The sequence below is a fragment of the Lethenteron reissneri genome, chromosome 33 (assembly GCF_015708825.2).
Source record: "Lethenteron reissneri isolate LAM-NWPU_2019-01 chromosome 33, ASM1570882v1, whole genome shotgun sequence".
Lineage (NCBI taxonomy): Eukaryota > Metazoa > Chordata > Hyperoartia > Petromyzontiformes > Petromyzontidae > Lethenteron > Lethenteron reissneri.
In genome coordinates this window covers 11149649-11293827 of record NC_083811.1, presented here as the reverse complement: position 1 = coordinate 11293827, position 144179 = coordinate 11149649, and the positions used below count along the sequence as shown (strand labels likewise).

Genomic DNA, 144179 nt, shown 5'->3' with positions numbered 1-144179 from the left:
TTTTACTGTGCAAGCTTTAAATCAAGATTGTGCATTCTTGTAATCGACTTCCGATTGTTTTTGCATTGCCGAGAAGCTGCACCGCCATCCCATTAGCAGTCGCCTCAGGAGTCCGGTGTTCTGAGGGTGCCGCTCCACCGATCTTCTGCAGTAACCCCCCATGCCCTGCAGCTGAAGTGCGTGAAGTCAAAAGACTCCATCAGAATATGGCGACTTCAGAAGGGCTCTGGGTCACCAGTGATTTGATGTTCTTGGAGAAAGTTTTTCGCTTTCTGCAGTCTAGCTGGGGGTGTAAGACCTCCGATAGCCCCATGGAATTGCATCTCTGGTGGCTTTCTTCACGAACATGATGAACTGCTCAAACTTTTCAGGGTTCGTGGAGATGTGGTGGGCATTCTTTTCCACAGCAGCCGTAAAACCAGGCCAATTTTCACGTCCGAAGTTCCAGCAGGCTCGTGACACGCTGATTATTACTGGAATGTTGTGCCCAACATGGATGACCACGGGGTTGTGCTGCATGTGCACGTGGTGGGAAAAGCTTCACCATTCTTCTCTGTAATTACAAAGCACAGGACTGCGTTGTATTCCCTATTCCACTGTGCAAAGTCGGAATGTGCCTTGCTGCTTGGCGTCAAATAACAGGAAGAGCTCTTGTGCGGATACCCAATCAAGGATTTGTTTCCCTTGCCAGGTCATTAACCGGGTAGCCCCACATCGTGTGATGGCTATTGAAGTCGCCTATGTAGAGCGTGGGATGTTGTACCGCTGGCAATGGTGGTAGGTGCCAGGTTGTTGTTGCCGGTTTGTAGACATTGTATACGATGAGACCAGCGATTCTTCTCCCAATTCTGAAGTCGTTGTCTGCCTGAATGACTTCCGTTGCATCTTTGATGCGATGCGCGTTGTAAGTAGCCATACTTGGAAGCAGCGATGATGTACCCTGGGGTGTTCAACCATATAGAGCGGTGTATCTTGGATGGTGAGGATGTCGATGTTTTCTTGCTCAAGGAATTTTGCGAGGAGATCTGTCTTCGCTCGGGATAGGCCCTTGACATTTAGCTGGCATAGACGAACCAAGGTGCCGATGGATTGGCTCGTCTGGCCCTGAGGAGGACCTTTGTGGCCAGGCTTGTTTTTTCTCCTGCAACCCAGAGGTCGACTCGTGACATAGGGTTTCCTTAGCGATGTCATTCATTGTGAACTTCGTTCACGTAACAGGGTGGGCCACGAGAAGGCTGACATCAAAGTTTGGAGAGAGAAAAATATCTATTAGGCAAAGTCTTTTCATTGCATCAGGTACAGCCAAAGTTTGGTAAAGTCATTACATCTGCATGTCTTTAGAACCAGCTGTCCTCTCAGTAAATTACAATTAATGCATTCTCTCATTGGTGATGCTCATTTGTTTTTGGGTTAGGCCACGTGGTAGTTTAATGCAAATATTCTTTGTCATTAGCCACCTCCACCACCCAACTAGACTGTCACGTTTACGAAAAGATTATTTATACTTGCAAATATGTTGATAAAACTATGTCCAATAACGCATCTCCTCACTGTTGGCTTGTGACTTCACATGACTGAATTTAACATCAACATACGATGACATTTTAATCAAATTGCTTGGAGCTTCTTCAGGTAATGGGCCCCGAAATCAATTCAATCTATGAAATCTATCAATCGGTGCAGCCTTGGCAGGCACATCTTAATAAATGTAGATGACATCAATTGCCCGGTACAGTATATGCTACAAAACTGCAGCAGGTTTAAAGGCGTTATTTGCATGATCGTTGTGGACAGGCTACCTAATTCTGCACCGCAAAGTCAAATGCTTTGTTAAACTATTTAATTAAACGTGCCTTCACCAGCCACTCAGTGTGCAAACTATTTTAAGCAAGCAATGTTCTGCTTTTTAGAACACATCCATTTCTAATTTCTTGACGTTCCATAGTACATTATGGATCTAAGCGGATGAAAGAGCTTTCATATATAAACAAGAGCAGACTCGTACCTGCTCAGAAACGTTTACTTGTGAATCTCTTCAAGATTTAACTGATTATGAGTACAGTTCAGTGCTGTAAGCTACAATCTTTGGCTATATTATTAAACTAAATGTAGTACATAAGTTGACCGCAATGTTCCAAAAAGAAACCAAGCGAATTTGCAATGCAACCTTAACACATCCCCAAAATGTTTCCCGAGAAAAGGAGCCATGGTGCCTCAATGGCTTCCCACCTTGATAGTTAAATTAATATTTAGGCGTCATGCTGAAACAAGTATTAATGAAGTGAATTTCACCGAGTGGTGGTGCAGACTGAGCTCAAATGTATCCGTTGTTACATTTTCATTGTACTTTGCTTAAAACAATTTTTTACAAAATTATAAAGAACATGCACATTGCTTCAGCACATTGAAGAGAGCTGGAAATTATGTATTTTTGATTTAGACCACAAACATAGCCGCATAGAGTACGAATGTAAGAGTGCATGGTTGTAATAGTGTAGTGTACTCATTCAGAGACACTAGTAGGAGGCGTTATCCCTCTTGTATATTCCGGCTCTCACAGCCAGAGGAGATAACTCCATACCGGGTCAGGACAGCCAACATGCTTCCAGACCCACCGCTTGAAGACCACAACGATGACAGCAGCACGACGAGTTCCATTCCCGATGGCTGCAGCCCCGACTGTGAGTCGGAGCTCGCCTTTTGTTCTCCCCAGCGTGACCAGGCTCCGCCCTCAGCCACGCCCCCTTCTGGATCCCCCAGAATGCTCCGGGCTTGGCCCACGGGTCCATCTGGTAGAACGGGCTGTTACCCCCAATTCCATTGTCTACCAATCTCCCAGTGCCATGCACTACAGTGACTCATGCAATGTCACTACATTACTATAGCTCACTGTGTTGTGGAAAAATCTAGGCCAGCCAGTTGCAGCCAACACCTTTATATTATCGTGGTAAATGCGAGCGGCTTCACTCAGTTCCTGAATAATCTCCCAGCACGTGGAGTGAAACGTCGGACATCGTGCCGAATAATGCATGGTACAACCTAGAAATGGATCAGACAGCCAGTAGAGTATGTAAAATATACTTCTTAATGTGGAGGGGAAAACTGGAGGACCCGTAGACAAATCTACGTGACCACGGGGAGAACATGCAAACTCCAAACATAGAGACATCAGGGTCAGGATCGAACCCATGCCCTCCTGCTTACCGGGCTTAGGAGTAAAAATCTTGCCCTCGTTGTGCCCTATATTCCCCAATAGCATTAGTTTAAACAAGAAAACTGCCAGATATGATGCATGTTTGTGCTTGGGTTTGGCCACGTGGTAGTTTTATCCCAGAATTAATGCCATTAACCTTCCGCGACCTGGCAAGATGGCCACATTTACAAAGATATAATTTATACATGGCCCATGTATTGATCAAATTCTGACCAATAAAACTGCTCACTGGCGGCTTAAGACGTTTCATGATGCAAAATAACATCAATATATCAACTATATGTTGATGTTAATTCAGTCATGAAAAGTCTTTAAAAACCTGTTGTACATTGTTGAGAGGCGTTATAAGAAATTAAATAAATAAATCGATATATTATTCTGTCTACATTTAAGAATGTTTTATTCCATGAAACAATGGACTTTCCAGATCAGATATTGTCCAGAAATATTTAAACAGTATAAGCATTTATACAACAAGCAAGATTATTACTGACCTACATGTATGGATTTCATATTTAGCTCCTCATATGCATTTGTAAGGTGTAAGGTTGTGAAGTGGTGAGTTGATGAGGTAGTGATGTTGTTGAGGTGGTGAGTTGTTGAGGTGGTGAGTTGGTGCATTCCCCAAGATCCATAGCTGTGATTTGTGGATCATTGCCCAGATTTTGAGTGAGAAGCACTGAGCTGCAGTCAAGGTCTTGTGCAAGATGGTACAGCAAGTAAATATTAACGACACTGTCGGTGGACATTTTTTTTAGTATATATAATTAAGTTATTTTGCACCGTATGTAACCAACCGTGTTAATCTCCTGAAAATATCACATCATAGCAGCAAGGACTGCCTTTGCTAATAGTACCCTATCCACTTAAACTCTTCCCTTGCCCAGCAATAATAATTTTGTTTCAAATGTCTCCCAAGCTCCTATTTATATTAAATTGTTCAGCCATCCAGAGCTAGATATAGCTTCACTGAATTCTTCTAATTCAGCTGTACCTGATGTTATTACACCGTTAGTTTTTAGTGGAAATATATAGCTTACTGCTATAAAAAATTACATTGAGGTGACTTAAAATCCTTAATTTTCATCCAATGTATCACCTAATAAACTAGAAATTAACGTATGTGAACCTCTTACACAAAGACACGCATGTAAAGAAAATCTAAACAATTATAGACCGATATCTAATCTTTGCTAAATATAAAAATGTGAAAAAAAAAACTTCTTATCTGGTGGCCAATAAAACATGAGGCTTAGAGCGGTCAGGTTTTAAATCTGGACATACAGGACAATTTCACATATCGGACAGTCACATATTTCCTCTGAACAATTAACCGCCCACTCCCAGTGCAGTCTTTATGTGCATGGTGGTGTGACTGTCATTTTCCACGGACGTTCACATATCCAAAATTTTCACATGTCTACATCTACTCTCAGTTCCCAGCAAGTCAGCTATGGGACGTTTTTACCACAAAACTATCCTCACTGCTTCTACATATTTAAATGATACTCGTGGTGATTTGGAGTACAAAAAAAGATGCTCAGCGATTATTTATCGGTTTACCAAAAGTCACGTGACATGGTTGACCGTTTTAGCCTAGCTTCTAAACTATCACCTTTGAGCATGATCCGTTTCGGAATGAGCTGGTTCTCAAATTATGAGTAGGAAAGAAAATAAATCACACAATCATTTTCGACTCATCAGACCATTCCCAATTTTAAAGGTGCTCTTGAAAGCTCAAAATACTCAGTTGTTATTTTTTTTCGTCCAAATGTGAAGACTGGTTAAAAATTAACTAACTCTAAGAAAATGTTCATGCCAACGATATGTTATTCGCCAATTACAACTGGATTTCCAAAACAACCAACAGGACCATACACACTGAAGACATTTACTAAATATAAGCAGATGTTTGGACTTTATGAGCACAAAATCTTTATTGAATACTGAATCCTTGCACTAGTATGCCATGAGACACCTTCCCTGCTGAACACGTTGTAGCCTATAAACACGTGGGAATTGTTTCATATTTAAATGGTATCACAATATGCAAACATGTGAAGAAGGAATTTTGAAAATGAATCGTTGTTATTTTTATCAATTACTTGTTGTGATTTTTACTACTGAATGCCAACTACTTCCATGCCAAACTCTGATCTAGGTCTTGATTGAAAGTGTCACGTATAGCCTCCGTGTGTGTGGGGTGGGGGGCGGTCACGTGGTTTTAAATAAAGGTCTCCATGTCCAGCGAAGTTGATGGAAAGCTCTCGGTGTGAAGTATGAGCATTATATCTTCATATCCATGGGTAAACTCCGGGCACTGTGAATTAGTCGTAAATCCCGAGCATGGCCATCCTGTTAAAGAGTCTGAGGGGCTCATTTAGGCTTTCCTGATGGAACAAAAGAAAATATAAATAATGTATAAATACAATGTTTACTTTACATTTCAAATAAACAAAAAATATGACCTGGTTAGTAATTGTTCACGCGCACGCAGCACACGATATTGATGGGACATCAAAGCAGAGTGGGCTTATGAAGCTTGCGGCAGCCTTGGTCAAATAGGATTTGCAAGCCACGGGAAGCAAGGACCGTTGAACCTGCAATAGTACAAGGACAATGAAAGGATGGTACGTCCAATTGTGAAAGAACTGCAGTGAGGCGCTCAATATCTCAAAAGTTATTTGGCTTCAGACCAAAAATTATGAGTTCAAATCCTAGAAAAGGTCAACATTGCCTGCCATCCCATTGTCGGTTGCAAGATGAATACGACTTGGTGGCAATAAAACGCAACATATTCCTTGATGGAAAACAATAAATGACGTTTCAGGAAATGTCCCTTCTACATGTGCTACGAAGAAGGGACATTTACTGAAAAGTTTATTCTTACATATTTATTGTTCAGACAGCGTTATTGATAAATGTGTTGAGTTATTCTTTCTTCTTGGTTCTTTCGGTAAAGCCACGTAGAAGGGAAATAATAAAATAATAAAAATAAAACATAATAAAATACAATTCTCACGACGTTTCGGCCACAACGCAAGCAGCCGTCCTCAGGTGAAGAACAGACCTGTTCAGATATCGTGAGAATTGTATTTTATTATGTTTTATTTTTCTTAATTATTATTTCCCTTCTACGTGACTTTTACCGAAAGAACCAAGAAGATGAATCTCTGCAGTCACGAAAGCTTCAAATCGAAGAGTTATTATTTCTTTCTATAAATTGTGCTTGCGCGCTCCTACCAACGCAGCATCACCAAATGATGCTACGTTATTGATTGCATACCCGCATTAGTAGCCCTCTCCTCTGCAGGGTTGTGTAATTTCACCCAACGACCCAGGACCTCCGCTAGAGTTGACCACGAGTGGCGGCCTCATGCATGAGCAAAGCAAGCCATCGCTTAGGGCTCCAAGCTGTTCAAGGGCCCTGGATCAATGTCATAAAAATGTGAGTGAATTCAAATATAAGGTCAAATTTAATTCCTAAAAATATATATATCAAGCTAATTAACGTCTATATCTGTTGCCTACATCTGTTCTGTCATCGGATTACGTTTTGTTTTATTTAAAGGAGACCTTGCAAAAAAATGTTTCTGCTGAGGCACCACCTCCGACATTCGCTGCCCATCACTGCACAGTAACAGGGTCCCATCCTTCATCTACTCTCAGTGTTTGAACTCCTCACATGGTCGATGAAAACCTCTTGAATGCGAAGCAGACGCTTGAACCAACACCTGGTGGGTGAATGGAATGTTTCAACAAGCGGCGAAGAATTTTAAAATAATCGCTATTTTGTCCAAAAAACAAATTGCAGCACAATTACTTTGAAATTTGTGTTTTGTGAAATGTTGGCCATGATAATGGCCGTGTCAACCTTGCAATTAGTTCCACTTTGATGACAATTGTACATTGCTTTTACGTCTTATAATTCTTGCAATCAACTCAAGCCAGACTAATGGCGTTGCTTTGCTTCTGAGTGAAGGTAAAAGTTACTCCAATTACAACATTGCCAGCCTATGATCATTCACGTGACACCCATATGCAACGTGTGTTGATTGTATTCCGTTTTCTATGCAGAATAACGAGTGCTGAGAACATTATGTACATATAAATGTGAATGGCTCCTTTCACTGGGACCTAAGTGATATATTATACAAGCCAATAAAATGTGCAATATTCTTACATTTAATGGACAGTAATGTTATGAATAAAGTATACAACGTGAAAACATTGTGCTCATAATAATATACAGTTGTGCAATTTATGCATCCAGAAACACCTTGATAAGGCCCAATATTCTTTCAAACGAGAGCTCTGTTTCTACATAACAATGACAATATAATTTAAAGCCGTTTGTTATTCCACTGCTGGATGAAGCCGTCCCGACCTCACTTGAGGTGATGTTGCTGCAATTGCAGTTCAATAATGTTCACCAATAAGATGTTTGACCAACATCAGCTCGACTATATGTTGTTTTAGCTGTGGGATAAAATTGTAGAATCTTGGAGTAAACCCATGTAGAGCAGGGGGAGGACATAGAAACTCCACACAGAGAGGCAACCGAGTCGGTGATCGAACTCAGGCACCTCTTGTCACCAGCCTGTGAGGTGAAAGGGGGGGGGGACAGATGGGATGGAGGGAGTTTGAGCCATGATCGTGTCTTCGGGAAGAAACCTGAAGAAAAAGAATAAGAATCTATCTCATTTCCATAAAATTGCTTCAAGTCTAGAATTTGTTGTCCTTCCCCCGCATCTCCGATTAGTACGGTTGGCTACGTACGGTGTGAAAGAAGTCTGACATACAATACATGCAACATCTCTGACGGCCACAGGAGCGGGCATGTCTCCTGCATCAGCATCCATCTCTTAAAATAAAGTTGGTAGGTGTGATTTGCGAGTTGGTAACAGGCCATCTAAGCTTGATGGAGCAGTCAATCTATTCGTTTCCCATTATCTCGGCCAAGACAGAGATATCCTCTTAGCGTAAATGGCCCTCCACAAACATTTGAAGTGTGCTTGATGTCTTTACCTTGACACCCGTACTCTTTACTATTTGTCCCAACAACGTACACGCCAATGCATTCTTAGGCAATGCAGATTTTGTTTTCGTGTGTCCAGCGCGTATTTGTTTTGGGAAGTTAAACTTTCCAAGCCAGCAAGGTGACAGGGCATTACATAACCCAATCCCCGAAAGGACACGTGTGGATAAATGACCCTCGGATGGTCGGCAATGTAATTTCGTCCATTTGGGTGGGCATTAGAGTGTTAGTCAACAGTCCACTTCTTTGTAACCTGCCAAGGACAATACATAAACTACTTCTGAGCAAACAAATTATTAGTCCTAACCGCAGATTCTCCATTTGACTTTTCAGTCATTTGTATTTTTCACACTTTCCACCTAAGGTTGAATGCATTCATGCACTAGCTCTGTCTATCAATACAAGTGAATTCGTTGGCCGATAAAATCTTAATACATAGAAGACTGCAGAGCTTGGAGGGGAATTTTACACCGGCTCACAGCGTGATTGCCTTTCCCACTTTCCCGTGGTTCCTCGCGCCTCTGAGTCATATCGATCTTTCGAAAAGCGAGCAAATCATAGGCGGTGTATAACAAGTTGATTGTATTATTGTAATGGGGTTCACAATAACTATTGTTAAGATGATCCAATGTGAGCAAAACGTTAGTATAATGTTGTGTTCCTATTTAAGACTTAATCACGAGAGTCCCAGTCAAATGTCTCAAAGGGCATCTATCCAAGCTGCATAGTTTCATCTCAGCCTACAACTAATATCGCTTGTCAACTTTATTTACTGCGAATATGAACCAACCCAATAGAAACTGGCCAAATTTGCCGGAGAGTTCCCTGCTCGCTATCCGAGCCCCATTGTCTCATCATGACTTACAGAGCTACTGCTGCAATTAAATACTGCTGAAGACAAATACATGTTTAGGAAAACACATAGGAATACATACATATACATAATTTGTCTCCCACCTTAATTAATATATCACTTGTTGAATTCATGCCAAGTGCTGTCGTGGTTAAAGCATGCAGCGCAAAAGTTGACATTTCGTGAATTCAAATCTCAGTGATGCATCTTGCTGGGGTTGATTAAATGTTGTGCAAAGTCACACCATGGCTTGTCTTGTGTCTTAGACAAATGAATGTTCGTTTATATATTATATACATTCCAACGAAGACTCAATCTATTTTTCCGGAAGTCCCCTGCATTGGGATGTCGGGCTCATTCCTTGTGAATGCACAATCTTCAACATGTCATTTGATGCATTTATTTTTCTACAGTGATAGAAAGACATAAACTTACCGTTTCTATTTACAAGAATGTGTAAATATTAATGGTAGTAAAAAATTCTAACCTCTGTGATTTTCCTGCACGCTGCCACCACGGGCACCGGAATTCCTTCAACAATTGAACCACAAAACCTTGCAGGTCTCGTCCAGGAACATGAACCAGCACGCGAACTCCGGTCATCCTCGCGGCGGACTTTGGCTAGCGATCGTACAAAGACGGTCACCGCATCGCGCGCTTTCAGTTGCGCTTCTGCGGCCGTCTGGAACGCTCTTCCTTCCGATAATTAACAGGAAGTCACTGGAGCTAGTGCGCTTTTAAATCTGGATTGAAAAAATAACTTAAGAACTGCTTTTGTGTTTAGTTTATTGTCCTTCCCCCGCACCTCCGATTAGCACTGTTGGATATGTACGGTGCAAAAGACGTTCAACATACACGCAATTGCGTGTGAAGCTGCACATCAACGGACAGTCTTTTTCTCACTGCCCTGCACTGTTAACCACACTTTTCAGCTGAGTGCCCTTTCCAGTAGGCTTGGGCAGAGGCCATCAAAACTTCGCAGGACACAGAAAGTGTCTGTCGAGACGGGTATGAGATATCGGGATGTTTGCGACGCCGAAGACAATGGCTGAGGCTTTCTGCGGGCTGTGACACGGAACCACGCTGATGCGCAGATGGGTCGCCAGGCGAAGGACAGCAGCACCCATCATCACACACCGCGTGGCGCAATCACTTTAACAGCATCTGTGACGTACCTGGAATAAAATATGCATGAATGGATTTTTTTCTCTCCCCCCACTTTAAATTTCCATTGTCTCTTTTGAATTTTGAAATGCCACAGTGAAAAGTACACATCTGGTAACCGAAACTGAATTTGTTGAATCGATTACTTTGTACGAACCTACGGGTGTGCTGCGAATATGAATTCCGCATTAAAGAGTTTCTTTATTGAAAGAAATCTCATACTTTCCTTTTGGAAATAATTGTAACCATGTATGTGTGTATGCTTGAAAATACAGTACTGTACGTTGCTTGCATGTCTGCGGTGTATCTAATATTACCTTACATATATAGTGCCTAATTACGTTTCCAGGGACTCCTCTACTAACGAACGAGTTACGTTCCAGATGTGTGTTCATAAGTTGAATTGTTCGTAAGTCCAACTTTACTCCTGTCGAAACGTGCTGTACGGCATGTCCACTAAACACGGGAAATGGCTTTAAAAGTTGTGTAATCTCCTGCAGATGTCGCTCCCCACTGGTTATTCTTACTATCCACCGTGAACACGTTCACCACCAGAGCCGGCCCAGCCACTAAGCGACCCTTGCAATTGCAGAGGGCCCCGTGGCCAGCAGAGGCCCCCTAGAGTCACTGCTTGCTAGTGGGTGAAAAAAATCATACATCAAAGGGGCCTCCAACCAAATTTTGCTTATGGCCCCCAAAGGTCTAGGGCCGGTTCTGTTCACCACCCTTACGCTTCCGAGACATGACGGGGGGGGATGGATAATGTTCGTGAAAAGCAGACAACGCAAGAACAACAACAGACAACGGCGGCGGCCCAAGGCAGAAATGCTGGGAATTCTGGGTAATGACACCGATCAACAAACGCCGCCTATTGCATGGGGGCGGCGGAGCTTACAAGTCTCGGTCCGAACAGGCAACTGGACATACGGACCATGTTTGTTCGTATCTCTGAAAGTTCGTAAGTCGGATGTTCGTAAGTAGAGGAGTCCCTGCACATATCATAAACTACCCATGGGCGGAAGTTGCGGGAGGGGCATGGGGGAGGGGTGCAACGCCCCTCCCAAACTGGACACCTTGATTCATTTATTTTTTCAGGAGTTTACAATTCATATTAAAAACAAGTTAATTATATGCACCCGCGATTCCTAATGTGAGGGACAACGCAAACCACTGCCCCCCCCCCCCCCCCACCTTAATATAGAAGTCAAACTCCGCCTGTGATACCGATACTTCAAACCAAAACATTACGTATTAATTTAGCAGTGGCAGCATTCGTTCTGAACACAAATGTTATAGCCTACAATGCATGGGCCTACGTTCAAAATGCGTGTTACAGTTCAGTTCTAGTTGCAAAGCAGTCGGGTCGATTGATGGTCCAGCACTTGACAATTCACGCGAATACATCTGCACCCACCAGCACAGTCGCTTTCTCGTCACTCGACTATCGCCACTGCCACGAACTTCACTCATCGATTGCTCCACCCATGCAGACTGACCGCTTTGCCTCATCTTCTCCATCATCTCTTTCCCAGAGCATTGCTCAATTCAAGAAATGGAGACATGCATTAACTCTCACCCATAATAACTCAAACAGTGCTGTTTGTTGCTGGTCGCTTGGAAATGTGGGGATTCGGGTCTGTAGCAAATGTGCTTTTTAAAAGTAAAGTTTTGTTTTTGATGGAAGCATGCGGTATATTTCGATCAATGATTGACTCAAACAAGACACGAACATGTTTAAAAAGCACACAGTCATTTGTGCATTATACAACAACAACATCATCAGCATTATACAAAAACACCAACATCAGCATTATACAACAACATCAGCAGCATTATACAACAACAACATCAGCATTATACAACAACAACATCAGCATTATACAACAACAACAACAACATCAACAACATCATCAGCATTATACAACAACAACATCTGCATTATACAACAACAACATCAGCATTATACAACAACAACATCAGCATTATACAACAACAACATCAACAACAACATCAACTAACAACAACATCAGCATTTCCTGAAGATTTGCATTGTGATCATCTTGCGTCATATCACCATCAAATTCGACTTGAAAAAATTAACCCGTAAAAACAAAGTTTTTCACTATAAATCCTTTATATGCGTAGCGGCTAGAGTCCTCTCGTCCTCTGGCTTGAGATGGCTGCCACCTATGGGTCAGATGATTGCCTGCCACCATTAAGCAATTGGTAATTAAATATAAAAAAATTCCTAAAAAGTGTAACATTTTGGAAAAAAAAATTTCACGAAAATAAATTGTCACGCACAACGAGTCTGTGTGCAAAATGTCAGCTCGATTGGATCACGGGAAGTGGGTTAAAAAACGACCGAAAGATTTGCACGGTCGTAAGCGTGCAACAAGCAAGCAAGTGAACTTAATATAAAGTATTTTAAAATGCGACAAACTCGCAGCGGCACTGGCTGTGTGCCCTTTGCACGTGTGTGTGTGTGTCTTGTTTAGCACGCGTGTTTGACCAGCCCCCACTATTATTCTGCTGTGATGGGGGGGTTTCCCCTCATTTACAAAGATGTAATATTTGATTCAACAGTGGAAGAAGGGTCTCCTGCATTCATAAAGCGTCGCCGAGGATTGTTTCAGACCCTTTGCACAGCAGGCAGCAGCCGCAGAGGCAGGGTAATGTATTCGCTGGCTGTGCAGGTCAAATGTGCACGTGGGCTGAACGATTAATCGATTTAAAATCGAAATCGCAATTTGAAACAAGGCGATTAGCAAATCGCAAAGGCTGCGATTTTTAGAGATTTTAAAAGTCATATTACTTTCTTATTGGAATTGTTTTATTTTTTATGTTATAACTTTATTTATTTAACTTAACAATTCTTCTATGTTTGATTGTTCTATTTCAATTACAATTTTAACAAATAAATAAATGTTGGAAGCAATGCATATCTTTTAAGTTATCATCCTTGCATTAGAATATATAGAGCAGTTCATATTTTGATGGTATCACGTGGTAATGCTGCATCACATGTTTTAAATCTATTACACAGTGAATTTTTAACTGAAGCTTGACTTTAAAAATTTTAATGGCAAATCAAATCACAATCGTAATATCACTCGGAAAAATCGCAATTACATATTTTCCCCAAACCGTTCAGCCCGAATGTACGCCCCCCTATGCAGCTCGCGGCTCACGAATCAAACGCTTACGGACGCGAATAACGATCACCATTAAATATAACATGGGCCCAGACTTTAAAAACAAGATCAAATCTCCAATGCTCGTATTGTCTGTCAGAGTTCAAGGTGGGCAATTCTGAAAGTGGCACCGTCCTGCAAGAACAGACCTCCGACTCATTGGCACTCTCATCACGAGGCCACTTTGCACGGAGTTCAAAGTTCAAATCCTATCGCTGCCCAACAATTACCAGTGAGATTTGTTCAACTGCGCTGTGCGTCAGACTGATGTCAGAACCGAGATATCCGCGCAATATCAACGGACTTGGCCGTCGGTGTCTTAATAGGCAGGACCCGCGACCAGCGGAGGGACCCGCTAATTACCCCCGTGGTGGAAGCTGCTTTGCTTCTGTGCGTAGCAGAGCATGAGATGTGACGACAGCTTGTGTACGCCTTCATCCAGCGGTGTATAGAGCATGGCTGATGCTTATGATGATGATGTTGAAGATGGTGGTGGAGCAGCCTGCAACGAAACATATATCAGGCTGCATGTGCTCAAGCCTGAGGCTGGCAATATCCACTTCTCCTGCACATTAAACATTGTACGTCTCAAAGATACACACAGAGACTCTGTCCTGGGCTTTTCCGTCACGGATTGGAAGCTTCTCTAATAGCATCAAACACAAACTCCTTTAATGTTACTTTCAGGATGGCTGCACTGATGGTCACCTCGGTGTGAATGCTCTGCCTTTTCACACGACGCCAGAGATTTCATCAAAGCCATTTAAACAACCCCCCCCCCCCCATCTTCTCATTAACACAACTTTGAAGTCAGAGCAGACCGGCTGTAACTCCTAATGAAAATCAGCGGGACAAACTGAGTTTTTCTTTTTTTTTACAATATTCAATCTCACTGTGTTTCTATTTCGCATAATTTTTGGACTTCAATGCGCTGATGCGGAAATACATTAAAATACCCGTCAACCCCTCATCAGTGCCTAACTTGTTACAGACCAATTCAGACCTTATTGGTCACCCCGTCCCTTTATAAATCTCAACGTTCATCCGACAAAGTCCCATCACAAGGGAGAAACACAAACAAATAGACAAAACAAATGTTGCCCGTATCCAAACGACTGTTCGCCGTGTGGACCTGAAAACTCAATTTCCCTGTACAAGAATACGGGGTAAACCGTATGGATTGACAGGTATGAATTAAAGTGTATGCGTGAATGCGAAATAAAGTGAGAGAAAACACACACACACACAAGCTTTCAGCAGGTGGTTGGGTGACCTCTTAGGGAAACGGCATAGTACTACATTAATAAGCCAAGAATGTCTGTGTGTCCCGCGCATGACGTCACTCCACATGCCGCACCCCCGTCATGAATATTCATGAGCGGGTGGATTTTTACACTCACGCAGAAGGTCGAGCGGAAATCATTTTTTTCCCGCAAATTCGCTTTAAGTTTGACGTTTCTTTATTGAAAGTGAATCTCATAAATAATTCCACGCAGCAATAATTTATTTCTTCAGCACTTGAGACAAAAGGCAAGTCTAATTGATGCTTATACATTGTGGTTAAATAGACATTTCTCGGTGATTTTCCAGATATTGTATCGCAATCCAATTTATTTCAGTGAATTTGAACAAATTGAAGGTCAGTTATATACAGTGCTACAGTGAAATTCAGTGAAGTGCTCGATGACATACGTTCGTGCAAAATTCACTGCCATTAAATTTACACAAGATACAATTATTCTCTGCTAATAAAAATTCGTTAACATTACAGCTTCTTCCGTCCTAGGACGGGCAAAGAAGCTAGTTAATAAACAAGCATCATTCGCAGCTCGGTGGCCCCAGCGATGGTTGGAAGCTGCCCGCTCCCTCCCCGTCGCGCAGAATGCACAAGGAGGCATCCGTTCATTCTTTTTGCGATGCCATTGCTTCGCCGGAGGGTGTCGAGTGCAGTGTTGGTAATGGTCTCAGCAGTTGCCAGCATGCGTCTGCCCGAGCCTCACGCGGCCCTTTCATCCACCTCTCCCGGCTCTTATCCGAAGGGCATAATGTAGAACGTACGATCACAGTAGTAGCAAAGAATTACGAATGTTTCCCGTGCTGTACCGAAAACTGCCAATATATATAATATATATGCACTATACTCTTTGGTTCTTTCGGTAAAGTCACGTAGGTAGAAAAATAAAATAAAAAATTATAAATCACGACGTTTCGATCGCAACACAAGCGGTCGTCCTCAGGCAGAAACAATATAATCCAGCAGTGGAACTGTTGAACCAGGAGGAACACAGCGAGAGAGCTGTTACAACAAGAGGTTATATATGTGGCGAAGGGCGCCTTCTTGTCTCACAGTCTGTTAAAAGATCTAACAGATGTGTGGAAACCCTCCCCGTAGAGGCGGTTCAATCTTGATTTGAAGCTTTCGTGACTGCAGGAATCCATACTCTTTGGTTCTTTCGTTCAAGTCACGTAGGTAGAAAAATTAAATAAAAAAGTAAGAAACCACGACGTTTCGCAACACAAGCGTTCGTCTCTTTGCAGAACTCACGGCTACCTGTTGGCTCTTAGCCTGTTACAGGTTGGTCACCCCTGGACTATCGGTGCACCAATAACGATCGGTGGTCGGAACGAAACAAACGTGAAACTCTCCGAACATGTGGGCGGCATTGCATGAGGCATTGCAGTCTCTTTTTTTACAGCTTACTGCTGATAACACAAAAAAATCACATACACACAGGAAATACAAAGATCCCCCGTATAACCTTAACAGACTGGTCGGAGCAAATGCTGTTAGTGAGTAGCACCGATGAAGGCAACGAGTATGTGCGCGCACACACAAAGGAATTGTATTCGGCACCAGATATAGAATGTGTGAAACTGACATTAAGATGCTGAATTTAGCCCAGACTATGCGTGCGCAATTGATATCAACGAGCTCTGACACAGCACGCAGTAGATTACCACGAACACAAATTAATTGGAATTCCACCAGTAATGGGTGAGCACGCTTAGTGCTCAAAATTAAGTTGCATGCCATTACCATTCAATTGCGTTTATGATTAATAAGCATCTTCGTGACGCGTCACACACGACGTACTGGGATTTTGTGTGGCAATGGGCTGATTACGTTTGCCCTCGTGATGATGACATCGGTTAATGTGGTTAAATTGACCAATGTTATTAAAACAAGTGTATCAGTTCCATCTGTGGTGGATGTATCATGGATCTCCAGGGATACATCTCACACACTGCTGTATTTTAGCATTTAGAGATTTCACCACTAAATTTTCGACGGCGAAAATCTCTTTTTTTTTTTCCTGGTTAGACAAATAAAAGTTAAAGGTGCAGGCCTGCAATGGCTTGCTCACGCCCCTGCTTGTGAAAGGGCCTCCGCTCGAGAGAACTCGTGAGAACCCGACTCGAGGATAACTTGGCCTCCTCTTCCACACTGGCCAAACATCTAGGAAGAGGTGGGGGTACCTTCCCCCCCCCCCCACACACTTTACCCCACCACGCGTGACCTGCCCGATTGACTGACTGTTGCCGCGTATCTAGACATTCATGCCACTTGCAGACGGAGGCGGCAGTGGAGTTTAAGAGACCTGCACCGTTGCTTCAACTGCCGCGCCCTGAGATCGATTGTGCGACCTCTGGATTCGCAAGTCCTGTGAGGTCAGCGTTACACCACGACGGCATCCCTGCGATTGATAAAAGATGGTCCATGTAACATCGTTAGGGAAACCACTGTTTTATCAAGTAATTTATTTTGAACTTGAAAAAAAATGCCTACCCATGAAGCTCAATCCAGATTGTCACGTTTGTAAACTCGAACCGTGTGTTCTGTCTCCATGATCCTGCACAGTAGTTTTGTTCTTTTGAATCCATAAAATTATAAGACTAGGTATACAGGAAACAGTCAACTTGGGGGCTGACTGGCCATCTGTACATTTATGATTTATTGGGAGAGAAAAACTGAAACATGGTGAGAGATTGAATAGCTTTTAAGCATTATTCTACATTTACACATCCTAGTATACATTAACAGAGTATTTATTTTTATAAATATGACAGTATTATACATATTATGCAATCTCTGAATAGAACCTAACAACCCATTAACCAAAAAGTGATGATTGTTTACCAAAAAAACCAGCCAAACGAGTGAATAATAGCTTAGAAATTTTATGGAAACATAACATGGAGTACAAAGTAATTTCTTTCACCGATAGATGGTGTTTTGTTACACATTGACAATAACTAATGTAAATAAAATCCAATATATAAAAAAAATGCTAAACTGTCTTGTCGTGAGAAGCACTCAACTCTGCTGCATCTCTGAATATTCTGCTTGCGATCACAGCAGGTGTGCCCTGCTTACCCTTGGGGAAATTCAATGAGTGATCCACGCATCAAAAAAGGTGAAGCAGCCACTTTATTCAGACTGAGAAAGCAACGGAATATTGCGACGATGTTTACAAGTGGAAAGGTCGGTGCTTTGTTTTCATTAATAACAGCTTCCACGGTTAATGTGATGTGCAACTCACGCCAGCCGTCACACGGTAGCTGATCTATAGCGCTGATTACCACGAGGACGCTGGTAATGAGTGCGTCGCTCATTGAAATTCACGCGCTGGACAGGACACCGAAGTGCTCGCCATGAATGAACCACGCAATACCCTTGGCCGATCTCGTCCGGGAGGATTTAGCCATCACGCGAACTGCGGTCATCCTCGCAGCGGATTGTGGCACGCCCATCAAACAAAGACGACGGTCACCGCATCACGCGCTTTCAGATGCGCTTCAGTGGCCGTCTGGAACGCTCTCGCTTCCGATGTTAGGAAGCCACTGGAGCTAAGCGCTTTTAAATCATCTAGATTGAAAACTAATTTTCTTTAGAGCTGCTATTTGTCTTTAGTGTGTTGTCCTTCTCCACACCTCCGATTCGCACAGTTGGCTACGTACGGTGCGAAAGATGTTCAACATACACGCAGAGAAAGCAGTGTCACTCTCTCCATGCGCAAGGTGGGGGGGGGGGGGTTGCCGGGTAATGCGCGAGTGGCCGAGACACGACGGCTGATGCGAGCGTGATGCATGAGCCTGGTGTGAGAGACCTCCCACCCCCCCCCGCCACCAAGGGAACTAACAACGAATTGCAGCTGCCACAAATTGCCGGGAACTCTTCTCACAGGTCGGTGTGCGTCACGTGTGCCTCGCAAATACACAGACCGATGTGTGTGTAGTTGGGTTTTTCCCCTTTTTTCTGACAACAAAACTGAAACCTTTTTACAAGGAATCATGTCTGCATTAACCACAATGCTTGTGGTCAAAATGCAAACAAAAAACACACTCTGATAATGTATGCATTGTCCTTGAAACTGATTGGTCCACACCAGAGACAGACTTTCTTTTGAGCCTCGTCTCAATTGGTGCTAGACCAGAGGACGCCAAAAGGCGTACAGCTCAAAGACAATGCACTATCAAAGTAATGAGGGCTCGAGGTGAGCCTCTACATCATTATATTTTTTGGTACTGGCAAAGGAGGTCTAATGATGTGTGTGTAGTTGTTAGCGCAGTGCGCTATGAACCCAGGCGAAACCGAGTTCCATTTCGGTATCACGACCAATAACAGTGGTGAACATCTGTCCTGGTCCTGAGCCTACCTAACTAAGTATCTGGCGCAGTGTGTAAGCATTATCACTGGGGAGACAAAGGCGGTAAGGCGTGGTCCTGGCCACCGACCCCCTCATCTGCTCGCTAACATGGTGTATGAAGGCGATACGGGGGATCTTTGTTTTTTGCGAACTACAAACTTTGCAACCTGAGTTAAAATCCCAGCTACAGGTCACGTCAGTGGCAGGTTGTATTAGAACCCATTCTGGAATATCCCTGAGGTCAATTCAGCCTCAAATAAGTCTGTTCTCCTATAACGCGGTAGTTGCATTCCTGAAGAACACCGCGTTATGGAACAATCGCGATATTACAAATCATATATATCCCACGAAAACACGTGAGGTGCGTTTGGAGCCGTCCATAAATGACGTCACGCGATTTTAGACGATTTTTGACCCCCCCCCCCCCCCCATCGTCACACGGCGTCACAAAAAATCAGACCCCCCCCCTCGAATATGACGTCACTAAGCTCAGACCTCCCCCCCCCAAATAAAACATGCTTCAAATCGCTTTAAACTTTTGTCATTGTAGTGCGTATTTAATGTGGCGCTGCACTCTGATGCTATAGGAGAACACATTTATTAAAAAGTCTATTTAATTAATTCATCACTCCTGCGCCCTTGATAGGTGCTCGCTAACAGCGCTTGCCCCAACAGTCTGTTCAGGCGATAGGGAGATGTGTACACTGTCGTCAAAGCGGCAGTGCAGTGATTCGGGGCACTGCGACGCATCGCCTGCGACGTGAGCCATATTCCCCGCTACGGCTCATCTAGATATCCATGGCGAGTGATGTTAAACACAGTTCAGGACTCCCATGTTCACCATCTCGCACTCACCATCGTCGTGAAATATGGTCAAACAAGACCCCACGACCAGCACAAAAAAATGACGTCACGCGATTTTGGACGATTTTTGACCACCCCCCCCTCGTCACACGGCGTCAGACCCCCCCCTCAAATATGACGTCACAATGCTCTGCCCCCCCCCAAAAAATGAAACATGCTTCAAATCGCTTTAAACTGTTGTCATCGTAGTGTGTATTTAATGCACCGCTGCACTCTGATGTTGTAGGAGAAAACATTTATTAAAAAGTCTATTTAATTAAGTAGAACGCGTTGTCTATATTTATTTAAAGTGGCGCATTTTGATGTGACGTCACATTTCTCAACCCCACCCCTCGTCACACATCGTCACAAATGTCTGAACCCCCCCCCCCCCGATGCGTGACGTCATTTATGGACGGCCCCTATGCAGGCTGAACAAAGACGGAGGCGCGTGGGTAGCATCCAGCAGCATCCCACAGCCTTGTGCGATGCCACACCGAGGCAGCCCTACAACCGCTTATTGCTACTCAATCACGTGATGTCCAATTCGCATCCGCGTTATAAAAATGTGTTCCCGAATACATTCATCGCGTTATATCCAAATCGCGTTCTGAAACACGCGTTATAGAGGGGGAATAGATTGCACTCAGAGAATTGTGTAAATATTGAACAGGATGAAGACAAAGGCAGTCAGACATTGTGCTTGGCAGAAAACCTTCTCGCATACTCTACCGACCTTAACAGCACTTTCGGTTCCGACCATGACGCCTGCTGTATGTTTGAAGTCTGCATGTCTCTCTCTCTCCCCGTGGTCGCGCTGATTTTTCTCCAGAACCTCCAGTTTCCCCTCCACATTTAGAATAAACAACATGCGTTTAAAGTATTTGGCCGCTATAAATGTCCACATCATAGGCCACTTCGTTAAGCTATCATTTGTGGCCAGGTCGCCTCTAAAATACATCGCCATGTATATCAGTGGGCCTTACCTGGTAAAATAAATACAAATTTGTTAAATTCATAGTCATTTTGTATGTAATAATAAACTCGGTTTTCTAGAGTGCAGTTTTCTTGGTTCTTTCGGTAAAGTCACGTAGAAGGGAAACAGATCTGTTCTTCACCTGTGGACGGCTGCTTGCGTTGTGGCCGAAACGTCGTGAGAATTATTTTATTATGTTTTATTATTTTATTACTTCCCTTCTACGTGACTTTACCGAAAGAACCAAGAAGATGAATCCCTGCAGTCACGAAAGCTTTAAATCGAAATTTAGAGTGCAGTTCACAAAAGGCATCAAAGCGCTTTACACAAAACTTAAATTATGGAGAAAGCTTTTTAAAAACAGACGCATTTTAAAACGCAATTTTTAAAAGTGTAACAGATTCATATTCCCTCATGGATCAAGGAAGGGAATTTCGCAGTCACCAATCCTGACTGCTAAAATCTCACTCTCGCGTAGAACAAAGTCATTCGCCTACAGCAGCGAGGACCGATCATGTGACTCCATGCGTCAGCCTGGAACAATACTGAATGACATCATTCCAGCGCCTGACATCACACACAGCAGCCATTCACACACTCCCACGTCTTAGATGAGCGATTACTTAGCTCTTAAGAGGTTCTGTATTGCACACATGACAAAAGGAACACTCTAACACCGTAGCCTGAATGCTAAACATATGCTACGTTTGGCCGGCTCTGTGAGAGGCTGCCTGCAATGAAGGTCTTACGCAAATTAAAAACATGGGCATCATCAATCAAAGTGGCATCTCTGGTGGGAAATTCACGCCTCAGAGCGGAGCTGAGAGACTGATAACAACAAGCAGCAGATTGTGGCTTTCCCTGTCACCGCGTGTATCGGCAGTCAGGAAAAGCCTCGGCGAGTCACTGTTCAGGAAAAAAGCCCTCCTGGGACGTTTCGCCCATTCCTATAATGATTATTCATTTCTTAACTTTGGAGCTTTCGTGACTGCAGAAATTATTCTTTGGTTCTTTCGGTAAAGTCACGTATAAATAAAAAATAATAAATAATAAATAATAAATTAAATAGTTGCTTTATTTTATTTATTATTTTTTCTTTATACGTGACTTTACCGAAAGAACCAAAGGATTATTCATTTACATATGGGTGGAAAGCGGAGCGTCTCTGCAGAGGGAGGTCAATCTACACCTACTTGCTCGACTGCCATCTACTCACGCCTCGTTGCCCTGAAGGAAGGAGTCTCGTGCACACGATGACTGCATCTCAGTGCGATTGGCCAACAACCAAAAAGTGCAGCCCTACAATTGCTTGCTCACGTCACTGCTGGCGGAAGGGCCTCCACTAAAGGGGGATCTCAGGAGATCCCCTGTCCAGGGTGTTTGGCCTATTCTTCCACACTGGCCAAATGTTTTGCTCCACTCTGGCTCGAATTCTAAAGGCAAAGTGTCTCACTGCTCAAAAAAAACATGGGGGCAGTGATTATCTCCATTTTAACAGCTCTGAGCCAGTAGTTGAAATGTCACATGCCTCTGGCGAGGGCCAGTCTCTCTGTAAGACAATCACTGTCGCCTTCTCACACAAAAGTGTTCATCTTAGAAGGACAAAAGGATAAGCTGAGCTGACCCTTACCTAGATTTCAAGTTCCGTGCTTATGGCTGGGTGCTGAGTAATTCACCAACGGCACTGCCAAACAAGTTCATCAGTTAACTTAGAGCTTGATGGATGCGTTGGCGAGAGGGTGGCCAGAATCCTTGGTGCAGCTTGCGTTAAAATAGCCCCCAACATTTAAAGAGTTCCACAGTGGAACTGGTGACCACACGGTAAACGCGCCACAATTTTTAACGCAGCGAGTCAAAATAATGGTGGCTTCTCAAAGAGCGGCCTCTGTGTCACCGCCAGCGTGACGTTCCTTCCCGTCCGCAAGTGAACTGATGGCAGCATTCGGGCGCCTCGAGAGGAGACTGATGGCCAGGCCCGACTGTGAGTCAGAGTGCGGAGAACTTCGGTGCTGATTTGTTTGCACGTGCTCTCTCTCTCTCTCTCGCTCGCTCTCTGCTCATGACATTTCTGGAATCTGGAAATTTATTTAGAGAAAGCCCTGTTCCTGAGAGATAGTCTGCCATGTCAAGGGTGGACGGAGCACAATGAGGAAACTCGACATCGTTTAAGAATTTGTTTTATTATTTTAAAATCGGGCGCCTCGTAATAAATTGATTATGGCAATGACCACTTCACCATACAACATTACATAATTTCAGCCCACAATCAGAATCTGTATTTATCCTGGAGAAATCTGATGGGCCATGAAGCTCTTTTTCACAGATGTCCAGTATTATTCGCAGATGTCCAGTACCAAGGTAAAAGATAAGTACCAATTCACTAACAGTTAACAGGTTTTACTATATGGCGAAACCTGCCCTTCCGATAGCAAACACGGAAATGTTCCATCCCTGGCTCTGGGCGACTGACAGAGGCGTCACACTTCTCCACACGGTGACTCTTGGCGTCGGGAACCACACCCGCTCATCTTCCCTGCAAAGTGGAACATACGACGTTTCTTTCTCGGAAGCAGCCAACGCCGCATTCCACCAATTCACAGCTTCTCATTAAAAACGTTGGATGCCCCGGCGCATCCCATCCGACGATCTAGTGCCGATGATTCATCGCTGAGCACACGAGCAGCACAAGACGGTCATTTGTCGTCGGGCCCGGCTGAGGTCCCGGTGCCACGCGACCGGCGAAGCTGCAGCAGCCTCACTGCAGCAGCTGCGTCGCGCCCAGCGGCGTAACAAGCCGATCCATCACAGGCCCGCAAGGCGCCATCTGCTACCACCCACCATCCAGTCCGCTCGTGATCTCCATTCTTCGTAAAGTGCCACAATGTGGCGGCGCCGTGGCCAGTGGTTAACCCCCTTAACCCACAATCAGGGCTCTGTGATCGTGGACGCAGTGGCTCGCAACACTCGCCGGCACGGTGGAGCAGAGTCGTGGTGGCGAGCGGCTTCGGGGTTTTATTTTATTGCGTGCGTGCTTGTGCAGGCTGCGGGCAGCATCATCTCATATGCTTGGCCATGGTTGCAATATCGAAGTCATCATGATCATCGTCATCCTCGTCATCACCGCCAAAGTCATCATGATCATCATTGTCATCCTCGTCATCACCGCCATCGTCATCATCGACATTGCGTGTGCATGCCGGCATCATCGCCTTCTTCTTTAACATACTCGCAGTGTGGACATTTCACACACTGTCTCAAGTGACAGCTAAAAAGACCGTGAAAACTGAAAGTTAGTTGATGCAATTCACTGTCAGTGTTGTTGCATTTGTGTGTATGTTGAACTTACATCATGGGACCTGCTTTGCCAGTAACAAAATACTTGTGGTAAAAATGCATTCTGACCACAAGTATTGTGGTTAATGCAGACATGATTTCTCGTAAAAGGTTTCAGTTTGGTGTTTGAACATCTTAACACAGCTGTTTTGTTGCCAGAAAAAAGGGGAAAACCTATTCTCATATTTTGGTACTGGCAAAGCAGGTCCCATGATGTAGCTGCTCACCCCGAGCTCATTACTCTAATAGTGCATTGTCTTTGTGTCTTTGAGCTGTACGCCTTTTGGCGTCCTCTGGTCTAACACCGTTTGAGACTAGGCTCAAAAGAAAGCTGTCTCTGGTGTGGACCAATCAGTTTCAAAGACAATGCATCTATTATCAGTGTTTTTTGTTTGCATTCTGACCACAAGTATTGTGGTTAATGCAGACATGATTCCTTGTAAAAGGTTTTAGTTTGGTGTTTGAACAGTTTAACACACCTGTTTTGTTGCCAGAAAAAAGAGGAAACCCTCTTCTCATGTTGAACTTCTTTCATTTCCCTTTCTATAGAAAGCACTCAGCATTGCTATTCAAATGAGCATTTAGAGTTTTCTTTTTTAACACATCAATTCGCTAATTTATATCTGCAAGGTATTCGGAGACTCGGGCGCGGCAATTAAATAAAACGCCGCTGCTGCCTTCACCTCTCACTACGACCTCACCGCCAAGCGGGGCAATTCGGCCAACTCTAAACCCTGATGTGTGACAGGAACCAGCGCAGTCCTGCAATTGCTTGCTCACGGCACTGCTGACAGAAGAGCCTCCACTCGAGTGAGTACCCACGCTTTACCCCACCACAAGCTATCTGTTCATCCAATAACTGTGGTTTCCTTAGTTATATGCTTGTGGGTGGGCTGTGGGGTTTAAGAAACGTGCTTCATGTTTCAAGTGCCGTGCCGGGCGATGGAACCGATGTTGTCTAGATTTCTTCTTTCTCGAGAACTGCTTTTTGTGTTTAGTTTGTTGTCCTTCCGCCGCACCTCCAATCAGCACGGTTGGCTACGTACGGTGCGAAAGAAGTGCAACATACATAGATTGCAAGTTCAGCGTGCTCGCCATTGCACATTGCGATCATTGATAATGGGTTTTTTACCCTTTTATCTGGCAACAAAACTGACACCTTTTTTGCAAGGAGTCATGTTTGCATTGACCACAATACCTGCGGTCGGAATGCAAACAAAAAACACAACTCTGATCATATATGCACTGTCCTCGGGTGTGGACTAATCAATATCAAGGATAGTGCAAACATTATTAGAGTTGTGTTTTTTGTTTGCATTACGACCGCAGGTATTGTGGTTAATGCAAACATGACTCCTTGTAAGAAAGGTGTCAGTTTTGTTGCCAGATAAAAGGGTAAAAAAACATCATATTTTGCTACTGGCAAATGAGGATCCAATGGTGTAATTGCAATCATTCCACATTAAATGCCATGACAATGATTTTGTATGCTGAGCTTTGCTGACAACCATTATAATGACGTTACCATCAACTTCTCGCGCTCATCACCTCCCACTCGGAGAAGCGGTTTTCGTCCGCGCGCTTGCGATTGTGCGCGCGGCACAAGCATCGTCGTTGTCACGCCTCAACAATTAGCGCCCTTTGATCGGTCATGAAATTTAGTTTAAGCGGAGTGAGAGTGGGGAGCTGTGTGAACACATTGAGTGCAACTCCCGTGACTGCACCGTGGGTGTGCACCCTCCGTGTGAGTCGTGAACCACGTTGCCGAGCAGTTGGTGGCAGCCACCCTGCAACAGCAGCAGCAGCAATGGGAGGCGGAGGAAAGACGACGCTCACAACAGTGAGCAGAGTGTCGGGCAGCTGAAACGCGACAAGTTTAGCACAGTGGTGGATGCACGGAAATGTGCCAGTCATATTATTCAGTTAACACCTGGGTCTGTCCCGTGACCTGCCAGCGAGCCATTGACAATTATTTAAGAAATTAACTATTAAACTCATTTTTATTTTACAAGGTATGGCCCACTCAGCTATATCTGGCCACAAATGATAGCTCAACGAAGTGGCTTATCATGTGGAAATTGATAGCAGACAAATACTCTAAACGCACGTTTCTAAATGTGGAGGGGAAAACCGGAGTACCCTGAGAAAATTCCACGCGACCACGGGGAGAACATGCAAACTCCAAATACACAGGCGTCAAGGTCGGGATTTAACCCACAACCTCCTGTATACTAGGCGAGGTAGTTAACATCTCACCACTGTGGCACCCCATATCTGCTGTGAAGAAGTCTTATTGAGTGCTTATTTTGTCCATTTCAACATGTTTCAGTGCATCGTGCCGTTTCAGATGTGATTCTGAGGCCGTCTGGAACGCTCTTCCTTCCGATATAAGGAAGCCACTGGAGCTATGCACTTTTAAATCTAGCTTGAAATCTCATTTCTTTAGAACTGCTTATCGTGTTTAGCTTGTTGTCCTCCCCCCGCATCACCGATTAGCGTGGTTGGCTACGTACGGTGCGAAAGAAGTTCAACATACGTACAACACATACATCGCGCGAGCTCAAAAGTGTGTTGCCATGGGAGGACTATGGCTGAGAAGCACTGCACTGCACTATATGTGCCTATTAAAGTGGAAGGATCCTATAAAAGAGACTTGTGTTTTGCTTGTGAACGTACAGTTGTGAAAAGGCACTTTATTACGTAGGACATTCTACGAACATTATAATTTATTCGGGAATGTAATGTACTGTGAGCTTAATGTGGCATTAGACCATTGGTAGTACATCTGTTTCCTAGCCATCTGTATATTGTCCCTGTGGAATTCCTCTAATACCGCAGAGCGCCACCTTACACAGTTAGAGCACTGCCGAAGGGTGTTGAATGTTGAATATATGTGAAGTATGGGAATTGACGGCAGGAACTTCTTGACGGGTAACACACTTTTATTAAATCCTTTAGGTATCACAATACAACGTGTGGTCTCTCTTCTTCCTCCGACACACTCCACTAATCTCGTGTAAGCTCTAGGCCTCTGGCTACACCCGATACACTTGACTCGTGTAGACCCTATGCCTCTGGCTACACACAATATACTCGACTCGTGTAAGCCCTATGCCTCTGGCTACACAATACACTCGACTCGTGTAAGCCCTATGCCCTGGCTACACATAGTACATTCGGCTCGTGTAGACCTATGGCTACACCCACTACACTCGCCTCTGGGTTACACAGAGTCCCGGTCCCCTTAGGACAGCGGGGCTAGGTACCGCAGGGCTCTAGGTCTTCATCCCCGTCTTCCTTCTTCGCTGGTTACACACTGCCCTTACGCCTGTGTGCATCCCCTTTTATAGCCCCTGCTCACGAGGGACGGAGCTGATGCGGCGTCGACGTGAGCGTCGTTCCTTAATGACCCAATCACGACGCACTCTCTCTACGATCCGCTTTCCCCAGCGCGTGTTAACATTACTCCACCAATCACACTGCGCTGCCACCTGATCACTCCCTCTCAGCGCGTCACCGCCCACAGCCAATCGGTACCCCGTAACCCACGACCCCGCGCTGACCCCTGATCCTCCACCGTCAGCGCGCGTCACCACCTACACAGCCAATCATCACGCACTGTGCATACGATCCTTAATCCCAGCGCGTATCACCTCTACATCACCCCCTCCCACATAGCTTGCAGCCGGCCCGGCTGTTAACCTACAACACAACATAACGCAACGCAGTAATAAAGAACTCCACATCCCAGTGTGCCCCGTAACACAACAACAACAACATAACACAACCTTAAATATGAAGCAATATACAGCCCGACGAACAACACAATAAAAGCGAACACCGTAAAACGAACGCGCCAAGTGTCACTGTGACCCACGCAGTGCCGAGGCGCTCCGGCTGCCTCGACTCCGCACGTGGTAGGTTACACAAAGTAGCGCGACCTAGCGCGAGTCCGTCTGGCCGGTCCGTCGTATGGAACGGGACGTTGGCGACCGTCCGGTGTCTCCGGCAGCTCTAGACGGCACGGGTCGGGCCTGGAAGGACCGGCCCCGCCGTGAAGATCCGGCCGCCGGTGGTCGGCAGCAGTCAGTTCCGAGACACCTGGGAGCGGATCAGGCGGAGACATGTGAGGAGCAGGCAAGGACAATTCCCCCTCAGGGTCGTCGGTCACGTCACATGCTCGGCCCTCACGACACAAGGGGAGGCCATACGGAGGCGAGAACGGTTTCAGTCGGGAGGGGTGGACGTACCAACGGCGTTTCCCCCATTTTATCTGAACGCACTGGGGGCGTGCCACCCGCACGACCTCCACGGGTCCCCGCCACGGCTTCAACAATTTAGGCGACGTGGCCAAAGGTGCCTGAGGGCAATGCAGCCAGGCCTTGTCACCTGGTTCCCAATTGTGCACGGACACCTTCCGTGCCCGCAACCGCTCGTTCGCAATTTGGCGAGCCCGCGAATTAAGCCGTGCGGCCTCCCTTGCCTCTGTCAGTTTATGAATATTAAATTTAATATGCTCTGCCAATTTAGAATTAGTTCGTGGTGCGGGCAGACCCAGCTGCGTTTCCATGGGCGGGTCGGCTTCCCGACCGTACATTAGAAAAAACGGGGAAAACCCCGTAGCTGCATGGGGGGCCATTCTATACGCGGCAAGGACCCCAGGGACCTGCAGGTCCCAATCAACATGCGACTCACACACCTGCTGGCACAGCATAGAGGTCAATGTCCTGTTAAGCCTCTCCACCATCCCGTCCGTCTGCGGGTGGTACGGGGAGGTACGCACCTTTTTGGTACCCAACAGGTCGCACACCTCCTGCAGTAATTTACTCGAAAAATTTTTCCCTTGGTCAGTCAGCAAGCGTTCGGGAGCCCCCTTGTCCAGGACGTAGCCCTGGACAAAGGCGTCCGTCACAGCCGCCGCCGACTGGTTGGCGAGTGGCCACGCCATAGGCCACCGGGTAAAATATTCGACCCCCACCAACAGGTACTTATTACCCCTAGGCGTGACCGGAAAGGGCCCCAGAATATCGAGTGCAACGAGCTCGTTAGTGCGCGAGACCTGAATAGATTGCAGCGGTGGATTAGCTGCCACGGGCGGTGGTTTCCGTCTGGCGCACTCAACACAACCCTTCAGAATATTCACCACGTCACCCCCCATTCCCGGCCAATAATAGTCACGCTGAAGCAGGGCAAGCGTTTTGTTAACTCCCAAATGCAAGAGGCGTTCGTGTGCGGCCAAGACAACCTTCCCCCTCACAGCAGAAGGCACCACAATCGCATGCCGCCGGGACAAACTGTCCCATCTCATCAACAGGCCCTGCTTAAGCTCGTAGGAGCCAGTTCGGTCGTGGCTACCTTCGGAACCCTCCGTCTTTCGGCGCAATGCCAGCAGGGAGCTGTCCGCCATTTGGAGACGGCCCCACTCAATCAACGACAGTGAGAGCAGCGAGTCCTGACCCCCTGGGGTAGCGGGACCATCCCCAATTGGTGTGCTCGCGGTCGCAACCAACGCCTCCCTACCTTCCGTAACCGGAGGTTTACAGCGCGCCGATCCCGATAAGCACGCACATTTGTGACAAGGCAACAACCGCGACAGGGCATCGGCATTCGTGTGTCGCAACCCTTTACGGTACGTAGTCGTGAACTGATAGTCCTGGAGGACTTCCAACCACCGCGACAATTGGCCCGAGGGCTGGGCAACCCGTAATGAATACTGGAGCGCCGCATGGTCCGTCCGGACCGTGAAATGACGACCATAGAGATATGGCCTGAATTGTTGTACAAAAAAAACAATGGCAAGTAGTTCACGACGGGTGACGCAGTAGCGCTGCTCTGCCGGCGACAACACCCTGCTACCATAGGCGACCACCCGTTCGACCCCTCCAACGACTTGGGACAGCACTCCCCCAATGCCCGTGTTGCTAGCATCCGTGTCTAGCAAGAAGGGACTCTCAAAGTCCGGATAGCACAAGGGTGGAACCCTTACCAAGGCGTCCCGGAGGGAGCAGAATGCAGCCTCCTCCTCCGGTCCCCACCGGAACTTCACTCCTTTTGCCGTTAAAGCGTGCAAGGGCTTTGCAATGGTGGCGAAGTGCTCAACGAATCGGCGATAATACGAAGCAAAACCGATGAAACTGCGCACGTCTGACACTGACGTGGGCGTCGGCCACGAACTGACACAGTCCGTCTTCGCAGGATCGGTAGAAATCCCCGAAGAGTCGACAATGTGACCCAAGTACCTCACGGATTTACGAAAAAGATGGCATTTGGCCGGTTTAAACTTTAATTTAGCCGATCGCATTCGCAAGAACACCCCTCTCAATCGCTGGAGGTGTTCTTCGAACGTTTTACCGAAAACAATGACATCGTCAAGGTAAATGAGGCACGTCTCCCACTGCAAGCCCGACAAAACCAATTCCATAAGACGCTGAAACGTCGCAGGAGAGGAGTGAAGTCCCATGGGTAACCGGTTAAACTGAAACAGGCCCCCTGGAGTCCGGAATGCAGTCTTAGGCTTAGACTCCTCGTCGAGTGGCAACTGCCAAAATCCGGACAATAAATCAAGAGTCGAAAAGTATCGCGCACCGGACAATGCGTCGAGAGACTCGTCCATCCTGGGGAGCGGATACGCGTCGGCCACCGAGATCTTATTCAGGCGGCGGAAATCGACGCAAAATCGCAGGGACCCGTCCTGCTTTTTAACGAGCACAATAGGTGCTCCCCAAGGACTGGAAGAAGGCGAAATAATGTCGGCTTCCAGCATATCGTTAACTGCCGACTGAACATGTTCCTTCTCAGCAGGACTCAGTCGGAAGGGATTTTGCCTGACCGGTGCCGCATCGCCCGTTTCAATGTGGTGGCGTAGCAGGTCCGTGCATCCGATATCATACTTATGTTTACTGAAGACATCCGAAAATTCAATCAGCAACCCGCGCAACGCACCCAACTGTAGCGCTGACAAATCGTCAGAGTCCGCGCACAGCATATCAATCCAATCTAGGTCCTCCTTTGATGGTACGCTATTCGTGGGGCTCGGATCAGCCTGCGCAACCAGCCTCTCCTCCGCAGGGACCCGTGCCGCGTGAGCCAGCACGGTGCCCTGCTGAATGACGGCCGGCCGCGCCCCAGCGTTTAAAACCATGACAAACGGATCCCTGTCTGCCCCAACCAAAGTGTGAGCCACCGATAAATCGAGACCTCCAACAGCCCTATTAGAAGGACCCAAAAGCATGGCCTGTTCCGAGGCCTCCTTCCCCCATGGCTTCCGTAACCGGAGGGGAATCAACATTTGTGAACCCGGGGGCACGTGCACGGTCTGTGTTGCTAACGCCTGAATGGTAGCGCACGCCGTCCGAATTACATTAGGGCTCGTCAAAAATGAAATACGGCGACCCGATGGTAGTTCAATGCAACGCTGATCAATGAGAATTTTGATGGGCATTTTCGCCAAAAAATCAGTGCCCAATAGGCAAGGAACCGCCAGGGAAGATGAAACGAAAACGGGTCCCGACAATTTGATATCACCAATGCAAATGGACGCCCTAATCTGACCGATAATGCCCAACGATCCCCCGTTAGCGGCGTAAAATGGCACATCCACCGGAAGAAGCGGACGACATTGTACCGGGAGAATATTATAAATGAGATCCGAAATAATAGTCGCCGATGCCCCCGTGTCCACTAACACCCTGACCTCGACCCCATCAATCGATCCGGTAACGACGGATGAACCCGCTGAGGCAGCCACTATTCTGTGCCCCAATTCCGACCATTTAATGTCTCCCCGGTCCCGGCCGAACCCCCCTCTCCGAACCGAATCCCCGAACTCTACTCGGCTCTCCCTCGTCGCAACGCGACGACCCATACGTGTCGAGTATGCGGGCCAAGCATGTGAGGTGCCGCGACTTGCCGGGGTTTGCAGTGATGACTTGGGGCCTTGGTCGTCGTCCAGCCGAGGTCTCATGGCGCGCTGACGTGGGGCGCGGCAACCGGAGGCCACGTGGCCACGAAGGCCGCAGTTATAGCAGGTGATGACAGTAGTCGGAGATCTCGGTTGCTCCAGCTTGCGGGCCGCTCGCAGAGGCGAACGACCCCCCGACCTCCAGTCCCCCGCTCGTCCCGCGATGAACGCGTCCTCTCGTGGGCTGACGACTTGGGGCACGGTGTCAACTGGACCCGGAGTTGAGGCCACGGCAGCGTTGCAGACGACCCCCTGCTTTCGTTGAAGGACCTCGTGCGCTTGCATGCTCGTGGCGACCCGTAATGAAGAAATATCGGTGTCGTCGGCCGTGTTGATGGGGACCCCCAGGTCCTGCGCCAACTTGAGCAGCTGCTCCAAAACCATCGCATCTTGGCCCTCCTCGTCCATACGAGGGAACGCGGCGTCAGCGAGAGCGAGCAACGCCGTGCGGTAGGCGAGCACGGTCTCCGTGTCCGCCTTCCGTCTTGCGTAGAAATGATGGCGGCACGCCGAGGGAGGACCGTAGACTTTGGCCATGAGAGCCAGCGCATCCTTGAGCGTGGAGCGGTCCGACCTGCGTGCGGACGTGAAGGCCGCGAGCGCGTTGTCGTCCAGCATGGCAGGCAGTGCCCGCAGTGCCGTAGCGTCGGACCAGGCGGACATCTCTTGATGCGCCAAAAATCTGCGCTGAAATTGGCTCCAATCCCCGCCTTCCGCCTTGAATGCTGACAACGTGGGAAGGCGCTGCTGAAAGATAAAGTCGTCCTCCTCCTCGTGCTTCCTCTCTGCCCCCCCGTCGGTGTGTAAGATGGCGGCCCCAGTGGCGGGTGTGTGATGGCGGTCCGCCGCGCGCGTTGGTGACGTCAGCGGCCGCGCATGGAGAACCGCTGCCACGTGGTGATGGCCGTTCCCGCCAAAAGTTGGAGCGGATGAAATGGCGGGAATCGCCAAATCGTTTTGGCGGGAATCTGCAGGGCGACCCTGTAGCACGTCGGCCGCCGTCCCCGCTCCTCCCGACGAGCTGATCTCCGCCAAGATGGACGCGGCGGCGAGCAGCAGCTCCGCCAGACGGGAGTGTGCCTCGCGAAGCACGGTGTCAGTCCCCCGTCGCTCGACCGGCGCCGTCGGTGGATCCTGCCCCGTGGGCAGCTCCTCTTCCTCACCCCCTGATGCCCGCTGGCCCGCGTCGTCGAGGTTGTCCTCGTGGTCAATCCCGTGGGTCCGACGGTTCCTCCTTGTATCCATGCTTGGAGGACCGTTTCACTTCTGACGCCAGTTGAAGTATGGGAATTGACGGCAGGAACTTCTTGACGGGTAACACACTTTTATTAAATCCTTTAGGTATCACAATACAACGTGTGGTCTCTCTTCTTCCTCCGACACACTCCACTAATCTCGTGTAAGCTCTAGGCCTCTGGCTACACCCGATACACTTGACTCGTGTAGACCCTATGCCTCTGGCTACACACAATATACTCGACTCGTGTAAGCCCTATGCCTCTGGCTACACAATACACTCGACTCGTGTAAGCCCTATGCCCTGGCTACACATAGTACATTCGGCTCGTGTAGACCTATGGCTACACCCACTACACTCGCCTCTGGGTTACACAGAGTCCCGGTCCCCTTAGGACAGCGGGGCTAGGTACCGCAGGGCTCTAGGTCTTCATCCCCGTCTTCCTTCTTCGCTGGTTACACACTGCCCTTACGCCTGTGTGCATCCCCTTTTATAGCCCCTGCTCACGAGGGACGGAGCTGATGCGGCGTCGACGTGAGCGTCGTTCCTTAATGACCCAATCACGACGCACTCTCTCTACGATCCGCTTTCCCCAGCGCGTGTTAACATTACTCCACCAATCACACTGCGCTGCCACCTGATCACTCCCTCTCAGCGCGTCACCGCCCACAGCCAATCGGTACCCCGTAACCCACGACCCCGCGCTGACCCCTGATCCTCCACCGTCAGCGCGCGTCACCACCTACACAGCCAATCATCACGCACTGTGCATACGATCCTTAATCCCAGCGCGTATCACCTCTACATATGTATGCATAGTCATATAAATAAAGAATAAGGTCCACAATGAACCATGGGATTCCAAAGCCATGCTTGCCAAGTCTCACCAAGTGGCATTGTAAGCTCAAATCTCTGTGTATTGCCTTGATCAAATTGTCTGTTTACTGGCTTTGAAATTCTACCATCCATTGCCAGCCTTACGCTGTGTTGTACATCGTGTACATTTGTGCAGCATCTTATGTTATCCAGGTTCTTTAAACAAAAAAAACTAACATGTTTAGTGTTGTCATAATTGAAGATGTTATGTTATCATTTGAAGTTTTATTTGGCATTACATATGAGCCAGTTTAACACGTAGGCTTTTTTTGGTTACATCGCGTAAATATAAATGTGTCGTTAAACCCGCCACCACCCGACACAGCCAATTAGTAAGGTTTGTCACATAAACAGAACATGCCAATTCGTTACTAGTTCAGCACACCGGTGTGTTGGAGAGTAAACCCAGATCATTAACATATGAGCAAGAGACTGTAATTATACATATTATTGTTATGTCATATAAGCCAGCTACTGTAATTAGACGTATTATTTTGCTTGTTTACCCAGTAAAGTCTCACTGAGTCTCAAGACTCTTTTTCAGGAGGGTCCTGCCAAGTCACTGTGGGGGCGATGTTGCTGCAATGTGAAATCCCAATTGAGTGGTTTGCAGGTAAATTTTCAGGTTGTTTGGCCAATACCAGTTACACGGTATCGTTTTATTTAGCTTTGGAAGGAAATCGGAGAACCCAGAGGAAATCCATGCAGAAGAGAGTGAGGACATACAAGTTCAAGCTCATGTATTAGGCGTAGCCCTGTGAGCTATTCGGCTCTTGAATCAGGTGCAAACGCAACAAACAAAAAACAAAAACATGAACAAGAAAACATCTTAAAGTGACTATGTGCAAACTGAAAATCCAGGAAAAAAACAGCAAAAATTCCAGATAAAAAGCACCGTACACCAACGCTGTGTGCAAAAATCCCAGTGGGATGCAAGTCAAACAACAACAACCACAATACAACTTAGATTAAGGCCATCAGTCTAACTCCGTACTACAACAAACATTGCCAAACCAAAACACTTTTCGAAATCACCTAAATAAATCCATTAAAGCAATGTAACGGTGATCATAGGAACTGTGACCGAATTTTCACAATAAACGACATAAACAACATGTACCACCAAACCCTGCAGCCATACAATCTCCACACAACAAGGCGCCCGAGTCAGGAATTAAACCCAGACTACCGCTGTGCCACCTTGTCACCCAAGTCCTCTAAAGATATATCAAACCCCTCCGGCAAGTGTTCACATTTGACAATTACTTCGTTTTGCTGAATGCATGCAGAGCTAAAGATTGTAAGTGTCTATGGAGCGACATTCTATTCGTGACGCAGATGGTTACACCTCCTGCTCAATAGTTTTCTCTCTCCCTATCTCTCCAGCACAAAAGGAGCATAGATTAGTGTTCCTCTGGACAGACGGTATCTCAATGGATTGTCTCCACCAAATGATAGTAGGTGGAAGAGCACAGTGTCCTCTAAATCTGTAAACTCCAACGCAGAGCCAGCACTGCATCCCACCACAATCCTTGTGTTTCAGTATGCAAACTCATGTGGCGCATGATGGTGGCAAGAGGGACGCGTGGTGAGGGGCCCACTCCAAGGTTATCAGCAAAAACAAACCATAATCTCTTTCACACAGTGCACCCCAGTGACACTATGAGCGTTCTAAATTGAATGCGTGGTGGCCTGCTATGATGAGTGCTGGGGTCAGCAAAAACGAGCTGCCACTTTACAAAAATTAACCCACCGAAAATGTGGTCACGTACATTCGCAGAGCAATGCGACTGGAAGGTTCTGTACATGAGATTGCGCCTCCAGGTTGATTGAAAAAAAACGCCCGGCCCTCTCTCAAGCCCCGTCGATGTTACACGTGCATGGAATGTGTCGCCGCGTGCAAATGTCAACCGCGTAAATTACATCGGAAATTAAAATCATACCATTTTCTGTTGTATGTGGCCTCAAGTTCGAAAGCCCTCTCTGTTACTCATTACGCAGTATGAATTACGATGTATTTGAAATGCCAAGCAATTGGTTTCACAGTTAAAAGTCACAGGAGTTTCGAATGCGATCCTGCCTGACGCACTCAAGGACGGACAGAGTGTATATATGATATACCCTTGAAACAAATACAAAGATAGCCATAACAGACTGTTGGGGCAAATGCTGTTAGCGAGCGCCTATGAAGGCCAGAACAGCACACGAGGGGGTGGGTGGCCAGCACCACGCCCGGTCGCCTTTGTCTCCCCAGTGGCAATGTTTAAACATCGCACTAGGTACTCATTTGAGGCTGAGTCGACCTAGGGGAGGCCCAGGACCAGTTCAGATAATCGACACTGGTGTTGAACGTGAGCCGGAATCGAACTTGGGTGGCCTGGGTCGTAGTGCTGTGCGCTAACTGCTACACCACCGCTCCCCACACTCTTTATATACACACACACATTAAACCACGCGTGGTGTGAAACAGTGGAGACCGCATCTCCGCTGATGTAGGCCCCTTACGCCACATTTACAATATCATTCGTCGATGTACATTAAGCGATAAGATTGATGTTTCAAAATGACAACGATGCACTTTGATAAATGCACGGTGTGAAATATCACCTAGTCGCGCGAATCTACAGATCAAAAGCACCTCCCCACCATGAATTATATCTTTTTTTTATATTATTACCAATCTATATAATAAATATATGCTATATTTTATTATGTTTTATTTGTATTATTGTTTTATTTCCCTTCTACGTGACTTTACTGAAAAAACCAATAATATAAATATATGAGGCTTATGTTTTGGGCTTCTTCAGAGGAATAACAATAGTTTACGGTGTGTGACAATATTAAAGACGTGTTTGTTATCTCTCCAGAGTTCCCTCGAAGCGGTGTGGCTCTTCCGCCGAACAGTGGCTGCACCTTCGTTTATGTCTGGATTGTGAACTTCTTTCGTACCGTACGTAGCCAGCCGTGCTAATATTGTTAGAAGGGAAAAATCCTCCACTCGTGATTCCACCTTTCTTCTGAAGCGTCCCTCTCGCACCGTAATTAGCCAGTTCCCTACCGTACTCTGTGATGAATGAGTAAAGCCACGCGAGGCTTGAGCTCATGTGGACGCAGGGCAACAACTACGATTTCACATACTCGTTGGTTATTTCGGTAAAGTCACGTAGGTAATAAATAAAATAAATCATCCCACCTGATGACGGACGCTTGTGTTGCGCCCGAAACTTCGTGATTTATTTTATTTTAAACCTACGTGACTTTACCGAAAGAACCAAATAGTATGGATGTCTGCAGTCACGAAAGCTTCAAATAACGATTTCACATTGAGGTGGTGAAGCCAGACAACCGCGTCAGGAGCAGCCGAGTGGCGCACCACTTTGATGGCACCTTTGTGTGTTGTGGGTCGGGCATTGCACGGTCTGTTCTGGACGACCACAGAGGCACACTGGAGGTCTTTTTTTATTTATTGTCCATTTGTGTAGGACGCACGGACGTAACATTCAAAGTCGATCAAAAGCCGTGCCGCACAAATACATAGTTCGTACAAAAAGTGCGGCACTTCGGCATCGATCCCTGCAGTAATGTGGCGACCAAAAACACGTGTACATCATTCGGACAGGCGGCGAGACATCGTGCTGGGAAGGCACCAACGGGTGGAAGCAAAGGGCCAATTTCAGGCGAGACTCATTAAAGCGCACTGATTCATGGTAATGACTTGCCACAGTGGGACGCGCTCTGATGCGTCGCATGATTTGCAATGCTTTAACTTTTGGGGATAACGCGCAAGGTCGGCGTCAATAATTATTTATTTCTCCTCCTAATTTGCAGCAACATTTCCTGGTTTGCGGTGATTTGTCAGGATTTTCCGGGCACACCTCAACCGGTTGCACGGCTTGTAAGTAAGTATTAAACACGCTTTGAATTGGTGAAACACGAACAATGCAATGCGTTATGCTCCACGTGCATACGTGTGCATTGGAAGCGATGGTGCAGTGGCTAGCTTACTGCAATACGAACCCGGCCATTGATTCCTGTTCAAGGGCAACATCTGAACCAGGGAAGGCAGTCACAAGGTGAGCGAACATCAACAATTGCCCCAGCTCTGAGACCCTACATATATGCATATGGGAGAAAATGTGTGTACCTGGGGAAAACACCCACGCATTTGAGGGTGCAAAACTCTATCGCCCGTACAGATGGCAACACGTGGGGATGGATCATTGTGCCCTAATGCCTTATCACGGCAAGCCAGGGTATTGCAGCCTTAACTTACCCCGGTACGTTTCCAAGATGAAGGCGAGGCAAAATGTGTTTTATTTACAAAATACAAATGTTAACTATGCAGTTTATAGTTATTTGCATGTGCATGTAGTATTCAGAATACTTAAAATATGACTGACGTGAGTGATGCATAAATTGCGTGCATACATCCGCCATGTTTTTACAAAGATATGCAAAATTAAATTATCAAGAAAACGCGTATTCTACACTACGATGACAGTGTAACTTAGTTTACGATCTCATGCAAACATGTATCCCCACGACTCTCAGTACACAATAAAAGTATGCAAATATTATCGACAAAGGGTAGTCAAAATTATTTGAGACAGATGCAATACAAACAAACTTTGCACCTGTGATGAAAGTACAAAAAATGCCGTCGGCATTATCCCATAAATGTACAATGTGGAATCATTGATGTATAGTCTACAAATAAACTGAGTCAAGCGTGTGACCATTTTCAAATCTATTTCAACACATTTCACTTGTGGTCAAAATTAATCCTGGAAATTTAAAGTAACAGACATCGGTGTGACATTTCACATTGCTATTTTGTAAATAAGCCAAATACGTATGACCTTAATATTTTGCATGGTCTGTCACTCTGAAATCTAAATCTATACTTTCTAGTTCGATATCAAGTGTGGGATGACTTTTTAATGTTCTTTTCAATTAAATATTGGAAATGCAATGCAGTCAGATAATCCATCGCCTCAGTGCTCTGTGAAGGAAAACAACAAAGGCTGCCCTTCCAAATGCTCCTGAAATCAAGTGCTGTTTTACACATTAGCTTTTTCTTTAGCTCCATGCCTCTGAACATAACAATCGTACAATGGACTCTGTTGTTGGACAAGTTTAGTGCTATCTTTAGCATGGACGTGCAAGTCTGCAGCACAGCTACCTTCAACACGGTGCTGTGCAGCACAGGTCTCCACTGTATCTGGGGATGCACATAATACTCGATTCGCCTTCAAAGGATAATTGTATTAATTCTAGATTTGAAGCTTTCGTGACTGCAAGGATTCATACTCTTAGGGTTTTGTCGGTAAAGTCACGTAGGGAAAAAATAATAATAAAATAATAGAAATTATAATAGAAATAAAATAACAATAAACAATGTGATTTATTCTTATTTTATTTCTCTTATTATTTCTATTATTTTATTATTTACTTGCTTTTTTACCTACGTGACTTTACCGAAAAAACCTAAGATAATTGTATTGGTGGCTGCAAGGTTGGACTGCCATCCACGTGCCTTTCAGGTTGAGCAGCAGGTTGTCTATTTTGGCTGTCTCTGGCTCGGTGATTATTTAGCTGAAAAAAATAAAAATTACTTGGTCACAAAATTTCACTCCAAATATTTACTCAGACTTTCGCATGTTAAAGTGTGTTATACTTAAATAAGACAATGGTAACAATGTTTGGATTGTAACCCTACCATATTAGACTCGTATTTATGTCGTAAATCATCTGAGCACGATACAAAACACAATCATGTAATATATAAGAAGGCTGAAGAATGAAGCTACCAATGTATGGTAGCACATTAATAAATAACTTATATTGGTCCATGGGCAGTCCATAGCAGTAAAGCCAATAACCTGGGTTCGAATCCAGGCTGCTACCTGTGGTTAAACTAGGTGTTCCAGTGTACAGAGTTGATCATCTCAGCCCAGTCACCATTGACTACACAAAAAAATTCCAACACATTAAATTTCGTTCTGAAACTAGCTCTGTAATAAAGATATCGGGTTCGCTATCACGTGATGCACATTTACTCGCGGTGGCAGAGCCAGTGACAAAGTGCTGATCAATGCTCTGTGGACGAGAGGTCAATTAAAGACATCTCAGAGGTAGCTTCTGTGGGCCGTTGACATTAAACTGAGAGCACAATTGGCATCAACTTCGGAATAAACTGTTTCAAAAGTTATAATACATAAATCATTCAATATGGATTTGAATGCAGTATAAATGCTGCCAATATTGCCCAGCACTGATACAGAAAATGTTTCTATTGCACGTCTGCCTTAAGGCCTGGACTCTCTATGCGAGGGTTAAGCATTCAGCACTGCTGCCTGAAGGTAGCCCAAAACAACTGCTGGATGTCCCAGCTTAAAAAAAAAATGATTTACGTGAGAGGTGGCAGTGTTCATCACACGGTGTGTGTGTGGAGTTGACCAATGTGCCTCTGGGTTAATCTCCCAGTATGGCTCTGCCGGCATGAAAATGACTTGCAAGCTCTAGTAGACACAGTAGATTTCATGATTATAATCATTGTGATAAATAAATTAAGCAAAACAATAAACAAATATCAAGGTTAAAGCAATATCAGTACAACATGTTTTTTTCCTGCTGAAACCATCAATATTTAAATGCCTTTCCGGCCTTAGATGAATGTTTAAGTGATTCTCTATCAAATGACCTCTGTGAGTGAGATTCATGTTGATGCCATTAAAAGCAGCGGCAGCGTTCATCAGATCATGGGTCGGGCAGAACTACTCCAAATAGATTTAAAATTAAACCATCTGTCTCTTGTTCTATACTTGCAGTATTCTTGGTATCATAGAAAAATGTGAAAATTAATATTATAAAACTAGATTTAGTCATTGATTAGTGTTGTGATGCCAACTAACTTGAAGTGTTTATTTATCTGTAATGATTACATACGTGCATGGATAAAAGGTAATTGTGAGTTCATGATCACAACGATTTTCAAGTTGCACTGAACGTAAATTACGAGGAAACCGCTCAGACTGAAGGTGATATCCCACCCACAACATGCGGTCATTCCAGACAACCCCACAGCACTGACTGAATACATGTCAATGGCATGCCAATATGGGTTATCATCCAAACCACAGAGCTTGGTCTTCTGGGACACTATGGCCAGCTGGTGGCCCATCAGTCAGCGTGGCCACACGAGATCCCACATCCTTAGCTGACCTGCAGCTTCCTGCATTTCACTCGATACATAATCGGAATTTAAAACATACTGTATATCAAATAATGACAGACACAGAAATTATGTCGTGCCATCTTATGGATGCGCGTACAAGTGTGAGTTTATTGTTGAAATCTAAATCGATTGCAATTTGAAGCGAATTAACTGCTGGGTTTTGTCTAACTTTATCAGAGAAAAACAAGTCAAAACTGAAAGTGTATACATGCTCAGACGAGCAATGGATTCGTGTTTATCTCCATTTGTGGTGTCGATCCCCTGAGTAAGTGATGAATATCCCACATTTCCACTGCGGGAGCCAGTCTGTACTTAGTAAAACCACTGCTGGCTTCCCGCAAAGTGTCATTCAGTCTCGAGACCGTGAAGAGAAGACAGCCAGAGCCAACCACAAACCAGGGATGGAGCTCATGAACTGTTTGTAAAGCACTCTAACCACAGCGCTGAATACTAGTATTACTATCGTGCGATGTGTTAATACCATCAGAAATACACACGCTGTCATCCAACGTAGGATTGGGACATAGGATAGAAAAAAGAAGACTCCATGAAATTTCACCAAAGATATGAAGCAAAGTCAAAAAAGTTAACGCCATGAATGTATTACGTTACATCTATTCTTGGTCAAGTATAATTTTATAATGTGGGTCTCATTCAAAGTGAGAAGCTTTTGGAATGAGTCCTGGAAGTTTTGCAGCTGAGAATTCTCTCGATTGCCTGGTCATGTTTGCTTGAAAGGCCCTCCGTGCCTTCCAAACGAGTTCCTTTCACAGCCAATTTCAATTCAGTGAGCAAAAGAAAATTAACATGGAGACAAATTAGGTGAATGAGGGAGTCGGGGCGAGTCTAAATTCGTTTATTCCGGGTTATGGAGAAATTGCTTGAATGGGCCACATCAGCCAGGGCCTGTGGAGGAGCCACCAGTGCCCTGCCTCCCACTTACAAGAAAGGTGGCGTCGGATTTCGTTTAAAAGTAGAGGAGAGAGTCGATGGGAAGGGAGTACGACTGATCAGAGGTCAAGTTCAATACACAACGCATTCGATTTCAATTGTCCCTTCAATTAGAATACATTCACTTGGCAGACGTTTTTACTGGACCTTTTATGATTGCAGCTAGGGGTCATTGAACCATCACTTGGGTGAAAATTGGCTCATTGGCAGGTACACCCACCGTAAGTATGTCTGGTCCCCGACTTGTATTGCGGATATAATTATATTTAGATACAGTAATTGTTAGCACTGGAAATGAAATTCAGTATCTCTAAATGTATTTGGACGCCAATAATCAGTTGGGTACTCTATTTCTTTAGAATATTCGCCCTGTTATCTCAGGCCATGAGCGCTGTTACCATTTTGTAGGAAACTTAACACTGTTGTCCGAAGGACACATTTGTCCCCACCATAAGAATGTGGAATTTCCACCACGGGCCCAGTGCTGGATACAGACAAAGAGAAGTGCCTACTTTGACTTTATTAAATTAATCTTGCTCAGTTAGACACTTTATCTGCATGGCGTAATGCACCACAACAAGCGAGCCATCTGATGCACGCATGCATCATTGGTCCCACGATGCTATGCACAAGAACACATGCTTGCGCGCTCGAGCACGACCACATTAACAACCCACAAAAGAGGCTTTGGCATTGCCTGCACAATAAACGAAGCTCTCCATATTAACGTGTTGGCGGTCCAGCGGTGGTGCGGTTTTAAAAAAAAACACATTTTTTGCGACGATTGTTTATTTTCCAACAATTCGCGACCTCGGTCAGAAAATCTTGCGTCAAAAATCAGTTCTCGTGATGTCAAAGCAATCTGAAGACGAATGTTTATGAGCAACTGAACACGAAGCTTCACAGTCTGTTGCTGTAGAGCAGCACCCAGTCTGATTTGACTCGTGCCCTAGACTTGGCCTAACGACGGTTCCTCGATTCAACGGACCAAAACCAATCGTCAATATTGAATATAAAAACAAATTTGCAAGTCTCAGAAGACTGAATAAACATTGGAATCGTGTAAAACTTGGCGACAGGGTCAATTACAGATTTGCTGATTCAAATTTAGATTTTAGACTGTTTTATAAGGACCGGTGTGTTATGCTGCACCGGTGTACCGCCAATACATCCACATTAGCACATTGCATGAGGTCTAATACACCTACCCAAATATATAGTGGTAACAGATTAACTCTATATAATCCAGGTAGTGGTGGTGGCGTACACCTGTAATCCAGCACTGTGGAGGCGAGGGTTGATGGTGTGAACTCCCTTCCCATGGACGTCAAGGTGCCATATGCTGGCTCTCCAGAAAGTGGTACAGCGGATTGCGGACTAATGCCATCTCCCTTCTGTATGGGATCAAGTGTTGCCCCCTAGCACGCGTGGCCTTTCTCTGAGTGCTCTGGTTTCCTCGCACATGTGTTGAGTAGTTCTGACGGACGTACTCGAAGACGGAGGTAAGTTAAGGGCTTTTGCCAGGGTTTATTAAAGCTGTTACAATAACACACACAAGGGTACACAACTCCCAGGGGCTAGGGGTCCTACTCTGAGTCCGGGTCCCTGCCGGCTAGCTCCGGTCTCTCTCTCTCGTGTCGGATCGTGGACTCTGCCGACTCCACCGACCGGAGAGAGAAGCACCTCTACGGCTACCACCGGCTTCTCCCCAGAGCTGGTAGGAACGTTGGGTTGCTCGGTCAATAGCCAGGGTCAATGGCGGCGTGGTGTACTCCGTTAATATGGCCGACTGTGAGGGCGGGCACAAGCCGGCGTGAGTAGGTTAAACGTTGAGTTTTATAAGGGCACCACGGGGTGACCAGCCCCTGCCCACCCAGCCCCACCCAGCCCCTCCCCACCCTCCCCTCTCCACCCAGCCCCACCCCTCCCATTTTTGGATGCACGACGGACGGACGGACACAATAATCCCCTGTGGGCTGGTGTAACCAGGAGGTTCCTACCAGTATGAGGAAGCATAAAGATAGATTGATTTGAAGCTTTCGTGACTGCAGGAATCCATACTCTTTGGTTCTTTCGGTAAAGTCACGTAGGTCACGTAGGTGACTTTACTGTAGGTGACTTTACCAAAAGAACCACAGAGTACATAGAGATAAAGTACAGCAATACATATATATTCTACTTCCCTCTGCTGCCCACAGTGTAGACTCCACAGCCTTTAATATTAAAACAGTAATAATTATTCATTTTAATATCCCTATCTTCTATAATTTAAGATAATTATAACTTTTAATCATCTATATCGCACTGTAAAGCACGGTTGCAGTTGATCAATATTTCACAATATTAAATCAAATGTATTGAATAAAAAATTCATGTATTTTATTTTAAATGGATCTTATTTGCTATTAAATTAGCGTTATTTCATATCAGGATACAACCAACCTGCTGAGAGAGATACTTCATAAAATGTTATTGTTGCGCAACTGTCATATCAAAAACATTTATGCGTCTGTTATTATATATGTTTCCTATTAAGGCAGAGTTTATTGACAAATGTAATGAATTTTTTACATTAACAAGTGTTGGTTTAATTCCTTCTGAGTGCACTTCGTGTTCAAATCAATGCCCTCTGAAAGTCAAAACGTATTGAGGAGACACCAACAGCAAGACATAACCATTCCCATGATTCTAGTGCAGGGGTCGGTAACCTTTTGAGTGGGAGAGTCATAAAAGCCAAATATTTCTAAATATCTTTCATTGAGAGCCATATAGTATTTTTAACGTATAATAAATTAAATATGTCTTACTTTTAATGCGACTTCTGGTCACGGGACCCGTGACCCGTGAAATTTATCTTCAAAACTAATTTCTGTTTACTTTAAAAAGACACAGTATTATTAAGCAATATCACAAGTATTTAAAATCAGTTCCAAACTGATTTTTTTTTTCAACTCAAAATTGTCTGGGAGCCATATGCCGTCACTGGAAGAGCCATATATGGCTCGCGAGCCATAGGTTCCCGACCGCTGTTCTAGTGATTCCGATTATTTATTTCAAAAATGAAAGCAGCAATGGAGAGATTACATTCGGAATTACGCTGAGAGGCAGTAGCGGCCAAGGAGTGGAATGCCTATGAAAGGTTTGTCAGCCAAGGAGACGGAGTGATTAAATCAGTTCACGTGAAGATGCAAGGTGAAGTAATACATTGCAGGATCGTTACAGTTGGTCGCAGCTTGGAGCGGCATCCATACAGCGGCTGATAATGATTCTGAGACATTTTTTATTTTAATTTTTTTTACCGTTTTTATCTTTCCAGTATTGATCAGCTCTCAACTGAAACCGAGCTTTAGAGTGAGACTTGTATGATCATGATGTAGAATAAAACCGCTCCAACTTACATGAGCTGCGTCTGATCAAAGTATGCACAGCATATGTTCAAGGGCAAGCCTTCAAGCGAGAAAATGAAAAATGAATCACCAAACCATGAAGATGACCAGGCTGCACAGATTTTTCAAATCACTCATCCAAAGACAGAGCTGTAGCCCATTACGCTACATATTGCAGACACGTTTTTGTACCTTGGTGTTTGAAGGTTATGACCAACAGCGAGCTTAATATGTTTATAACACTTAATTTTCAATATTAGTTTTGCACATATGTAATACTGCATTTGAGTTGTATTGTCATCATTAAAAGTTCAACTTAAATTCGATAAAGGATTGCAAACAATTTGGTAGAAATCCCAGGGACCAAATGAAGCAGGCAAAACATAAAATGCTAAAACATGGGTTGGTTCATATACATTTTCAGCAAACAAATGTGCAGTTAGAATTAACAGGGTGAACGACACTGAGCTTCGTGCTCTAGACATTACAATCACAAGGTCGTTAGTTCAAATCTTCGGCTGAGACTGGCTCAGCCAATCATCATCATTCCTCCTGGCGGTGCCATAGCAACAAGGGCAAGGCGGGTGGGGTGGCCGACCCTGGGCATAGATAGAGTCGTGCTGCTGCTGCCAGAACGCGTACCAACATCCGTTGAAAACGAGGCAAGCAGTGACAAGGCCGGTGGCTCCAATTTTTGGTGGGGCCGTGCCAGCGCCCCAACGGGTGGAGGGGTTGGGAGAGGACACCCTTGGCCATGAACGGCCCTGCCTCCGGGGTCAGAGAAATGAGGAACACTTTGTGGAAATGTAACAGTGGTCAGACTACAGAGACTGCCCCCACCCCTTGCCACTTGGCTATGTATAATTTCCACCGTTGGAACAGGGCCGCAAATGAAGATGAGCACGGTGCCACTTTAATCGTAAAGACACGTTGACTTTGACTGCCGCGTGCCGCGTTGACTGGAAGATTTGTGCCAGAATTGCGCCACGTGTGAAAGCAAAAAAATAACATTGACTTGACAGCGGTGAATGTGATGTTCTCGGTGGATGCTACTCGGCTCCGCACGCTCGTAACACAACACTTCCACGCGCAAAGTTATTGCGATAACAACTTCCCGGTCATAAATGTTAATGGCCCTAGTTTTCATAGCTCGTCTGTCATGATGTAAAGACCAAAAAGCGTGCTGAAAATTGCTCTAAAATACAATAGCTCTCATATGCAAGGGAGTATCTCAATGTGGGTAAACCAAAGGTCAAATGGATACTTCCACGAATTCGTTATCACGTGTACGCAACATGTTTAGAATGCATCCAAGAGTACATCTACCAAAGAGACGAAGCGACGAAATTAGTTCTTGTGCAGATTCTACTTGTATCATCACATCGCAGGATCGTTCGAGGTGGCAGTGGCTTCGGGAGGCCTTCATCCGCCAGTGGATTGACCATGGCTGATGATGATGATGATCGTGGTCGTTATCGATGCGTGCGATTATTGTCGATAACTAAATATAGTAAAGACAATCTCATCGACGTGGTGGCAGAAGCTGGTCTCGTAGTTAATATTCTTGTCGATAAAACTGTTAAACCATAATAAATTCAACCGATGCTCAGTGGCTGAATCACTTTCAGTTTCGACCTATAAAATGTAAATCAATAGCATAGCCCTTGCCAGCACTGTCTAACACTTGCAAACCAAAACATTTTCAATTAAATATGACGAAATGCCCAGACCACCCACCCCCAACACCCCACCACCATAAACGTGAACATGACAAACAGGAATCATGACTCACAATGGCATACTCTTGTAAATAAGACAAGATAAAGGTGCAGCCCTGCAAATTCTTGCTCACGCCACTGCTGGCAGAAGAACCTGAACTCGAGGGGAGGTAGAAAGCCGCTCACAAGCAGTGAGTTCTCAATCGCGGGTACACAGACCCACGGGGGGTACATGGCAGTATCCCAGGGGGTACGTGCAGCGATTCATGAATGTGTGAAATTATATCATACGTGAGAGTCATTGGTTAATGATCATGTATGAATCTGCCAATATAAAAAAACTACGATAAAATTGAAATCCACAAGGTAACTTAGAACAATATCAAATACCCTGAGAAACTCATTGATCGAAAACTGTGGTTTCCAGGAGTAACCAGCAAGCGCAAACATATGACATTATGCATGCACAGCGTCCGTGGAAATTTTATTTTATTTTCTTGCAGTTAATAACTAGTTAGGATGCCTCACAAAATGGGAAATTGGTTAAAATGTTGATGTTCATTATTCATACATTTATTTCTCAGAACCGTGTTGGGTCAGGCAAGGCTGTACTCGGTTGAAACTAAATTCAACAGGGGGTAGAGTAGCCAACCTAGTTGAGGACCACTGCTCTAGACAATACTTGGCCGATTCTCCCAGGCAGGCCAGATGCCCCAGAAGAGGCTAATCGACGAACTACAATTGAGACTTTCAGAGTGACGAAACATTATTACCATAGAGCCGCACGTGCCGCCGGGCTCAGTGGTGATATTACTCTGGTCAACACACTTTGTCTGGCATAAGGTATTCCAGCGGTTTTAAGGTAATTTTGGGGTGCTGATTCCAAATCTGGCATCAGTTTTTGTCTATCATATCAGGTTTTTGAGATATCAAATATTGTATTTTAAATAAAAACTTCAGAAGAAAAATATTAAATAAATGTGGATATCTACATAAAATTCTATTATAAACACACTATCCTAAAAATACAGCACCATATTTTAACACTAAAGCAGTCACTGACTCGCAACAACTTTCAATCATAAGTGACAGAATTAATTTCGGGTAAAATCAATGAAAATTAGATGAAAATGAGATGTGATAGAGCAAATCTGAGATCAAATTTGGAATCAGCACCCTGAAATTAGTCTAAAACAGCTGCAAAAGTCCAGGCCAGAAAAAAAAATTGTTGACCAGTGTTATTGACCTTAAGGATATCCAACTTTCAAAATATACAGCCCGATATTTGCGGCTTTCAAAGTGTCCTTGATTGGCATACATTCAACTCGACCACACGTGGTTAATAAATAGTTTATTTATTCAGAGTTATTAAAATGCTATCCGGATCGGTGGCACAGTGGATAGATTGCTAGGCTCACAATCGTAAAGTTGCAAGTTCACATCCTGCTTGGATGTTAAATCGTGTATTTGCTGTGAAGAAGGACCCTTGCCCTAAACGTCGTCTATTATATGTTTTACTTTTAAGGCCACAACATCATTGACGAATCTGTTGAAATGTGTTATTTGGTGTTTGTGCACCGCTGCCAATGCAGCATCACCAAATAATTTGTTCAACTCTAACGTGGACATCCTACCACTGGTTTAGGGACACAGACGAGCATTCCCCACATGTATTGGAACAAAGAGCCACTTTCATTTGACAGTATACACATATGTGCGCACTTAAATACTGTACACACAAACCTCAACATCTACATAATAACGTTGCTATGAGTGTTTGTACTTCTGCCGCTGTATAAAAAAAATTACTCACAGGGCGACATTTTATACTGCTGCCCCATCTGCTGGTTTGAAGCAATAAGCCACGTTTTTAATTGACGCTTCTGTATCTTTTCATGATATTGTTCATTAAAGCTGTGATCTACACAAACATGCTTTTCATTTTAGCCTTTATATTTTTTTATAAAGAGAAATCAGATATATCTGTAGGAGGAACACAATTGGGAAAAATACCGAAATATTTTTTTGTATCTAGGTCAGTTATTGAAGGCAGATCGAGATCAACCAAATAAAAGAATGAAATGGATGAGAGCCGGTCGGACCGATTATAGAGAGCTGACCCTGATCATGAAGAGCAACGTACCAATCTGTCTGAAAAAGAAAACGTTTAATCAATGTGTATTACCTGCTCAATCAATGTGTGTTACCTGCTATGACATATGGATGGGAAACATGGACATTGCCAGAAATGACGGAACAAAAGCTAAAACATGTGCAAATAAACGTGGAGAGATACACCCTTGGGATTACACTGAGGCAGAACGAGGAACGCGTGGATTTGAGGACATACGCAAGTTAATGATTTTAATTGCTACGAAAAGTAAGTGGACTTGTTGTTTAGAAAGGATGATGGCTGGTGGGCAACAATAACCACTGAGTGGCAGCCAAGAGAGTGAATACTCCGAAGCGGGTGTCCAATGTGGAGATGCAGGGTTGAGATCGGCGTGTGTTGCAGGGTGGATTGTTGTTGCATGGTGGGATCGTGAGAGGTGGCGACGGCTTTCACGCCGGCAGTGGATTGATCATGGCTGATCATGCAGAGTGCCAGAAAATGTAACGTATCCGAAATAGGTGATGAATCCAAAACATTGGTCGGATTTCCATAATTTTAATACATATTACGATTTATTCATAACCCATTAAAATCTGGTATAATTTAGGATGCCGCAGGCTCGTGTCAGAGTGTTGCACCAGCACCACTGAAAACTTTGACGTTGTCACGAGGTTAAAAGCCCAAACTGTCATGTTTCTCATGCATAGCAATTTTGATGAGCTCATTCCGGTTCACAATAATTACGTGAGAAGGTTACGTCAAGAACTTGGTAGTCACTTCATTCGGGCAACCTACGCTCGCAAGGGCAATCGAATATTAATTGCCAATGCATATGAAGCGAAACAACTTGACCACTCTGACAGTGGGAAAAGACCAGCAGCGTCTCCGTCTGAGATAGTTTCTCAAGGAGACAGTGTCTCTGTTTGTCCGTGTGAAGTTTCTTCAGCGAGATTTTTTACCGCAATGCCTGCCGGCAATGGGGTAATTGCATTAACGTTCAATTAAGAATCCACAAGAGGGCACTGCAATTCAAAACAGCGCTGGATATGTTTAGCGCTCCTGACCAAATCACACAGAATGCGCCCAAACCATCAGACCTCAGAAGCCAAGCCAGGCTTGAGTCTGGATCGTGCTCGGATGGATGGCCGGCATGCATCGTCAACAGGTGCAGTCGTCCTTGTGGGCAGTAGAGGGCAGTGCAGCAAAATCCATTGTTGACCTAAAGCTTTCGTGACTGCAGGAATTCATATTCTTTGGGTCTTTCGGTAAAGTCACGTAGATAGGTTGATGACGATCGCTTGTGTTGTGATCGAAACGTCGTAGTTTTGTTGTTACCTTTTGTTATTTTCTTTCAACCTATCTATGTGACTTTACCGAAAGACCCAAATAATATGAAATCTATTGTTGTTTTGTCCTCAGCCCCAGCTCCTCATCGGGGGTCAACAATCCAGTGGATATCTGAGCCAGTTCCGAACCTGGATTATTAAAAACAAAAGTGGGGGACCAGGAGAAAGGGTGCTGACAACTTCAACCCGCGAAGCAAAAAAGACAAAATGAATCCAATGCACATGACGACCACAATTGGAACTCACCCCCGACTTTCACCGACCCTCAATGGCCAGCGTGGTGAGAGGGCCCTTATCCAGCTGCGGGTTGACAAATGGACTGCTTCAGCATGAGAGCCCTGTACAACTGTGATAGCATGCAAACTGCCGCTTCAATTATCATAAGCTGATGAGGTAATTGCGAACATTCCATATTTACATTGGAGAGATAAGTCATGCAACACCGCCATTAACTGCATATGAAATTGTACTGTTTGTATCAAAGAGCAGGGTTGGTGGGGGGGGGGGCAAGTGATGAACTAAGTTGACCCCGGAATGGAGTTGGAACATGTGTAGTGAGTCTAACTGAGCCGCAGGCGTTATTCTTTAGAGGCAACAAATTTTTTTTATATCAACACGTAATACACAAAGGAGTAACTGCCCCTTCACCAGATACAGCCTAGGGTGGTGACTACCCAGCTAAGGGGCCGTCCATAAATGACGTCACGCGATTTTGGACGATTTTTGACCCCCCCCCCCCTCGTCACACGGCGTCACGAAAAGTCAGATCCCCCCCTCAAATATGACGTCACAAAGCTCTGCCCCCCCCCAAAATAAAATATGCTTCAAATCGCTTTAAACTATTGTCATTGTAGTGCGTATTTAATGTGGCGCTGCACTCTGATGTTGTAGGAGAAAACATTTATCAAAAACTCTATTTAATTAAGTAGAGCGTGTTGTCTATATTTATTTAAAGTTGCGCATTTTTATGTGACGTCACATTTATCACCCCCCCCCCCCTCGTCACAAGCGTCTGCCCCCCCCCCCCCCCCCAGGTGCGTGACATTTATGGACGGCCCCTAACTACACTATACGGAGGAGTTACAGCTACGAAGGGTCAGACCCTCACTTGTAGGACGTGGAGCTTCCAGCTTGTAGAACGAAGCGACCCCGTAACTCCCAGGAACCCACCTTATATCCTCCCGGGTTGGGGCCGGCTCCGCCCAGGCCCCGCCCACCTTCTCGAGCGTACCAGCTCCCTCTCGATCCCTCTCGAGAGCTCTCCCCGGACACAGGATCACCCTCATCGTTCAACAGCCTGTAGTTCCACTTACTGTAAATAGGGTGCAGAGGCGTTACCTCGCTAGGGCACATGTCATGGGTCAGAGACGCCAACGGTGGATTCCAGTTAAACGGTTCCTGGGAAACATTCCCCGGGCCCCCGGGTGGGGGGGGGGGGAACTGGGGGGATGATGTCACCTGAGAGTGTTCCAGAAGGAAGGCGTGGCCAGGGCGGAGCCACCCACGAACCGGTATATAAGCCAGAGCTCAGGGAGCTGTGGCTCAGTTATCTACACGCCGAAGACTGAAGACCGGGCTGGAGAATGGTACCCTGGACCCCAAGCTCTACAGCCCTTCTAAGGGCTGGAGCTCAGTGAGGCCAGTGGTCAGGACCCACGGACCAGGTGGTCAGGGTCAGTTAGCCTCCCCTCGGTCCCAGCCGGAGGACGATAGGAAACGGGTTACCAGTGTAGGTTCCGTATAGTTCGGAGGCCATAGCTCCCTAGGAAGCGGGTGAAGGGACCGAATATATCCTTCATGCTAGGGACCCTGTAGTAAACGACAATAAACAACGTGTGCCTCATAAAGAAGTTTATTCGTCAATCTTTACAACACTACACATCTGTCTTCTTGGTTCTTTCGGTAAAGTCACGTAGAAGGGAAGTAATAAAATAAAATAATTCTATTTTATTATGTTTTATTTTTATTATCTTATTACTTCCCTTCTACGTGACTTTACCGAAAGAACCAAGAAGATGAATCCCTGCAGTCACGAAAGCTTTAAATCGAAAACTACACATCTGTGTTGCATATTAATTCGTGTGAGACCATAGATGATTCCAGCTGTGGCAACATTGGTTGTCAGGGCATATCAGTAAATGGAAAAAAAAACGCTAAATGTCACACAAAAGGAAACGACAATAAATGGGACGTACTTTTAAATATTCCACCAGCGTGATCCATTCGTCGCCGCTTCCTGTAATTTGTATGAAGACAGCTGGCTGTAGCTACATGACGAGCAGAGCCTTTGGTGTTTGTTGCTGATAAACATGGCCATTTCCTAATAATCTTTGCAGGCACACCTGTTCTAACTTAAAATGTATTTTTTTAAGTAGAATTTTTTACCATTTGCCAGCGAGTATAGTACATAATTTTACCAAAAATGTCTTTGATTAATTTCGGGGGGGGGGGGGAAGGCTCAGAAATATAAGGTCGTGATGGAGATCTTAATGCTTCTGCAAATGTATTTAGCTCACAGAGGGCAACGTGCCTTGGAGTACAGATTAACCTTGATTATCGTTAAGCTACAGCCAACCATCCCATGAATGTGACACATGCATTTTAGATGTTTATAATGTATTCTTCATCGAGAGCAGAACCATGAGGAAGAGTGCCGGTGTGAGTAAACCTCCATCAAACAGCAGATAGAAAATGGCTTACGATGATGTAAGTACTGTCTGAATATTCTTTGTTTTTTTCGGTAAAGTCACGTAGGTAAAAAATAAAATAAATGAAAACAACTAAATTAAATCACGACGTTTCGGGGGCAACACAAGCTTCCAGTCATTAGGTGGAACCGTTACAGCCAAAGTCGCTGTAGTAACGGTTCCATCTGAAAACGGATAAAAAACTGTTGACTTTCTGCATAGTATTACTGCATAGCCGCTGGGTTGATGGTCTGATGGGTTGGGCTGATCCCCAACTGGGATTTGAACTTGCAATGTTTCAATTATGGAGTTGTGTATTCTAACCGCAGATCTATGTCGCCAGAGGGTAAGCGACGACTATAACGAGATGGGGTTCCTCGATTAGTAATGCCAAGCTTGGCAATGTTGTTTTAGAAGCACAACAGGGGACTTGGTGATTAAATATCTGTTCTGACACAATCATTAATTACGTAATGTCGTTTAGAAAAGAAAAAATGCAATGGCACTATATCATTTGTTTATCAAGGAGAGCTACACTGACATCCAAGACTTATATAATAGAGATTGCCATTTGGTTATATTAAAGGTGTCACAATAACCAGTGCCGGATTAAGCATATGTTATAAAGGGGCCCAAATTTTTTGTATAAAACCACAAATATTTTAAACAGTAATTTTTTATGGTATTTTTTAAATTTTCTATACAGCCAGATAATATGACAAATCGCTCACCTTAAACACCCAGCCATTCATAAAAGTTGAAGGCAGTATAGTACTATAGTAATAGAGCAAGTGGAGAATCACTGAACCGGAATTGATAGCTTGAAAGTGCTGGGCGCGTAGAATATTCTACTTTTGCTACTCGGATAATCCGGCAGTGATGATAACTGAATTTTTGCAAGCAGCTCACAATACAAAGTAGCGCGTGATAACTTGATTAGAGTTGGGACAATTAGTCGATTGATTGCCCTCACCCAACAAATTGTCTCAACCCTAATCAAGTTATTCAATTTGCGAATCAACTGCAATACTTTTTTAAATCCTTTATATTAAGTTCGCTTGCTTGCTTAGGACCGTGCAAACCTTTCGGTCGTTTTTAACCCACTTCCCGTGATCCAATCGAGCTGACATTTTGCACACAGACTCGTTGTGCGTGACAACGCATTTTCGTGAAAAATTTTCCAAAATTTTACACTGTTTAGGTAAAAATAATTTTTTTATTTAATTACCAATTGTTTAATGCTGCCAGACAATCATCTGACCCATAGGTGGCAGCCATCTCAAGCCAGAGGACGAGAGGACTCTAGCCGCCCCGATGCCACGCATATAAAGGATTTATAGTGAAAAACGTTGTTTTTACGGGTAATTTTTTTGAGGTCCATTTTTCAGACTCCTTTAAAGATAGCGGCCACCTGTCCAAGGTAGGAAACGCCCCGACAACGCACGGTCAACGTGACGTGGCTGGCATTGGCGATAATGTCACCAAGCCCTGCCCACCAGCTGCTGTCTCGAGCCACACGTGGAAACAAGAGGTGAGCCCGTTTTATTTTTCAACTCCGTGGTATCCGATTAGTCGAGTAATCGAACCAATGATCTATGGCAGGGGTCCTCAAACTTTTTAAACAGGGGGCCAGTTCACTGTCCCTCAGACCGTTGGAGGGCCGGACTATAGTTAAAAAAAAAACTATGAACAAATTCCTATGCACACTGCATATATCTTATTTTGAAGTGAAGAAACAAAACGAGAACAAATACAATATTTAAAATGAAAAACAAGTAAAGTTAAATCAACAAACTTTCCAGTAAAGTTAAATCAACAAACTTGCCAGTATTTCAATGGGAACTATGGGCCTGCTTTTGGCTAATGAGATGGTCAATGTCCGGTTCCATATTTGTCACTGCTAGTCGTAACAAGTGATGCAAGTGTGCATCCGTTAGTCTAAATCTGGTTGGAGATTTCAAATGTTTCATTCTGGAAAAAGTCTGTTCACAGACATAAGTGCTGCCAAAGATGGTTGCCATTTTGAGTGCATGGTTCCTGAGATGAGGATATGTCTCAGAGGGGAGAGATGCATAGAAATTATGAAGGCTGCTTGACTTGAATGCGTCTTTCAGAGAGTCAAAATTCTGCAGTTCAGCCAGTTCCATTTGGTAAATTGTATCCACATTTTCAATGTCAATAGAAAATGGGTTACGGAAAAGCTGTATGTCCTGTTCATGGAGATGAAGCTCTTTAAATCTAAATTGGAACTTCTTTTGCAATTTTTCCAGTGAATCCGCACATGTTTTGTTTGGGAATGCAACCAATGGTTTTTCCGCTAACAGATTTTTAGTTGTGGGGAGATGGCAGAAGTTTTCCTCCTTCACTTGTTTGATGAGGAGGCCTAATTTTACTTCAAATGCTTTGACATGTGATTGCATATCACAGATGAACTTCCCCTTTCCTTGAAGGTGCACATTGAAACTGTTGAGTAGCTCTGTTACATCTGTCAGAAAGGCAAGGTGCCATTTCCATTCTGCATCATTGAGCTCTGGTACTTCTTTGTTTTTTTAAAGCAGAAAAGCTGTAATCTGTGGAAGTAAGTCATAGAAACGTTTTAAAACTCTCCCTCGACTCAGCCAACGGACTTCTGTGTGATACAGAACATCTTCATAGTCAACATTTAGCTCAGACAGAAATTCCTGAAATTGTCTGTAGTTTAGTGCATGACCTCTAATGAAGTTAACACAAGATACCACAAATTTCATAACAGAGTCCCACTTCAGTGATTTACTACACAGCGGTTGTTGGTGGATGAGGCAATGTATGGCTATTGGATGAGAATGGTTATGTTTGTCCATCTCTTGGTTAATGCGAGCAATTACTCCTTTCTTAGACCCCACCATGCTAGGAGCACCATCAGTTGTCACACTGGCTAGTTTAGCCCAGTTCAGCTCCAAACCATTCACAGTTTGGCAAACCTTTTCATAGATATCCTCTCTTCTTGGTTCTTTCGGTAAAATCACGTAGAAGGGAAGTAATAAAATAATAAAAATAAAATATAATAAAATAATTCTCACGACGTTTCGGCCACAACGCAAGCAGCCGTCCTCAGGTGAAAACCAGGTCTGTTGGGGAGACAGCGTCTGAATGAAACAGCACACGAGCTTGGAGCATATGTAAAGTAGTAACTCGGCGGGAGACGTCTTGACGGGTAGCACACTCTTTATTTTCACCAACTTGTAGTTACACGGATGACTAACACCCACTTCGTTGCACGGGTGACTAACACCCACTTAGCTACTCGGGTGACTCACACCCACTTCGTTGCACGGGTGACTAACACCCACTTAGCTACTCGGGTGACTCACACCCACTCATCTACACGGGTGACTAACACCCACTTCGTCGCACGGGTGACTAACACCCACTTAGCTACTCAGGTGACTCACACCCACTCAGCTACACGGGTGACTAACACCCACTTCGTTGCACGGGTGACTGACACCCACTTAGCTACTCGGGTGACTCACACCCACTCAGCTACACGGGTGACTAACACCCACTCAGCTACACGGGTGACAAACACCCACTCAGCTATACTGACACGGGCTCTTACGCCCCGTAGCCTTCCGGGACACACCCAGCCGGGGGTGCCCGTCTCGGCTCTGGGTACCACCGTCCCGACCCACACGGGCGTCGGACTACGGGTCCCCCAGTCTCGGCTCCGAGCCACACAGGGCCCCGGTCCTCACAAGGACGGCGGGACTAGGGGTCTCGGGCCACTACCTCCTCCACCCCGTCTTCGGTCTTCAACTGGTTAACACTGACTACGAGTGCTCTCGCGCGTCTCCCTTTATACCCCTCCTGCGGACGTCGCTGAGAGCACCCACTTATCTGACCAATCACTGCGCACTCGCTACGATCCTCTTTTCCCAGCTTGTGTGAGCGCACCTTACCACCGGCGCGCGCGTCCATGCCACGCCCACATCGCGTGCCCAACCCCGCGCCCCGTGATCCATCACTGTCGGCGCACGTCAATACCACCACTACATCACCCCCTACCACATAGCTCGCAGCCGACCCGGCTGCTAATAAAATATACAACACCCCTTCACCCCTATGTGTGCCCCGTAACATAACAACAAAACCCTAACAACACAACATGAACACCGCAATCCGCAAAACCCAGCAACCGCCCCACCCACAACAAGAACAATATGCACAATCCGGCGAGTGGCAACGATACTGTGTATGCGGAAAGAATAACAATAAAAAAAAATTTCTTTATTCATTTTCTCTTCTTTTCTCTCCGACTCATGCAGCGTCCCAATGTGTCCGAGCGTCCCTTGAACGGGACATTACCCCGGCAGAGGGAAAAGCCGGCAACGAGGTCGGGCTTTAATAAAAAAAAGAAAAATATATATTTTTTTTTTTCATGAAAAGTGTTGCGTCCTTGCCCGAGTCCGCCTTGCCGGACCATCGTACGGCACAGGACGCAGTTGGCCATCCGGCGGCGCCGGCAGTTCAGGAAGGCATGGGCCAGGCATCGGGGCTCCGCGTGAGCCGCGGGGTTCCGGTTCCCGACGGTCAACAGCCGTCAGGTCCGAGACACCGGGTTCAGCTGGGATGTCTTGAGGCCCTGGTCGTCGTCCGGACGTGGTCCCGCGGTGCGTTGACGTGGGGCCCGGCACCCGGACGCGACGTGGCCCCGAAGGCCGCAGTTGTAGCAGACGACGAGGGACGTCGTAGGTTTCGGTTGCTCCAGCTTGCGGGAGGAGCGTGTGGGCGAACGACCTCCCGTTCTCCACTCCCCCGGCCTTGAACCAGCGACGGCCTCCTCCCGAGGCACAGCAGGCTGAGGGCCGACGATCGTGGCGGCCAGTGCCCCGTTCCCCACCGATGCGCAGACGACCGTCGGCTTTCGCTTTAGGACTTCGTAAGCGTGAATACTTGTGGCAATCCCCAGAGAGCAAATGTCCATCTCGTCCGCCGTATTTATGGGAACTCCCAATCCGTGAGCCAACGCCAACAGCTGCTCCGTCACCATGGCGTCCTTCCCCTCCTTGTCCATGCGGGGAAAAGCTGAGTCTGCCAGGGCGAGCAGCGCCGTGCGATAGGCGAGCGTTGTTTCTCCAACCACCTTCCGCCGATCGTAGAACTGGTGGCGACAGGTCGAGGGTGGCCCAAACACCTTGGCCATCAGGTGTAGCGCGGCCTGGAGCGTTGAGCGGGACGACTTCGGGGCCGATGTGAAGGCTGCAAGCGCGTCGTCGTCGAGCATCGCTGGCAGCGCGCGCAGGGCAGTGGTGTCGGACCACCCCGACATTTCTTGATGCGCGACGAACCGTCGCTGGAAGGCTCCCCAGTCGCCCCCGTCCGCCTTGAACACCGACAGCGCGGGCAATCGTTGCTGGAGGACTCGATCGCCGTCGTCGTCGTTGGAACGATTTTCCCGCGCGCCGCTGTGGTTGTAGAAGATGTCGGCTCCGTCTGCAGGCGCATAATGGAGATCTCCGGCGCGCGCCGATGACGCGGGCTGCGCTGTGTGGAGATCTCTGGCCACGTGGTGTCCCCGCTTCCCGCCAAGCGGTGGCGGGCCCTCAAAAATGGCGCCAACTCCAAAACTTTTGGCGCGAAACGCCGTCTGGCGGGATCCCTCCAGCCGCGCCGCCTCCTCCAACCCCGCAGCTGTCCCTCCGCCCGCTGGAACGGAGATTTCCGCCAAAATCGCAGCGGCGGCGAGCAGCAACTCCGCCAGGCGGGAGTGTGCGTCCTGCAGGCTGGTGTCGGAGGCAAGCGGAGCATCGGCCATTTCCGCGAAGTGCTGTATCGGCGGCAACTCCTCGTCCTCTCCTCCCGAGGTTGGTGTCTCCGGTACGCCGTCGTCTCCCCGATCTTGCACGTGGGTACGCGAAGTCTTCCTTGTGTCCATTTTTCTTGAAGACAGGTTTACTTCTGACGCCAGTTGTAAAGTAGTAACTCGGCGGGAGACGTCTTGACGGGTAGCACACTCTTTATTTTCACCAACTTGTAGTTACACGGATGACTAACACCCACTTCGTTGCACGGGTGACTAACACCCACTTAGCTACTCGGGTGACTCACACCCACTTCGTTGCACGGGTGACTAACACCCACTTAGCTACTCGGGTGACTCACACCCACTCATCTACACGGGTGACTAACACCCACTTCGTCGCACGGGTGACTAACACCCACTTAGCTACTCGGGTGACTCACACCCACTCAGCTACACGGGTGACTAACACCCACTTCGTTGCACGGGTGACTGACACCCACTTAGCTACTCGGGTGACTCACACCCACTCAGCTACACGGGTGACTAACACCCACTCAGCTACACGGGTGACAACCACCCACTCAGCTATACTGACACGGGCTCTTACGCCCCGTAGCCTTCCGGGACACACCCAGCCGGGGGTGCCCGTCTCGGCTCTGGGTACCACCGTCCCGACCCACACGGGCGTCGGACTACGGGTCCCCCAGTCTCGGCTCCGAGCCACACAGGGCCCCGGTCCTCACAAGGACGGCGGGACTAGGGGTCTCGGGCCACTACCTCCTCCACCCCGTCTTCGGTCTTCAACTGGTTAACACTGACCACGAGTGCTCTCGCGCGTCTCCCTTTATACCCCTCCTGCGGACGTCGCTGAGAGCACCCACTTATCTGACCAATCACTGCGCACTCGCTACGATCCTCTTTTCCCAGCTTGTGTGAGCGCGCCTTACCACCGGCGCGCGCGTCCATGCCACGCCCACATCGCGTGCCCAACCCCGCGCCCCGTGATCCATCACTGTCGGCGCACGTCAATACCACCACTACACATATATAAGCTGGGCTGGAAACGGGGGAAAGAGCGCCCTGACAAAAGAATTTGCATATCAAGAGGAATTTTGCATATTTATGGGAAATGCAGGAATGTGATTAGTACTACATATGCCCGTGCTGCATATGTAGTACTATTATTAAATTATTTTGTCAAGGAACTCTTTCCCCCGTTTCCAACCCAGCTTATATATGCTCCAAGCTCGTGTGCTGTTTCATTCAGACGCTGTCTCCCCAACAGACCTGGTTTTCACCTGAGGACGGCTGCTTGCGTTGTGGCCGAAACGTCGTGAGAATTATTTTATTATGTTTTACTTTTATTATTTTATTACTTCCCTTCTATGTGACTTTACCGAAAGAACCAAGAAGATTAATCCCTGCAGTCACGAAAGCTTTAAATCGAAAGATATCCTCTCCTGTAGTTGTTCCTTTGATGCTTTGCAGTGCAGCAAGCTCTTCTGTGACTTCGAAATAGTCATTTGTCCCACGAATAAAAATTAGAAGTTGTGCAGAATCACGAACATCATTGCTTTCGTCGAGTGCCAAAGAAAAATAGGAAAGTTTTTTTGTGGAGTTTTGCAAATGCTGATGCAAATTGTCTCCCATTTCTTCAATACTCCGTGTAATTGTAGGTCCTGAAAGACTCACTGTACTAAATAAATCGGCCTTCTCTGGACACATCTCTTTGGCAACAGAAAGAAGGCATTCTTTAACAAATTCTCCCTCCACGAATGGTCTGCCAGTGCACGCTATTAGCTTCTTCTGCTTCACAAAAGTATTTTGCTGAGTTGTTAATGTATTTTTCAGTTTTAATATTTTATCTTTTCTCACTTCTCCGACCAAACAATCATATTTATCTTTATGTTGAGTTTCATAGTGTCGACGTAAATTGTATTCTTTGAACACAGACACTATATTCTGGCATATTAGACACACAGCTCTTTCCTTGTACTGCATGAAAAAGTAATCATAAGTCCACTGTTCTTTGAATATCCTACACTCCGAGTAAATGTTTCTCTTTCTTGACATCATTGTTTCCTAGGGAGTCAAAATTGATATTAGTAAAATACCAATATATATACAGCGCTACAAAAACAATATACCAGCAATAACTTTGCCCACACAGAGACATACAGACTGCACTGCCCATCAATGCAGTCTGATTGGGGGGAACTCCGCCCCCTCTCCCTCTTCCACCAATGACCGTCCTTCTCATGTAGAAAAAAAGTAACAGACAGGCAGCGGCGGCAAAAACACCCGGCGGGCCGGATAAATGTCCTCGGCGGGCCGCATGTGGCCCGCGGGCCGTAGTTTGAGGACCCCTGATCTATGGAGTCATCACATACTTAAACAATCGCATATTCCAGCTGTAAAAATGTGATGTTCATGACAGGCGATGGGAAGTTAACATCACTAGAACAGTGACGTGCGGTGAGGTCAATGGTTGGGGAGGCACTGGCTAGTATCAGAGCCAGATGTACACACACATATGAACCCGATAGAGAAAGCTTAATTGCACCATTCAATTGGCAGGTTGCACAATGACTGTTGGTTAGGCGGCCGTATGTTTCATATTTCATATCAGCATTCTTTACAACACACGCATACAGGTAAGTTACGCTTTCGATTCACGTTTTATAGGCGAATGCAATTCCACTATTCATACTCATTCAACACAAATGAATATATATTGCGTGGTCTTACCTTTACTTGTAAATGAAGTCCATTCACCTATTCTTCTGGACAAATATGTCAGTGACTTTGTTGTAGACGTCCTCTTTATTCTCTTTGAGTTTAAAAAGTCTCGCCATCTCAATAGAGATGATTGCCAGGGATGAAAGTCGTCCTTGGTCAGTCCGATTCCGCCCGTATGTTTTGCATTGTTTCAAAGCAGAGAACGACCTTTCAACGGACGCTGTTGTAGCTGGTATAGTGAGCACCACCGGCTGGAGTAACTTTGTCACATCGGGAACCGTCTGCATCAGATCATTCTGGACCAAAAAGCTGAGTAGCTGTCCTGGGTGATTTCAATTCGTTCCTCTCCATTTGTGAACTATACAATCCGATAAGGTCAACTTTAGTCTAACAAAGTCAAAGTACCTTGCATATTTTGATAGGCTCTGCAGTTTGGTGTCATCGAAATCTTGTGACATTTCATAAAATTTCGTGCAATCAACGAAACCAAGGAAAGTTAGCCCACCGAAATGATCAAACCTAGCTTTAATTTGAACACTGATATTGTCCAGAATGTTATAAAACATTTTTTTCCTCTCATCTCTGATCGGCTGTTTACTTCGGGCATTGTCTGTCAGACCAAGTGTGACGCATTTCTGCTCGGATCGATCATATAAACTGTCCAACTCTTGTCTCTGGCGTTCCACAACTCCCATTGTGTCGCGAATTCGCGCACAGCAGAATCCAATGTCCATTACTTTATTCTGCAGAACACGAAAGAATGCATCGGTTTCATTGAAAATGCTCTCATATGCCATTATGAAGATGCTTTTGACAGCCAGAGATCATATGTAGCGGCCATCATCAGGGTGTCATTGTCCCAACCATCGGGATTTTCGCTCATAATCCGGAACACAGCACGCAGATCAGATTGGTACATGCTGATTGTCTGAACTAGTCTAGAATTTGAGCTCCATCTCGTGGGCGCTGCTCTTGGTGAACGTCGCTTCACAACATCGTCCAGTAGGTAGGTGCGCTTGGTCGACTTATTGAAGCACATCGCAAGTCCCTCAACTGTTTTTCAAAACGTTTTCCACTCAGGCCCAGGGGCGGTTTCTTCATTAGGGCGATTGGGCGACGCACCACCAATGTCATTGAACCACAGAGTCACAGCTAGCCGTCACTGCAGCCTCTGGATATAGTCCAATCAGCGTCATGCTACGTTCTGTGGAGTACCGTCTCTTTTTGGGCGATTTCACTCCGGCTGAGAATCGCCCCGAGTGGCCCCATAGACTTACATTCAAAGATGTTTTTTTCGACCGGGGGGCGCTGCAATGCATTCTCTATGGCTTCCGGGAGGGCTCGCCCTAACGTGCTTACGTCATCATACGTGCTTACGTCATCATACCTAAGCACGTTTCATCCAACAATATAATTTGTGGCCACCTAGTGGAATCTTTAATAAAATAAACTTGAGTGGTTTGTTTTAATAGTGAGTATAGAAACAAACAAGATGTATTGTAAGAGTCACTTTATTTTTCATTAATATTAAAGAAGTGAAGTTGCCTTTACATGCTTAAGCTGTTAATTTATCCATTGCATGGGTGGACCTTATCCTTATCAATCATCCAGACATTTGCCCCCCCTGAGAGATTTTGCAGGAGCCGCCACTGCTCAGGCACACATTTTGCTGAATGCGAGAGCACCAGGTTCAATTTGTGTCCATAACAATGGGTAAACGTGGCTTCAGGTACCTTTTCTCTAATCTTGGCCTGCACCCCATTAAGATCTTATGCCATCACAGAGGCTCCGTCATAAATCTTAGCGACCAGCTTTTCAACGCAATTGTATTTCCCCAACACTCCCAAAACATAATCAGCAATAGCCGGTGCTTGTCTGTCATCAATGACATAATCAAATCCCAATAACGCCTCCCTCAACTCACAAATCACCTCATTTTTAGCCACATAACGCAACATTACAGAGACCTGGGCTTTGTTTGTGACATCCGTTGTCTCGTCTACTTCGACTGCAACAAATGGAGCTGCATTAATCTCCTCTTTGGTATAATTTCTAATTACATCACCGACTGCTTCGATTACGTCGTTCTGTATTCTGTTTGATTAGCCAGAAAACACAATGGATGTCTCCAAATGTCTAGCTAACTTTTAATCTTTCTCTGCAAAAGCATGTAATAGCTTCACAGAAATTTCGATTTAAAGCTTTCGTGACTGAAGGGATTCATATTCTTGGTTCTTTCTGTAAAGTCACGTAGAAGGGAAATAATTAAACAATACAAAATAAAACGTAATACAATAAAATTATCACGACGTGTCGGCCACAACGCAAGCAGCCGTCCTCAGGTGAAGAAACAGAGCTGTCGGAAAGACAGCGTCCTAATGAACACTGTTTTCTTTATTATTAAAATTTCCCTCCCGTTATTACTGCTAATCCTACATAATACACTAGCATAATATGACTTTGAGACCCCCCACCGCCTACACACATTCCACAAGGAGTGATTAATCCCATATCTGCATTCGTCATCAATATGCTAAATTCCTCTGTTGATATGTAAACTCCTTTGTCAAGGCGCTCTCCTCCTCCCACCCTGCTTGCGTTGTGGCCGAAACGTCGTGAGAATTTTATTTTATTATGTTTTATTTTATTATTTTATTATTTCCCTTCTACGTGACTTTACCAAAAGAACCAAGAATATAGCTCCACATAGTTGCCACGATTAGAAGAGCTTGCCTCTCATCGTTACCACGAAATGCTAATTCCTGTTTGGCTAGGAAGCAGGTCGCATTAATAAGGTATTTTAAAACCTCACGGTTTCCCTTTACCTTAGCATTGTGGATGCTGATATTTAATATCCGCTGTTCATTCAAAGCCAGATCTATCCTTAAAGCTCGCAAAAGTTTTTAAAGCAATTTGTCTTGGAATGTGAGTTGTCGATTTTTCACGTTAGTTGAGGCTCCTGGGTAGATTTTTCAAGTCACAAAATCCCGTGTTAGTCCAAACGTTTATTGCCAGCACTCCATCCAGTTTCTGAGGGGTTGCGCAATCAGAGGGGAGGCTGAGCGCGTCGCTGCCTCACCTCTCGTCTCTCCCTGTATTTGCAGCGATGCTCCGCAAATTTGGCGATTTTGACTCGAAACAATTATTGGAATCATATAAAAATGACACAGATCAGTGGAAAAAAGTAATATTTATTTTACTATTTACTTTTCGTAACAGCTATTTTCATTGGAGTATGACAGATGAGGCTCTGCCTCCCCTGCCTCCCCTGACCGCACGTCCCTGCACTGGACTGATGATAATATCGAACGTTGCTGTGCAGCGCTGAATCGTCCAGAATGAATCGTTAAGAAAGATTTCCGGTATAATGCTGAATATTGAGGCAATTAGCCAAGTCAATTTTGACTCACTGAGAGAGAAAAGGCAAAGGTTGAATGAATGAAATCCAAGTATTATACAGGCCCAGCTGCCCTAGGCTATAGTTGGCATCACCGTACGTATCAATTGCAGCTAGAGCTTAATGTAATCAATAAAGGAAGAAAATAGTTTTCACATAAATAACTCTTGAGAGCGCTCAGCCGATAACCGAATCCAGTCATATATTCCACCTGATCCACAGCTCTCTGTGGAAATAAATGTGTTCTATGAAATGTTGTTGCTTCAAGTTGCCTTGAGGCAACGGGAATGCCGAGTGACCAGTGGGGCCCTGTCACTGAGCCAGCTTGTGCGGATTCAGAGGTGCAGTGCCTGTGGCAGCCAAAAACATTCAGGAGAAAATAACCATATTCTTGGGTTTTTTCGGTAACGTTACGTAGGTAAAAATTTAAAATTAAAACAAAATAAAAATCACGACGTTTCGGAGGCAACACAAGCTTCCGACTTGTGTTGCCTCCGAAACGTCGTGATTTTTATTTTATTTTTATTTTACCTTTATTAATTTTAATTTTTTACCTACGAGACTTTACCTAAAAAACCCAAGAATATGAATCCTTGCAGTCACGAAAGCTTCAAATCTAGAAGAAAAATAACCAGTGTCATATCTTCTCTAACGTAGATATGTACTAAAGCCCTGTTGGATCGTCATTTGAAAAAGAGAATTATCGTGCAAAAGGCCAAATTCTGTATCTGAAAATGAATAAAATTATCAACTTTTGTCAATGCAAGGTATACACAAATGTATCATTCATTATTCACGAATTATAAGTACACATCGGTTTGAACTAGGCCAAGTACAACGCAGCACACATATATATAGTAATAGGTTTTTACCCTTTTTTCTGGCACCAAAACTGACACCTTTACACAAGGGATCATGTTGCAATAACCACAACACAAGCAGTCAAAATGTAAACAAAAAGAGACAACTCTGATAATGATATGCACTGTCCTTGAAATTGATTGGTCCACACCCGAGACGGCTTTTCTTAGAGCCTAGTCTCCACTGGTGTTGGACCAGATGACGCCAAAAGGCGTACAACTCAAAAACAGCGCACTATCAGAGTATTGAGAGCTCGGGGTAAGCATTCACATTATGTTTGCAATTTGACTGCTTGTGTTGTGTATATTGCAAACATGATCCCTTGTATAAAGGTGTCAGTTTTGGTGCCAGATAAAAGGGTAAAAACCTATTACTATATCCTGCTACTGGCAAAGGAGGTCTCATAATGTAAACACACATATATACTTAGTGATTTGAATATTCCATCGTTTGAGTTGAATCCCTTTACACCTCCACGTGTAACCTCCATGGCATTGGTGGCTCACATCGTTTCAACATTTGGGAGACTCCCAGGTATTCACCCAACATCTTGGGTGGTGATAGTTTTGAATTCTTCTCTTATGTACCTCTGAAGATATAATATATATCTTTTTTTAACAAGTACTGTATGTCAGGATTATGTTGCCAACATTTAAGCCATGCAGTTCAGGCTTCTGTCTAGATATAATTAAAAATTATAGATATCTTTATGGACACCCTGCATATTTAGGTTGTTGGCTGACGGGCACACGAAGTATTGTTGTTTGCTGCCCTATGTTGAACTAATTCCTTAACGTACGTATCCAACCATGCTCACCAGAGATGCGGGGGAAGGACGACAAACTTAACACAAAAAGCAGTTCTAAAGAAATTAGTTTTTATTCTAGTTTTAAAAGTACATAGGTGCAGTGGGCTTCCTCGTGTCGGAAGAGCGTTCCAGACGGCCGCAAAAGCGCATCTGAAAGTGTGCGATGCAGTGCATAACCTCAATGCACATTAACTGATAAATATATTCTTGCTGCATCTTTGGCAAGGCCCGACAGAACTTTGAAAGTTGACTGATCCAACTACCAGCCAATCACAAGGGTTACAGAAGCTGCGGACTCGTGTTACTACATGCCGCAGTGAGACTTACTAAACAGGCAGGACAAATTAGAAGTGGTTTTGGTTTGGGCATTTCAAACGTTATGCAGTATGAATGAGCACACATGTGGCTACGGCATAAGGACCTTGACTTCAGCAGAAATTGGATTGCTGAAAGTTGTTTTTACGGCCGTATTGAGGGATTAAAATAATGGCATTGCATAACTCTGAGCGTATGAGGTCTCTGTCAATTTTAGCAATGCCCACATTTGAGGTTAATTTGCTGTGCCGGCTTGTTAAAGTATTTTAAATTGGCTTCGTGATGCCATCTGTCATGCACTTCGCATCCGTGGCTTTCGGGAATGTATTGTGAAGATGGTGGCTGCACAAAAAAGCATTTTAATCCACTCTGGAGCAATTCTATTTCCTGTGCATGCAAAACTGCACAATTGTATGATTTGAGACGAAATGTTATTTTATTTTTGGATCCTATAGGGGAAAATACGCAGCCCTGCTATTGCTAGTTGATACCACTGCGATTGGGAGCACCTCCACTGGAGGGAGCTCTTGAGAGCCCTTGTTGTGGTTACTTTGGCCTCCTCTTCCCACGCTGCCCAGAAGTCTTGAAAGAGTTGGGAGGACCCACATTTTGCCCCACCAAGCACAATCCGCCAATCAACTCACTGCAGTGAATTCAAATATGTATCTTGCTAGGTGGGGTCAGGCAAGACGGATCGAAGTACTCTAACTTAATCTTAGTTTTCTTAGGTAAAATCACGTAGGTAAAAAATAAAATAAAAATAAATTAAATCACGTGATTTTATTTATTCTGTAAAGAAAATAAAAATAAATTAAATCACGTGATTTAATTTATTCTGTAAAGAAAATTAAAAATGAATTAAATCACGTGATAAATTAAATCACGTGATAAATTTTATCACGTGATTTAATTTTATTTTATTTCATTTTTTACCTACGTGACTTTACCGAAAAAACCAAAGACGCAAAGAGTATGGACCCTTGCAGTCACGAAAACTTCAAATCTAGAATTACTGTAACTTTACCACTGTTTCAACTGCTGCCACACCGGGAGACGAAATTCGCAACTTCTGGATTGCAACTCCAGTGTGCTAACCATGACAACCTCGGCAGCATCCCATTACACCTGAGTTAATTAATAAATAAAACGTATTCTTAGGTTTTTTTAGGTAAAGTCACGTAGGTAAATTAATAAAAGTAAAATAAAATTAAAAAACCACGACGTTTTGGAGGCAACACAAGCTTCCGTCTTCAGGTGGAACCGTCACAGCATGATAGCTATGTGTTGCCTCCGAAACGTCGTGGTTTTTATTTTCTTTTTATTTTCCTTTTATTAATTTTAATTTTTTACCTACGTGACTTTACCGAAAAAACCTAAGAATATGAATCCTTGCAGTCACGAAAGCTTCAAATCTAGAAATAAAAAGTACTATGTAGACGACTGGGCTTTTTTTTATCACATCACCAATGTGCTGCACTGATGTAGTCAACATGTTTAGAGACCTGACTTCTAGTAGAAGTCTCGAGTTTCTTTATATTTTATTCTCAGCATTATTTTGTCTCTTGTTGTAATCATTGAGTTTTTATACACATTGTAAAATGCATTCGAACAAGATCACCAAATGTCCTTGTAAAAGCACCATACAGGGAGTAAAATATGCCATACAAGACACGGTTACATGAACTTTAACAAAGTATTCCATTAAAATAAAAACCACTACACAAACTGAATGCGAGTTCTATTTTTGAGACCGTATCTTTGTGTGCTAGTTATATAATGGAATTAAGTGCACTGACGTTAAGTGTTTGCTATACAGGTACCATACTAAAACATATATAAATATAACACAGTGTGCACTTTCACCAATATCCCATTCTCAAAGCACTTCTAGTACTTCTTAAATATATGTTCTACGTAATAAAGGGTGAATCAGAAAGCCTGCATGTGTTTTAACTTGCGTCCCAAGAGAAATTGCTTCCTTAATTGATCAAGCAGAAGGCCAAGGTCCGTTTTCGCTTCATAGGTCTTTCCTTGCCCATGTTGCCTTTAGTACCCAAGTGGGCAAAAGAAAAAAAAAACCAGGCTTGCCCTTGTTTAATATAATGGTATACATCTTGGGAATATTTATTTTATACACTCACATAGTCCGGATAATTGTTTTAATGAAATTCCGAGTAAAGCCAATGAAATTACACGAGCCCGTGGAATTGATCAGAAGTATGCAGTCAATCTGATATCAATAGACAAACACACTGCGCTCTGAACTAGATTTCTGGGCATAGCTGACATCATTACCAAGTAAACCAGTTCTGTATTCCCCCCACCCCCCTTTACCAGCCTGCACTGACCAGTGTGGTGAAGTATGATGTACAAGACCCCCTCTCATAACCGACATGATGTGAAGAGACCTGAATGCATGCATTGGTGGATAGGGCATGGCTGGAATTCGTTAATTTTTAATTAATCGTTTAATAATTAAAACAAACTCAAAACATCCGTCAAAAACACTGCCTTAAAAATAAACTACAGTGTAATAGTCGATGTTTTGGACAATTACCCTTTTTTATATCGCACACAAAAATAAATTAACTCAAAAGGCTGTACTTTTGGTTGAGTACGAAATCAGATTTAGCTCAGCTTTGCAGAAAATATTGAATTGGTTCAGCGAATTGGCCCAACCGAGGGTTAGTCCTGACTTGACCCAATCATCGTTCAGTCACGTCCTGTTTTGCTTACTGGATGCTTTTTTAGAATCTGATGAAAGCGTATAAAAACATATGTGCAGGAGTAATTATTCTAAAAGCAAATGTATTCATTTCAATGCTTCAGTGTTTTTTCAATAGAATCGATAAAGGCTGCGGGACTTAAAATTAAGTTTCAAAATTGATTATAATTTGAATGCTTCAATAGATCGCCTGCAGGAGTTAATATTTGCATCATGAAATTAATAATTTACTGTTTTATTTAATTAAACTGTAGTGCAGATCTTGGATGATTACATTGGTGGATCGCGTGGAGATGTGTGAAACGATAAAGCCACAGAGCTGTGATGTGTGCTTGGGACTCCGGGTTCCTCCGACATAGAAATTATTCTTGCTCAACGTCCCAATGCAGGACTCTCCTGAAATCCAATCTTGAGACCGAGTATGACTTTCCTAGGTAAATTAATGGAGTTTTAGTACTTAATGACAATACAAAATAAACTCACGCCAATTAACTATATTACTACCGTGTAACTATGATAACATTGTCTGTGCCCTGTGACATCACGGCATTGTACTGTGTAATGTGACATCGCAGTTTGTGCAGTAACGTCACAGCTCTCTCTCTCTTCACTGTGACATTACAACATTGATTGTGTACTGTGATCCGGGCCGAATAAACGCAGGGCCTTTAGGGGCTGCAGCTGCCCCCCTAAAAGAATAATCACAGCACGCTCTGTGCGATGTGCCCTCACATCTTGTTCTGTATACTCTTTTAAAATGGTCGAGACATAACACTTGTTCACGATCATAAATTCTTCAGATGATTTTATAATTAAGGTCATCGCATCACCATGTCTATTACTACGAGTTAAGTGCTGAAGTTATTCCTTATAAGGTGTATTGTGTTTTACAATTCATACATACAATTTGAAAAGAAATAGTACTTAAATAAGCGAGATTAAACAATCGGCTGTTTGGCTTTAATTAGGCATTAGTGGTGGTAGGGAAGGAATTCAACATACAGCGATGGGCCCCCAAAACTATAACAGCCTCGAGCTCCCTTCAAACTTCATCTGGTCCTGAATTCACTACCCTCCCATCTCCATATCACTTCACACAACACCGTGCACCCCTAGCCCCCACCCTTGCTCACCTTGTGCATTATGAATCCTAAACACAGCACTACAAAAACCGTTCTCGGCCACGTTAAGCCAGAATAAGCATCAAGAGCCGTACTTGTGCCACAATGGGATGGATGCAAACCACGAAGCTTAAACCAGCTACTTTTCATGACAAATCATGGCTTATCTTCCTTTCCATTGTTTTGTTCATATATATGAACGTAATAAAGAAATATAACGCTGTGATAAGATTCAAATCCCCATTAGGACCGATTCAGTTTCTCATCACTTAGGAATAATACAATCTACAGTTTAACCATATTATTTGTTTACCCAGAAAAGTCCCACTGAGTTGCAATACTCTTTTTCAGCATAGTCATGTATTGGCATGTTTGGCCATTTCCAATGGCAGAGCCAAGATTTTCAGGTAGGGGGGGAAACCCCTCCAGCAATGAAAAATGATAGAAGTTGTTAGTAAGGACTTGTCCCTTGCTTTTTATTCGACGCGTGTGCGGCGATGGCGCAGTCATCGATCAATGATCCGATCGAAATTAGGGATTTCGATCGGATCATTGGGGGGGCACGTGACCCCCCCCCCCCCCCCCCCCCGCTGGCTCCGCCAGTGGCCATTTACTTTAATGAGTGTTTGCCTAGTGTAAGGAAGCCAACGAACCCAAACAAAAACCTACTGGGCATGGTAGGGTCAATTCTTAAAACGAGACACTTTCCAGAATACCATGCTATTCAGCACATTGCTCTACTGCCATCTCCTGGTAAAGTCACATACGTGACTTTACCGAAAAAAACTAAGAATATTTCCTGGTCACTTAGCCGCACTTGGTAGGGAATTTACCGATCTGTGGTTGTTCAACTCTCTTTCGTGACTGGTTGCTACCATAGAATTGTTGCTTTTCCACCACTAGCTTTGAACTACCAGTATAGATGAGTGCAGCCCCAAATTGTTTGCAAAAGGAGACAATTTACTGACAAAGTAGATCATACGTTTCTCGTTATGTTTTTGAAATCATTAAGATGGCTACACTTGAGTCGACTGAAGACAATTGTCAAAATATCAATACTAAACATGCCATGTTCAACACAAGACATTGCACACTTAATAACAATACAGTACAGCAGTGCAGTTCCAATTAAATAAACGTGCAAGCAAGTGATGCCAATAGAATTACAAACTACACAACATATTCGCACCTTTCAGGCATTCAAGATCTCCACTCACAGCACGCAGTTAGGCAAATAATGCCACGCACAAATTAAAGCCATGGCATTCCCACAAGATAAATATGCGGTGGGAAAGATGTAATTCACTCAGACTCAACGGGAGCCACATGCCCAAGCCACAAGTGCCTGTTTTGCATGGGAGACGCGTGGCACGGCAATGACCACCTCCTGCACCGCCTGGGCACATCGTGATTCACGGTCGTCGTTACGCGGCGAGTTTGTCGGACGGCTACGTTGATGCAATGCATGATTTTCTGCATCCGAGGTCCTCCTGGAATGCCAGAGCTGTAACTCGTGGCGCGGTGCTGCGGAGGAGAATGTTTTATTTTGCGTCATCACCATATGGCAAGTCATGCTTTCTGTGCACGACAATCTCAGGAATCAAGATTGTTTATGCTGCGGCTGTATTGTGCCTGACCCTTCTTAAACGCCACTATGTAGAGGTGGGTTGACATTGAAAATTGGAGGTCACTTTGACCGTGGGTCAAACCAAGTGACACAGTCTTCTTTCTTCAACATGAGGCAATATGAACAACATTAAAGTGTTTTCTATAGCAAAGGAGGTACTTCAACAGCCAGAACAAGATATGTGGAAGATGGAAACAAATTATTATCTAAACGCACAAAGGATTCTTCAACAACAAAATTGTAATGGCAGCACACTTTGCATTTTAAGATTGCACCACCATTCTTAAGGCTATATCTCCACACGTACTTTTTATGGCCACTGGTTTAAAATGCTGGTCAATACAAATGTAAGCAGTGGACAAGTATGGCTATACTGTAATGAAAACTGTCAATAAGGTTGAAACTTGCTTACAGTGGTATGGTCTTTCGACTGCCCAAATTTAAAATACCACAGACGTATCTGTTAATGAGCTGGTGGCCATCACAAGGCTGGGCACAATGTTCTTAAGGGGAGTGATGTCATCTTGACCTGCAAGACATGCTGGTACTCGTGTTATGCATTGATATTAAATCTATAATTTTGTGTATATTACCAAGTATGAGCCGGTGTTCATTCCCATTGGAGGTCCTGCTGTAAAAAAAAAAATCTACATTCCTATGACAAGTGCCAATCTTTCTATATCAACGCCACACATTATTATGTTATCAACCACGAGGGCAAACGAAGGCAAGATATAATCAGCAACCAGGATTAACACTTTCATAAAAATGCGAGCTAAATAGATATATAAATCGCTGCAGTCATGTTTACCGTTTGAAATAGTTAATACACTGTGGTGTGCTTCTCTAACAAATTTGTCTTTGGGAAAATGTATCAACAGAAAAAACAGGTGATTTCATACATTTTGAAATAAAAACCAGTAACATCGTCATACCAGAAGCGACCCAGGACAACTCACAGTTTTGGTACCAAGCTGAAAGTTTAACAGCTGCCAGATCATTTGAATAGGTCCTGTACCATTCATCAAAGCGTGCCCTCTGCTATGAAGACCGTGGGGGACCAGTGAAAGTGACATTTACAAACGGATCACCATGTACCGATGTCACAAAAACGACTAACCCATTTTAATTGACATAAAATTAACATAAAATCACTATTGTGCAAATATTTAATAATTTAATTACTGGTTTAGATGCAGTTACTGATTGCAGTGTCAGGGAATGAACATTACTGTTGATTACAAACTTGAAATTGGGTGTGTTCTCTAATCCACTCGTTCTCTCATTGGATTCTTTACACACTTTCCCCATGTCCATGATTTATGAAAACAAGCATTCGAGTACAAGAGTTTGGGTTGGACACAATCAGAATCTTTATTTATTCATAAGGAATCCTATGCGCTATGAAGCTAGTTTCACAGATGTGAAGTAGTGTTACAGCATTCATGCGTGTGCGTGATTTTTCTTCCTTGTTTTGTTTTCAGTTGTCAGCGTCCAAAAAGAAGTTAAAATGGAAATAAAACACCGTCAACACATTCGTCAATAACACTGTGGCCTTAAAATGAAAAATGCAAATAACCGACGTTTCGGGCATTGGCCCTTCTAAATATACTGTAACTGTAAAATATTAGCATCGATAATAATAATGACATTAAAACATTTTAAACAATTATTCACTTTACTTTTTATTATTTTTCTATCTACGTGACTTTACCGAAAGAACCAAAGAATATGAATTCCTGCAGTCACGAAAGTTTTAAGTCAGAATTTAAGTAAAAATGTAATTACAATTAGGTCGCGCTTTTCATCAATGATCTCAAAGCGCTGTCCAGGACACAGCAGCAGTTGACACTCAGCATAAAATAACATTGTACATATTATTGGGTCTTTCGGTAAAGTCACGTAGATAGATTTCGATTTAAAGCTTTCGTGACTGCAGGGATTCATCTTCTTGGTTCTTTCGGCAAAGTCACGTAGAAGGGAAGTAATAAAATAATAAAAATCAAACATAATAAAAACGTCGTGAGAATTATTTTATTTTTATTATTTTATTACTTCCTTTCTACGTGACTTTACCGAAAGAACCAAGAAGATCACGTAGATAGGTTCAGGGGTTTGAAATGAGCGTAGCCCAAATGTCAGCAGCCAATGATAATGTAATAAATACATTTGAAATAAATATTAACATCAAGGCAGGTAAGTGAGTATTAATTCCAAATTGGGTCACGTGTTCTTTGTTAGGACCCTTGTGGGTTTTAAACAACGGTACCTATTACGTCATAGCTTTGGTGCCGTTCAATGTAAACCAATCGCGTACGTCATGACCAAACGTGATGACGTCATCACGTTTGCAACACCTTATCAATCGTCCACACCCCCCTCTCTGACGTCATGACGCCGCGCACGACGTCACCTCGCACGAACTGAACATCTCAGACCTACGCCACTGCGTAGGGCGGGGGGCCGGGGTGGCGAAACGCGCACACAACGAAATGACGTCACTGCACATATGTATACACACAACGCACGCGCGTACGAAACATCCACCACCGCGCGGTGACGTCACGCACCAAGTTTCCTCGGAAGTCCGCGCGTCGCGAGTGCGCGGGTGACGTCACGGGTGTGCGGTGACGTCACATACCAAGTTTCCTCGCGTGCACGGCAACGTCGTGAGTGCGCGGTGACGTCACGCCGAGTGCGCGGTGACGTCACGCCGAGTGCGCGGTGACGTCACGCCGAGTGCGCGGTGACGTCACGGCTCGCGCCAGCCAACGCCGCTCGGTCGCCATTTTGTCCGCGATCCGATTCGCCGCCTCGCCGCGCCGCCCCGGACCAATCAGCGCGGCACCGCCCGGCGTAAGTCCCCCTCGGCCGCGACTCGTCCAACACGCGAACCATGACCTACGGGAACTTCGCTTCGCCCGACTCTTTCGAGTTCGTGCTCGCGGAAACTTCAAACATCGCCCCGATATTTGTGCCTTTCACCCCCCCACCCATCATTGCAAATGGCGACGGGCTCTTGTCTTGTTGGCTCGTTCCACGGTGGTCGTCGCTTGTATCGTAGCCTCGAGGCGGTGATTGATCGTAGCTTTTGCTCAGTGGCGTGCGAGGAGTTTGTACAATTTCTTAGCGCTGCGATACACACATCTCAATGTGTTGCTCCGTGGTTTTTGTTGTTTGCTATTTGTAGCGTGAGTGTGAGTGGCGCTTTCGATTGGGTTTGCGCCGTCACGTGGTGTCGGCCTGGGCCAATAGGAGCGCGCGGCTTGCCTGGCCCCTCCCCCCCCCACATGCTGTTTGGGCCCTCTGTGAAATATGGGCACGCGGCTCAATTGTTGACAACTGGAATGGGCAATGTTGAGTCTTTTTTAAAATCCTTTATATTAAGTTCGCTTGCGTGCTTGCTTGCTTAGGACCGTGCAAATCTTTCAGTCGTTTTTTAACCCACTTCCCGTGATCCAATCGAGCTGACATTTTGCACACAGACTCGTGCGAGACAATGTTCGTGAAAAAAAATTCCAAAATTTGACACTGTTTAGGGAAAACAAATTAAATATTTAATTACCAATTGCTTAATACTGGCAGACAATCATCTGACCCATAGGTGGCAGCCATCTCAAGCCAGAGGACGAGAGGACTCTAGCCGCCACGCATATAAAGGATTTAGAGTGAAAAACTTTGTTTTTACGGGTTTACTTGTTAAGTGATGCATACATAGAAGGCAAGAGTAATACATACCTGTCAATCCATACGGTTTACCCGTATTCTTGTCCAGGGAAATTTAGTTTCCAGGTCTATACTTCGTACAGCCGTTTCAATACAGGGAAAAAAAACTGTCTTTGTGTTTTTCCCTTGTGATGGGACTTGGTAGGATGAACGTTGAGATGTATAAGGGCACGGGGTGACCAATAAGGTCTGAATTGGTTTGTAATAAGTTAGGCACTGAAAATGGGTTGACGAGTATGGTAATAAGATGTATCTTCTTGGTTCTTTCGGTAAAGTTATTACTTCCCTTCTACGTGACTTTACCGAAAGAACCAAGAAGATGAATCCCTGCAGTCACGAAAGCTTTAAATCGAAATAAGATGTATGTTTTTCTGAAAAGCCACAGTACAAATGTGAGCCCATTTGAAATAAAAGTTGCATTTGTATTTTCATTAAATGTCATCTCAGGGATATACAGTACCATGTGATTATTAAATCTAAAAAAGTCACATTAACCATGATTTTTGCCACTGCTGGATGAAGGCCTCCATTCAACACGGTCCAATTGCTTGGATTACAATATACAGTCCATTGCACATGCAGTATATAGTACTGTTGATGGTTTACTTTCCGTGGCGGTCGTTCCCAGATAGGTTGCTTCCTTTGGTTCTCATGCAGCAATCAACATTTCTAGCGGTGTGTCCTGCTGAAGTTCGCTTATGTGTATTGTTAGTTAGATTTTTGTATCAGAAATAATGATTTAATCCCGAAAAATATTCTATGTTTCATTGTAAATCCCAGCATCTTTGCTTATTATACTATGCTTGCATATTTGATTTTCCAATGTCCATGTTTTGAAGCCATGTCACTGATTATACATCTACCGTCTAAGTGCATACATCGGAAGCCACTGCAGCTATGTACTTTTAAATCTAGATTGAAATCTCATTTCTTTAGAACAACCTTTTGTGTTTAGTTGTCCTTACACACCTCCAATAAGAATGATTGGCTACGTACTGTGCGTCAGAAGTTCAACGTACACATACGTTCATATGCTGTTTTTCATTTAGTTTGGTTTAAAAAAATAACTTAAATTTATTTTAAACCGTTGAAAGAAATACATTCTGTTTTGCAGACATTTTTGCCGATACTTTATCCGTAAAACAACTATGCAGTCTTTGTTAAATTATTCTATCATTTTTATTGTCTATCATGAATGTCGTCAGCAAATCTGAGAATCCATACTATCTCCATGTTTATATAGAGATTTATGGAATATTTTTGGGGAAATATATTCTGTATTCTAATTGGCTCTCAATTTAGTCTAAATATAATTCTTAAGAAAGTTCTGAAATCATTCCATAACAGCATGCTGCTGTTTGATATGTAGTGCAGAGAGAAATACTCGAACGTACCACGGTAACGATTGAACTATATACCGAACTGACTGAGCTTTGGCGATAGTTTTTTGTATTGCACAGTTCAGATGTGTTATCATTGACTTTAGTTTTAAATAAACAGCATCACTGCCTTCAAAACATGGGTATTTGAATGATTTAACCATTTCAACTATGAGTACAAACATGAATTGCACAATGTATGGTGTTTGTCAGTACTGCACACCAGGTCCAGCAAGCCATTTATAAAACGGTTCGTAGCCAACATTTGGTCGTGATTTGTGTTTCTTGTTTTCCCTTGTATCGTGTCTGTGTAAGAAGTAAACCATGGAGCAATTCCAAGCCAATGGTCAGGCGGGAGAGCAAATGATCGTTCAAAGCCAATTACAGCAACAGGTACTGTCCCACACCACACCACGTTTTCTCACAATGTGCTTTTTTATTCAAGCTTATTGGGTTTCGTTATACTTTGACGCAATATATAATGCATACAGGTGTTTTTACAATTATTTTTTGTGAGCACAACTTTGGTCAACAAAGTGTAATTATTTGCAAACAACTCCCAATGCACCATTTGCTTACGTATACATTCTTAAAACAGTTGTAATCTATTGCACCAGATAATTTACATTGTGGCACTAATCACGGTGAAAATGTATTCAAGCGGGTGTTTCAATGAGTAAAGAGGCTTAATACATCTGTAACCCTTGTCAGTGCGATTTGTGCAAAAATAATATCATGAATGTGGCATTACCCTGGCAATTTGTAAAACGACAAAACTTACTTGATCTGAGGCCTTATTATCAACACTGTTACCTATGCGCCCATCAAGGTCCATGCATGCATCGTCTTGGCGCTGCGCACCTCCTATTATCTGCACCCTTCATTGGATAAGAGGAAATAACCTGGAAGTGTTCATCCTGTTATCCATATTTTCTCGACACTTTTCAGCTTGGATAAAGTGAATAAGATGTGTGAATTAACATGAATAGGATCTGCCAAATAGCATCCCCCATGCTAAATCATACGAGTTTGCTGTATCTTTTTTCCAGATTTTTGCAGACGTAATAAAAGGTGGCGCTGCATTTGCACAAATGCACAATAAAAAAAAACAGAGTTATTATTATAGTTTACAAAATAATTATTAGATCCTCTTTACTAATTCAAACATTTTGCATATTAAAAGAAAACTGCTTTGTAGTTTCGATTTAAAGCTTTCGTGACTGCAGGGATTCGTATTCTTGGTTCTTTCGGTAAAGTCACGTAGAAGGGAAATAATAAAAATAAAACATAATAAAATAATTCTCACGACGTTTCGGCCACAACGCAAGCAGCCGTCCTCAGGTGAAGAACAGGTCTGTCGGAAAGACGCTGTCTTGTGACTTTACCGAAAGAACCAAGAAGATGCTTTGTAGTTTTGTTGCAGCACTTAATACTCTATAAGCATATTAAACAAGGACTGGTAATATTTATTATGTTATCTTTATACGTGACTTTACCGAAAGAACCAAAGAATAATTCCTGCAGTCACGAAAGCTCCAAATTAAGTTTAAGGACTGGTAAGCCAATTTAATTGTTAGCATGAGGACATATAATTGATCCACAAGGTTGTGGTGTGTTATTGTGCTCTGTGCTAGTTGTACGTGGGTTGTGACCAGCGAGACATGCTGTATGTATGACGCCGCCCTCCTCCCTGACCGCCACACAGGCCACCAATGTAGCCACAGTGCAGATTCAGTCGCCGACGGGCAGTGGGCCGGCACAAGTGCATTCCGTGCAGGTGGGCTGGGCATCCCATTGTGTATCTGCTCCTCGTGTGTCGTGACCACAAACCCTCTCACTGGTGGAAATGCATCATTACCTGTTGCCTACACGTATTAACAAAGCGACTCGTGGAACAAAGTTAAAATACGTAGCTGTCAAAGAAAGTACAGCCACTTTTTTTGTATAAATGACAACCATGTGATTGGTACACATATCAGGCTGCAGATTTTGAAAGTCCTCGAGTTTAGAGTTGAGGGTATGGATATTTTCTCAACTGATGGCTTTTTTGACAAATTAAAAATGTGATCGGCATGAAGTTTATGTGGAATGGAAATTGTCTTTGGTTCATCTGCAGAACTCATCATTGAATATATTGTAGAATGTCTGCGGCAAAATGTTTTTTTTATCAATCTGGTGTATTATTGCATTTTTTCATGTCCATGTGTAGGTGATTGGAAGCAAAAAGTTGCGCACATGATTTCAAGCAGTCATTGTTGCTCAAATCAATTCCTAGTTTTGATATGAAGCAAACAGATAACATAGAGGCCCACTAGTATTCAATAAAATGTGATTTCTTTTTCTCATAAATATGTTTGATGTATATTTGTAACTGATCTGAAGCAGTTTACTGTTTTGAGCATGTTTTGGCTCCATTTGCATTCACGTTATTTTGGACATGCATTGTAAAATGGGAAATGCTATATATTAATACTAGCTGTACTACCCGGCTTCGCCCGGGACTTGTATCTACCACGGCCGGCCGCCTTTGTCTCCCCAGTGGCGATGTTAATACGCTACAGTAGTTAAGTTACTCGTTTGAGGCAGAGTCGACCTAGGGGAGGTTCAAATAATCGTCACCGGTGGTGGCCGTGAGCGGGAATGGAACTGGGTTCGCCGGGTTGGTAGCGCAGCGTAGCGTTAAGCACTACACCCACCGCTCCTCACACACCACACACGCACAGACACACACACAGACACACGCAGACACACACAGACAGACACAGACAGACACACACACACACAGACACACAGACAGCACGCTAAGCACTACACTACCGCTCCCCACACACCACACACGCACACACACAGACACACACACAGACACACGCAGACACACACAGACAGACACAGACAGACACACACACACACAGACACAGACAGCACGCTAAGCACTACACTACCGTTCCCCCTACACAACACACGCGCGCGCGTCCATAGGTACACATACACGCGCTTGCTGCAGACACACACGACTTTCAGGGTGCGTAAGGCAGTAAACGACTGAAATAATAAAGCGGCAATGCTGTGCGAGGAACGCCTTAGACCAGCAACACATTTGTGTAATGCGAGCGTAAACACACAAACACATACAAACACATACACACACATACATACAACAACAACAACCGCCATTCGCCACTAAGTGGCGGTGACGTCACCACGATGCTTGTGCCAGGCCAAGTGCACCTTGAGGCCACGTGAAGTGTCGAAAGCCCGCTGGCAGGAGGTCACGGGGCAGACCCAGGTGCCACTGGTCGACTGACCGAGATGACCGAGATGACTGGCTGATGCACCACCTGTGCCCCCTACTGTGCCAACTTGCTGTGCTTTAGCCACCCGGCGCTCCGCTCGTTGTTGTGAGCGTCGCTCCTCCGCCCTCCGTTGTTGTTGGAGGGCGACTGCCTCCAACTGCCCAGTAGCGTCCTTCACGAGCCTCCTCCACTGAGGCCGATCTTGACACCGCTGGTACCAGTCATCGGCAAGTCCACTCAGCTCCACGTCCTCCTGTACCACATCACTCCATCTCTTCTCCAGCCCGTGCCGCGCCCGTCTAGCCCCCTCGATCCGGCCGAACAAAAGCTGTTTAGGCATGCGGTGGCTGGGCATGCGGGCTACATGACCCAGCCAACGCAGCCTTGCCTGCCGGAGGAGCTCACTGATGGGACTTTGCCCAGATCTTTCAAGGATTTGTGAGCTCCTCACACAATCCAGCCTGGTTAAACCCAGGATGGATCGTAGGCAGGCCAGCCTAAATGTTTCCAACCGGCGAAGATGCTCCACCAGGGGGGTCCACGTCTCGCAAGCGTAGAGAAGGGAGGGAATGACCGTGGCCGAGAAGACCTGAAGCTTCGTGCGGAGCGACAGACCAGGTAGCTTCCACACAGCGTTACGCAACCGATGAAAAGATATTGCCGCTCGACTGATTCGGAGTGAGACCTCTGCTGATAGACTGGAGCCGGTCATAAGCACACTGCCCAGGTATGGGAAACTCTCCACTCTCTCCACAACTGCCCCATCACCAATTGGGAGTTGTGGGGGTGGAGTGTCCGATGGTACAAAATAACCAGGCATGTGCTTGGTTTTGGTGGGGCTGATGGTAAGGCCCCACCTCTTAGTGGCACGCTCCAGTCTCAGCAGCAGCGCCTCCAACTCCTCTTCTGAATGAGCAGCTATTACCAAATCATCGGCATACATAACGTGGTTGACCAATAGGGAGCCATCCCTTGATCGCACCCGGGCGTCGATCAGCCTCCCATTATATCTGTACCAAACGGAAATTCCCCCGGTACAGCTATTGAAGGCTTCACGAACTACGCGGTCAAAATAGATGTTAAATAATGTGGGAGCCAGAGGACATCCCTGTCGCACCCCAAGGTGTACAGGGAAAGGCTCCGACTCCCGGCCACGTAGTTTTACCCGGGCCCGCTCACCATCATGAAGGTCCTTAATGATCGTGAGCAGAGGGTCAGGGACTCCGAAAGCACGAAGAACAACCCAGAGTCCAGTCCTACTGATGGTATCATAGGCCTTGACCAGGTCAATAAAGCAGAGATGTAGGTCTTTTTGGAATTCCCTACACCTCTGCTGTAGCAGACGGACAGAAAATATGGCATCTGTGCAGGACCGCCCTTTCCTGAAACCGCATTGGGGCTCCGCAAGCCCCTCCTCAGCGTGCCTAGCAAGGCGATGTTGAATAATCCTTGCCAGGACCTTACCCGGCACACTGAGGAGTGAGATGCCCCTGTAGTTGTTACAGTCTGTGCGGTCCCCCTTCTTAAAGAGGGGGACCACCAGGGCATCCTTCCAGTCCTGCGGAACCCGTCCAGTGGTCCAGACTGTTGTTATGATGTCATATAGGGCAGTCTGTGCACAAACGCCACCCTCCCTCAGCATTTCGCTTGGGAGATCATCTCTGCCCGGTGCCTTCCCTGGTCTCAGACTCCGGATCGCCCTCAGTACTTCCTCAACAGCTGGAACCTCAGCCAGCCACTCACAGGGGGTGACCTCTTCCAATATTTGAGGCACCGCAGCCTCAGCAGGGTTATCCCCACTTTGTGCCATGATGTTTTCCTGGCTGAGAGAATTTCCCTCCCCCAGGACCTCACAGAAATGCTCAGCAAATCTGCAAACCTGTTCCTGGGGGTCGGAGATTGGATCACCGTTTTTTCCTCTAATGATGGTAATAGGTGTGGCGCTGCAGGTTACTTTTTTGATGGAGTTAAATAGTGATTTGTGATCACGGGCCACTGAGGCAGACTCCATCTCCTCAGCAACCCGCGACCACCACCCATCCTTACAACGCCTTACGGCTCTCCGAACTTCCGAGCGAAGGCTGCGGTAAACCTCCTCATTCTCTGACGTGGGATGCTGTAGGCGATGAGAGTGGGCCTGTCGCTTTTTCTCAATTAACCTGAACACCTCCTCTGTCAGCCAGGGTTTCTGGGGAGGTCTGGACCGCGTACCCAAAGCAGCCATTGCAGCTGCATGAGTCACAGTCTTAAACCTCGCCCATTTCCCCTCGACATCAGGTGGAGTGGGGGACGATGCCAACCCCAGCTGCAAGCGATGATGAAATTCTCGCTTGCAACTTTCATCAGCTAACTGAGACCAGGCCACTTTTGGTTGGAATGGGATCCTGGGTGTACACCCACCACCGGAGTGGAAGAAAGGCAGGCGCATCTTACAGATGACTAGTCGATGGTCAGAGGACAGATCAGCTCCACGGTAGGTCCTGGTGTCAAGGACATGGGTTCGCATCCGCTGGTCCGTCACTATGTAGTCCAGCAGATGTTCTTGCTTGGACCCGGCATGTATCCATGATGTTGTGTGGATGCGCCGATGCCGGAAGAGCGTGTTGGTAATTACAAGCCCATGGGCTGCACAAAAATCTAGCAGCCTCCTACCGTTATTATTGAGTTGATCTGGCCCATGCCTTCCAATCACTCCAGACCAGGTGTCAGCATCATGACCAACTCGGGCATTGAAGTCACCCAACAAGATGACTCTGTCCCGAGTGGCCACTTTAGCCAGCACCTGTGACAGGAGGTCATAGAAAGCGTCTGACTCATCGGCTTTGCTTGCATCCCTCCACGGATGTTCGTCTTCGGTGGGGGCATAAGTAACCACGACCACCACTCCTCGCCTCTGGTTGATGGGAAGGCGAGCCCAAAGTAGCCTGGGGCTTACAGCTTCCCACACCTCACCGCCACGCTCCCACGCCCCCTTCATTCTTTTGTTCAGAAGAAGAGCCACACCCTGTTGTTTGGCAGTCTCCTGCCCCGAGTAGAGGACTGTCCACCCCTCATGGTGGCAGGAGCCAGAACCGGTCCACCGGACCTCCTGAATGCCACAGAGATCCAGGCGGTACCGGTCCAGCTCCCGACAGAGGAGTGGCAGCCTCTCCTCCGCAGTGAGCGTTCGAACATTCCACGTGGCCATCCGCAATGGTTTTTTGTTGTTTCTGGAGGAGCCCCGAGGGTGAAAATTCAATCTCCTGGCTCCGCCAAATGGGGTTTGGCCAGGAGACGTCATAAAAGCCTGACCCCCCGGGGCCTCCGGCACAAGCTTATTTGTTACAGGTTTATGTTTAATTCGTGGTTTAGTGGTAATGAATTGAAGGTGGAGGGGTTACCAGCCCCTCACACCCGTCCAGAGCCCCCGTTTAGCCACTGTGGTGGTCACAGACGCCATGAGGGGAGAGGCCAATGGGCATTGGCCCTCCCCCCACAGCAATGTCCACGACAGTGTTGCCCGTCCGGCACCGCGAGGAGGTAGGAGGTTGTTTTGCCACACACACATACATACACACACATACACACAAACACATACACACAGACATACACATACACACAAACACACACATACATGCACACAAACACATACACAATACACACACACATACATGCAGACACAGACAGACACATAACACACATACATACACACACATACACACACATACATAGACACACACATACATACACACAAACACATGCACACACGTACATACACACATACATAGAGACACGCAGACATACACATAAAGACATAAAAAAAACCCACATACATACAGACACACATACACACAAACACATACATACACATACATACACACATACATAGAGACACACAGACATACACATAAACACAAACACACATACACATGACCCGGCTTCGCCCGGGACTTGAATCCACGATGCCCCGCCGCCTTTGTCTCCCCAGTGACGATGTTCACACACGACAGCAGTTACGCTTTTGAGGCTGAGTGGACCTAGGGGAGGGCCAGGTCCGTTTCAAATAATCGTCAGCGGTGGTGGGCGTGAGTTGGAATCGAACTGGGGTCGCTCAAGCAGCTTAATGACTGTTTGTACAAAGAACATATAAAGAATCGATTATAATAACCAGGCAAGAGTCCACATTATAGACTGCCAGTACACGCACTCAGCTTCATAAGCAGGCTAGAGTGTACATGATAGAGTGGCAGTACGCTCACCGAGCTTAATAAGCAGGCTACAGTGTACATGATAGACTGGCAGTACGCTCACCCAGCTTAATGAGTATTTGTACAGTGAACATTAAAGTAATCGATTGTTGGCGCGTTGGGTTTAAAAGTAATATTAATAGCACACATTGTGGTAGGGGTGTAGTGAAGAGTAGGAAAAACTTTGATGAATTTACCTCAGAGTGGCGTGGTGGGTGTCGAGGCCTAGTAGCGTGCAAAGCCTGCGGCCTCGCCTAAAATTGTCGGCTTGGAAGAGGCAGGGTACGGGTGGCGTTCCTTCCCCCCCCCCTAGCGCTCCAACAATACTGTGTAATGGCTATTATTTAATTAAATACGGAGCTTATGAAAGTGGCGAAGGCGTGGCTAGCCGTTGGCAGGGGCAACCGCTGTCCAATGAAACTGCAGCCCTTGGCGAAGGCGTGGCTAGCCGTTGCCAGGTCCAATGAAAGCGGCGAAGGCGTGGCTAGCCGTTGCCAGGGGCAACCGCCGTCCAATGAAAGTGCGTATGGGCCAAAGTCCACACACACACACACAGACAGACAGACATGAACGATTTTATATATATAGATAATGTATTTATACAGTCGTTAAGTTTCCCTCGTACAAATGAGCAGATGTATCTACTTGTATTTTAATAAGCGAATATTTTATAAAACGTTTATAGATAAAATATGCTATTTCAAGACAGTAAGTTTATATTTCGGTATCAAAACTTGTTCAAATTAACTTTAACCAGCATGCTTACACAACTATAATGCCTTTAATGTGCCCAGCTCAAAGCTGAACAACATTTTGACTAAACCATTCTCTTTTATGCTTTTCAAGTTCAACATTTCATTGTGTAGAAATACCGTACGAATATATATTTAGGGTTTCCACTAACTAGTGTTATGTAATGAGCATCAATTAAAGACTGACCAGCAAGTATATTAAATGTTTTGTTTTTAAACATTAGTAGTTTAATATATTAACTTGATTAAATTTTCTTGCTCTGACTATGCAACATTGTTTATTAAGTCAATGTGTTCTTCTCTGTAATATAAATTATGCAACACAATACATTTTAGATGAGACCATCTCAAGATGTAGCACGCTGATGTACGTGCTACTTTTTAGAAACCTTTTTCCAAGGTTAGCAGTACTGGAAAAAATCTTACTTTTACACAATAACACATACATACTAGTGAAAATATGTTTGGTGTGGGGGATACAAATTTTATGAATATAACATTTGAAAGCTGAAAAAGGGTTAGCAAATTTAAAGCCAACATGACATGAGAGACCAAACCCTGGAAACTCCTAAATATATATAAATACAACTGTGTTGCTGTACCTTTTGTTCCGCTTGGATAGCAAGAACAGTGCTTGTATTTGGTATTGATTGTGCAAAGCATTCTGAATTTTGGGGTTCTGCGAGATTAACTATGACTAACAATTGATTTTCCTATGAAAAATAAGCGTACTTACTTTATTGTAATCACATTTTCATAGATGTTCCCCCCCCCCCCACCCTGTTTTTGTTACTTATACTTTACCTCAAATTTGAGAGAAAAAATCCCCACAAACCAGATGCTGTAGTGATGTTGCTTTTTGTTTATTTGATGCATGTCAAGGATTTGTGTTGGTGTTATTAATTGCCATGAATGGCTTTGCAGCAAGAAACGAAACAAGTATTTGGCCATCTTTGTGTGTATTAATATATTTACATAATATTTTCGGTGTGTTATAATACTTATGTAATAACATCTACAGGTTCAAATTAAAATATGATCATTCCGTACTTGAATCTTTGATTGTTATACTTTTATATCTTAATTTTTGTAAGCCTTTCATTTAAGCTGATGAGTGACAGTGGTGCTAACACTGACTGGATAAAGACTTCAGTGTGGATGTCACCGTTTATTGTAGACCAAATGAACTTATTAATGTGATACTTTGTGTGTCAGCCTTTAATGGTGCAGGTGAGCGGAGGGCAACTCATCACATCCACGGGGCAACCAATCATGGTGCAGGCCATGGCTGGACAAGGCCAAACCATTATGCAGTTGCCTATGTCTGGAGGTCAAGGAATCCAGCAGGTATCTACACTAGCTTCTGCACGCACACCAAAATTCTTGTTGATGGAACCATAACCCACAGTGTATCATCACGCGTATGGCTGTGGGGCAGTGCTCATCTACATTGGCAGCCTTGAGCTAGTGGTGGAAATGACACAGACTCACAGTCGGAGTGAGTCTTACCCATAGGGCAACCACTATTGACTTCCACAGAGTAGTACTCATCATCCCTTTAAGTGTCATGATGAATCAATGCCCAACTGAGATTTTGACAGTTAACTTTATTTTTGTGAATTGCTTTCTATGCTACATAGCCACTTAATGAATGTTGGTGCATGTGGCTGCTTTCGGATGCATTGTGTGTGTGCGCGTGCCTTCATCAAGTGTGAATGCCTTCACTGCCTCCCAGATTCAGCTGCTGCAGCCGGGGCAGATACAGATCCACGGAGGGCAAACCCTGCAGGTACAGGGGCAGCAAGGGCAACATCAACCAATCATCATCCAGCAGCCCCAGACTGCTGTCACTGCTGGCCAGACGCAGGTAGGAATACACCGGTGCTGAATTACAACTACTTGCTTATGTCCCTGATAATTGATGGTGCTACTTCAGATTTTTATAATGGAGATAACAGTGAAAAGTATTATTCTATGCAAATTGTGCATTAAACGGAGAATCAATGCATTCTTTTCCTGACTGGTAACAGGGACAGCAGACCGTGACAGTGCAAGGCCAGCAAGTGGCACAAACAGCGGAGGGGCAGACCATTGTCTACCAACCCGTTAATGCTGACGGCACCATTCTGCAGCAAGGTACTTGTACACTATTAGCTATCTCATTTTGAGACTTGTTCTCTTCACGCATAGATACCTGGGCTATAGGTGGTTCAATTAGTTTTTATGTGCTTTTCTGTGCATATATTCATTGGTAAGATGAATGCAATTCTTTCCTATTAATTGTTCTGGAAGATTTTGTTGCGTCTGAATTATGAAGCAGCTTTTTTCAGAATCTCGTATATCCTGTTAACCTACCATGAAAAAATACCTAAGATTTCTCATATGCATTAAATATAATATACAGGGTGTTTCAAAAAGATGGACCCAATTTCAAAGCAGTATATTTCACGATGGCAACATGTTACACAAAAAGTTACAAAGGGTTTAATGAGTTATCAAGTTTTACTAATCATTTTATAAATGCTCTATGTGCCTTTCACCTGCTGTAGCACAACATCGAGACGATAGTTGAATTCGTCCCAAACGCTTTTCAAAGTGTCTTCCACTGAAGTCACCGCAGCCCTGATTCTGTTTTGAGGTCATCCAGATTAGTCGCTAATGGTGGCACAAAAACACAGTCTTTTGTGCCACCATGCTCTTTGACATTGGCGGATCAATGCGAAAACGCTGTTGAAACGCACGCTGCACCGCAATTACGGATTCAGTCTTGCTCAACTGCAGAACGCAAAACGCCCCTTGTGTGTTGCGGGGTCAACGTCTTGCGAATGACTGAGGCTCGGGGCTGTTTGTGCGCTGGGAGAGGCATCTCGCGGTAATCATTTGAAACTCTATGCCCCGCCCTCTTTATGCCCCGCCCTCTCTATGCCCCACCCTCCTCTCTATGCCCCACCCTCCTCTATGCCCCGCCCTCTCTATGCCCCACCCTCTCTATGCCCCACCCTCTCTATGCCCCACCCTCTCTATGCCCCACCCTCCTCTATGCCCCGCCCTCTCTCTATGCCCCACCCTCTCTATGCCCCACCCTCTCTATGCCCCACCCTCTCTATGCCCCGCCCTCTCTATGCCCCACCCTCTCTATGCCCCACCCTCTCTATGCCCCACCCTCTCTATGCCCCGCCCTCTCTCTATGCCCCGCCCTCTCTCTATGCCCCGCCCTCTCTCTATGCCCCGCCCTCTCTCTATGCCCCACCCTCTCTCTATGCCCCACCCTCTCTATGCCCCGCCCTCTCTATGCCCTGCCCTCTCTATGCCCCGCCCTCTCTATGCCCCGCCCTTTCAAGTGGTAAGAGTTTCATTCATGGGTGGTTTGTGGTTGCAGAGATCTAGCTATTTCAAATCGGGTCCATTTTTTTTAGACACCCTGTATATTTACCGTAATAAGTGTCTCCTCACTTAACCCTTTCCCGTTCCGAGCCTTCTACAAATTGCAAGGTGGGTCCCATTCACCGCTGAATTTTGGAAAGTGCGAGCGGTTCACGTTTATTTTATTTAGAGAGGCATAGCACCATTGTTTTGAAAGACATTGTATTCACTACAGAACTGTAGCAACACGACCTGCACTCTATGATATCTGGCACCAAATTGTGCCACACATCCTCCCGCATGCCCTTGTGGGAGCTTTTGTACCGATAAAGTTAATTTATTTAATTATACATCATCGGAACGGAATCCAAAGAAAAACTAATGACATACACGTTCATCAATGCACGTACATCATCCGAATTGGAAAAGGTTAAAATTAACAATTAACCAGTGTTCATCTCCATGACCCTATATCATTGATGGAATTGCTCATTTCTGTGCATTGCTCTTCCATAAAAATAATTATGGAGCACATTTTCATTTTACACTGCAGTGAACCACTAATAAGTTACTTGTAAGTACAATAACACCACTTTATATGTTTTGTAATGTTAGCAGGTGTCAACAGCGAATGTCTGTTATCCTGTCAATACAAATCCAAACACCACCTTGCTAAAAGTATCGTTTTGTTCGATATTGTTAGGCACTTTACGAACATGCTACTATATTAATTCAATTTAAATATGAACTTTTCTCCTGTATAATTTTAATAAGGACAATGCACCATTGATAAATAATTAAATCTCTTTTCAGTATTAATGTTTTCATAGTTCTAGCTCCAGTCTGCCACGTCATGATAAGGAATTGCGTAATTTTAATTAGTTTATCAAAGTAATTTGCTTACCATATTAAAGTGCTCCCCATTTATTTTGTAAAACATGCAATATAAGAAGTTATATGTTAAAGTCAGGGCCTTGGCAGATGGTGATAAAAGTTGTTTTTTTGTGAGTGAATACCTTCAGGAGAACTTGCTGTAATTACATCCTCCTCATCACACATCAATAATTCACCATAATTTATAGCTAGTGATGGTACTTTTCGATGTAATTTGAGTAAAATATGTTTTTTTGAGGAGCAGATAGTCTTGATTTGTAATGAAAACCCTTTGCATAACCACTCCAGTAAATGTTTTATTAAATTTCTTCACTTTTTGAGAAAGTGTACCACTCACAAAAAAATGGCAGTGGGGAAATGGCAGGACAAAATACTTATTGGCATAAATATATGAGTAATTGAAGTAGCTTATGCTGATTAAAAACAGCTCATTTGATTTTCAGTCAGATTCACCACAGTTTTAATATGTGCGAATATAAATTTTCTGCATCTGGTTTATTGCTGTGGCTGTTATTAACCTTTGCATTTCAACATATTATTTCACTTGATGGAAGTACTTTTTCAGAAAATCTTAAACAGCTCTGGCCGTACGTATAAATGTTCTAATCTTTGTCCTTGTTTGTCCCCTGACCTGTTTTATGTGCTTGACTGTCTCTTGTAATTATTCCCATTTACATCTGTTTCTTTGCACCTTCATCGGGTTAATCGTTGCCTGGGGTTTTTTTGGTTTATTTTGGATTGTTACACTTTGTGGTGTCGCTAAAGTGGCAGTACCCGTTACAGGTGTGATCACCATCCCGGCGTCCAGCCTGGCCGGTGCCCAGATCATGCAGGCGGGGGGCAGCCCAGTGTCCACGAGCACCAACAATCAGGCCATCACCGTCACCTTGCCCGTGTCTGGAAACGTCGTCAACGCTGGAGGCATGGTCATGGTGCGGTTACACGGCACGCAATGCATGGGCACACAGCGACAGTCATGGCAACAGCACTGAGCATGTCGTTTACCCAAGCATGGTGGGGCGCATGCTTGTAATTGAGCACATACGAAGGTAGTGTTGGGGGATTGCGCTAATTTTATGTTGTGTGACGCCCATCCTCTTTGCCACTAAACGTGAAGTGGGTAGACCACAGTTTATCGGAAGATCGCGTGTCGTGGCCTAAATTGGAGGTAATCGCACCTCTTACAAATTGTCTGCTCAGCATAGAAGAGTAGACCAAACACTTTGCAGAGGGGATTTCAAGAGCTACAAGTGGAAGCCGTTCTGCCAGCAGTGGCGTCAGCAAAACATTTCTAAGCTGCACTTTTAACTTTTACCCATCCTGCATGGCTATGAGGTGGGCAGTAGATGACACTATAACAAGTAGTTTAAATTGACCTTTGCATCAAGATTGTTGTAGTGTTATCTCGTTTTGCATAGGCTGCTTCTGCTTTCAACCATTTATGTCAACACACAAAAACACTCAACGAATTAAGCAAACATTATAAAAACTACCTGCTGAAATACTGGTTTTGAGAGTTTTTTCAAAGAATGTAAAAGCTTTAGTTCTCCCTGCCAGGCATGGTGGTTGCTAATCGGCAGAAACATTTTCACAGAGCTGACTATTCATTTGTCTTTTTCTTCCATCAATTTTATCATGGAATTTACGTGAAAAGAAACTCATGACTTTTACTGTGTAACTCTGTAAACCAGGTCTCATTTTCAAAATAGATAATGAATCTCAAGGACAAAATGAATAATAGATGGGCAGAGTCATAATGCTTTTATCCAACCAGGACTGTTGCTGTGCACATGTGTTTGTGTGTAGTCATGTATCTTCATTTGTATGTATGTTCATATGTGTTTGTTCGCTTGTGTGCCTGCAAGTGTTGAATGTGTTTACGAGCTTTCTTGTGTGTGCATGTGCATCGGTTTTCTGGTGTATAGTCATCCTTGCATATTTGTGTGTGTGTGTATCTGATTAGGGAGTGATAGTGTAGCGGTTAGCGCGCTGCGCTACCGTGCCGGCCTTCATAACTGCCCGAAAACAGCACTTGCCCCAACAGTCTGTTAAGCCTATGCGGGGGATCTTTGTATGTGATTGCATAAAAAAACGAATTCTAAGTCAGCCTTGGTAGAAGATAAAAGTGAGTCTTGGTAAGAGTGTATCAACTTGTCCGACTCCTCTTCTGATGTGTAAATGCCTGGGCTCATGTGTGCGTGTCTCAGCAAGTGGTACCGGGAGCAACGGGACAGGTGCCACAGGTCGCCCACCGTATCCCCCTCCCGAGCGCTGAGCTGCTGGAGGAGGAGCCCCTCTACGTTAACGCGAAGCAGTACCACCGCATCTTGAAGCGCAGGCAGGCTCGCGCCAAGCTCGAGGCAGAGGGCAGAATTCCCAAGGAGCGCAAGGTGGGCAGTCTATGTTTTGCTTTAACTGTTTTTATCCTAATTATATTATATTAGTCTCGATAGAGCCAAGACAAACATTATCTAGGTAGGATGTGCAACAATGACCTCCCATCTTCTTGGTTCTTTCGGTAAAGTCACGTAGAAGGGAAGTAATACAATAATAAAAATAAAACATAATAAAACAATTCTCACGACGTTTCGGCCACAACGCAAGCAGCCGTCCTCAGGTGGCCGAAACGTCGTGAGAATTGTTTTATTATGTTTTATTTTTATTATTTTATTACTTCCCTTCTACGTGACTTTACCGAAAGAACCAAGAAGATGAATCCCTGCAGTCACGAAAGCTTTAAATCGAAAAATGACCTCCCACTAAAATGGTACTGATTTTATTAACCCTGGAGGGATGATGAAAAAAGTCAACCACAGAACCTGATTTGAACTTACAACTTTCCACTTGTAGGTTGTGCACTGCACTACCCAGGAATACAATATAGCATTAAATTGTCAGGACATCCTACTGTTGTATGTATGTTGAACTTCTTTTGCACCGTATGCAGCCAACCGTGCTAATCGGAGGTGCGGGGGAAGGACATCAAACTAAATACAACAAGCACTTCCCAAGAAATTCGTTTATGTATGCATGTTGAACTTGTGTTGGGTCATTCCATACCAAATCAATATATTTGACTAAACCCAATTTCAATAACATTTGGTGAACAACTGTATATTTGAAAAAGATGGCTACCACCCATTTTAGGTAATTATAATTTGCCGTATAGGCTACTGAAGTTTGACCCAACAAGACAAGTTTGTGACCTGCCAGGTTTTTGAAAAAGGTGAGTGGTGTCAGTTTAAAGATCTCTAAGAGATACATTTTTATTAAGCTATGAAAAAAATGATGAAAGTAAAAATACCAATAAATGTATAAAAAAATCTTTCACATTTTTTCCAATTAAACAAGTGCTGCTTTATGTGAAGTCAATGTTGTTGCCATGTGAGTGTGAAAATTATACCACTGGCTCAGGGCTGGCATTGGAGATGATCACATCTCCATCGTGTGAGCAGGGAGACACACACGCACTCATATACTCATGTATAACACTTTCATTTTGCACAGAAATACCTGCACGAATCTCGTCATCGGCACGCCATGCAGAGGCAACGTGGGGAAGGAGGGCGCTTCCACACGTTAGGCGACAAGGAGAATGAAAACGAAAATGTAAGTCCTGGTTATTAGCACCTCTCATGCTCTGCTGTCCTGCAAACATTCTTCTAGTTTGAATTGTAATTTTTTTTTTATCATAATGAAGATGATACAATATAAATTAAGCTTCAATGTCAAGTTGTATTACTGTTAAGGACTTATCATATTGAAAACTGGCCAACTTGATTAGAGGGATTCCCAAAGCTCGGTGATAAATAATGTTTTGTCTTAAGTAGAAAGCATTTGTGGCCAAACTGATGATTCCACGTGGCATCCACGCATTGTGTGATGATGTCGCACGTAATTATGTCATCGGGAAGCACATACACTGTAAGATCATCACATTGTCATGGTTCCACGGTCATGGAAATTCCTGGAAAATAAATCTTATGAAAAGTACGGAAAATGGCCACAATTCAACCAGGCAGCTATTACAAATTGAGGGATTTTTAAGTCTCAGTCTGCTTATTTCTATAAATATGGATTTAAGTACACATTTTCAGACATTGTATTCTCATGATTCTCATTTATGCCTTGACTACCATGTGGCAGTCAGTCTACTAACTATTTTTAATTTGACCAGGTAAGGCCCACTGACCACTATAGCTCTTTTCCAGAAGCAAGCTGGCCACAAATAAAAATTAGAATATTCATTTATACTAAAGGAATCCGATGAGCTATAAAGCAAAATACTCCTAAACGCATGTTTCTAAATGTGGAGGGAAAAACCGAAGGATCCGGATAAAAATCCACATGACCACAGGGAGAACATGCAAGCCCCCAATATAAAGGCTTTAGGGTCGGGATCGAACCCACAACCTCCCGTATACCAGGCAAGGTAGTTAACTCTAGATTTGAAGCTTTCGTGACTGCAAGGATTCATACTCTTAGTTCTTTTGGTAAAGTCACGTAGGTAAAAAATTAAAATTAATAAAAATAAAACAATAAAAAAAATCATGACGTTTCGGAGGCAACACAAGTCTCCGTCATCAGGTGGGACCGTCACAGCCAGATTTGCAGCATTTTTTACCTACGTGACTTTACCGAAAGAACTAAGAGTAAGGTAGTTAACATTTCGCCATTTTGGTACATCAGTCATTGTCTACTTACCAGACTAAAAAAGCTGTTGTTTAAAACTGGAAGATTTAAAGGACGTGGCGCTATAATACGATCAAAGCTGACATTAAATAAAAGCGTACACTTGGAAGTAGGCGTGTCTTTGCCCATACATGGTTTTGTTGCGTCAAAGCTGACGTATTTTAGGTGTTTTGGATCGCAAATTGCAATCCATAACATCGATTCTGCGCCCAAAAATTGACGGACATTGTTAAACACTGTACTTACTGCATAAACTTTAATATAAAAATGGACACCGTTTAAGATAACATCGGACATTGTTAAATATCTGTTTAGGAGCAGGGCGCGTTTTTCAAATTCCGCGGAAAAATCATTTGAGCAGAAAAGATAAAATAAATTAAATCACGACATTTCGGACGCAACACAAGCGTTCGTCATCAGGTGGGACAACCACAGCAAGAAACAATTGCTGAAGTAGGCAAAAGAGCTGCTTGTAACAAGAGGTTATATAGATGAGAGAGGGGGGAGGAGCCCTGCAGGCTCGACGAGGTCAAGGCACGGCAAATTTACTAGCAATGGGAATGAGCGGGGCTGGGCGTAAGATGCTAAAGAAACTGGAGATGCGGAGATGAAGGCAAACTATGAAGCAACTAAGGTTGTACCTGGTAAAAGGTAACCTTAGCTACCAGATAAAACCTTAGCTGCTTTAAAGTTTGCCTTCACTATGAAGAGTGAACAATTCATTAGTGGATCGATATGGTAACATCAGGCGAGCTCCGCTAGGGATCCGCCACGTGGTCGGTTGGCGAAGAGAGAATACGACGAGCAGCGACGTAGTTCAGACCCAAGGCCTCCCACACCGACCACGAGTCCTCTTCTGCCCCTGCTTATATTTCCTCGGGCACGGCTAGGCTCTGCTTCTGGCCACGCCCTCTCATGGAATCTTCTCAATGGTTCCCGAAGCATCTCTCCCGACTCCGCCCATCACCTTTGGCCCAGATGCTGTTCCCTCTTAGGATCGGATGGTGTTACATAATTGTGCCTACCGAGTTACCCTTTAGCAACCAATAGATGGCGCTCTCTCATTACACATGTTAAAGTCAATTATAGGTGAAATGTGATCTGGTTTGGATACAAAATTGGGAGAGAAAAAAAATGACTTTAAGGGTGTTTTTAATAGATTGTTCTCCATGAGGCCAATTAAAAAAGAATTTTTTTTTTTACATTTAAGTCCGCTCTATTAGTATCTGGTGGCTTGTTTCATTGAATATTTCATCACTTGCTTGTGAGTCTTGAGTGTTGAAGTGGGTCGATTGGACGACTAAGGGAAGAGGCCATCTTGACAAAAAAGACGATTGTTGATCAATATTATCATAATTTTCTGTGTACAGATCCATACAAGGAAAATGTAGAAATGTTTGTTCAGGGAAGACATCACACAAACTCTTCCTTGAAAAATGTGTGCTCATTATGAATACATTTGTATTGCATTTTCCACTATAGCGCTCACAGCGAAGTATCAAGTAAATCATAAATGGGCAAAAAAATAACAACTCACCTTAAAAATGTTTTATCTCTCCTTTGAAGTGGTAACTTATATATTCCAAATTTCTTTTGTGCATTGGTACAGGATGATACATTTCCCCCTATAAACGTATGTATATTCAACTTTTTTTCACACCATACATTGCCAATCATGTTCGTCGGAGGTCAAAACATTGTTTTCATCATTACTTTACAAGTGTGGGATTCCACAAGGGAATTGCGATTTTGGCTATGTGACTTTGGCAAATGTGTGGTAAGGTATGCAAGAGTCGGGCCAGTACCAAACCACTGTTTTATTATATCAGAATCTATTGTATATGTAGGGACATCAGGGATGTCACTGTATGGTGCCGGCCCGGGAGGGCCGTGGCGTGCGATGTTCCTACATCGGGGACAGCACCGGGTAGGCTACTGTGTGATGTCGGCTTTAGCATAGCACGGAGTGCGATGCACCGTCATCGCGTACACCCCGTAGGCGATTGTAGTACCAGCCCTAGCGGGGCTTGGTGAGCGCTGGAATAGCATGGGCACCACGCATAGCGCGTAGTGCAGGTTCCCACAAGGGGGAGCGGGAGAGTGTCAGCCCAGGGGCAGGGTTGCCCCGGGCCATAGCATTCTAGTTGACCCTGTAGGCACGTGATCTGGAGTGTCCACAGAGAAGGCCCCAGGTAGGGGGGCTAGGGGGAGATCACGTAGTCCAGGGAGAGCTCTCGAGGGGGATCGAAAGGGAGCTAGAACACTCGACGGCGGACAGGGCCGAGGGCTTTGCGGCCTTGACCCGGGAGGATATAAGGTGGGTCCCTGAGAGGGACCGGGGTCGCTGAATTCGACAAGCTGGAACCTCTACGTCTACAAGCTGGAAGCTCTACGTCCTACGAAGCATCAATACGTAGCTGTAACTCCTACCTATAGTGTAGTTAGCTGGGTGGTCACCACCCTAGGCTGTATCTGGTAAAGGGGCAGTTACCCCTTTTTTTGTTAACGTGTTGATGTTAAATAAATGTGTTGCCTCTAAAGAAAAACGTCTGCGACTCAGTTGGACTCACTCCAACTGGTGACGGAAGTGGCCAACACGCTAGTCTATACAGCTAGCAGTAGACTATGTCTACACATCACAGACCACGTAACAGGACGTCGGACAGCGAGGACAAGGACCTCGCGCCGCCTACAGCTCCAGAGGATGCGGAAAAGACGCTGCCAGCGGAGCAGGGCACCATCTGGACGCTCGACGCTTCGCCGTCAGCAGAGGCGACCCTCCGGGAGGCGCACGGTCGCCTCGCTGAGCTCCTCCATGCTGCAGCTTTGCTTCTCACGGAGATCATTCCCATGGTCTCGCTGGTGAAGGAGGGAGCCGCAATGCCGCTCGCGAACGACAACTCCGCTGCCATTTCGCAGCAGGCGGGAAACTCGGCCGCGCATTCAGCCGCCATTTTGTCGCCGGCGCAGAGCGCACAGCCCGCCAAAATTGAAGACGCGCCATCGGCGCCGAGGGACATCCCGGCTCTCCGTCGTCGTCTTCCCTTTATTAAAGTGTTTGCGACTACCAGTGGCGACCAGAGGGCAGCTATCTATGAGCCTCCGGCAGACACGCACCACAGGTTCGCCACGCGGCGGAAGGGGGGAACCGAGTCTGCCCTCGCCTTCCGTAGCGCGCTTTTGGCGCTTGCGAAAGCCGCCTTCCCGAAAATGGACCACGATGGGTTCGACGCGTTTGTCATAGAGATACTGCTGGCCTTGGCGAAAACCTTCCCCACCATTCTTTCAGCCGAAGATGATGACATCTCGTCTCTCAAGGTCACTAAGTGCATCCAAGCCCAGCAACTTCTACAACGGGACAGGGCGCAGGTGACGTGTGCCGTGTCCCGCACGGAGCCGGGACCACCTGATGGAGCGGAGCCCCTTTTGGCATGCGCGTCGACTCGGGGTGGAGGCGACCGGCGTGACGATGGCGCGTGGCGGACGGACGAGCAGCCGCGGCCAAGGTCGTCGTCTCGTTCCGGAGGCGGCCTTGTTACCTGCTACAATTGCGGCCTGCTGGGACACGTGTCATCGGGCTGCCGCGTACCATGACAGCGCCTCCCAGCATCACCGACATCCTACGCTTCCCTACACACTAAGGCGAGTCGCCACGCACTCCACACTCGACCCCTGGCCTCACCTCACCCATCTAAACGTTTCCGTTTGCGTCATCAGTATGGGGGGGTCCTCTGCGTAATCGGGGAGTTCGTCAGCTCCGACCGGATCAGTGGTCGGAGCTGGCCCATCGAGTGGTGGCTGCGGCCGCGGGTTCATCTGCCGTGCTCAGGTTCATTGAGGGTGTGGGAATAAGGATGCTAGTCGGCACGGGTGCGTCGGCAACTATCTCAGATATTTTGCCTCCTAAGTGTCGGGTTCTAGACCCTGTTGATGCATCGTGTTTCACCGCTAACGGCAGCTCATTGGGTATCATCGGTCGGATAACGGCCGAGGTGCGCGTCGCTGACGTTAAATTGTCGGGACACATTCTTATCGTCACGTCCCTGGCTGTTCCATGTTTACTTGGAACTGATTTCCTTGGTAGAATGCCTTTGGAAATCCGCATTGACCGGGGCCGTTTGGAATTGCCATCCGGCTGTCGTTTGACATTTTGGCCTTCCCTCACCCGCTTGTGTGCGGCTAACGCTACAATGCAGGCGCTCTGCCTAAGGAAGCCGCTCGATTTGGGCGCTACAGAGGGTCGGTGGAGTTGGTTCGTGCATCCCTATCGCCTGAAACCGCTTATCGCACCACGCGAATTCGTTTCATCTCCACATCGCAGGGGCCGTGTGTCGAGTGTGTCTGCCAAGCCGGGGTGTGTGCCCGCTGAGTTTGGTCTTCAGCGGGGCGATTCTATTCCGCCCCCAGGTGCTGCGCGACTGACATCTCCCGAGCGGCCGCGCATGCCGTTTCCGCAGGCTTCGAGCGCAGAGGATCCGTCGACCCGGCCTACTGCTCTCCGTGAGGAGTTGGGCACATTCCCCCCGGGACCTCCAGGGTGAGGGAGCCCACCTCCCCTGGGGGCCCGGCCTCACGGACTGTTGTTTGTCGCGCTCGTTGAGTTGTGGCGGTTATTGGCTGATCCTAGCCGCCATTGAGCTCACGAGCGTTGTTACACAGTGAAGGTGGGAGGTGTGGTGGTAGAGGGGGATCCCGAGGTTTCACACATTTCTTTTGCTTGTTGATGTGTTATTGTTATGGGTTCGTTGGTTTACACCCTTCTCCCTGGTTGGTTTGTACATTTGTGGATAGTGTAATTTTTATACAGGTGGGTTTGGGTATTTATTTCTGTTCCTGTTATTGTTGAGGCACACGTTTTTTTCTTGCATTTCACTTACCTATTCGCTTGGAGGGGGAGTTGACAGCCGGGATGGCTGAATGCTAGGAAGGGGGGGTGATGTAGTGACATCGGGGATGTCACTGTATGGTGCCGGCCCGGGAGGGCCGTGGCGTGCGATGTCCCTACATCGCGGACAGCACCGGGTGGGTTGCTGTGTGATGCCGGTTTTAGCATAGCACGGCGTGCGATGCACCGTCATCACGTACACCCCATAGGCGGGTGTAGTACCAGCCCTAGCGGGGCTTGGGGAGCGCTGGGATAGCGAGGGCACCACACATAGCGTGTAGTGCGGGCTCCCACAAGGGGGAGCGGGAGAGTGTCAGCCCAGGGGCAGGGTTGCCCCGGGCCATGGCACTCTGGTTGACCCCGTAGGCACGTGATCCGGAGTGTCCACAGAGAAGGCCCCAGGTGGGGGGCTAGGGGGTGATCACGTGTCCAGGGGGAGCTCTCGAGGGGGATCGAGAGGGAGCTAGAACACTCGAGAAGGCGGGCGGGGCCGAGGGCGGAGCGGCCCCGACCTGGGAGGATATAAGGTGGGTCCCTGAGAGGGACCGGGGTGGCTGCATTTGACAAGCTGGAAGCTCTATGTCTACAAGCTGGAAGCTCTACGTCTACAAGCTGGAAGCTCCACGTCTACAAGTTGGAAGCTCTACGTCTTACGAGGCATGAACACGTGGTCGGGGACCCGAGTAAGGGTCTGACCCTTCGTAGCTGTAACTCCTACATATTGGCTGTATCTGGTAAAGGGGCAGTTACCCCTTTGTGTTAACGTCTTGATGTTAAATAAATGTGTTGCCTCTAAAGAATAATATCTGCGACTCAGTTGGACTCACTAAATATACAAAAAACATCGATGTATCTTTTTTAATTTGCTAAATCCCTTCTAGGCATGGCACAAAGTGCCGTTGCATTACTAAATGTGCTTGACGCCTGAAATTATGGTTAGTTTTGTTAAAATGAAATTCAAACCATGCAGATCCATATTAATACTAAGATGAAAAAAATTCAATTCCTTAATGCGTATCACGCATAGTGCACATGTTATCTGCCTTCAGCCCTAAACCTACATCTTGCAATGTGTAATTTGCAGTTCATTCAAGTTTTGTTCAAAAAGATTGCGGTTTGCTTCACAAATATTAACGCACTATTATAGCTTGCAGATCAATATCAATGCTATAGTGTAGATTTATGGAATTTCAAAGAACCGTTTTATCTCGGCATTTAATTCTTGCCCTATAGTTTTCAAATGTTGACGTCTGTGTCTATAAAAGTTGTCATTTCGTTGGTAACATCCTGCATAATTCCATGCTTGTGTGACATTTAATCACAATAAAATTAACAGGGTCCAATTTACATATATTTTACGTACAAATTGTGTTGCATATTTCACGTTGGAAAATTGACATGGTGTGAAACTCTTGCCCACATTTAAATCTGTAGCTTCAGTTTTAGCCAAGGAAATACATTTGAAGGTCTGATGGAATAATTAAAATTATTGGAGTAAAAAAACCTGCTCTCCTGGTCTCGTGATCAAATCTCCATATTACATACTAAAGGATTATTTTCAATTGACCATTCATTTTTAAATTGTGTTAAAGTTGGGAGTTAAATTGTATGAGTGATTCACAATTGCTACTGTTAATGAGCTATATATACAGGTGGGTCTGTATATATTCCAGCCTTCCCAAACTTATTCAAATTATCGTACAGAGCTTAACACCGTTTTAATTGCCTGCTCAGACTCTCAAAAGGCAGATTTAATATCGGGTACATTTTCCAGATGGGTCTATTTTCCCAAGCAACGGTGTAGACTTGTCTGGGTACATTAGAAGTGTGACTGAAACGGATTTTCAGCTTTACTGAAATAGATTCACCTTGTCTGATGGAGCACTGCCAAATCCCCGTAGATCCCTAGGGGTGACTTTGTCACTGAAGAAGGTTGTAATCAGGGAGGATCAATTTGTCGTCTGTGCGGTGGCAGACATTTCTATCCTGTGTAACTGTTGATTAAAACCTGACTGCGCAGTTCTTTGCATGGTTTCAGATGCAACTCAATGGCAGTTAAGAGATCACGTTCAAAGTGACTTTCCTCCAAAACAAATGAGGCAGTCCTCGTTTTTATGTTGGCAGCTATGATCCAACTGTAAATTCCACATTCCTATGGTGGAGACCATTCTCTCCGTAGCACAACCACAGTTGGCTTATAATGAAGTTGTATTCGTTTTCTCAATCCTGCAGAGATGGGTTAACTCCCAGGCTTCTGGTTTGGAATAGAATGCATTGACCACATCATCATCATCTGGCTGTATTGAGAAATCAGTCAAATTGCATGGTTACACAAAGTAATATATTCATCTATGGCCTTACATTTGCTTTGCTACTTTCCTAAACCTTACAAAGCGCAACTTCCACAATGCTTGACTCATACGCTTTGCATTCTTTTTGTCACCATTTGAGCTGCTTTCCCGTGTGTAATGCATCGTCTGCTTTATTTGTCCAACAGAATGGCTATGAGTGCTAGCAGTGCTAAAGGTAGGCTAGACACATGCTTTAAAAGGTACAGTATCTCCTTCCTTTCGCTTTAGATTAGATGCACTAGGCTATGCGCTTGCAATCTCTGCCCATTGTCCACATTCATCACTCCATCAACATCAATTAGGGCTCTATGCTCCTTTAAGAAGCAAATTGAATACCAATGCAAAGTGGTTGTTGAATCAATTGTTTATATCCATGTATTGTTATGACACTTGAACTGAATAATTTAAAATTGCAGCATTACTTAAGTGGTCAGTTGATTCAGGGGTGAGAGGAGTGAGCTGGTACTACTGAGAAGATCCTGGGGTTTTAATCCAAGCATGTGCTTAGATTAGATTATCTAGTGGTAGTGGGTTGATGGCCTCAGCCTGGTCAACCAACGATTGCACAAAAAAACACATTACATTTTGATTCGCACTTAAATTGGATAAATAGCTTTGCTGAGAATTTAAAGTATTGGTTTGAGACTCATGAAACAGACTTTGCACTCCGTGATAGAGCTAAATTCCCTTTGTGTGGAACAAGTCAATGAAATTGATCTCAGTGGTAGATCTGTGATGTCTGCTTCCATGCGCCGTTCTCGAGCACTACATTTGGCATTGCTTGGGAACGCATTCCAAGAGGATGAGCACCAAGAAGAGATGGAGCAATGAAATTACAGGTGTTTGCACACTGCCCTACACACCCAGCAACCTGAGTTCCATTCCCCGGACAGGGCGAACATCATTGGTAATTATATGAATGGGTCCTCGGCCTCCCCTAAGTCAGCTCGGCCATAAATGAATAGCTGGTGTGATTCCAGTACAAACATGAGACCACTTCAAGATGGTGTGTTCCAGAACCGCCAATTAGTAACACAGTTCCGATTTGTCATCTTGAGATATCATTACTATTCTCAGCACAGCTCCTGCAACAAGTTCAGATTAGAATTATGCAAATAACTGTGTACAACTTACTATTAATTGTATTATATCATCACACTGGTTAGAGCCATTTGAGGTGTATGTTGCATTGACACTACACTGTCTACAAGGGCTAAATAATGTGTAATACAAATAAAAATGTCATGAGATCTGCACGACTTCTATTGGTCAGGGTGGTGGTAATGCATATAACAATGAGTTTTTACAATGCAAGTGCTATAGAATAGGCGACTTCAGCAGCGAGTCTCAGTGCAGATTTGTAAACTCAAATCAACCTGTATTGAATTTGTAGATGGGGGGTCAGCAGTGCTCCCGCAGCATTTGTGATTTTTTTAGTTTGGGACTTGGCACCAAAATAGCAATTATAAAATGTAATCTGTCATCATTGAGGATGTTATTCACACTTCCTTATCGATATGTATGAAGAACATCTGCTTGAGGCCCAATCAGATATACTGTACATTAAATTTCTGGATGTTCATGTACTCGATCCAGCATCCATGCAGGAATAATCAAGTTAGTACTACTTTGTAGACAATCGACGAAATTACAATGCATGGATAGGCTAACCCCCTCAGAATGAGAATATGGGATTTCAAACACTGGGTCAGCGCCAGTGGTGGAAATTGGACTGGCCATGAGGTCACTTGAACAGAGAGCCACTTGGATTTCTATTTTACTCCAATTATGATCGGCTATTGGTGTCTCAATTGTGTCTGTTTTGAAAGCCAAAGAGTTGGTGGCTAGCTGTGGCTATTGTGGTTGGAAGATGCTTCGTTGTGACCAAATATCAGACATTCTCATCCCTCTCCTCGTTTAAAAGACACTTGCCCTTGTGACGGTCATGGCTTCTAGCAATCGGGGAATCGATAGTGTCACACAAAAATGACATTGTTTAGAGGTTGGCCATGACTGATTATAGTCACTATAGCTGACATGACCCTAACAATGGCTTCTATTTTTAGACTAATCCTTAAATCTGGCCGGTTGTTTATGGTCAGATAAAATGGAGTGTAATTTGTCTTGGCGTGGTGGTGGTGCACACCAGTAATCCAGTGTTGAGGGTTGGTGGAGGGCACACATATGTGCATATTGGTACAGCAATGAGGCCGATGAAATTGTTCAACTGTATTTCCGAATGCGTGTGGTTTTCTCCAGATTGTCGTATCTTCACTTGTAAAATTGTAAATCAAGGAATTAGCAAAACATCCCCAATACAGGAGGCTCCTGAAATGTTACAATAAATTAAAATAATCACACAGGTATCCCTCGATTTAAGGATGTTCCGCTTATGAAATGTCGCATTCACACAATTGACAAATTATGAACCTTTTTCAATTAACAAATCGAATTTCCACGGGATAAAAATCTCACACGGCACCCGCCATGAGATCAAACGAGAGCCACCTCGGGAGGAGGCTGCATCATCCATCCACAGCAGCGTCACGGTACCCCCGCAGTGCAACAGTAATTGCCTCAACGTCGTCTTTACACTCATTCCACCATGCGGTTATTTTGGCGAGTTGCCTGAAAAAGGAAAATTTTAGTTTTTAATTATTCACTCGGCTTAATATGTTTATTATTTTTTTGTATTAGAAAAAGTGATATTAAGTGTATAGTTTTATGTTAGGAGGTAGACTGTCCAAAACACATGTGTATTTTTTGTTAGTTTTTAATTAATGGGGAAAGCCATTCCGATCTACGAAATTTCATTTTGCGCGTGTTTTTTTTAAGATCGCATCCCGTTTGCAAATCGAGGGACACCTATATTGTATAAGAAAATGGTATTTCAACAATTGATTAATATTTTCTTTGCAGTGCATTTAATTCCCTTGAGAGCTACATGATGTGATATGGGTGTGCTATATATACATATTCTCACTTTTGATCTCCTCCAATGGCTCTGGGTAATGTAGAATGCATCTCTCTACAAGTTTTTCTGCATTCATCGATTAAAACAAGACATTCGTATGCTCAAGATAACATATATAAATCCTCAAATTGAGTTGAAGGATCAACTGTTAATTATATCGATTAATATCAATACATACGGTCTTTTAATAAGTAAATCATGTTGACTACCTTTTCGCTATATCGAAGTTGTATTATTTTATACAGATCCCTTGTATTTGTGCAGAGGCGCCACCAAATTTAATCATGTGCACATTAATACCATAGTCATGCTCCATTGCACTCAAATTTTTTTACTGAAATCATGAGTTATTTAAAGTCTCGTCACTTACTGAAACACCCCAATATATTAGACTTGAAGTACAACGCAAAACAACTTTAAATTGAGTGTAATTGAAACTCGAATTGTAATAGAGTTAAATAAAGGAGGGGTGGAATGTCTACTTTCCTGGATAAATGATTGATTATATTTTTCACAGCATGTTATGTATTGCCGCATCACAGGATGCGGTGATTTTGCTCCTACAATCGCTCACCTGTGGTGCTGCCGTTCAAGCGCACCCTGCGTTTTGTCACCGCAGGGCACCGTCAAGGAGGACCACATGGAGAGCTCAGCACCTCTGCTCTCCAGTGACATTCTCACCGCTGTCACGAACGCCGATGTCATAGTCACGCAGGTGCAGTGAGGGCAGCGCCTGCATAAGGCGCAGCGCCACTGTCCTGCGTCACTGGCGAAACCAGCCACATCGTACACCTGTGAACCAGACTGACCGTGTGGTTGTCATGCAATGGAGGGCTGGAGCTCAGCTGTGTTGGGGATGAGCATCGGCGCACAGGGGTACACATGCACATTGAGATGCGTACGCTCGCGCTGCTGTAGGAATGTGCATACTGGCACAATCGGGTATCTGTGCCAATGCTTGGGCCAATAGAAATCTGTGGAAGCACTCAATTAAATTTCGATTTAAAGCTTTCGTGACTGCAGGGATTCATCTTCTTGGTTCTTTCGGTAAAGTCACGTAGAAGGGAAATAATAAAATAATAAAAATAAAACAATACAATAATTCTCACGACATTTCGGCCACAACGCAAGCAGCCGTTGTGGCCGAAACGTCGTGAGAAATATTTTATTATGTTTATTATTTCCCTTCTACGTGATTTTACCGAAAGAACCAAGAAGAGCACTCAATTAGTTACATACTTTGTTTATTCAAGTACTTTTGTTTATTCCACATCCATAAGTAGTTGAGGAATTGGCCAAACATTCCAAGCTAGACCCTCCTGCTGCTCTTGAGGCTCGGCAGCTTGGCTTAATTAAAGGACTTATTATTTAATAAACTACAGTAGTTGGGATCGTCACCCAAAGACATGCTCAACCACTGTCCTCTTTGTCGAGGTAGGCCTACTGTGGTTTGATCGAAACTTTAATGATATGCTTCTGTAGATCTCTTGGTCTTGGCAAATGAATCGTGTGCTAATGTTATGGGAACGTTTTAAGACCTCAAATCGCTCCTAAAATCGTCTTTTAATTTGTAAAAATATTTTTTTTACGAAAACAAATTAACGATGTATGCTCAACTTTGTATGTTTTGTATTTGTTACATGCTATTCACGATGTTTGAACATTTTTATATGGACGTTTTCTTTAGTAAACAATGAGCAAGCAATGACATTGCTTTTGAATATCTTGCTGCAACGTGTTTGAAATATTACGTCTCGTAATTCAGGTCTGTAGGAACCGCTTGATGTATGTGGAAGTGAAAAGGTTGGACAATGTTATTGTGGTGTTGTAGGCATTAACCCATAATCATTGGTGACACGTGACTGAAACGAAAGAGTAAATTAAATGTAACATTTAAATGAGTACTCAATAATGTGTAATGACCATGAATAAATCTCCTTTCGTAAAGAGTATTGGATCATTGTGCTCCTGCTACAAGGAATTAATTTTCACCACTTAGAGCCACCAATGTTTAGGAGCACCATCCATTACTCATTTTAAAGAGGACACGTTTTAGCTTTTGGTAGGACAATTTGGTAATGAATTCCATTGCATTTTCTATAATTTTATATACCTCAGTTTACATCGCACGCAGTGTTGTAAATATTGTACGAAACCATTTTTATAAAGTTGTATTTTGTGCCTCAAAAGTCAAGCTAACAGTTGTGTAAAAAAAAATCCTTAGTTGATGGATAATTCCAGCACTTCCACATATATCAGAAACCTTAATGTTCAACACAGTCATGAAGCAATTTCACCTTGTTATTACATTTAGTTTTCCATGCAGTTCTGTGAATACTACCATGTTGACATGATTTATATTAGACGTAGAACATTGAAAATAATGCCGTTCCCTTAGTTTTCCCATTCGTGATACATTTGTACATTGGTATAAATGTGTTCTAATGCTAAACACTCTGCATCACCCATTTCACTTGGTTGGCAGGTTTGTCAAACCTGCAACTGTTGTTAAAAATAGGTGAAATTGTCCACAGCGAAGTGCTTTTGTGACATGATTTTACTTGGGTGAAGGCTTTAAAATGGTGTTTAATTCATTTAAATCAAACACATGTTCAACACTTATTGGACATGAGATAGAAACAGGTTTGTGATACAATAATTAATATTAAATGTAGCCTAATTGGTTTTCATATGGATATTCAACTTGTCATTTTTACTTTTACGAATTCAGCACAATACTTTGTAACCTAGACAGTTTTATAAAGCAGTATTTTTTTACAAATCATTTGCAATATTTGGTTTTACGACTATGGCACATTCTCTTTTGTAACGTGTCACATCCATATCTACATTGTGCTTGTTGATATTGCACTCACATTAGGTAATCTGATCATTATGTGGCTGTAAATAAATTGTCCATTTGATACATGTGCTTGGTGTGTCATGTTTCTCACAGGTTAAAATTAGGGTTTAAAATAGGTGTGATTAAATACTAAAATGTTGTTTACTCTACAGCATCCCAGAGCTAATATTCTACGTATTGTTTATCTTAAGTTTAATTGTTTGTATTGTACTGGTATTGGGTACAGGTAAAGCTGCCATCTCCAGTAACACACTAAAATAGCCTCGCCACATTTCAGGATGGTATTTTTCAAGTGCCTTGCTTAAATAAGTCACTGACAGGGGAAAGGTGCGCGCTTGTGTCGAGGTGAGATTGCCACGACAAATATTGAATTTCTCACTTCTGCCTCCTGTCACTTTGGTTATGCAGCAGTTTCAACTCTTGAGTGCACACAAGTAAGTTCATGATCCGTTACCGATTCACTTTTTTTTGCACAACTTGGACTATTTGAATCCATAGGTGACACCTTTCACCGAACTCTGCAGCTAAACTTTAACATTCCTGCGGAGGGAGCTGGTAGGAACGTTGGGTTGCTCGGTCAATGGCCAGAATCAACGGAGGCGTGGTGTATTCCGCAAATATGGCCGACTGAGGGCGGGCACAAGCCGGCGTGAGTAGGTTAAACGTTTAGTTTTATAAGGGTACCACGGGGTGACCAACCCCTCCCCACCCAGCCCCTCCCTCCCCACCCTGCACGACGGACGGACACAATAATCCCGTGGGCTGGTGTAACCAGGAGGTTCCTACCAGTAAATATTAGCTTGACAGCAGAAACAGGGATTGCTGTTCCCCAGCACGACACTCTGGAATCTTGGAAATACCCGGCCACCGTGGCAAGATGTTAACTCCCTCGCCAGGTATGCAGGCGATTTTTCTTCGGGTCCTCCGGTTTTCCCTCCACATTTAGAATAAACATGCGTTGAGAGTATTTGGCTGCTATAAATTTCCACATAAGTCACTTCGTTGAGCTCTCATTTGTGGCGAGGTCGCTTCTGAAAAAAGTTAAATCGCTCCGTGGGCCTTACCTGGCAAAATAATAAAGCTTTTCATTTTAAATAGTTTAACTTCACAAAATTGTTGCCACTACTGCTCAACAAACTTTACATAATCTGCCTTGTACGATGAGAACAAACATAGCGGTGAAGGGCCAGTGTCCATAACAAAACATACATCTTCCGTAATCAAGCGAGAAACATTTTGTGGAGTTAAATCCCACACGCAATAGTTGTAAATGCTTAGGTGCCAATAGGATGTGCCACATTAAGTAACTGAGCCCATGTATTATTCAGTCGTGTTGTTAATGTTAGCGCAGTGGTAACACTTGCTGTGTGCTTCGGCGACAAATTCCTTGTTTAGAATCCCGACTCGGGTTATTTTTTTTTGTTGAGTTCGAATGTTCTCACCTCGTGCATGGGTTTCATCTGGGTTTTCAGATTTTATTTTTTGCATTGCTTTCACAGCGTGCAATGCACCGAGTAATGCCCTGCAGATAGTGGTTCTTTAAAACAGGACCTTAACGGTGGAGAAATAAAATAAAGTAAATCGTCAATTCTAAAAACAATGGCAAGTCTACAATGAACACGTGTACCCTGTTACAATTAATAAAACATACGGTGTAGACACAAGTGTAAAGCATGGCATGCCACATGCATGCCTTCGTCATTGAGGCTACTTCTGAGCTGCTGTTAACGTTTCAAGACGGTAAACGATTCTTCTCGACATGGGACCTTTTTTGCCAGTATCAAAGTATGAAAACATAAGAATCGGTTTTACCCGTTCTGGCAATAGCACAGGTGTTAAGATGTTCAAGCACAATGCTGTATAAACCTTTTGCAAGGAATCATGTCTGTATCCACCACACTTGTGGTGAACATGCACACAAAAACATGCTCTGATAATGATTCCTTGCAAAAGGTTTCTATTTGGTGTTTGAACATCTTAACACCTGTTTTATTGCCACAAAGGGTAAAACCTATTCTTTTTTCAATTGTTCTCGAGTCTGCAAAAACATGCACCCCCACCTAGTGGATAATTTCGGGATTCCACAGGGCGTATAAAAAAACTAATTGATGTCATCTTGATTTGAAGATTTCGTGACTGCAGGAATCCATAGCCCGATGTAACCAGATTGTTTCTGCCAATGGTAACAGTAGTTTTTTATCCTGTTCACAGCTCTAAGGCATAATAATAATAGGCTTTTTCCCCTTTTGTCTGGCAACAAAACTGAAACCTTTTTACAAGGATTCATGTCTGCATTAACCACAATACTTTCAGTCAAAATGCAAACAAAAAACACCCAGCCCCTCCCCACCCTCCCCTCTACACCCAGCCCCACCCCTCCCACCCCCACCTTCCCCATATGCACGACAGACAAATAATCCCTGGTGGGCAGTGTGGAACCTGTTGTTCCTACCTGTATCAACCCTTATCTCCCATCTCCCTGGCAACACCTCCGACAACCGGTCGACCCCGTTTGCACCTGCCGTGCAGTTTGTCCGTGCAAACCTCACGTTTGCACGCGTGCCCCCGTTTGCCCTGAGTTGCCCTCGGCTGTGCGCACACCGCATATTTCACTCCTCTCCACTTGGATGGGAGACTGCCTTGAGATACTAGGTGTAGACTCGGGCTACCTGATGGCAGTACACCAATATATTGACAACCCTCTGTGACCTCAAACCACGTGTCTTATCCAGGCCCAGTTAATCCACTTTCCTCCCACATGTCGCTCATTACTGGAATTGGCTAAGCACCCCAATGCAGGACTTCTGTAAAACATGAAGTCTCGGCGAGGACTTTATGAGTATATGTTGCTGTGTGTGTTTTCAGTGATCAAGAAATGCAGATTCAGAATATTCCAGCTTAAGATTGTGCCTATAATTACAGAGAAAACTCATCATGGGAATATGTTAACGATCAAAGGCAGCTTATGCAAACGCAATCGGTCATGCCCACTGCGGCTCAGCCCTCATTAACATGCGGTTTTAAATAAAGAACTCGTTAAGATTATAATGAAGCGGTAGGGCATTAGTTAATGCACTGTTTATGAACCCAGCGACCCGAGTTTAATACCTGGCCATGGCAAACATCAGTGGCGAGTTATATCTTATCCCGTTTGGGCACCCCCATTCAACTGTCATTGACGAGGATAGTGAATATTCAAAAAATAGTCTTTTGCCCGTCTTAGGACGAGTGTATTTGCAGTAAATCTGAAACTTGCAAGCGAAAAGCAGAACGCGACGTGATACTCATTGCATCAATTCGTGTGCAATTTGGTAAGGGCGCGGTGACACAGACCTATTTCATTTAAAGGTTATAATCCCTTGTTCAACACGACGTGGATAGGTTCAAAGACAATCACAAAAATCTACGACGTTTCGATCGCAACACAAGCGGTAGTGATGACGGCCGCTTGTGTTGCGTTTGAAACGTGACTTTACCGAAAGACCCAAAGAATATGAATTGCTGCAGTCACGAAAGCTTGAAGTCAACATTCTGTCTCAACAGCAGCGTTACAGAGATTGCGTGACGTGAGGGTTGTGAGTTGACGCCGAGGGGGGAGGAGGCGCCCCCCCCCCCATGTGGAGTGACATCACCTGCTAATTAATATTAATGGGGGGGGGTGTGTCTATTTGGACACGTCACCTGTTCATGATTATTAATGAGGGGGGCTGGCCGACGTAGAGTGACGTCACACGCAGGACACACAGACATTCTTGGCTCATTATCGTCGTAAATCCCCCGTGATCGATACGGTGTGGTCAGGCCTCCGTCCAGCAGTGGATCGACATAGGGATGTAATATATTTATATATTCTGCTAAGTTTGTGTGTTTTGACAGCTGAGTTCACCTGTAGGTTTTAAAAGATAAGTATATTTTTGACATTTCACAAAACTGCATTGCCAACGTCTTACCATTGAACTGTTTTGGCCATATTTGTGTTAGTGAACATGGTTTGCAATGTTATGAGGGTAACGCAAAAGTGCATGTCAGAATGTACACACCAAGCATATCAAGCGCACTCACTTGGACAAATTTTAATTAAGTTATAGAATAACTGCCCAATGCCTAATATACATAATTAGTGCATTGTAAGGTTTTTTAGGTTTTAGGCAAAAATAAATGGTTGACCGTACTGACATCACCTATGCAATATGCAGACACCACATAAAACACCAGGCCTCCGTTCTGTGCCACCTTAAGTTTTATTTAAATCACCCCGTTCATATACAAACGCTATTCTGTTGGATGCCATGATCCAGCGTAACGCGTTGCGTGCTTTAACCTGCAATGCCGTTTCAGAAATTCAATCACAACGCCTTTAATTGAATGCGTCAACATAAAGCTACATTATTGCAATTACATGTTTTTATTTCGATTACTGTATGACTTTCTAAAAATTTCTTATTAGGCATAAAAAAAATCTTACAAGATACATTATATGTTCACCTGAAAAGTCCTATACATGTATCAACTGCACAACTGCCCACATGAATCCAAAATTAATGTTTTACCATTCCATGAAATGACAATTGTACTTTGAAAATTCTTAATATAGAAGCAATGCAGCTTTCTTACTGTAATGACACATCCTTCACTATTTTTTTTAGTATTTCCTTCAAATAATTCGCTGTGTTGCATTCTCAGCCTTTAAGTAATTTGCACAGCTCGCTTTCAAAAATTAAAAAGTGCAACAGAAACGACTCTACGTACATTTCAGTTTAATGCAGCCCGACTGTGTATAATGCATATTTACAGAGAAAGAAGATAACAACACCGTCACCTGGACCCGGCGCACCAATGTTCAAACAAGGACCGAGGACAAAGTAAGGCTTACAAGCTTCAAAATAACAAAAATTAACCAAAATGGCAACGAATTTTACATGTTTAAAAAAAAAGGTTGATCTTGTGCAGAATTCACTATACATGTATTCAACTTTGCTTAAACAATCACAGCAGTAGCTGGGATATACAAGCAATCGTGCCATTTCAAAGGTCCACTCTATTACACACAGTACAGTGGATTATGCAATTAGGGTACGCGCGGGATAACTTGTTATTTTTGTTACATCTATTCGGTAAATTTTAAGACACTGAAATTAAATAATGCACGAACAACATTCCCAAATACTAAACTGCAGGTCGACCCTACCGTGGCATTTTTGTGATACTAAATTTCTAACTTGAATGGCAGCATATCAATACAGTATATTGCATGTCGTATTTTTTCCAATGATACATTCATCGGAAGAAGATTAGAAACATTCTAAAACTTCAAATGTACAGCCAGTTATCTATCCACTCTCTCATTTCGCGTTTAACTATACGGATGTGCAAGATTACTTGGTTCCAATAGGTGGGTCGTGGGTATTCGGTGCCTGTTGTGATGAGCAGATATTTGTTCCTTTATAGTAGACCTTTAAGGGGCTTCCCCATGGGGTCAGAGGGCTTCGCTGCTAATACATAAAAGGATAGTCAATTTTGCCTCAACATGTAAAAGCATAAAACCCGTACACTGCCATGCCATTACCGTAGACTATTCTAACGCCTACCTATTTACTACTTGTGACAGATGATTTAACACTGCTGTGTGTGAACTACTCAGTGGGAAGGAGACCATGCTGGCGGTAAGCACATGAACACATTCAACAATGTAACCTTTAACAAAAGGTCAATGTACTTTTTGAAAATGTTAAACTTACAAATAAATTAAAACAAATTTAAGCATCGTTTCAAAAACATAACAAATTAATGAGGGGTCATCACGCTTGCTATAGATGCGGTGCCGTTCCTCGTCTGGTTTTGAGTGTCGATACGCTCGCGACGTTGGAAACCTGTCGGAGGAAGGTTGTGGCCAAACACGATGGAACACAGAACCACTTTATGGCTTGAAACTTTGTTTCAGGAAGTTGGGACCAGGTCCCAGACTGTGGCATAGGCACACAAGGGCAGACATGTGCGGCCATCCCAGCCAATTACAAATAAGGCATTTTGTGTTATGTTCAGTGATTGCAGGGTAAATAGTTTGCGACATTTGAAGCGATCCGACTCAATCAGTTTATCATTTGACAATTTGGTTTGAAGACAAAAACAAAACACAATGACCACCTGCCAATTGAATCTATTGTAATCTATCGCCATTACTAAAGATAGGGACATCACATTGTCTCCCTTCGTTTTTTCAGCAGGCTGATTGGTTTAGACACTTAAATATAAACTCAATAACTATTAAAAAAACAAACGCATTGTAGCCCAGTGTCCTGCAACTTAGTTTCAAGTCAAAGTGGTCTCGTATCGCCATGGCCTAACGAAAGGTGTCCATACTCAATTGGCATGCGCTGCTGCAATGCAAAACATGTGCTGTTAAAAATAAACAAGCCTTGATTCCTCGTTCTCCCTTTGAGAATAGGTGCCATATTCCTGATTTACAATTACAAATGTAAAAATGCGTTTCTCATCTCTGACATTGTAAGTAGATTAAAGCGGTCCTCAGTAAAAAAAAAAGTGGTTAACGCCTACCCTATAATAGTGTTAGTGTTGGACAGAGTTAATGTTAGAACTTGGGCTCAGTTAATGGCTAGGGTAAGAGCTAAGAATGTGGCCTCAGAGCTTAGGGTTAGACCAATGTGATTTGGCAAAAGTTGGGATTAAAGCTAAGGGTTTGGAATTAGGATAATGGTCTGGGATTTGGGCTAGGACAACAGCTAATGTTTTGTGTATCAGCTGGAATAAGAAAATCGAGGGTATTCATTTAGGACTAGGGTTAGAGCTACGGTTTGGATTTAGTGCTAGGATTATAGCTAAGGTTCGATTTAGGTCTCAGTTTAAGTTTACAGACAAGGTCGGTGACCGTGTGTGTGATGCCGAGTCGAGGGGGTTGCCTTCGCCGAGTCAGCGCCGCCAAGAGCCCCACGCTACCCCCCGCCCGCCCGCCTGCGGTGGCTCAATTCCCACCCTCGTCGTCCTGCACGATCTCTATGCTGCTGTCGGCCATGCTGGCTACGGAGCTCTCGGCACGCGAGCCTCGAGCAGGGCTGTGGCTCTCTCCCACCCCGGACGGGCTGCTGCCGCCGCCGCTGCTGTGGCTGCTGCTGCTGCCACCGCCGCCGCCGCCGCTGCTGGTGCTGCTGCTGCTACTGTTGCTGTCCGACTCGGGCGTGCCGGCACCCACAGTCTCCTCGCCCATGCCCAGAATCTCCAGGATGGAGCGCGGAAGCTCCTGTGCACCGTGTGACAGGGGGACAGTGGGGGGAAGTTGAGGCCTGGTTTAGGTGTCGAGTTTGGTTTGGTTAACGAGGTGAAAAAACTCAAGGTGGCAGGAAGCGTCTCGTTTATCGAGCATGACCTCGGTCAACAAAATTGCAAAGCAAAACTAATTAATAAAGTTCAGCAATGAAGCAAATAGAAATCACAGCAAAAACAAATGTGTCACATGAGAAGTCGAAAATATTGTACGAACGTATTCAAAGTTAAATAACATTCCTTGTAGTGTATATTGGCTTGGGCAGATACTTTTCAGACTGATCATAGTATTATTACAGATTAAGGTCCGTAAACATTCAAGAGATATAGAGTGAAGAGTCACTCGTATGTAAACAGACAAGGATATTTGTCACATGCAACTGCAAGTGAAGTTATCGCAGAGAATCAACATTTTGGTTATTCTGGACAATACCAAATAAGCAAATGTGTGCACAAGGTGTATAAATGCCACATGATAGGGCCCTTTGTGATAGAGCTTGCTTAGACAGCGTGTGTGCATGTGGTATCACCTGCTGTGGCAGTTTGTTATGTTATTACAGTGTGACAAGTTATGTATCGTGACATTTTATCGCTATCAGCTGCATTATCCGGTTTTAGTGGCAAAACCAGGCTTAAGCAGGTTAACAAGTCGGACAATAAATAACGCACAAGAAGGCAATCACCTAAATTCCATAGCAGTGGCTGTGACAACTCCACCATTGACCACACCGACTTTTAAAACACCTAATCTACCATAAGTATAACATTTGGATTTACATGGCATCTACATGCAAACCTTATGTCTAAATCCTGTTCAGAACAGTGGTATACAAGCATGACTGGGAAAAATTAGTTGTATGGATTCTTGTTGTTTTTGGTAAGGGGAGGGAGAAGAGAGATGGTCATAGGCAGTGATGCCACTCACTTTGCACTGGCTCAGCTGCAGGTAAATTGCCTGCCCCCTCTTTAGAATCTCCTCCACGTCCAGCTTCATAGACAGCTCGTTCACATGCTGCAACACGGCAAGACATCCACATTGAGCAGCATTCACCACCACCACCACTGCACGGTTTCGGAAACATAATCACCGGTGCCCATGTCAAATGGTGCAACATTAACCGCAAAGTAAATATGGAGCCCGACATTATTATGCCGAGCTGTGTAGAGTAACATTACTCGTGTGCGCTTTGGTATATGCCCGAGTAGAGAAGGATATGCGTGTTAAACAGTATGGCTAGAGCACTTAACTCACAATGGGGCAGTTAAAAAATCAAGGAAACTTACAGCAAAAATGTAATAATCATCCTATTAATACACATGGCGTATCACTTTGATAATATCTACAGTTGAAGAAAGTATGTCGTAGCTATGGAAAGAGAAAGCCATACTGCCCTTAGATCAAAGTGCAGTGAGAGGTCAAGCAGACCGGTCTCTACCTTGAGGATCTCGTTGAAGCCACACTTGGCATCCATCATGTGCTGCCTCTCAATGTCGAGAATTGCGCAGCAGAGCAGCAGGTGGAAGTTTTGGCACGGCAGGCCGGTCCACATCACCTGCAACACGCAAGCACACAGAGGATACACGGAGACATGGGTATCATCTCAACAACACAGTCCCGAAGCCAAACTACAAAAGCGAGCGCTTGTCTTACAAATCCAATGCCCCCGTGTTTCTACGACTGTGAACAGATTTGAGAACTGCATGTCAAAGTCAAGTACAAATTTCTCCCAGAACAAACAATAAATGTTGGAGTTTTTTTCTTTTATGGACGCTTAGGGAGCAAGATGCGTTGTGATGACATGCAAAACAAACGGCACAATTTGAGTTGCAATTGATTGACCACATTCTCATGGCAAGGGTAATTTTCTCTCCAGGAAAATCGCCGTTTGATTTCCTACAAAACGGTACCAAATTGTATCAACCCCAATGTGATGATAAACAGTCCAAACCCTGACAGGAATCTGAACCTTCACACTTGCAATTGTGCAAGCAAGCTGTGAAAAATCGCAACTCATCAGCAATCTGCGTACCCGGTACAAACAGTCGCGCTCTTCACTGGCTTTCTAAGCCCCACCTGAGCTAGACAGCTCTTTTTCAGAAGTGACCTGGCAAAAAATGATAGCTCAATTTAGTGGCATTTCATGTGGAAATTAATAGCAGCCAAATACTCTCAACGTATGTTTCTAAATGTAGAGGGGAAAAACCAGAGGACCCGAATAAAAATCCGCATGGCCACAGGGAGAATATGCAAATTCCAAATATGCAAGTGTCAGGGTCGGGACAGAACCCACAACCTCCTGTATTGCAAAAGAGGTAGTTGACATCCCGCCACCGCCTCACCGCTATGAATGTGTGTGGCTGTCTTACCTCCCAGAGGCGCAGGATGTCTTGGAAGGAGAACTCTCGCTTGAAGCGAATGAGCAGCCATCGGAAGCAAAAGTACAGGTTTCCAGAGTCGTGCGTTTCTGCGATAAAAAAACAAAGTTCTATCGATGTAAAAACACCTGGAACATGAAATGTTTATCTTTAAAAAATTTATTTACTAAATTAAGATAAACATGGGTCGAGTTTTCTACTTCAGAGCAAAATTTAGTTAGCTAGCAGATATACTGTATTTTGTAAAAGACTCCCCCCCTTCCATCGAAGTCGTCTCTTATCTAGTTAATTTTGTATGCAGGATTAGTGCAATGCAAATGAGATCACTTGTCTCTTACCGAGGTAATCACAGAAGCTTGGGTCAAGCAAATGCAGGAGCTGACAGAGCTGCACGAGTTGAGTTTTCATTCCCTGCTGGCTCTCCTCGAAGTTGTGGTGCTGTGCCACGACAAATCACGCATCAACAATCAAGGGGGTCGGCATTCTGTTGGCTTCATTGGAGGAGCTCTCAATTACGACCGGCAAGCACTACTTACATATTTAAATCATCACAAATAATAAAACAAAGGGAAAAAAAATACATCAATGCCATTAATTTAAAATCATCAGTTTGAAGGTTATAAGTAACGTTGTTAGAATGACTCTGGAAAAATATGTACACTAATTATTACCATTGCAATAACAATTATGTATAATGAGATGAACCTCTGCTATAAGAATGATTAATTTCCACTAATGGTTCAGGAATGCCAATGGAGATAAGCACCAACCCACATTCATTTGAGAAGATAGACATTAACTTTTATTAACCTCAATACATTAAAAGCTACAAACAAGCATACTTTTTGTTTTTATACAAGTAAAGTTCTCGTATAAGAAACACATTCTTACATTACACTGGTCCAAGGTTGATGTCATACTTTGGTGTAATCACACTAGGCCTTGCCCCCAAGGGATAAGCTGGTGCATTGGCATGCGCATGTTGTTACCGTGGGCCTGAATGCATTACTCACCACTTGATCCATGTAACCTACAAAGCACCAAAAGGCATCTACTTCATTTTCCTGCACGTACAGGATGGGGGAGAGCAGATCACTCATGCCCTGAACGTATCCTGCAGTCACACACATGGGGTAATGACAAAGATTTCCATTAAAACTTATAGATTGAAGCACCAAAGAACTGTCATCAAGAACTGTCACCTAAAGCCAAGACAGCACGAGGAGGAGTAGGATGGACAGCACCACATTCAGACACCTTTGAATTGACACGGGGAGAAAAAGACAGATTCAGATACCATTTACCACATATGCACATTGAAAGAGCGGTTGCTGTTATCTTAGCACAGTGTGCTAAACACGAGGCCAAAACTCCCAAAACACAAGGCAAAGATTCTGCATGTAGCCGACAGAGACTTTATGCTTACCCAAATCAAAGTCGTACATGCAGTAAGTCATCAGGATGTCATTGAGCAGGGTGAGCCCTGGGTTGTTCGAGCCCTCATAGAACTTGTTGGTGCGGTCTGTCCTGTTAACGTCCTTCTCTGTAAACGACGAACAATAAAATATAACGGGGGCAGAGGTGAGACACCACCCTGTCACATCATCAGCAAACACATGCAGTGAAGCGTCAAACACCAAACCACAGGCGGCACACCTGTGCTAATATCGATGCACAAAGTGCAATTCATACCCCAATGCATACAACACAACAAGCATTGTATTAAAGCCAGAGGTGCCTCCACAGATGTCACTTGCACTGCCAAGGACCATCATAGCTTCCCTTTTACCGTTAACTCTGTTTATGCATTGCTGCAAAACTGTAGACTTGTATTGCACTGTGAGCAAACGTGCACTCGTTCGCTATTACAGATGGGCCACCTTGTTTTGCAAAGCCAGCAACAAACAACTAATCGTATTGTTTTTTAAATTATTTACCTTTTACCAACAGCAACTTTGAGTTAAGAATTTTGCAGTACATTTAGTATAAATACAATCTTGAACACACTAATTCATGCTGGTTATGATCACAGCAAAAACAATAAGCAGTCAATGTCCCTTGAAAGACACTTGCAGCAGCCTTGGCACTGTAAGAGGAGCACTCTTAACCTGCAGCTTTTTATAATTAAAGCTCCGTATCTTAAATGCGCCAGGCATATTGGAGCACACCTGTAATCCAATGCATTGGAGGCATTTGTTTGTGGACCGTGTGGATTTGTGAACCTCCCAAACCCACTGGGCTGCAAGTTGAGATCTGGAGACCTGTCACGCAGGTGTGAGGTTCTACATAAATCATAAATGATGGATGGTGATAATGATGTGGCAGTACAGCAAGTAGGTGCATCATGACACGGTTTTTCTCAATGTACTCCAGTTTCCTACCATAGGCAAAAGTGGTCTTAAAAATGGCAAAAGTGTACAACAAAAAATGGTCAAACATCCCAATACAGGACTCTCCTGAAAACTAATTTTGAAACTCAGTGAGGCCAAGGCGTTAGAATGCGTAAACAATGATGGTCAATTTCTCAAATGGGTGTTTTTCTGAAAACATGGCAGTACTTCGAGAAACACACAAAGGTATTAAAAATGCACAGATAGGTTCTGCTTTCTACAAGCTAGCACAACACCAACCATATAGGTGAGTATATCACATGCAGGATAGACGCTGTGTAATCTACCAACCCCACATGTCAAGTCAGATTTATGAAGTGGGTCACTCTGCACTCTACACCAAAACTACACAAAGCATAAAAGTTGTTACCGATTAAGTTCTTGTAATCGCGCAGGTTCGAATTCCTCTTTTCTTGTTCTTCGCTCACAGATTTCCACTGAAGCTTCATGCGGAAATACTCATCCCTAGCGCACAGTGAAACAAACACTCTTAAAAACAATTCAGCGAAATTATCTACATCAAAACATTGATTGTCCCCTTCTAACAGCTAAGAGAATGAATACGCTCTTATCTGTTGTGGTCAGTATATAACTGGGTAAACAGTAATCAAGTTATTGCAGCTCACAGTACAGCTTACCACTATCAGTAACGAGCTGCATTACTTAAACAAATCAGGGTATCAACCAAACAATGTCCAAGGCTACCAAAGGTCATTTTAAAAAAACAGAATGTTGTGCTCTAACATCTGCCTTGAGTGTGCTCCTTGCCTAGATTAGGCCTACATTTCTTTTAGAATTGAAATGCATTTAGTTTTTACTTTCACTCTCTTTTTCCACGGTGTTATTGGGTATCAGAACTGACTGTAAATATATAACTTAGCCACTTCTGATATCTTTTTTTATTTTAAAAGAACATTACACTGGCTACCAATATACAGCAACATTGCACCATCACAGGAGGATGTGTTTTGCACTTGCATCTGTCGATTAGGTTTTAAGCCATGGGCTCCTGTAACATGCAGCTTGTTATGTAGATTAAACAATCTATGGTCTATGCATCAGAACCATGTTTAATTAACTCAAAGAAGAGGTTCTTGATAATGCCAATCCAATGTTGTCACAGTCAGTAGAGCATTAATGCACTAAAATTATTGGCAGTTCTTACATTTATAGAACCCACTTAAATTGATAAATTCCATCATCTACCAAATGTTCTCAAGATTTTCTGTCGACCAACCAGCTGGGAGGTGCAGTGATCATACTACGTGACTTGCTATCGGCAGGTTTCACATTCAGATCCTGGTTGGGGGGGTCTAATAAGCCCCACATCAATCTGGCGTCAGGAAAATAAACATCAGCATTGTGGGGCAGTTACTCGCTGGTATCCTGTGGAAACCACCAGAGGAGAATGGAGTTTTCACCAATGGCTCAGAGCCATGAGTGCACAGCCTCAGTACTTTAATGGTTTTGTCTGCTATCAATCACACGAAAGGGCATAATACTGTGACGCTGGATCATTTATTTAACCGATGCAGAGCTCTTATTTCTGCAGCACTGCCTCTGCTGCCCCCGATCACACAGTTTGTGGTCGTGTGTTGCGAGTGCCGAATTGGCTAGCACGCACGCTTTCTTCTTCACGACGGCTTTCCTCTCCTCTGTCGTGCTTGTCCAAGGGTAATATCCGAGCACGAATTTCCAAACCTCCTTCCGCAGCGAGTGCGCCAGACCCTGCAATAACACCAGCAACAGGCCGTTCAATTAATTACATGAAGACGCATCCAAAATACAACCTTGATATTATTTTGTATCAAGTGAGCTTGAAGCTTTGTTTAATGGAGAAAAACTTTTTTTCTCGCATGACAAGGCAACTTTCAAGTAATGCCCCCTCTAGCGATATTACTGGTGTATGACTGGCCGAAGTGTAGTAACATTGCTTTAGTGTGACAACTGCCAAACATTGATTTTATCTTATAGGTGCTTTACAAGGGTTATAAGTGGTACGATGGTGGTATGGTATGGTGAATAGCAGAGGTGGGACAAAGTCATTGTTATGCAAGTCCAAGTCGAGTTGCAAGTCTTTGTACATTTTGCCGAGTCGAGTCTGAAGTCATCAAATTCATGACTCGAGTCTGACTCGAGTCCAAGTCACATGACTCGAGTCCACACCTCAGAGGTGGGACAAAGTCATTGTTATGCAAGTCCAAGTCGAGTTGCAAGTCTTTGTACATTTTGCCGAGTCGAGTCTGAAGTCATCAAATTCATAACTCGAGTCTGACTCGAGTCCAAGTCACATGACTCGAGTCCACACCTCTGGTGAATAGGCATCGGTATGGGGAGGGAGGTTAGTGGGTACGGTAATTACTGGGGTACCGAGGGATGGAGGGGAGGATGGGCCATAGAGAAGAGGTGGGGGTCTTGAGGGAGGAGCAGAAACGAGACAGAGGGGTGTGGCTTGCGAGATAATATTTCAGCCACAATATTAACCCACAACTAGGCGATAATCAAATTTTGACTTAAAACTTTCGTGACTGCAGGAATTCATATTCTTGGTTAATTCGGTAAAGTCACGTAAATTTTTGTTTATTTTTAATAAAAATAATAAAATAAAATACAAAATTTGTATCCTTTTTTTTTCCATTTACGTGACTTTACCGAAAGAACCAAGAATATAGGCTATAATCATTTCACCCGCCAGCCAAGAATGCCATGGTGTATAGTGGGAGACACAGCATTTGTGACGTTTTTCTCAGGGCACTCTGGTTATTCCAACATGAAAATTAAAAAAGGTAAAAAGGCAAAAAGGGGCAGCCATGAATTTGCTTGCAGATGCCACTCTTGGCAGAGGGGCGTCCAGTGGAGGAACCTCGCGAGAGACCTCAGCTAAAATGTGGATAAGGACGTTTCTTTCAAGACACCTGGCCAGTGTGGAAGAACAGGCCGAAAAAAAGTAACCGTCCTAAAATCCCAATCCCTAAAAAACTAAAAAAGACTCCAAACAGCCACTTATTTACAATGGAAAGATGCAAAAAAACACTGAAGAAGGTCCATTGCGCAACATGTTACTTACGATATATATATTTCTGTTACAAGTCAGCGTCTGTAGCCGAGGAGGTAAGAGTATTTTGGTTAAAAAAAATATTATCGTTACCCCTTGGCAGATGGCAGCCTTCAGTTTGTCCACGTCGCGCACTCTCCCTTCAGGGTCCATGTAGCGCTCCCACTCCTCCGTGCTCACCGGCTCCCGTCGCTGCACATTTGGCCTGGGGCCCAGTTCGGTCTGAATGCGCAACCGTGCAGCAAGTGAGGTTAATAAAGGTTCCAGGAAAAGGAAGACTGCATCAACAACGCCGGCATCTTTGAGGTGGCTGGATGGAGTCCAGAAGCTCGTAATGGCCATGGCACGCTCAGGCAATATCACTGGGACAATGAATTCATGATTACATTGGGTTGATTGGTGAAATGATGGCTGCAGCAAGGACATTTTATTTTTTTACATACATTTGGCCAATGCGAGTTCTAAACAGTATTTTCTCTTAGGTTGATTGGCCTTGCAACACTCTTTAAAGGGTACATATCCTCCAGGGGCGATTCTTTGACTTCATGGGACATTTCACTGCTCGTGGTGAGAATTTACCATAAGTGCCTTGGGGCCTTGGGGCTGTGTCATTATTCAGACATTTTCTAACATAATTCTATTTCTATCATCAATTATTGAATGGCGTTCTTTTGCCTCATGCCATGACACCAACAGCAACGTTGGAATACAATGACCAACGTTGTATAGGCCAACAAGTGCCATGGAAAGACTGGGCCCTACTAAAGGAATGCAGAATTTCAGCACTGGTTTAGGACCATCAGCAAAGATGAGAACTGCCTAATGCTCCATTAAGCAAGGCAATACATTAACTTCAGCTTCGCAGATGACTGCACACAATGCAGCATGAAATTACATGAACATGTCTTGGGCCTATTGTCAGACTTGGGTACACATTTTTGTAATAGCATTGGTGCTAAAAGTCGGACCTTAAGACCACACGTGCTGATGTCAAGACATTTGCTCATGTTTTTTTCCACCGTGCCGCCCCGCTTACGTTTGTGCGCGCGCGAGTTGCACTCACACAGGTGATGAGCTCGAATCCTGGCTCCTCCTGCTGGTTGATGTTGAGGCCAGGGATGGACTCGTTGAGGAGGTCCGCGATCTCGTTGGGGGGGCGGTGGCGCGGCGCTTCGTGCGGCTGCGCCAGTGATTCCCGCAGGAAGTTGGTCACCTTGGAGAAGCTGCCCAGCGTCGTTGTGTACGGGTCCTTGATGAACTTCTGCAAGGGCGGCGATGAAAAAAAGCACCGGCATTTTACCAGCTTACAGCTCTGAAAAGTCAGATTTGTGACGTTGCTATAGCCAACTGTGTAGTGATGTGGTCTGAGACAGTGAGTTCACAAATACACGTTGTGAGTTAATATCTTGGTCATGGATAAACTCAGCTAAAAATATTGTGGTTGACATACGAGTACCACTTAATGCAAATCTAACAAAAATGTACACCATTGGATTGCAGTCGTAAACTGAGAGAGTTACTGCCCCATGCTCATTAGAGGAGGGAAACACTGCTTTGGCTTTTTTTGCATTGTACTTTATCCAAAATAAAATCCCCAAATAAATCAGTACTCGATGCAAGATTGAATTATAAAAAAATGTATGGCTTGAGGCATTTTCAATGATCAAAGCTTCACTGTACAGCACCATTTATTGCTGTCAAATATGACATTGCAGCTTTGGAGAGACTGCCAACTTGGCATCCAAGAAAAGCTAACTATGGCTCAACGAAATAGTCTACTGGAGACCACTAAACTATCACCAGATGATTTTAAGGACTGCAATTCAGCAGATAATGCTGGTGTTCGCATGCTTTTGAGCGAACGTTATCATTTTTGAAGGAACTAAATTTAGATTATGATGTTCATTGGGACATTCCGTCCTGCGAGAATTCCAACTCATTCGGCTGTCAACTTATTGGCTGGTCACATGGCCAAAAGGCAGTACTGCAACTACCAAAGCAAAGTAATTTTCTTATAAATGTTATCCCTTCCTAAGCATAGGTTTTGTCTGTACTCCAGGTATCCTCCAACATGAAATACACCAATTAAAAATTAAATCACCATTCATGTCAAAGCAGTGGAGGACCCTCCTGAATAAAATCACTGAGACTCGGTTAGATTTTTCCTTATTGAATAAAACAAGTGTTATTATCTGACTGGGTAAGGCTGCAGCTGGTGTGCACTTGGGTAGGTCATGAATAGTGCTGTAGAAGGTCAAAATGGTTATTCTTTGATAAAACTGGCCTCCACTGCAGAAACGTGAAATATCTACAATTAAATTTCGATTTAAAACTTTCGTGACTGCAGGGATTCATCTTCTTAGTTCTTTCGGTAAGGTCACGTAAAAGGGAAATAATAAAATAATAAAAATAAAACATAATAAAATACAATTCTCACGACGTTTCGGCCACAACGCAAGCAGCCGTCCTCAGGTGAAGAACAGGTCTGTCAGAAAGACATTCAGACGCTGTCTTTCCGACAGACCTGTTCTTCACCTGAGGACGGCTGCTTGCGTTGTGGCCGAAACGTCGTGAGAATTGTATTTTATTATGTTTTATTTTTATTATTTTAATATTTCCCTTTTACGTGACTTTACGGAAAGAACCAAGAAGATATCTACAATTAGCTAAGGGCCATAGAGATAACTATCACCCCACTGAATTTTAGAGTATGAAGACAATTTCACTTTCAAGTTTCTTCTCTTCTTTAGTGCTGCCTAACGGCGTGTGCGACTTCACGATGATATTGGTCCCGGTCTAGCACGGCGTGTAGAGTTTGTGCTGTTGTTAATTGTAGCCATGTTTTGATGTTACTGAGCCATGTCGTTTTTGGCCGTCCTGGTCGTTTTTTCCCTTCGATTTTTCCTTCCAGGATTTGCTTTAATAGCTGGTATTTGTAGTCGTTTCGGGCAATGTGGCCTAGGTAGTAACACTTCCTGCTAATGATGGTCTTCAGCAGTTGCATTATAAATTTGGTGCACTGGCACGTTGAAGACTAAGTCAAGCCGTCTGCAGATGTCAAATGCTGTGCCCGTGTCATACTCGTAACACTATAGATAAACGTTAAGCAGTCGCCCCACGCCCCGCGTACTGTAAAATGGCGTTCGTTAAAAGCGCCTGGCAGTCGGCGTAGTACGTACCGACACAAAGTGCGGCGCTCCGTCGTCAAAGAGTTGCAGCTCATCCATCGACTGGGAGAGCGCGCGCGTGTCGTGGCAGTGCACCAGCGTGAGCCTCGAGTCAAGCGGGGACCTGCACAACAACCAGACAACTTCAGTGTCTTGTGGGTGCACGTGCGTGCGTGCTGTGTAGCGGTTAGCGTGCTGTGCTATGAGCCCGCTATGAAGCCGGCCACCTGAGTTCGATTCTCGCTCACGGTCAACACCAGTGACAATAATTTGAATCGGTCCTGGGCCGCCCATAGGTTGACTCAGCCTTAAATGGATACCTGGTGCGGTGTGCAGACATCGCCACTGTGGAGACAAAGGCGGCCGGGCATGGTGCTGGCCACCCTTGTGTGCCGTGTAGGCCTTAATTGGTGCTCCAATCAGCCCTTGCCCCAACAGTCTGTCACAGACTATACTGGGGATCTTTGTTTTTGTGCGCACATGTCAACGTTCCTCTTCCATCTTAACTGACCGGGTGAGCGAGACGTAGCGACTCAGTGCAGTGAGGAGCGCTTTGCTGCCCCCCTGGTGGAAGTGCAGGGCCGGGAAGGAGGTGCCGTCGCGGATGATAAAGATGAGGTAGGACCAGCCGAGGCCCGGCTTGTTCTTCCTGATCGACTTGAGATCAGACAGGCTAAAGGCAAATGCCCACTTGCTCTTGCGCGTATTGGACTGGAAGGACACCCCCGTTTCTACAAACCAAAACAGAATAAGGAAATGAAAGACCAGCAAAATGTTCGCCACCGAGTTAGCTTGACCGACGTGGTACCTTAAGTCCCTGCAAATGCTTCGCGAACGTGGTGTGTTATCACAGCCCGCTGTCCTGCTACAAAGTAGACATCAAAATAGACATCTCCCACTTCAGTAAAAAAATGTCTTGCTGTGGTTGTCACACCTGATGATGATTGCTTGTGTTGCAATTGAAACGTCGTGATTTAAATTTCGATTTAAAGCTTTCGTGACTGCAGGGATTCATCTTCTTGGTTCTTTCGGTAAAGTCACGTAGAAGGGAAGTAATAAAATAATAAAAATAAAACATAATAAAATAATTCTCACGACGTTTCGGCTACAACGCAAGCAGCCGTCTTCAGTTGACCTATAACTTTGTTTTGTTTTCCAGTGGATCCTTGGTTTATGACACTATGAAGAGAATTGTCCCCATCGTGGGAATGTAAAAATGATACCACTGGCTCCAGACCACCAAAGACATGAGCACTGCTGCATTGATAATTATATAAATTGAGCACCGAGACACATTTTACCTTTTCTAGTAATGTCTCAAGGGCTTTGATGTCTATATTCTTTGGTTCCTTCGGTAAAGTCACGTAGGTGAAAAAATTCAATAAAAATTAAAATAAATAAATTCAATCACGACGTAGAAGGGAAGTAATAAAATAATAAAAATAAAACATAATAAAATAAAATAATTCTCACGACGTTTCGGCTACAACGCAAGCAGCCGTCTTCACCTGAAGACGGGTCTTATTATCTTTATTATGTTTTATTTTTATTATTTTATTACTTCCCTTCTACGTCGTGATTGAATTTATTTATTTTAATTTTTATTGAATTTTTTCACCTACGTGACTTTACCGAAGGAACCAAAGAATATAGACATCAAAGCCCTTGAGACATTACTAGAAAAGGTAAAATGTGTCTCGGTGCTCAATTTATATAATTATCAATGCAGCAGTGCTCATGTCTTTGGTGGTCTGGAGCCAGTGGTATCATTTTTACATTCCCACGATGGGGACAATTCTCTTCATAGAATGTCCACAAAAGCACAACTGGTCACTTATAGCAAGTGTCATAAACCAAGCATCCACTGGAAAACAAAACAAAGTTGTAGGTCAACTCAGGCATCATCATCTCTCTTGATGTTGATAAAATGGATACTACCTTCTTGTGAGAAATTAACAGTGGTTGTGCTTTGGAAGTTTTATCCCTGTCATAAGAATTACCACCACTCGCTCAGAATTGCTGATAAAGTCCCACCTAATGTTAATTTGAGAGAGCACAGTACTCTTACTTGATGTATAAAATAACATAAACGCACTCCATGAGTGTTCTCTCCTTGTTACTTGAATAGCCATGCCACACGAACTCCGGTCATCCTCGCCACGCCTTTTGGCTAGCCATCGAACAAAGATGGTCAGTGCATTGCGCGCTTTCAAATGCGCTTCCATGGTGGTCTGGAATATTCTTCCTTCCAATTGTAGGAAGCTACTAGAGCTATGCACTTTTAAATATTAGACTGAAAACAGATTTCTTTAGAACTGCTTTTTGATGTTCATAGTTTGTTGTCCGTCCCCCGCATCTCTGATTACCACGGTAAGAGGTTCAATATACATACAATACATACACTGTATACAATTAGAATTTAACTTGCAGAAACTGTTTTACTTAATTTTCGACACTCAAGACCTGACACACAGGGGGATGTAAGACTGCATAAATATTTTGGAAATTTGATTTTGCAACATAAGCTAATGATGCCAAGTATCCAAATCCTCCAAATACAATTTCTGTAACTGGAATGAATAGCAGTTTGTGTCTCCGCTAAAACGTTTAAACAATAATACGTGTAATTATCTATGCCACGGGTACATCTATGCCCACATATTTGGTATCATGCAAATTAATTTGCCGATAAATGAACAGTGTACTGGCTTTGTCCGTTAAATTAGCAAGCTCGAAAATATTTATTGCGCTCTCCTCTTAGGTAAACGTTGATGGCCAGTGCAAATACAAACAAGGTCAGCGTGCATCAACGCTTACCACAGCACCACCAAATGAGTTTGCCGTTCTCAAATGCAGCGTCAGCCAGTGGAAAATTCTGACACATTTATATAATATGATACTGGCTGATAGCAATAGCAATTTCCCCCCAATAAAAAATTTAAAAAAGCATTAACAATTGTGAGAACCTGAAACCAGGCTATGGTGACACAGAATGTTTATTACCTAGACACAAACATTCAATGTTTGCTGTTCATTACCACCAACATTGTGTCCCAAATGTGCAACTGGAATCCAAGCACAATATGAATAAATACCCATTATATCTAAAAAAGAACACATGTAAACTAGTTATGTCGTCTGTCCAATATGGCATTCACCAAAACCGATACAACTTGTGTCTTTAGCTGTTTTAGAGTATAGGTCACAGGGTGTCTTGAGTGACACCGACATTTAGCACAAAAAGAGGTGAAGGCCAAATTATGTGATTCATGTATGCAGTGCAGAGGTCGCAACCGGGTACCCGATACCCGTACCCTACCCGATACCCGGCTACCCGTACCCGGCCGGGTACGGGTACGGGTAGCCGTTTGCGACCCTGGTGCGGCCGGGTACGGGTACAGGTAGGCCGTGAGTCACTGGTGAGTAACCGTTTGTCACTCATTTCGGGTAGGGTACGGGTAGGGAACGGGTACAGGTACCCATTTGCGACCCTGGTGCGGCCGGGTACGGGTAAGGAATCAAAACCCGTTTGCGACCTCTGATGCAGTGGACTATACTAGCCATTGGAACCCACACTAAAAGCATCAACTCAATACTCTTGAAAACGTGGTCTCATCCCAAACAGAAGGAGGGAATGTGAGTACAGGGCAACAGAAGTGCTGGCACCTTGCTGATGTTACACGATTTTTAAAAAAATACTTATTAATAATTATACAGCAATCATTCCACCAATGATACATCCGCAGTACTTTAGTAAGCCTCCCTTTAAACCAACAATTGTATTATTATACTTTTTTTCAGGAGGGTCCTGCAGAAGTTTTTGCAGTCGTGGGTGATGATTACTCTGTATAATCCCAATTTAATGTGTATTTTTTTTTAACTTAGCACGTTTGGACCATGGTGCTGGTACAATTGACCTACTGTTGTAAATTACGACACAAGATCTTTAAATTCCACTCTGAAGTAGACGACGTACATATACAGCGAATACACCCAAAACAATAACCAGGGCGGTTGCTGGATACGAACCATAAACTTTAGCGAGCAAGGGGTGAGCATGCGTCTGTTGGGCCATGTCACCATCCTACGAAAGGCACACAGTTTCTCAGAGCTGGAATATTTTAAATGAAACTACATCTATTTGTGTGTGATCAATGGTGTCCAAGCACATACCAAACTTTAATCACTTGAGAACCAGATTCATAAATAAACAAAACGTGTTTTCCCCACTCGGTTGAGCATGGGGTGTCGCTAAACCCCGTATTCTATATCAGTGTTGTTCACTAATTTTTAGAGGGGGGCCCACTTTTACCCATAAGACATCAGTGTGAGGGCCGCCATATCGCCTGCAAGGAGTGCTTTCACATTTGTGTATTGTTGGGGGCCGCACATCAGCCAGCGCCCGCAGGCCTTGCAGTGAAGAACACTGCCATATATGGTCCCGAGTCTGGGGAAAAACATCCATCTTCTTAGGTCAGGAACGAAACGTAGATTAGAAGTCAGGCTCTGAACCCAACAGAAGATGGCCTAATTTAAGATGAGAGATGAGGAAATCAACCTCGGTTCCAGATAATGCTGGCTCAGTGCTCTAACAAAGGAACATTTGGAACACAGAGAAATCCAGCCACCCCCAATAAGTTACATTTGGAGTTGTGCGAGGTCGTTACCCTCACTCTCAGAGCCGATTCTCTTCTTGTAGCCCACGGTGTTCACCACGGCCCAGTCTGGCTCGTATCCTGGATCCACGTCGTCTGCTCGGACAGGGCGCCCCGACACCGAAACTCCCGCTGCTGCTGCCCCCGTGGGCTGCTGCTTCCAGTCCACAACCGCATTTGAGTCCTGGCAAAATAAAGTACAGGCAAAAACGGGAGGGGGGGTCACACATCTACCCCGCGGGCCCGCACATGGTGTGCACGGGTGAAGCCTTGGAATGTGGCTACTTGGTTACTGGGTGACTTTCCAGCGTTGGCTAGTGCCACTCAATCATTGTAACTTCAATAATGTTAAACTGTTTAGGTGCGAGAGAGCATTCTACATGTATTTGGTCAATTCTCTGTGCTGCCATGTTTCTTTGTTTTACCTCAGCCCACATTGGAGAAACAGATAAAAAACAGGCCAATCTTGGAATTAAATCAGTTATGCGTAACATTATTTGGGTTTAGTATTATCCATACAGGAGGCAAAGTGCTGAAAGCATGGAATACACAATTAGGTTGCGAGTTTAAATCGGAGTCAGTGGTGGCGATTCATGAATTTAGGATCAATAAAATTAGTATAAATTAGTACCACGTTTGGGGAAATCAACAACAGTTGTCCTATGAACTGACTCCTGCCACTGGTTTAAGGCTGTCAACTGGAAAAAAGGATCACCTCATAGCTATTTGGGCAGAAAACAACTTTGGTGTTTCATTTTTGGTGATTGACTTCTGTTTGTTTTCTTTCCCATATCGCACAAACTTAGCTTCGGTTTGCTCTTTCAACTATGAAGGTAACACGACACGTGCTTTGTTTTCCGAGGCAAACATCAGCACAGTTCTTTCCTTTCAACGTTGGCAGCTCAACAGCCGGACATTTCATGGGATCTCCTTTGCCAGTACCAAAATATACTAATAGGGTTTTTCCCCTTTTTTCTGGCAACAAAACTGACACCTTTTGCAAGGAATCATGCTTACATTAACCACAATACCTGCAGTCAAATGCAAACAAAAAACAATACTCTGATAATTTATGCATTGTCTTTGAAACTGATTGGTCCGCACCAGAGACAGCTGTCTCTGGTGCGGACCAATCAGTTTCAAAGACAATGCATAAATTATCAGAGTATTGTTTTTTGTTTGCATTTGACTGCAGGTATTGTGGTTAATGTAAGCATGATTCCTTGCAAAAGGTGTCAGTTTTGTTGCCAGAAAAAAGGGGAAAAACCCTATTAGTATATTTTGGTACTGGCAAAAGAGATCCCATGATGTAGCTGCTCACCCCGAGCTCTCATTACTCTGGTATTGCGTTGTCTTTGAACTGTGCGCCTTTTGGCGTCATCTGGTCGAACACCATATGAGACTAGGCTCCAAAGAAAGCTGTCTCTGGTGCGGACCAATCAGTTTCAAAGACAATGCATAAATTATCAGAGTATTGTTTTTTGTTTGCATTTGACTGCAGGTATTGTGGTTAATGTAAGCATGATTCCTTGCAAAAGGTGTCAGTTTTGTTGCCAGAAAAAAGGGGAAAAACCCTATTAGTATATTTTGGTACTGGCAAAAGAGATCCCATGATGTAGCTGCTCACCCCGAGCTCTCATTACTCTGGTATTGCGTTGTCTTTGAACTGTGCGCCTTTTGGCGTCATCTGGTCGAACACCATATGAGACTAGGCTCCAAAGAAAGCTGTCTCTGGTGCGGACCAATCAGTTTCAAAGACAATGCATAAATTATCAGAGTATTGTTTTTTGTTTGCATTTGACTGCAGGTATTGTGGTTAATGTAAGCATGATTCCTTGCAAAAGGTGTCAGTTTTGTTGCCAGAAAAAAGGGGAAAACCCCTATTAGTATAGCCCGGACATTATTTTTTATAAAACTTTAGACAAATGCAACACCATAACACATGCCATTGCAAGTGACTAAGTGGTTCACTAAAGAGTGAGTTTCACTTGATAAAATGTGCATGGTTATTCAAAGTGAAAGTGTCTTCCTGCTCATATTGAGTGGGAGGGGGAGCAACGCTTATCTCTCTTGGCACCTTTGAGCCAATTGTTGAAATTATGCATTCCGATGACAAGTGCCAGTATCTCCATGGTAATTATCTATTTTAAGCACTCTACATGCAATACAGCACATCACACTTAGAAAACAAGAGAGTTGTAGTAATAGCTTGGGACGTTTATCCTGATTTATCTTTTTTTTCAAGAACCCAGAATGTGGCATCGCAGAGGAAGATACAAATTACGAAAATGTGTCGAACCCAGAACAATACACCCTCGAATGGGGGGCTGTATGGAGGCACTTGGGCTCGCTGCCCTGCTAGAGTAGGGGGGCAAAGATTAGGAGCAGCAGATTAACGAGGAAGCAGAAGAGGCGAATAATGTAACCAAATAAAACAGGAAATTAAGTAATATGAGCGCGATGTCCAGGTTTATCAGCCCTAGGAGCAACGGTCGTCAGGGAGCTTACTACAATGTTTCAGTGTCACGAGTCCAGGTCTCCTGCTAATCTTAAGTTATTTAATATGTTGCTGCATTCGTATTGTTGTTGGAGCGTTTGGCATTTACGCTCAATCTTCACATTCCAAAGCATGGTTTGAGTGTGCCTGAAGACAAGCTGGAGTGACGCGCAGCTCTTAAACACACTCGTTGTAGAGGTATTTTTCTCCATTTTGTAAAACGTATCATTATTAATAGTAGCCACATGTGACTTGTCTTTGCCCATGCAGGCATTGCCATTCTGTTCAGTGTGTATTGTACCAATTATATAAGGGGAACACTGTCATTATTTGCCAACCTAAAAAAATGATTTTAGAAACAAGATCCCAAAAGTGTTTTCAAGATAGAACTTTTGCTATAAAAGATCCAAATATAAATAAAAGTACTAATGTGGAGGCAGAACAAGTACTGTTTCAATGCACATTTGAGTAATTCGAAAGTAATGCCACCTACGGTATAGCAAAGACTGTTTTTACATGCTTTTATTTAACTCACTCCGTCTGTTGTAGCCTCAAAAAAAATCTTGTAACTCAATTTTTACACACTTCTCAATGTGCTATCGACTGCAAACTTTAAATACCTATGTCATACTGATGACAAGACTATATTCTATCATAAAAAAAATCCTAAATATATATTTTTAAACATTTTACACGCTTTTATTTAACTTACTCTGTGTGTTGTCGTCTCCTAAAATCTTGTAACTCAATTTCAACCGTATTCCCAATGTCGTATCGACTGCAAACTTGGTATAGGTGTGTCATACTGATGACAAGACTATATTCTATCATTAAAAATAAAAATATATTTTTTTAAGCAATCTTTTTTACGGCTCTAATTGTCCACGTTTACGGCTCTAATTGTCCACGCTCAACTGACGTTGCCTATAAATCACCACGGGGTCCCTGACGTCACGGCAAGCCTCGGGGAGCCACGCCGAGGGACGGGGGATGTGGAAGGAGGGGAGGGGCGATGGGGGAAGGGGGCAGGGGCAGGGGGAGGGGAAGCTCGGACAGTACATTTCATTAAAGCGTGTTTTTTAAAAAAGTATTTTTAAATATTTTATTCCTGCTGTGTTTGCCAATTTTGAGATGTGGCTAGCCACAGGCGATTTAATTATTTATTAATGATATGCCAGCACTGTTAACGTCAACCGATTTCCACATCTGACATACAACCTAAATTAAGCCAGCAGCTGGGATGTCAATTAAAGTGAGGCTTAATTAAATTAATGTTGTGCAGAAAATGCAAGAGGTTGCACAGCTTTCATTACAATTGGCAGCACTCTATGTTACATAGTTGTTACAGCAACCAATACAAATATGCAAAAAAAATGTGTGTGTTATCTTAAACTGGTCAGTTTACATTTGGATTATATTTTGCATAGTTCTTCTGTTAACTGACCTTTTATGTCCGCACTGCAGAAACAGTTGTTTTTTACCACCTTAAGAGTCACTGGCAGCCCTTGGCAAAGGCATAACATACAGGACAGAATTTGCTGGGAGTCATGCCAAATATTACAAGCATAAACACGAGCGGAACGCAGATGGGTAGAAGAGCAAGGCCAATGACAATCTCACCGATTGCACAACATTAAAATTATAGCATCACGTCTGCTACAAAAAAAAATCCTAAATGGAGCCCTCACAAATCAGAACCATAGTGCCGGTGTAATTTCATATTGTTGTTTATTAGCTGTTCACTCCAATTGCAGGAGGATGTATAAAGCACAATGATCTCCCTGTGTAAAACATTTAAAAAAGGCAAAGCAACATAAAATAGAATTGTAACACATGGCTTCCCTAAAGCAACTCTTTATTTCGGAGACAAATTTTGAGTGTGTGTGCGAGGTACAATACGTGACCTATTCAGCTGTTAGCAGGGCTATTTGGGTTAATGGAAGAAAGACACGTACCTTCTTCGGGCAGAGCAAATGCAATTGGTCTCCGTTTTCATCCACAGGCACCCAGTCTATAAAGGCATCGGTGCCCTGTGCAAATAAGATCAAAACGTGCTTCCAATAAACATATTCCCCAACACCAGCAAAACATTTCAACACAACGAATGACACTGAAGAAGCTTTAGGCAACAAAGTGGAAGCATTTTCTGCAGCAGGAGAGTAGTGGGTAATCACGACGTCGGAGTGGCAAGTAGTGAATTACGTTGAAGAAAACTAAATACTATTCCCTTCGACTGATGACCCACAGCCATTGGTATGAAATGTAGACTCAAAATGATCAGAAACAACAAAATAAATAAAACTATAATACGATTTAATTTCCATGCAATCTACATGCAACAACATATCAATATGCTTTACAACAGTAGGGACACACAATGGAAAATACTGACTAAAACGATGGGTAGGAAGGTCTGCAAGAAAGTTTTTTAAGAATATTAACGACTAACACAGAAAATTAGTTATTAACAGTATGAGCAATTATATAAGACAACAACTAAAATGCAGATAATATACATGCGTGCACGCCGGCTTGTCTGTAACACGGCAACATACAGAAAAATGCAGTCTCGCTATAACCAGAATGCCCATTGGAAAGTCCACAGCCCGATTATATTCACTGGTTTGTCCTAACACCTCATGTGTCTCTACGAGAATCTTCTTCTGTAGGGCATGCGAAACGCAATGGACACGTTGACTACCACGTATTGAGTTTGCAAAGCCTCTCGATGGCATCTGGGGGTCGCCAGATAGATTCAATTTGTACTCCCTGCAAAAGTTTGCGTTGGTGAGCATTGCCCAAGTGGCTTGCACTTCACCGCACTCAGGGATACCTGGATTGTCCACTTATGAAGAAAATTACCACACCATGAAAAGGTGAGATGTTTGAACCATCTTCTTGGTTCTTTCGGTAAAGTCACGTAAAATGGAAATAATAAAATAATAAAAATAAAACATAATAAAATACAATTCTCACGACCTTTCGGCCACAACGCGAGCAGCCGTCCTCAGGTGAAGAACAGGTCTGTCGAGAATACAGAGTCTGAATGACCTATTTTTATTATTTTATTATTTCCATTCTACGTGACTTTACCGAAAGAACCAAGAAGATGAATCCCTGCAGTCACGAAAGCTTTAAATCGAAATGTTTTAACCATGTAAAATAAAACTAATTTTAATACTATAGAAGTGCTTTAGACTCACTAGGCTCAGACATAGCAACTTATATGTTACGATGTTATTCACTGCAGAGTAATGAAAATAATTTGAATACATCGTAGGTGGTAATTATGCAGTGTATTTGCAATTCATTTTCATTTCTTTTTATTATCTGGTTGCCATTATACAATACATGAGGAACACGCATTGGGCAGGGGAAGTGATTGTATGAGATGGAAATGGCTGAGGGAGTGGTATGATTGAAATATGCAATCAGTCACAGGCAGAAGAAAAGAGGAAGATTTGATCAGTCACAGGTGGAAGAGAAGGAGAAGAATTGGAGCTGTGACTTAAACAAGGAAAATTGCCAACAGTGAGTGTGGATGAGCAGGGGGAGATAGTACCAGATAGAGGTTAGCATCGGAAAAGAACACCCTTCCATTCACCACAGGTTGACCGAGGGATTCAACAAGCAGGCTTTTGGTCTGCTTAACTAAGGGAGGTATGAGTAAGATAGTGCAGCGAGATAAGAGGGGTAAAACAGGTAGCAGCAAGTAGATGTACGATCACAAAAACCATCCCTTGACGGCCCTCGGGGGTCAATAGTACCTGGAAACCAGGCGCCCCGGGACGCCCCTGGCTGTTGCTGGGCTTCTCAATGAGCCGAAGGATGCCAGGGATGAGCGAATCCTGGTCATTGTTCTTTTTGGTGCAGGTGTGGACGAACACACCGTCCTTCTCATACACCACCTATCAACATGCCAGAACACTCCGATTAGCACGTGTGGCTACGTACGGTGCAAATAAGTTCAACATACATACATACACAGGGTCAGGGAGTATTATATTGGCAATTGATATCTGAACCTGTCCTCGGCAAACCCCTTTTCCACTATTATCACTTGGCCTAATGTGCTGTGCCAGCCTTGGTCACTGTTTCTCTGTTCACAGAAATGTGGAGTGAATACTTGGCATCAAGTGATATGTATTTTATAAACCCCCAAGAGATGATAGGATGAAGTGAGCTCCAATGGGGATTTTAATTCAAAATCTTCCAACTGGAAGGTGGGTATCCAGTGGCAGCCAGGATAATCAAATGGTATTCTTAAATTAAAATACATTGCCACAACAATCTACGCAATAACAGTTTGTCCTAAATTGGCAGTGTTCTCCACTCAATCAGAAGACAATGAAAAATGAGTCATTCCATTCCAGACTGGTACACCCACGTAATCTAGAAATATTTTTTCAGCGATATAATAATTATATTAGTGTTTTATATATAAAATTGGAAAACATACAGCTTGCATTATTCGTACTTAAGACCTAACACAACTCAATTAATTAATAATAATCATTAAGTTATGTATTGACATTTTACCAAGCTTAAATACGTAGGTTTTCTCGTTCTAAATACTGAATTGTGATGAAATTATTAATCAATTCTGCTCATGGCAATAGTGGCAATGTCTCCCTGCACATGTGACTATTAAGATAGCACTCGTCTCTATAGGCAAACCTCAGGTGAGTCTCTAGTGGTAATTGCACATTTTCATGGTAGAGGCAAGTGTCATACATTATTAATTTATTGTTTGCACAAATCTATTGTGCCATAAACAAGTTAACAAATCAATGGCATACACCAGCTGAGACAATTTGAAACGGAGCAATAGTCTAATTAATCATGAACAGTGACCAATATTACACGTTTAATTTTGTATGTTTTACAAAATACACCAAATGCATGGGAAGTGTTTTGAAAGAAGGCCATTTTATTACAACAGCGTGAACCTCAAGCATATTGCCACTTATTAAACCACTCCAATGATCCACCAAGAGTGGAAGTCATGGCATATACATTCATAAAGCCTCTACACAGATACATCAACTTGTATAAGTGATGATAAAAAATCCTGGGTGTCCTCGTACTCACACAATAGTCAGTATGTACATTGATGTTCATAAATCAGCAAGTACTGTGAAAATTACCTTATAGTGCCAGGAAAACATTATAAAACCGCTAAAGGCCCTGTGGCAAGAAGCCGGGTGTGACTGCTTCACCTAACCCATAAATGAAATGACAAAAAAGTCAACACATTCATCAATAACACTTACTGCCTTAAAAGGAAAAAGTAAAGAATGCATAGCAGTGCTGCCAGAGGTCCACTTGAAAAACATGGAAAATGTCAACAATTCAAGGAATGCTTCAAAATATGAAATGAACAGGTAACTATGGCAAGTTTTTTTCATTGTTTTATGCATTTGGAATGGCACAGGCAGCAATAACATACACGCATAATATCAGGCAAACTACTTATACGATACCCCCCCCCCCCCCATCTGAAATAGATTATTTCCAGTGTTTGTGGAGGACTGGCTTAAAATCCTAGGCAACCCACAAGTAATAGTTTAATGGGCCACATGAGCTCATGAGACTCAAGAGACGCTTTGCTAAAATGTTGCTGGAAAACGCTTATCTAGAAAGCTCAGTGGTTAATCTACTAAAATTTCCTACAGCTTTTGTTGAGAAATGTCCACAGCTTCCAATAGCTTCGAAATTAGCTCCCAGTGTCAAACCACTTTCCTGCTTTTCCCCACTTACTAAGACCATACGAGAAAGCGGTTTCAAAATCAGTTCATGTGACTGTTAACAAAGCCAAAACATTACCTCAGAAAAGACTGTTTCAGCAACAGCACAGCAAAGAGAAGCAAAGCATATGTTATTGCACTCATGGTCACGAATAACACGTAGCTTATTTTAAGGGTACTAAAATAATCCTATATTTAATCAGTAACGCCTCACTGAGTCTCAAGACCTTTTCATGAGTGCCATGAATTGATAAGCTTAGCTAAATTCTTGGTAAGTTGGAATTTGGAAAACAGCTGGAGTTGTGAAAACAAAACTAGGTCAAAGGAGAGAATGCACAAAATATCCATCGTAAGAATTCTATTTGCTGTATTGCAATTATTGGAATAGAATCTGTTCAGTCCACCACCATCTGCACCTCCAAAGTGCCGACCTCCAGGTATGTGCATGAATAATTAAGGAATGTCATTAAAAGAAACAGGTATGTACCTAGCTATCTAAATCAGCTCAAAACTTCCATAAACCACGTGATTTTTTTAAGGTATGGCCAACCCCACTCTGAATCCCTCCTTTTTCCCTACCCCCTTTGAAAACACACACTCCATGCAGCTCACTGGTGATTGCTCTTTCACATTCTCTCTCACTCTTTCCCTCACCTGCTATCACCCTCTCATCCACAACTTTTTGGCCCAGTCATTCCTTCTCCCCCCACCTTCCCCTCCCTGCCTGGCACTTATTTGTTCCTGCTACTCATCTTGAGCCGTGCCCCTTTCCCGTTCCTTTTTCTTTTCCCATAAATTACATCATTGAAGCCCCTTCCTGTGGTATGACACGGGTTAAATATTTATCATGTAAATTATACAACGTCATATTTTACTGGATACAAAAAGGGAGATTAACAATAAACCACATCAGACTGTGATATTCAAATCGTGGACATTGATGAGTAACTCTTTACAATGAATATTACTTACTAGCATTATTAGTTAGTACATTGGGACTGGCGATTCTTAGATAGCCGTTTTGATCTCCCAGCGTGACATGTGTAATAACAGAGAAGTTTCTCAAATCCCCCCGGGCGTCTGTCCAACCAACAGCATATAAATAGGTCTGCCACAGTTAGTCGATCGACAGGTCGCGTCTGGTGGGTACTCCCGTCTCTTTCAAGACGCCTTGACAATGTAAGAGAGCATGCCAATTAACACTCTCGAGATACCATTTCGACTTCCCTCTACTGGAGGCAGCTCTGCTAGCAGTGGCACGAGCCTTTGCTTTCTTCAGTGGAGAAAATGGTGTTTAAAAGGCGTGAAACCTACAATCCAACAAAGTACAATCCAAAAGTGGCATGTGGAAAGGTTAGACTCATCACTTTTTGATGTAAACACGCCAAGCTAGCCAAGCCATAAACTAGTGCTATTAGTGCACGTGGCAGACATTGGGTAACATCTTTGGAATTTGCCAAATCAACACAAGATGGGCTCAACGTTTTGACTGTTTACAAATGTGCAACTTAATGCACGCACATTGGATTAAATCTGTGGTGTAAATGTGTACAGAATTATTAATGAAACCCTGCACAAGTCAAAGGGTCCCCCTGCTATAAAGAGCAATGAGGCAACACTCATCTCCAATGGTGCATCAAGTCCAGTGGTGGAAATTCTGCATTTCCATGCCAAAGCCTGTGCTCACCATAAGTCTACTGTTGACTTTCAACAAAACAGTACTTAATTGTAACGGCCACAAAGGGATGATAAGGCCGAGTGGACTGAGAATGGATCTCGCGACGGTCCAACTATCAAGTGTTCTAACAACGATTTCAAAATAAACTTACCATTAGACGAAATTAAACTATAACGTATATGTACAGTGCATCTATACTGTGTACTGTACAACAGATTTGCAAAAAAAATCAGCCGCAGGCTTTGATTCCCAAGTCGGGCCAGTTGAGCTATCATCTTGCCAAGTGGGTGACGAGGTGATTGATTGATCTAAAATGCTTAAAATGGAATCGATAATGCATTGCATCAGCTATAATTACGAACAATCGGCAAAACCGTATTAACCGACGCAAGCAGCTTGAATAATCGATCAATTATAGGACCTGATGAATTGACCAAGCCAGAGTTAAATCGATAATGGACTGAAAATTTGAGCCAGATTAACATACAGTACCATGATAAAACAAACAATCAATAAACGTATTAATTAATCGAGTGATATCGATCAATCGTGAATGGAGCAAATCCGATTGACGTCGATGTATATTGCCACGAAAATGAATATTGTCACGTAAAATGCAATACCACCGCACCGTACTACCAGGAAACCGATCAATCGACGCAATTTCATTCATCCGTACCCCAGAGGCCCCGTTACATCCACACAATTGGCGCAGTCGATGTTTCTCATCTCTTTAACGTTATACTCTTAGGTGTTTTTCGGCAAAGTCACGTAGGTAAAAAAATAAAATTAATAAAAGTAATAATAGAAATTTTAAAAAATCACGACGTTTCGGAGGCATCAGGTGGGACCGTCACAGCCAGATTTACTGTCTCAAGATTTACGGTCTCAAGGTAAATCTAGCCGTGACGGTCCCACCTGATGACGGAGACTTGTGTTGCCTCCGAAACGTCGTGATTTATTATTTTATTTCTATTATTACTTTTATTAATTTTAATTTTATTTTTTTACCTACGTGACTTTACCGAAAAAACCTAAGAGTATGAATCCTTGCAGTCACGAAAGCTTCAAATCATTAACGTTAGCCAATGTGCTGCGATCCAAAACGTGTAAGACTGTTACAAGCCTGGCACTGCTGCACAGTAATTGTTAGCGATGTTATCTATAACAACAAGGCTATATGGATGACGACGGTGATGATGATGATGGCCGGTGACGGGAGTAGTAGCTACAGAATGGAACGCGTCCGAGAGGACGTCCAGCCGGGGAGATGGAGCGACGTAATCAAGCAATGGAACTTGTCCGTTGTTGACGATGAACACGATCAACAACACAACAAGCTTGGCACACGAATGGCCTAATCGGTTAATTCTGTGATCGCGTTAAAACACTGTTACAAGGGTCACCGACAGATAACTTGAATAGTATCGATCTCCTGCCGTGTTTGTCTCACCTGATGACGGTTGCGTGTGTTGCGATCGAAACGTCGTGATCTATTAATATTCTACCTTAATAGGAAACGTATATAATAACAGGCGCTTAAATGTGTTTGATATGACAGTTGTGCAGCAATAACATTTAAGGACGTATCTCTCTCAGCAGGTTGGTTGTATCCTGATATGAAATAACGCAAATTTAATAGCAAATAAGATCCATTTAAAATTAAATACATGAATTTTTTATTCAATACATTTGTTTGATTTAATATTGTGAAATGTGTATCAACTGCAACCGTGCTTTACAATGCGATATAGATTATTAAAAGTTATAATTATCTTAAATTATAGAAGATAGGGATATTAAAATTGAATAATTATTTCTATTTTAATATTAAAGTCTGTGGAGTCTATACTGTGGGCAGCAGAGGGAAGTGTACCATACATATTGCTGTACTTTATCTCTATGTACTCTTTGATCCTTTCGGTAAAGTCGCCGATAAAGTCACCTACGTGACCTACGTGACTTTACCGAATGAACCAAAGAGAGAATAGATTCCTGCCGTCACTAAAGCCTCAAAGTGAAGATTACCATCGTTATGTTTAACATGAATAACAACGAGCCGAGCTAGGCCCCGCGTACTCATCGATACGGATGTAAACATGGGCAGTGACCTCTTACACAAAGATCACCGCCCCCCAATCTCAGTGTCGCCTCTAACAGACTGTTTGGGGGGGCAGGTGCTGTTCGCGAGCACCTACGAGGGGGTGGGGGGGGGCAACAACCACGCCCGGCCGCCTTTGTCTCCCCAAGTGGCGATGTTTGTCACCCACACACTCCATCACATTCCAACACACAAGCAAACAAGCGCGGCCCGTCAACACTCGATATACCAATCGCCACAGACGTGTTCATTAACAAAGACACCGAGGAATGACAACAACAACGACGACAACAACAACAGCAGCAGCAGTCGTAGCTGGTACACGAGGCGCGGCTCCCACCTTGTCCACCCTGCTCGCGGAGGCCATGACAGTCGAGTGAGTGACGCCGCGTTTGAATTCCCCATCGCGGACAAGCAACGGGAGGGGGCGGTGCCCAAGGTAGCCCCGCCCACCGTTTGAATTCCATAGCCCGTATAGGTAACGCAAACCCCACCCCCCCCCAAGAACGATTGGATTACGTACATCGGATAGGTCGGGCGGTTGGGATATCGTAGTCCGTATAAGCAAAACACCGATGTTGCTGCGTGTTTATTCGCGTGGCCGCGTTGCCATTGGTGGGTGCGAGGTCACGTGGAGGGCGCGTGGGGAGAGGGGGGGTAGTCACGCGCGGGTTGGAGGGTGGCC

General features: G+C 44.1%; 2 protein-coding genes across 13 annotated transcripts; one reads left to right on the top strand and one right to left on the bottom strand.

Annotated features, from left to right (window-relative positions):
- The first annotated feature begins 75881 nt into the window (after nt 1-75881).
- Nucleotides 75882-108611, top strand: NFYA (nuclear transcription factor Y subunit alpha). 11 transcript variants are annotated; one of them, XR_009756043.1, is made up of 12 exons: nt 75882-76008; nt 78576-78650; nt 79963-80034; nt 87744-87875; nt 88264-88395; nt 88559-88664; nt 91551-91717; nt 92993-93175; nt 94293-94394; nt 97087-97110; nt 102860-103552; nt 106307-108611. XR_009756043.1 is itself a non-coding variant. In XM_061564624.1 (12 exons), exons 2-11 carry the CDS (start codon nt 78582-78584, stop codon nt 102875-102877), a joined length of 1005 nt encoding a protein of 334 aa, XP_061420608.1. In that variant the 5' UTR covers nt 75882-76008; nt 78576-78581; the 3' UTR covers nt 102878-102888; nt 106307-108611. The 11 variants fall into 11 exon arrangements, 10 of the variants coding, with proteins under 10 accessions (XP_061420608.1, XP_061420606.1, XP_061420601.1 ...); XM_061564624.1 differs by having other exon boundaries at nt 102860-102888; XM_061564622.1 differs by having other exon boundaries at nt 102860-102913.
- A 4679-nt stretch (nt 108612-113290) lies between these two features.
- On the bottom strand, nt 113291-143890 carry TBC1D15 (TBC1 domain family member 15). 2 transcript variants are annotated; one of them, XM_061564612.1, is made up of 17 exons: nt 143835-143890; nt 137736-137876; nt 135924-135998; nt 131484-131655; nt 127328-127547; nt 126829-126940; nt 124713-124910; nt 123743-123871; nt 122219-122322; nt 120965-121059; nt 119631-119747; nt 119218-119318; nt 118543-118642; nt 118196-118293; nt 117265-117381; nt 116754-116840; nt 113291-115805 (listed from the first exon to the last, which is right to left on the bottom strand). In XM_061564612.1, the coding sequence occupies exons 1-17, from the start codon at nt 143859-143861 to the stop codon at nt 115530-115532; spliced, it is 2169 nt and encodes a 722-aa protein (XP_061420596.1). In that variant the 5' UTR covers nt 143862-143890; the 3' UTR covers nt 113291-115529. The 2 variants fall into 2 exon arrangements, with proteins under 2 accessions (XP_061420596.1, XP_061420597.1); XM_061564613.1 differs by having other exon boundaries at nt 131490-131655.
- Between the last annotated feature and the right edge of the window lie 289 nt (nt 143891-144179).

Bases quoted from the DNA above. Each gene is read 5' to 3' on its own strand.
- TBC1D15 (XM_061564612.1), bottom strand. From the start codon at position 143,861: ATGGCCTCCGCGAGCAGGGTGGACAAG. The intron at 123,872-124,712 runs GTGAGTGCAACT...TTGCGCATTCAG, and splicing joins GATTCGAGCTCATCACCTGT to ACCGAACTGGGCCCCAGGCC. The intron at 115,806-116,753 runs GTGAGTGGCATC...CACGGTGCACAG, and splicing joins TGCAGCTGAGCCAGTGCAAA to GAGCTTCCGCGCTCCATCCT.
- NFYA (XM_061564614.1), top strand. From the start codon at position 78,582: ATGGAGCAATTCCAAGCCAATGGTCAGGCGGGAGAGCAAATGATCGTT. The intron at 93,176-94,292 runs GTGGGCAGTCTA...CATTTTGCACAG, and splicing joins GAATTCCCAAGGAGCGCAAG to AAATACCTGCACGAATCTCG. The intron at 94,395-97,086 runs GTAAGTCCTGGT...GCATTGGTACAG, and splicing joins AGGAGAATGAAAACGAAAAT to GATGATACATTTCCCCCTAT.